The 144179-nt window shown below is 38.2% G+C and overlaps 1 protein-coding gene across 1 annotated transcript; it reads left to right on the forward strand.

The window, feature by feature from the left end:
• The first annotated feature begins 9252 nt into the window (after window positions 1-9252).
• Window positions 9253-105503, forward strand: LOC122798688 (zinc finger protein 883-like). Its single transcript, XM_044067781.1, has 4 exons — window positions 9253-9440; window positions 78254-78380; window positions 89065-89184; window positions 102243-105503. The coding sequence occupies exons 1-4, from the start codon at window positions 9429-9431 to the stop codon at window positions 104093-104095; spliced, it is 2112 nt and encodes a 703-aa protein (XP_043923716.1). The 5' UTR covers window positions 9253-9428; the 3' UTR covers window positions 104096-105503.
• Window positions 105504-144179: the final 38676 nt, after the last annotated feature.

The raw sequence follows: 144179 nt of genomic DNA on the forward strand, positions 1-144179 counted from the left end.
GACTTTTGGCACCGGGGAAACAAATTGAATAAAAGGAACAAGACAAGTGCATCTGCATCTCCTACCGTTTTTGAAAAAAAAGACAGTCAGGAGGAGAGTGATGGTGATATCCTGAAGGATAACAGAACTTTCAGTGCTTTAAAATAAAATGGTCATTTATTTAATTTTCAGTGTTTAAAGACTCATTTCGAAGTCAGAGATTTTATTGTAATGCTTTTCTTCATTTTCATTGGAAATTAAAGCACATGTTTTCTCCATATCCCAAGATGTGTATTTTTCCCCCAATGAGGTGATGTTTTCAAAGCATGCCATCTATCTGCTCCTGTTCCGGCCCCTTTGTCAAATGTTAGAACTCAATGTGGCCCACGAATCAAAAAGTTTGCCCACCCCTGCTATAGATACATTCCTATCAGTTACCTTTAGTATTTTTATTTAAATTTCTACTGTGAACTTGCACACATTTGTTTAAATGATGCAAAGGTATGCCTCTACCTAAGAAATAGAATCTGTAGCTGTAAATGAAATGTTTTAAATTGGATAATTAATGTTATTTAGAATATTGAAACACCACAACTGCAATTAATCTGTAACCTTGTGAAGTCTCACCTTTGTGAGGATGAAAAACATGGTGATCAAGTTAATGCGATTAGTTATTTTACATTTTTTTGTTTTGTATTATTGTACTGTGGAGCTTGTTATCAATAAACTTATTGGATTTTATATTTGAGCCTTGTTTTCTCCGTTTTACCCCTACTGTGCTTTTTTTGGTGATATAGTGGCTGGCTTCTGCTCTGAACACGGTATTCTTACTGGTTTTGTCTTAGATTTTCCTAGGTGACTACCACCCCTCTGCCACCGCTCCGGGAAGGATGGGCCTAGTCTCCTGAGGCAGTTCCATCTGAAGGTGGTGCAAGGCCAGCAGAGGGGGCACTACTGGTTGGGTCCCAGATGTGCTAGGACCCGGTGCCATGGCTGGCTGAGGTAGGGTAGGTGGATCAGCAGGAACTGGCCTACCATGTCGTCCTCTGGTGGAGTAGGTATTGCAGTAGGTAGACCTATACCTATTGTAATAGGTATAGGTTAGTTATGAACAAAACCAGTGTTACTAATAACAGCATGCCAGAACATTGGAAATAACCCCATTATATTTCAATGCATATTATGGGAAACACAACAATAAATAACAGAACAGTCAGTATATTAACAGCATGCCAATAACAGTTACGGCATAAGGCCAACAGAATAGGTAACTCAACAAGATGTGTTAATATGCAACCATTTTAATACATAACAATAATAAAACACATGCCCAAAATAAAGTTTATCGAACACCATATGTTAATAGTGAACCATAACCAATGAATATCAACAATAAATATATGAAGATAATGGGTGCGGAGAGAGAGAAATACAGTCCATTAATAACATTATAGGCTATATAGTTGGCAACAGTACCACTATATACTCTACAGGTCTGTCCTTTCTTTTATGTGTAAAAGTGCCCTATAGCTGCTGTAGCATGTATATACCTCTCAAGCTATCTACATGTGCCAGTGTGGGCCAAGCAGTAACAACTGCAGGTACACAACTACACAGAACACTTGCAAAACAGGTGTACCTATATAACTACCAATGTGTACTGTGGGCTGATGTGATACTTTGCTATGTACATACTCATGTTGATGATACATCTGTGACAGAGGGTTTATGCACTACTAATTACATTACGTGACAGCATGACACTTGAGAGACATGTATGTGTACAGTACAGAGAGTAAAGAACTATCATGCCTTGCTTGGCAGACATGGGGATAGGACCCAATAGCAGTGACTGCAGAGGACATCTGCATGGCATGTATTAATTGACTGCAGCAACCTTTAACAGACACTTCAGCCATGCAGCCATACCAAAGATTACATGTTTTATTTCTTTTATTTCATTTTATTATTATTATTATTATACATATTTCCGTTATTTTGTGCAGTATTTTCACATTCCTGGTAATGATTGCAACAGTTTGTGACATCTAAGCACACAGTTATTTACTCATGATTGGGCTACCTCACCCATTTATTTGTAGTTCCTGTGGAGATAATATATGTAAACATTATGTGACTGATAAAATAAGCAAAATCCCAAAACGAACAAGTAAAAGCACAAACAGAAGAACACCAAACGTCCAATAAACTATTCCTGGAGAACGAAGTCCTTTATTGCAAAAACACACAGTAGGAAGTGAATATCCTGCGCTTTTAGCCTGAGACTATGTCAGGCTTTATCAAGATAGTCACACCTCATAATAAAATACCTTATATAGTCAAAACATTAATTGAATTAATTCATAACTAATTGGGTAATTGCATAATTATTTCATAGCATTTATAGTTTTTCATTGTATTGCTTGGATTTTCTATACAGGGTTTTACCAAGCATCATTTCAAACTGGTAAACATTAAAAATGTGTATAGAATCAAAAAATGATAGTGGATCAATATACATGGTTGTGTTATTAAATAAATGATACAATATTGTGAAACAAGTTAAAACCTTATGTCACTAAATGTCTCTTAAAAACAAAAAAGCTTTACAATAAAAACCATATAATAGTCATACTAAAAAATCATTAATTGATATTTTATGTTAGAGTATGAATAATGTAAAATGGTACATATATAATTTTATGTTGACACTGACCAACTATTGGGTCTCTTGAAACTATGTAAACAATATATGTGAAAAAGTCATATAACAATATAAAAATTGTGGACAATGCAATAATATAGTTAAAAGGCAAAAATAAATGTATCCATCTTGTCCAAAATAAAATTTAAAATTTAAAATTTAAAATTTAAAACTAGGTATGTACCTTAACCATTCCGATGCCATTAAATCAAACTATGTACCTTTACGTACATACCTAGTTTTAAATTTTATTTTGGACAAGATAGATACATTTATTTTTGCCTTTTAACTATATTATTGCATTGTCCACAATTTTTATATTGTTATATGACTTTTTCACATATATTGTTTACATAGTTTCAAGAGACCCAATAGTTGGTCAGTTTCAACATAAAATTATATATGTACCATTTTACATTATTCATACTCTAACATAAAATATCAATTAATGATTTTTTAGTATGACTATTATATGGTTTTTATTGTAAAGCTTTTTTGTTTTTAAGAGACATTTAGTGACATAAGGTTTTTAACTTGTTTCACAATATTGTATCATTTATTTAATAACACAACCATGTATATTGATCCACTATCATTTTTTGATTCTATACACATTTTTAATGTTTACCAGTTTGAAATGATGCTTGGTAAAACCCTGTATAGAAAATCCAAGCAATACAATGAAAAACTATAAATGCTATGAAATAATTATGCAATTACCCAATTAGTTATGAATTAATTCAGTTAATGTTTTGACTATATAAGGTATTTTATTATGAGGTGTGACTATCTTGATAAAGCCTGACATAGTCTCAGGCGAAAGCGCTTGTGGATATTCACTTCTTACTGTGTGTTTTTGCAATAAAGGACTTTGTTCTCCAGGAATAGTTTATTGGACGTTTGGTGTTCTTCTGTTTGTGCTTTTACTTGTTCATTATGTGACTGATACTGTAATATTTATGGCTGTATAGCACTGGATTCGAACTCTGGTTTGTGTGTGGCAAAAATGTATTTCATAGAGTATTTAGCAAAGTGAGCTACTGAGTCATTGCTAATTGCTGACAGCCTGATAGTTACCTAGAGCTCACCTGCCACCAGTATATGACCTGGTAATAGTGGTACAGTTTTATACTTGACTGCAGTGACAGTTGAACACACATGCATGAAATTCAAGCATGACAGAGAGACTAGGTAACTTATACATTACTACATAGAATACAGGTGTACAGACTATATTGTTAGTGTGTTGAGATATCTGTGAATGTAACAGACAATATCTGACAATATCTGATTATGGGTAGTTATTTGCATTCTATACAACTATTACACTGTTATACCTGACTGCGGCACTGTACCTCATAGAATGCATGTAACTGACATGGAATGGTGAAAACAAGGCAATCCTGATGTACACACTTTACCTTGGTGTTATTAGTATTGGTTTATGTGTTGTTGCAGAACAGTTGTCATAATTAATTTCTTACATAACAGCTCTGACTCTACACATATTGCACAGCAGACTTTATTAGATATATGTTCATACAGGTATGATATGATTTTGTGTTTTTATTGCAGAACAGTTGTCATGATTGATTTCTTGCAAAACAGCCTTACTTCCACACTTATTGCGCAATAGACTTTATTAGAGATACCTTCATGCAGTTACTGGTATAGTTTTGAGTTTTTATTGCACAACAGTTTTCAGTATGCAGGTGTTGCAATACAGATGTAATTCCACAGTTATTGCACTACAAACTTTACTGCATATACTTTATCACGGATAATGCTTTAGTCTTCCCTGCTTATGGCACTACAGTTGGCAGTATGCACTTCTTCCTGTACAGGTATAAGTCCACATTCATTACAATACAATCTTTACTGTAGATAGCTAATCACAGTTACTGCTTGACTCTTTCTTGCTTATTTGACCACAGATAGCAAAATACATATGTACTCACCACACTCATGGCACAACCTGGCCAAGTGCCCGGCATGAGCCTCAGTGTTGCAAGTCCTTTCCTCTGCAGCTATTGGGAGAAAAGCACAACATTATGAATACCAGTTTAGCAGACATTCAATATTAGATGTTGGTGAAACAGCAATAAAAGTACTTACATACACTTGGGACATTCCCTGCCCAGAATGCTTGGACCCAGGTGTCCAAGAGAGCCCCCTTCTGTGGTGATGACACTGCACACCTGTGCGGGGGATACCAGTTGCTCAGGTGAGGTCCCTTGCCAGCTGGTCCCAGGCCTCTGCCTTGTGCTTTCAGCCCTGGTAACCTCCTTGCATCAGCCAGTCATCGTGGTTTTTGACAAGGAGCCCGACCATGACCCTAAACTCCTGGATGCCTCAACGCTGTGCCTGAAAGTGTTAACCCACTCCAATGCCTGCCATGGTATCCTTCAGAGACAGTACTACAATAGATTATGCTGTATTCCCGCCTGTTGGGCTTAATATAGTCTGTTTTTCCACCCTTACATGCCATTGGTCAGCATTTAAAAATGTGGTGCATCGCTTAGCAGCTCATAAAGCAATGCAGCTGAGCAGTGCTGAAACTGGAACACTCAGAATGCTTGGCATTGCTTAGCAGTGCACAAACTGGTCAAGCAGTACCAAGCATTGCATAAACATTATCGGCCGTTATTTCATTTATGCAGTGCTTAGCAGGTCTTAGCAGAGCTTAGTTGAGCGCAGCACACCAGTATTTAAAAATAATTTGCATAATTATTTCAAAACTAAATGCTTTCTTGCTCTTCTGTGTTCTCAAACCCTGCACCTACTGCACATGAGGCCATGACTCTACCCATTTAGCTACATGGATGTGTGGAAATTTGCTATACCTTTACATATACCTCTGAGCTACCTTTTAGCAGTGCTGAGCACCACAAAGGGCAAATCCACTCAGCTATGTTTAAGCATGACCTTTACAGAAATTATTAAATGCATTGGGTTTCTATTTTTAGATGTCAGGTGTCTCTGTGCTGCTTGGCACTGCTGCGCTCCATGCCAGGCAAACATGCTTTTTATAGTTAATAAAAAAAAAAAAATGTAAATAACACTGGGGCTACTACTTTTATACAGTGCTGGTTGCGTCTTACTCATCTGCAGATACACTTAGCAACATACTCCCTACACTGATTCAATAACCGTATTCCACAGCTCTCCCTCGGCAACCCGCCATGATTAATATGCATGGCGCACTGCCGAGAGGGAACCGCGTGTACGGACATGGCAACATTCCATGTAGGTTCTTTACTATGCCTACATGGATTTTATTAAATCTAGGGGAAAGTTTTTCCTTCTCGGTTTCTCCAGTCATTCAAGCATAATGATTTCCAGATTTGGGCAGTGTACCAAATGTCACAGTTATAAATCACTAGTAACTTTTAATGATTTTAAAATAAATTAATCTCATGGTGGTTAAATGTGATATTCCAAGATGTAAAACTTAATTTCTGATATTTCTACAGAGTTACAGTCTGGATCTTTATTTAGTGCTGATGTTATACTATTGCATTAATGACAGGACTCCTAATAATCAAACACAGAAAAAAAGGCATATTGCATGAAAGCTGATGTGTTCTAATATTTTTAACAGGAATTCTATTGTAGGATATTTAAAAGACAAGTGCACATAGGCATCTATACATATGCCCACACATTAATGGATATACACAGACTGTTAACCCCACCCTATATATTGGAAAAAGACAACCTAAGGTTTATAACCAAGAAAAAAATGGTGTACAGGGGATGGAAATAACCATGGGTCCAAAATGTTCTACCAACACAAACATTTATTTAAAATAAAAAGTGCTTTCATCCACTTTCTCATAACTGAACTTCTTCATTGAAAATGGATAAAAGCGCTCAAATTAAACTTTTTATTTTAAATAAATTATTGTGTTGGTGGAATATTTAGGACCTATGGTTATTTCCATCCCTTGCACTCCATTTTTTTCTTGGTTATTGGTGGTCCATTGTGTGAAACATTTTCTTCACTGGTTAGCCTAAGGTTTAAGGAGGTATTTTTGAGTTTTGTTTAATATAGCATTTTTAACACTGAAGATTTCATTAAGAAAATGTGAGTTACTTCTGCAGAAATATATTTTTCAATGAAAAACATGAACCACAGAATTTAATTGCAATAATGCGTACATACCACACTGTTAAGTAACTGGCAACAGAAATTCAGCCATATTTAAAATTTGATTTGCTGATAAACATCTGCAGTGTGCAAAAATGTAGACTTAATAGTAAAATTAGTTTTTTTGCAAACTCCATTTGTTGATAGGAAAATAATGAACAAGTGTGTTAATACTAATCCTATTCGTTCACCAGGTAGGCCCACTGGACCAGTAGTCCCTTGACAGGGGTGACCCAGGAGCAAAGTTAGGTTGACTTGTTCAAGGTCATACAGGATGCAAATGAGGGCTGATAGAATCAAATCTTATACCATAGGAACTATAGCACACAACAATGCACTCTGTGCCAAATGCCAGACAAGAGTTACATGTTTAACACTGACATTCTTTTATAACATTCTAGTGAGACGATGATTTATGATATTTAAAATATCAGAATATAAAATTGTTCTACTTAGTGAGGACACAGACCAAATTGTTCTAAATAAAATTATTGCTAAGGGTAAAGCAAATGTAAATTCTTTGGCAAAAGTTGTATTGATTGAATTCACATTTTTTCTTATTGTCACAAGGTAAATATCCCAGATAAACTGAAATTGGTGGTAGATTTAATGAATAATCATTATAAGAGGGAAAAGCTTGTTTATACAAATATATGGTATTAAAAATAGTCATTTTCTCATATGCTTTCACAGGGTAGAGAAGTAAAGGTAAGGTAGAATGTCTTTTGTAAACACTTATGTACTGACCATAGAAAATACTTCACTGACTTTTGGGTGGATGGGAAAGCAATCATGGTTTAACACATGATGCAGACAAGAGGCTAGGAGGGTCATTATTGTTCTAAATTCTAGCCACAGTTAAATCAGTAATATCTGATGAAAACAAAAGATAAAAAATTGTTATTTATTAGCCTGAGGAAGATTTAAGCAGTTAAAAAAGAATAAGTTGTTATATGACTAAATGTTTAAAGCTACAAAATTTTGTGTGTTTACACTGAAGACAAAGTGAAACATTCAGTTTATGTAAATCAGAAGATTCGGGATTCAATTCCTGGCTAACCAGTGAATGCTAATTTAGCACATAAGAAAGCAGGTGTTTGGTAGTGTATAGCAGGTTCCAGTAAAAGTATCTATTTTGTGTGTCAGGAAACAAAAAAACAATGTTTTCTTGCTTATTCCATGGTTTGTGAAGAGAAATTGGCATGGATTTTTCAAAAGGATTTCAACACTGAAATAATTGTGGGTAGACACCTGGATACCTTCATTCATGTAGAGAGTGGTAACTAACAGAAATTGGTAACTGCTTCAAACCATTGGTTAATATTATATTGTAACTATGTCCAGATCATCTTACACATGTACATATGTGAATTCTCACAAAAAGTAATTTTTTTCATAAAATTACATGGAACTAGCTATAACATTCTAAAGGCAGTTTTCTTGTTCAGATTTTCCCTGCATGAGTTTAATGGTGTAACATTAGTCATTCTCAAATTACTTTCAGGAAAATATAGGTAAAATAAATCCACTTAATCAAGTGGTTAATTAATTAATTCATTCATTAGGGACAAAGGGAGAAAGGATGATTTAGTTGCAAAAAGTTGGGAAAATAATGGAAAATGCATTGAATATCATGAGACAAAAAGTAGCAAGACTACTTGCAGAGTTAGATGTGGTGCATCAGACAGCATGAAGGATATTTTGTCTGTGCATGGGGGCATAATTACTTAGGAAGTATGAGGCACTTTTTAGTGGTTGTAGTTTTTTAGTGGCACTGGTAAAGGGATTAATTAGTTTATTAAAACAGATTTGATTGTTTTCGTCTTTTGCAGAAAATTGTATCAGCTGAAAGTTTGTCAGTTGGCACAGAGGGGTAAGGCTGTGATGTGCAGTTCCTCCAATACAGTTTTCATTTGTCTTCTGTTTGACCTGAGGAATTCACTTAATTAGATGTTACTGTCAAATTATTTCTATAAAAGGAACGCTGTTCAGTGAACCTACCTAGTCAACAAATCGGTGCAATTAAGGCACAACAAAAGTTTGTTAAAATTCTATCAATAGCAAGTACGGGTATTTTATGCTTAAATTTAAAGACAGTTTTCATGATATGCACAGCATGTGCATATGATTTCTGTGATATACACTGTATTTCATAAAATTTCCATGATATCTGACCCTGATACTGCAGAAGTTCTGCCACAAGGAGCAACTCCCAAAACTTTCATTGAGAATTTTATCTTTACACAATAACCTGTGGTCACTACCTCTGACCCTAATACCGGCCCATCTCATTAAATATTTAAACAAGCCCTCCCTCCTACTCCTTCCTCAAAGATTTATGTCATGAATATTAATTAGCCTAACAGAATTGTGTATGGGATGAATTTCAGAGACGGAAAGGAAGTGAATGAATGAAGCTTCCAAAAATAAATAAATCATTAAATTGAAGAACACTTCACACTGTGTAGAATACTAAAGAAATCCTTGGATTTATTTAATTGTTTATCATTATTCAAGTTTTGAAGTCTTACAGGCAGCAGTTTCTTGGGTTACTGACCATTTTGGCTTTGATTGTTGGTGACAAACTGAACAGTCATGAAACTGGAGGTAGGAACTTTTAAGCTGATGAGAACATGTGCTTTTTCTGGAGGTAGGGGGTGTTCCAGCCCCATTGTCTGAAAAAACGTAAGGGATATATTTATGAATGATGCAGTTTATGTTTCCTGGGGAGGGCAGCAAAAGGCAGGGATCTTTGAGACTGTAGACAAGGTGTACAGAGATTGATGTCACATGTAGTGAGAACTGTTTTATGTGAATAAGTTCCAGATTGATTTAAAACAGCATAAACTAATTAAAATAATTATAATAATGTTACAGAAGTGATATGTGCTCTGATTCTGTAATTTGCTGCATTTAATATATTTTAAAATGAAAGTATTTATTTCTAAGCTTACATTTACTATTTTTTGTAGCACTGTTTTAAATATGGAAACAGCCGTATTCCAGACTCCAGTGACTCTCCAAAGACAAGGCATAAGCTCTGTCTCATGGTAGTCAGTATCTGTATAGGACCTCTTCCAACCTAGGCAGTACGTACTAGATTTCCTACAAGGAATCATAAACAAAAACAGGACATGGATACAGACCAGAAGATAAGCATTACATTGTTTGCTTTCTACTCACTTCTCACAGAATGCAATAGAACAGTGCAATATACGAGGCTTACTAAGGGCTTGTATGCGTTCTAACATAAATGCAGTGTGTTTTAACTTGTTTTCCCCATATTCCTTTGCTTTTTATTCACAGTCTACCATTTGTTTGTTTCCAGATCTCTCTATAGTACAGACTGTGATATGCACTACATAACTGGAGCATATGCTATTACAATAATTCTAGCATGGAAGGTAGAACCTTTGCAATAACTTTGGGAATTCATAAGAATCTTTGGTCTAGATGTTGCTAAAAGAAATAAAACTCGTAATAATACTTATGAATAAAGAAATGTTATGTTGTTAAAAGAACTGAGTACAGCATTACAATATGTGCAGTTGTTGGGGAGGAATGACAGTTTTTATTTTACTTTGTACTTCTGCTTTAATAACCACACCAAAAGGGATGCAACAGGACTCCCCAAGCTGCTCAGCAGAAAGTCCATTAAGATTTTTATTTTTATTACCAATTCCAGTCACAAGATGTGCTGCTGTTTGTTGTAGCATAGGCAGTTGCTGCTTATCGTGGGGTATAGTACTGCTTAGTAACTTGTATAACATCCTGTTTTGGTAATGACGTTAATGTATTGCATGTACACCCAGTGGGAAACCCTAAGCAGAGACAGCTTCTGCTGAACTAAAAGGTGATTATGAGTAGCAGCGCAGGCTTTACAAATTCCATTACATCATGCTTCTGTTTGTCTGGCTGTAAACACCATATGTGGCTAAATAAAATGTATTTTGGCACAAAACCAGAATGAGTACTAGAGAACTGTGATTACTGTATAGATGCTGAATGGGTATACACTTCAGGTATGTGTAAAGCAGGCAATGTGTGAAGGCTGAAAATAAGTATGGAATGAAAGTTGGAGGGTTTTGTTATGGAGGGGGGCACACATTAGGGTAAAAGAAAAAATAAAATGAATCTCTCCAGGAAAGGCTGCATGCAGTAACAGAATGTGAAGGACAGGATGTGGCATTAGAGTGCATTTTTCTCCACCTTAAAAGAATTACATTTCTTTGGTGTATGTCTGAGAAATAATAATAATAGTAATAATATTAATAATAATAGTAATAGTAATAGTAGTAATAGAAATATTAATACCGATGTGTTAATCAGGTAGGCCCACTGGATACACAATCCCTTTCAGTGGAAACCTGGGAGCAATGTCCGGTTAAGTGACTTGGTCAAGGTCATACAGAAGGCAAATGAGGACTGAGTGGAATCAAGCCCTGTACTAGACGAACTCCAACTGATAGCCTTAACCCTCTGTGCCAGCTGCCAGAGGGTTATGTTTTTTAACACGTCTCATTTACAGACTGAAACATTAAGTCATATCAATTGAATGAAGATGGCAAAATCAAATGGGTTTAAGTACAGACAGTGTAAGAACAGGCCCAAACCCCAAACAATGGGGCAGCACTGAGGAGTCTGTCCATCTAGAAGGAAGCACTACCCCAACCTGTTGACAGTGAGTCATCCCCACATAGGGAAAGAGTGGATGGGCAGAGGGTCATCAATAGGAAGCTGGGTCATGGGTTATAATATATTCCTGCACACTGATGTTCCCATCCAGAGTAAAGAATTCTGCTTCAAAATTAAACAGTACAGGAGTGTCATTGAGAGATGCCAACATAACACAGTAGGAATCCAAAATCTCTTAGCTTAGTTGGGGTGAAGATAACAATAGGAGATGGGCCTGGGAGTGAAGATACTTACACCAGGAGAATTTAAATGACATTGTTTATTATAGTACATATGTAGGACTTAGGGAGGGTTGAAAATACACATCTTATTACCACCCTGTGTGCATATTTATGTGTGTTATATAACACACATAAATATGCACACAGGGTAGTAATAAGATGTATGTGTATATATATATATATATATATATATATATATATATATATATATATATATATATATATATGGGTCTACTTTACTTACCCGAATAGCCACATCATTGATTTTCACTTCGCCGATATGACAGGAACGAAAAACCAAAAAGCCGACATCCGGAACACTGACTATCCACTCGAGGTAAATAATCGCTTGGCCATCCTATTGACTTTGCCTCTTACCCCCGGCGGTAGTGCGATCTCGGAGTTGGTATATTTAGTTAGGGGTGTATGGGAGGGTGAAGCCCCCCATATGGGTGAGTTTAATTTTGTTTTTCTTTTTTTTGGGGATGGCCAAGCGGTTACTTACCTTGAGTGGAAAGTCGGTGTTGGGACTAACATGCATCCAGAAAGAGTCAGTACAAATAATGGTCCCCAAGAAGACATGTTTGTGTTTTATTACTATAATGCACTCTTGACATAGGGGTGCCCTCATCACATAGGGATTTTGCACAAGGTTACCCCTTAATATTAATGTGGAGTCTGTTTTAGTAGAATTTTTTTTGGGGGGCTGTGCGTAGCATGGCTGAGTTTTTGGGTATGCACTGCTAATTTAATACTTCACTTTCACAAGTTCTTTTGGAATGGAATTGGGATTGAGTCCACCAATAAAGCCTTGCATGCCATCTCATTTGCATAATCAGTGTAAAGAAGCACACCTTGTCTTGCAGTTGCAGTCATGTTAGGTGCAGAATAATTGCTTGGAATATGTTGCATAGACTGTGCATGCAATGTTTTGTTAGGTGTGTGTCTAGTAATGTTAGCTAATAAAGGAATAAACAGTGTGCATACTTGTAAATGCATGCTAGACTACAATGTTAATAACCTTGGACACTTGTAGCAGAAAGCCTCTTTTTTGGTATGGATTTGTTGGAAATTATGGAAGTAACACTACTTGAAACCTGTTTTGTAATACTTGGATTATGTTAAAGAAACTGATGTGGTTTAATGCTTCCATGAATATACAATTCAATGTTGTATACTTTTTCATTTTGTTTTTTTGAATTTTTTGTTCTTTTGCTAAGTATTGCATATTTTTCAATATATTCAGATATTATAAAATCTCAGTTCTCTTTTGGCCATAATTACTCACATGCTTCCTTGATGTTATAAATGTTAACTCACTGTCAGAAATAGTTACCTATCCTACTAGGGGCCTCAGTCTCCTGGATCTAGCCCTCACAAATATGGTCCCATCTTGCATATCTCCATATGTACCATCACGTCTTGTTAAATCAGACAATAATTTAGTGACCTTTCCCTTTAAAACTGGTGGTACTTTCCTATAAATAGTTCTGAATTTAAGGACTTCTCCTTAAACAAATTCTGCTGACTTCTACTCCCTGTTAAATAGTTTAATTAACAAGACAGTCTCTGTCCACAACAAATATAATGAGAAGTTTAAAAACAACCCCCTGTACCCATATAATATAACAAGAGAAAGAAACCGCTTAATGCTTGTAAAGAGGGCTCATTCAACCTACGTTAAGATTGCATTTAAGCAAACTAACAAAGAGCTTAAGGGAGCCACGAGGAAAGTTAAAGGTGACATAAACTTAAAATAGCCACTAACCAAAAATAACTGCAGATCTTTCTTTAACAATGTCAGAACATTAAGAACTACCACTCAGCACTGTTTGGAGCTAGATTTCAAAAATACTACACACTCTGACCTAAAGGAAATAGCTAACATCCTAGCTATCAAATTTAGTGCAAATTGTACTCCACCCACAGTTATAGCTATCCCACAGGTTGCACAATCCCGGCCACTCCCTTTACTTAATATGGAACAAGTTCTCTAAGCCTTTTCAAACACTAAGAATACTTCATCCATGGGCCCTGACAGTGTACCAGGGTGCCTGTTTATCAGTGCTAAATGTGGCCTTTCTGACCCCATACTTAACTTCTTTAGATTAAGCCTTTCCACTGGTTACATTCCTAAAGCCTGGAATACAGCCGTTGTAATGCCATTACACAAGGGTGGCCCAACCATTGACCATGATAACTACAGACCCATTAGTTTCACTAGCCTCATGTGTAAATCTGTGGACATCATTAATCTGGACATTGAAAAGCTCTTAACCCTGAATCTTATCAATTTAGTTTTATCAAAGGAGGATCATGCCTCTTTAACCTCATTACTTTCTTTGAAAAAAGTAACTGAAGCAGTGGATTGTGGGTATGTAGTACACGCACCATACCTAGATTTGTCCAAGGACTTTGACATTATTCCCCATGCAAGCATTATTGCTAGACTTGTAAATCTGAATATAAATCCCTATATTGTGTGATGGATAGCTAACTGGTTGTCTGAGAGAGACCATGTGGTTAGAGTAGCAGATGCCACTTTTGAAAGCATAGCAGTTACTAGTGGGGTACCACAGGGCACAATTTTGGACCCTCTCCTATTTGGCATGTATATCTCAGACCCTCAATCCACAACTTCTGACCTATGAATAACAAGTTTGCAGACGGCTATAAATTGGGTGTTGTTATTCAATTTTCAACTGACTCACAATTGCACTAAAATGACTTAGACCATGTTAATAATTGGTGCATGGACAATGGTCTCAAATTAAATGTGAAAAAATGTAGCATAGTTAATTCTGGTAAGCAAAACAGTTTCATTTACCGTATCAGAGATGCGCCTCTCCAATCAGACTCTGCTGTAAGAGACCTGGTTACTCTTGTTGATCATTCCTTATCATGTGATCATCCTTTCTCAGCAGTGTTTCGGAAAGCCTTTAATCAGGCCCATCTAATTTCCAAAGACAGCTCCACTAGATCCAAAGAAGTCTTAATTTCCCTTTACTCATATTTTATCAGACCCATTATTGAGTATAACAAACCTTTTGGCATGTAGTTATCAAAACATATAACAAAACCTGGGAGATCTCAGATATTTATAACTAAAATATCAGTGACCTGAAAAATCTTGGTTATCAAAAGTCTGATAGCCCTTTCTATATACTTGTTTTCTTACAGACTCCATGGGGGAACTGTGTCTAGCTATTTGTGCTACGAAAGATCCAACTTTATTTTATCTCCTATTCCTTTACAGAACTAATGGTGCATCAAATATTGATTTTAAGGAACTAAACCTTCATCAGTAGATAAATTAGTCATGTTGGCATGATAGCTTCATATCTCAATGTATCCCTCACTTCTTGAAATGTAATGGAAGTTTGTTCTAGCAGGGTAGCACCCTTATCACCTTCAAGGTAAACCTAGATAATTGGATCAGCAGCCAGAAATTTTGTCCAGGTCTGTCTTCTGCTGCCTTGCCTCCCTTGAGGCTAGTGGGAAATTTTGAACAAGGTTTTTGTGGCTAGGCATTTAATAGTCTGCAGATTGATTGCCTAGTACTTACCTATGAACCTGTAAACCCATGTGTGCTAACGCTAACCCAAACCGTAACCCTAACCCAACCCTACATATTACCTTAATATAAACCCTTTCACTAACCGTACCACTAAACACGACACACACCCTGCTTCAAACAAACAAGTATACCAGTACGCATGTTCAATGTAACCTCTTTCCTCTTCAGTACTCTAGCCCCAACCTGTGCATCTGGTAGTTTACATAGAGGACTAATGCTACGAAGGTGCTGAAACAAGGATTCAGCTGTGTGGTTTAAGGTTTGATTCCCTCGGCCTTCATTTGCCTGTTGTGTTACCTTGAGGAAGTCACGTAACCATATAGTACAGTAGAGCAATTGGGAAATTGGGCTGGGCTCCTCAACAGCCTCCTGGACCATATGCCTAGTAACTACCTATGGACAGTCTTAAACACTCTCTCCCCAAAGCCAAAACTTTCTCTCTCTCTTATATATATATATATATATATATATATATATATATATCTGTGTGTATGTATGTGTGTGTGTATATGTATATATATATGTATATATATATATATATATATATATATATATATATATATATAAATATGGTTTCACTTCATATACTCGAAATGCTGAAATTTCGAATTTCAGCATTTTGAGTGCATAAAGCCAAAACCATCAAAACACTGAAGCCCCACAAAGCTGAAATCAAAAACCCGAACATGCATACACTACACCACACACAAACCACGCACACATCACACACACACACACACACACACACACACACACACACACACACACACACACATCACACACACACACATCAGTTACAACAACGCTCACATACACTCACTTACCTGAAAGTCCGAACACCAACATCCCAAACAAACACTTCCCGTAACACAGCATCACTGCATAAGTGCGGATTCGACATATTCTCATTCGCGCTTATGCACTTTCACTATTGTAAAGTTTTGGCTTCAAACACTCGAAATGCTGAAATTCGAGATTTCAGCATTTCGAGTGTATGACGTGAAACCATATATTACCATCCAGTTCCATGACCGTAAACACCCCGATCAGTAAAACCAACATTCAGTGTTGCTACTTTCATTTAGTTATGCACCTGACAACTGGTTTTGATAAATTCTGAAACCAAAAATATCTGCTGAAAATGTTGCATTCGACAGACTATACCATAACTATATATATATATATATATATATATATATATATATATATATATATATATATATATATATATATATATATATATATATATATATATAATTTATATATATGTTTATTAGCAAATATTTAAAAAAAAAAAATGTTAAATGTCAAAACCTGTAAAAATAAACATTGCCAGCACAAAATAATGAATGTACAAAACACTAGCATTCTAAATATTACACAATAAACAAATGCCTTAAATGTGTTTTTCAGCAGTCAGGCAAGCCCCTGTCGCCCTCTTGATGTAAATGTGCCAACTCTGCAGTCGTTCTGTACCCAACAAGGTCAATATCTCCATGCGCCCCAATTCAAAACAGCCTTAGCTACATTAGCCCAACAAAAACTGTACTTCAAATGCACAACTATTTGATTTTATTGCAGTTGAAAAGTTTGAATTCAAAATACTAAGAATTCGATATTAAACTCACTCAGAAAAGATTTGATAATGCTCACTTCTGACAATGCATGGCAAACAGTCACACACACACACACACACACACCTGTATATATCTAGCTAGCTATATGTCCATAGAAATGCCAGTGGTTCTACATGCATTTCATTTGCCTTTGGTGCTGGAAGATCAAAAAAGTTGTGAGTTCTATTCCCAACCCAAGTATTTGGATTAATTTCCCAATACTGACACTGCAGTGCAGGATAAAGAGATATTCTGCACTCCTGAGTGTGCCGTCCTTCAGAATAGAAATTAAACTAAAGTCCCATCTGACTGAGTTGGTGGTAGCTCAGGTATATGCAAAAAAAGTCCATGGCACTTATCAAAAAAGGAAGTCAGGTAAGTTCTCCGCTGCCTTGGCCAAATTTCCCCTTGTCAGTAGGAATACCACCTCAGGTCTCAGCTGAAGAGAAGACACTGGCCTAGTTGGACTAATCCACTAAAAAAGAGTAAATCGATACAATAAATCAGATGTTAAAAGTCAAAGGCATCACATTGTCGACAAAGGTTCATAAAGTGAAAGGTATGATTTTCTAAGTAGTAACATATGGCTTTGAAAATTATACTGTAAGTACTGCTGCATACCAAAAATGTGAATTTTTGACCTGTGTGTTGAAGAAAACTATTGAGAATTCCTTGGGGTAGAGGAAGATCAACTCGGTCAATATTTAAGGAAGTGAATCCAGACTGTTTGGTGGAAAAGTAAAACTAAAACTCAGATACTTTAATCACAAAATAGGAACTGCATTTGCTGCATTTCTGGGGAAAATAAATTATTTCATTTATCTGTTTGTTTGTCTTGGTTAACTGGGAAAGTCTGACTGGGTAGAGCCCATTTTCAAAGGAGGCCCAGAGAGAATACTACATTAGTGTTGTAATACTATTGGCTAGAGCTTTAGCTGTTCTCATTTGTTCTTTAATTTTTCCCATTTATTTTATGTTGTGCAGAGCTTAGCTTAGCTCAGCTCCATGGGTGCAGTGTACACTTCATAGACATGAGCATTTTCAGCTGTAACATTTTCCTAATACAATCGGCTCACCCAAATTCTTGCAGTACGTAGGCTCTTGCTCTGTACAAGTGGAGCGAGCTGTATCTCATGCACAGCTGAGTACCTAGCATCTTAAACGTAGCTTGTAATAGCCCTCGCTGTATTACACTGCACGGTTTAGCCACAATACAAATTAGCTCAGCACTGCTGTTATACAACACAGTCACAGATAAACTCAGCTTACCGAAATAGACATTCATATGCAATTAGACCAACCACCCCTTAACCATAACTTTCTCAGTAAACCATAGATTTCTTATTTAAGTTCTACAACTCTCTAAATTAAATCAAGTTTTACTTCACATTGGAATAAATGGAAGCTCAGCTTACTTGTCTCCTCACTGTTGCCAGAGCCATATTATTAGGAGTCCTAAAGCAGTGTAACACCCATCTTATGTTCACAGATAATGGACTCTTACTAAACAGAGATAAATCTGTTTGTGAGAGGTGCAAATATTTTAGGTACAGAGGTCTGACTCATAATGTTGGCGGAGATGATCTGCAGTCTAACTGGGAGCCATGGTACTTACACTATTCAATATGCTCAAAGCTGTCATCTCCATGGGGGAGGTAATACGCCTTCCACTCCAACTGCTACTCTGTTTGAGGCAGAAACCTTAATCTAGGTTGGGGTAATGCCAACCTCTTAGCAGATGGGTACTGTTGCAGTGTCCAGAACTTTCTGAATCTGGGCCTGTATTTTCTGAAATATGGTTAATTAGCTGAGAAGCTGCTTTGCAGATGTTATTGTAAAACCATAATTTGCTGTATGCCAAATAGATATAGGATGTCCGTTGAAAGTACCAGAATCATAACTTTGATCTTTGTAATACTGAGAGAGTAACTGTAAATTGAAGAAATGTATACTAATGCCAAGATTACGGCATAGAGGAGCATTACCTTGACAAGATGTCACCAAGGATATTGGAGTTAGTATGTATACATACCACTGATGTTGGGGTCACAGCCTCCCCATATTGAGAAATGCAGGGAACGTAGCACTCTAAAAGTGTAAAAACAAGTTTTAGAATTTGCTTTTTATTCAGAATCACAGTTTAATATCAAAATGTCAGGACTTGCACATATAGATAAAGACATTTTTAATTTATTTCTTAACCGGATGAGGGAACTAGTATTTTTGGTCCTTTTTGTTTTCAGCCACAAGGGCAGGGTAAAGTCAACATATATAGAAGGTTCTGGTTTATCCAGTCAACCTGTATATTTTTTAAAGGTAGAAGGAAACTGGTGTATCCAAGATTACAAGACAGATACAAGGAAGTACTGCAAACTCGATAAAGACAATGGCAAAGGTTGGGATTAACCCAGGACCTCTGAGGCAAAAACCATAACTGTTGAACCTGCAGGCTGACCAGTGCTGAAATTAAGCAATGCATTAGGCACAGGTTCCCTTTAAGCCCTTTCTAGTTGCTCCATGTTGATACTATAGAATGAAGCAGGGGAATGTAATTTATCAGAAGGAAAATAAGTTCCCCCCCTCATTTTAGTAACTTGTTCTGATGACATAATGGTTATTACAAGGAGTATAGAATGTGTGGAAGAAGTGTTAAAAGACATAAATGGGAAAGGAAACATGATATAAAGGACACAGGGAGGATGTTCCGTGGGAAGAAAGAATTTATAATGTCTGATGAAAAAAACTGAAATCCTTGGGACTGCCTTTCGTTAGAAAGATGTATCATCAGTAAATTGGCAGAGATTTGTAAAACGGAAGGTGTAATTCATTTATGAGAAAATTACATGCCCTTCCAAATGTATACTTCTAATCTTTTTTTTTTTTTTGAGGGATGGTGGTGTGTATAACAAACATTGCGTATAATTTGCAGAAGATACCTAAAAAGAAATGATGCAGTTTTAGTTCCACTGTGTAGGATTCTGGGGTTGTGATTGTCTGTGGAAATTTTGTATCAGAAGGACTAAAAGACATGAAGTCCATGCTTTAAGCTGTCATTCTTTCATGTTTGCAAGCTGCTTTGAAAAAATACGAAACTAGAGCTCCAAGTCTGAGGCATGGTTGCAAAACGGAATGAACATAACGAAGTGGAAATATTTGTGTCTCGAATGAAGCTATGACAGCAAATTAAAAGCAAAGTATAGGACACAAAACAAAATGCAAGACTATGCTGCAATTGTGTAGATCTATAAAGTTAACATTTACAGTTCTACACAATTGCAGCCAGGATAAAGAGAGATGTCAGTTAGACATAGATTAGAATATGCACAATACCAACGTTATGAGATCTTGTTTGAGGAATAACATAAACAGACAATATTAAAAACAGAAGTTAAATACAGACTCTTAACAGAAAAGTTTATTTTTGCAGTAAAAGACCACAAAGGGCAGGAAGAAACACCGAAGTATGTTTTTTTTAACTTGAGGAAGAATTGGGTATGTTTGGAAAATGACAGATATTTAATTTAAAATTTCTTATCTTCGTACTGTAACATTTGAAAATCTTTTGTATGGAAAATCTGAAGATGAAGGAAATAGCATAATGAATCAGATGAAATGTGTGTAAGAAAGATTTACTAGGATTGTACAAGGCAGCATTGGCAAATACATTGTGGAATAATTTGCCGGCAATGCAAGGCTCTAGATAATTGTCACCGTTGAAGTGACACCCCTACCCCATGTGCAAAAATGGGAAAAAGAGGTTGTGGATGGATGGATGTCAAGAAATGAAACAAAGGAAATGTGTGGATGTAGAAAGTGAAAAATTACTGGAAGAAAGGAACTTTATAGATATGCATTCAGGAAATGTTTAGTTATTTGTTTGTAGGCTTAAATTTCCATGATGTTTTTTTTTAATTAAACGATTAGGTTGTTCTGTACAAAGGATGGTTGTTTGTGAGTCAGTGCATACATTTATTTGTTTTTATTTTTTGCAGTTGTTGAGGGCTTTTTCCTATCCTGGTGGTATACTTTTATTAAAGTGTTCCAAAGTAGTTCACTTTCTTCTTTTGATAAGAAACACAACATTGTTAACATCCGGCTAAGCTACTATCAGCACAGGGAGATACATTATTGGTATAATGTATCATCCAAGGGACAGTTTTCTGCTGTATGGCATTCATTCTGAGCTGCAAATGTCAGCTATGGAATGTGGCGGGGGGGGGGCTTTTATATGCTGTCACTTGCAAGTTCATATGGAGTCCAGGTATGGGCAAACAAACTGAAATGTTAGGAATAACTTGTGTCAGATTCCAAATGGTGCAAACTCCTTCACACATCAACCCTTGGGAATGCCACAAGTACCATACTAGGATATTCACAGTGGCTTCATGAAATCCATCATATCTGAGAACACAGTTGCAGTTTTACAGACACTTTGGCAGGAAATATCTTATCTGCACAAATTAGTAGCAAATGAATAAGGCTACAAGCTGTTGAAGAATGTGCTTTTGTAGTCCAGGGTTTGATTCTCTCTACCTGCAATTGCCTGCTTTATGAATTGTGAGCAGATCGCTTAACCAGAGGGTGATCCTGTGCTGAGCTTTGAAAAGGTCAGTGTGGATTGGAGCTTTATCATGGTTAACGAATACAAGAAATGCATTAAGAAATAAATGAGTCACATTTCAAATCGAATACATTTCAAAATGTTTGCAGACAACATAGCACTGAACTTTCCACGGGGGGCGGGGAGGGTAATAAAGCCTACATGGTCTTATTTACTGTGTAGGTATCGTGCCACGCTGCTAACATGAAAGTAATCATATTTGTGATCCAATAAACACTGCTGGGCGGCACACATCGCCAACATGGGAAGTTCTGTGGCATGCAAATTTATTTATTTATTTATGTATTTATTTATTTATTTATGAGTGTCCGACATGGGTCCATTCCATTTTCAGCGGAGGCGGGGGAGAAAAGCTCCACAGTAAAATAAAAATACAGTAAACAAATGAAATTTACATTAGATATTAAATTATTATACAATTTTTTACAAACATACAGAACAGAAACACAAACATAGTACAGAAGAAAGAACTAGAAGAATTTTATCTGTGAAGCACATAACAAAATGTAAATAAATAATGTTATTAACAAGATGTTGCTGTATGATGTTCCTGCTAGACAGGGCTTTATGAGCATCTATGAGTCAGTTAGAGGAGGTGAAAAGGTAGTTAGTGGTTGGATGGGGTGATGAGGTGGTGGTGCAAGGAGGTGCAAGGCATATGTTTTAGTTTTTTTTTTTTGTAAAGTTTGAAGTTGTTTTTATGATGATGGTCGGAGGTAATTGTGGGTGGGGGTGGTTTCATAATTTGGCTATGGTGCAAAAGATGGGTGCTTCACACCCAGAGAATAGTGCTTTAGTGGCAGGTAGTAGTTTTTTTTGTTGCTGGAAGTTGGTGGTCTGCTGGAGTGGTGTGGTGGAGTGGATTCTGGAGGGATGGGATGGGACATTTATTTGGTGGATGGTGGTTTGTGGTGGGTGAGGAGTTGATACCACTAGGTGAGGAGAAGGAGGAAGCCAGCCCAGCCCAGTTCAGCAGAGACAGTGTGGACAGTGGGTAGGATGCCCCTGTGTAATTATTTTTTTTTTTTTTTGTTGTTCTCGTCTCTTTGTTTAGTTCACATCATTGCCTTAGGTTGGTATATACTGGAGAGGCATAAAGCCTCATAAGCAGGTGAATCTCATGCAAATGAGGCATGTAGAGCAAACCAGCAAGCAGATAGGCAACTCTGCAGTCCCAGCGTCAGTGTCTGGAAAAATTCCAAGTATAGGACTGTAGACAGACAAAAGGGGCTGTAAATATGTAGGTAAATGGACGGAAGTGGCATAGCACACACAAATATGAGCGAAACTATCCTCTGTGTGTCTCAAACATTACAGTAAATTTATTAAAATAAATTTTTGTTTAGCAATCTGGGCATGTTTGTGCAACATGCTGCAGTGCTCAAACATGTCTTGTATATAAAAAAAAAAAAAAACAGTTGGAAAAAATCAAATTTAATATCATGAGACAGAAATGTATTCCAGGACCCTACATGCAGTATCCACAATGATGTATTGGTGCTGTTGCTAACATGGTAGGGCTTGGAAGCATGCAATATTCTTGTTGTGAGCACAGATCCCTATGCAAATGAGGTGGAGTTACTGAATAGCATAATGGGGTAATTGTGTCCTCAGATCCCCTCCGTGTAGGCAGACAACCCTGTTGGTGTCCACAGAGGAGGAAGCTGACTTCAAGAGAGGGCATGTCCACTAACCTTTGAGCTGATTCGAGTTTAGCTGCACCTATTTGCATAGCACATCACCATGCTGAATGTGGAAGTCTGGGAGGGGGTGTGCACTGGCTTCTAAGCTTTGTTTACCTACGAGGCAGATGTTTCTGCATGTTTGCGCAGCGCGCCACTGTGCTGAGCATGCAAATCTAGGGGATGTGTCCATTGACTGCTAAGCTTTGTTTACCTACGTTTGTGTGCCTTATTGCTGAGAGTATCTGAAAGGCCAATTATGTATTAATTACTGTTCATCTTTGTTTGACTTAAACTAGAACCATTAGATGATGTTAATGATATACTAGGCAGGTGAAAAGCATCATAGGTAGCCAATCACGCAGGCAGCACTTACAGTAGAGCACTATAAAGTATGCGTACACTCTGCAATCTAATTTTTCCCCATACTCTGCACTATTGGAGTACAAACTTGGGAATTTTAATTGAAAGAATGTTAGGGGCTGCTGCAGGTCTGCTACATCTGTATGTGCTAGAGGCTGAGGTCAGTGTTGCTGCTGCAGCTCTGCTACATCTGTATGTAATAGATGCAGATGTCAGTGCTGATGCTGCTGCAGCTCTGCTACATCTGTATGTAATAGATGCAGATGTCAGTGCTGATGCTGCTGCAGCTCTGTTACATCTGTATGTAATAGATGCAGATGTCAGTGCTGATGCTGCCGCAGCTCTGCTACATCTGTATGTAATAGATGCAGATGTCAGTGCTGATGCTGCCGCAGCTCTGCTACATCTGTATGTAATAGATGCAGATGTCAGTGCTGATGCTGCTGCAGCTCTGCTACATCTGTATGTAATAGATGCAGATGTTAGTGCTGATGCTGCAGGTCTGCTACATCTGTATGTAATAGATGCAGATGTCAGTGCTGATGCTGCTGCAGGTCTGCTACATCTGTATGTAATAGATGCAGATGTCAGTGCTGATGCTGCTGCAGGTCTGCTACATCTGTATGTAATAGATGCAGATGTCAGTGCTGATGCTGCTGCAGGTCTGTTACATCTGTATGTAATAGATGCAGATGTCAGTGCTGATGCTGCTGCAGGTCTGCTACATCTGTATGTAATAGATGCAGATGTTAGTGCTGATGCTGCTGGTGGTCTGCTACATCTGTATGTAATAGATGCAGATGTCAGTGCTGATGCTGCCGCAGCTCTGCTACATCTGTATGTAATAGATGCAGATGTCAGTGCTGATGCTGCTGCAAGTCTGCTACATCTGTATGTAATAGATGCAGATGTCAGTGCTGATGCTGCTGGTGGTCTGCTACATCTGTATGTAATAGATGCAGATGTCAGTGCTGATGCTGCTGCAGGTCTGTTACATCTGTATGTAATAGATGCAGATATCGGTGCTGATGCTGCTGCAGGTCTGCTACATCTGTATGTCATAGATGCAGATGTTAGTGCTGATGCTGCTGCAGGTCTGCTACATCTGTATGTAATAGATGCAGATGTTAGTGCTGATGCTGCTGCAGGTCTGTTACATCTGTATGTAATAGATGCAGATGTCGGTGCTGATGCTGCTGCAGGTCTGCTACATCTGTATGTCATAGATGCAGATGTTAGTGCTGATGCTGCTGCAGGTCTGCTACATCTGTATGTAATAGATGCTGAGGTCAGTGCTGCTGCTGCTGCTGACAATAGGCCTAGACAGAGTGGGAGAAGAGTGTTCAGGCCCAGGGTAACCTTCCAGGAGCTACATGAGCTGGAGATTGGAGAGCGCTACAGGGTGGACTGGGACATACTACGAGAACTCACTGAGCTCTGCCACACTCACCTCAGACCCAGAGCCAACAGAGGGGAAGCCATCCCAGTAGAAACAAAGGTATGTGTAGCCGTTAGGATAATAGCCACAGCTACCTTCCAAAGACCAGCTGGGGTCATGATGGGGGGCTCACAGGCATCAGCATCCAGGGTAGTCCACCAGTTCCTGGATGCCATGCTACCACATGCCAGTGAACACATTTCTTTTCCCCTCACCCCTGAGGTGAGGGCCAGCAATATGCAACACTTCTACCATGTAGATGTATGAGGCATACTCATGACAAATGCCAGCACACAGTGTCTGTCATTAACCACTACAAGTGGCATGGTGAACCAACAGTGCATTACATAAGTACATGTTAACTAATATAGTCACCCTGTGCATCAGACATATAGCTTCATTTCCCTGCATCCATAGCGAGGATTACAGAGATGTGGCACAGGTATCATCACTTGCACAGGGTGTTGTGCGGGGGTGCAGGAGGCCTAGGCTGGCTCAAAAGGTAGACAGCATGTGTGTGAGTTAGGAGGAGTGCATGTAAGATGGACCATGAAGAAGTGCTATATGCATTTTACAGTGATCTGCGAGTGTGTGCTTATACACAGTCAAGCTCCTTCATGTGTGTATGCTGGACAGCTTTGGACCATACATGGTGGAGTTGACAATTTGCTGTCTCTGGCCCAGAACACGGGAACTAGCTCTGGCAGGAGTTGCACTGGCACCTCCATGCCCAAGGTCAGAAGTGGTGCTAGTACCTGACAGTGACTGCTGTCTGCTGGGACCTTGTCCCCCATGGGACCACCCAGGACCATGAGCCCATGGCTTGGCACTTTGTGGTGTGGACAGCACACTCCCTCTGTAGTGCTGGATGTACTGCCACTACGGGAGTGTGAGTGTGCACGACCACGTGGACTTTCAGCAGATGGTGTTGCTGACCTAAGTCGACAGGTCTGACACTCAACTCCAACCACATGTTCCAGCACAGACAATGTGCAGTCCAAGACAGACACTGTCTCAGCCCACCGCATCAGTGAACTGATCTAGGGTGTCCCCAATGTGGTGGAGGCAGTCACGGATGACAGACTGTGCGGCATCCATAATCCTAAGCATACGTCTGGTGTTTCCTCCATGATCGTCCAAAACATGTGCCTAGCAACCTGTGATGTGACACTGCAACAGGTAGTGGATGGGCAGTAGGCCTCCTACAAGCACCCCCTTTCAATCCGCCTGTGTGGAACCTCACCAACTGTCTTGCTATGGCCACTGTCTACACTCATTGGAGAAATAGTTGCCACACTTTCCTGTTCAATGTTCCCACCCTCTGACTGTCCAATATCTGTGGCCTCCGAGGGCTGGGTATGTGTGGGCATACTGACTGTGTGTGGTGAGAATGGAGGCAGAAGAGGGATGTCTACCTCTGGGACAGAGTCAGGCCCCAACATCCTCACCTGTGCCTCACTGTGGCCATCATCATCATCATCATCATCATCATCATCAGAGTCCAAAGAGACACTGATATCAGGTTGTGTAGGGGACACACCCCAACCACCACGGTCACCTGCAATAAGAAAGAAAAAACAGTACATTAATACCTGCACTGTTGTGTATAAAAAGCATCCAAGACTCATAACAACAAAGACGCAAAACTGGATAAGCGGTCAAACAACTTCCTTCTCTGCCTTCATCCAAAAAGCACTACCTCAGAACAAAATACAAATTCAACTCAGGACCTTCATAACAATCACTTGAAGTAAATTGAGTCAAACATGACCAGTAATATTTACCTTTTAATTACTCAGTATGACACTGTAATTGGAAAAACAATACGTAAAAAAACAGTACAACTCTCTTAACAATTATATGGAAATACTTATTTTACTGCCTAATGTATTTACCTTCAACCTGTTGTATTTTAAAAGGCATTTTAGATTCCTCACCTCATTTAAACCAGGAGCCTTATCTGCTCTCACCTGTAACTGGTAAAGTGCATCTGTTTGTTGAACTACACTGCTGTGACTACCCCCTATAGAAACCTTAGGTACCTCTTCCATACTGTTGTTTTAAAACATCCTATACTGTTTACACACATAATTATGTTTACATAGGACATTATTCTGGCCCTTAATCATACTAGAATATAATTGATCCTTAACAAAATAAGTGTCATACTTACCAGGGGCAGGACCATGGTCTTAGGCAATACCTGATGTACCTGTGAAAAGTTGAGGGTGGGGTAATGTCAGTACCACCTTATGTTGCAGCACAAGAAGGTATTATAGCTCACATTTACAGTAGGTACTCTGTTACTTGTTGTATTGGTCACAATCTGCGTATGAGTGTAAACCTGAGGTTAAACCCCCCCAAAGAACAAATACCTGACCCCCACATAAAAATATCTACAGCCTGACACAGTGACTGCTACAGTATTACAGTGCTGATCACAGTAAGCTTACCTACATGCCCCTCAGCTGTGGAAACTGTGTCACCCACCATTGTATGGTGTGATGGATGCCTAGGAGTTGTCATGTGTACCTAGGTTCACCAGGAATTCCTCAGTGACTGAGTGGTTGTTCCACTGCAGGCCTTCCACCGGTGACAGCACGATCCCTGGCTACATCTGCTGCCCTTCATTGTGCAGCATTTATCATGTCTCTTACCTAGTGTGGAACCTGCTCATATGTGCTGCCTGCTGGCCTGTGCCATTCACATCACGGACAAGGTCTGCCCACAATTTAGCCTGCTGTTCCCTGTTATGCCTCCCCCTGGATAGCAGGATGTGATGATGCTGTCTTAGTCCTGCAAGTATTATTTCATTCTCCACATCTGAGAAGGGGGGCATGACATCTACGGTGCATTATTCCTGAAAGACAACACAAGGGAAACACATTACAGGATCAGATATATGAATGTTCACAAAGTACAGATACAGCAAGGACAAAATGGCCGGCACTATCCAATGCTTGCTCACACATATCATACCCCACAGTGTGACAATGTACTACACATGTACATACAACCGAGATAGTATCAATACTGAGATATTTCCCTGTGTGCCATGAGAGATTATGCTGTATGATCATACACTCAACTCTACAGTCGACTGTGGTGTGTCTTCTAAGGCCAACCACCCAATAATATTTCATAAGACCAGTGCCAGACTAATAGAAGTGTGCTATTACAACCACTATAAAGGAATAGTCCAACAACACCAATGTGCCACAATGACAACAGACAATGCAACCCACAATGACAACAGACAATGCAACCTTGAAGTATTGTATGTCTCCTGTAGGTGTAACACAGCAGGATATCAATGACATGTCATTACCACAGGTGTAAGACAGGCTTATTGCTATAATCCCTGTTCTCCATACCTCTGTCCTCCCATCTGCATCCTGTTATACACAAAAAACAGTTGCATGCCTGGTAGAATGCAGTACTCCTCTGTTGAATGTGCTTCTAATAATGTTTTGCAGAGGCGTCCTCTGTGTGAGGAAAGTCTCATACAGAATGTTTCTCCATAGCCAGCGGCTTGCATTTTAACATGCTGCTCATTAGCAGGTAATTGCCTCTAAACTAGTCTGTGGCTTTGATATGCTAATTGCAGCCGAAACAGCTGAATTGCACTATCATTAGCCAATGACATGCAACCACTGTGCAATATATAAGGTCTTCATGTAGGCCAGGGCCCCTTTCATAGCTGTTGAGATGGACTCTACTGGGGTGAGGAGACTACATCGTCGCAGAGGGTAGGTCTGTAGCAGAAACCTTTACATAGAGCTGTGTGTGCCACAGGCTGCAGCTGCTGCTGCAGGTAATAGACATGGGCAGAGAGTGTGAACACTTTGGGGGAAAAAACAAGCTGTAGGTGCATCTGTGTCAGCCTTGTTGTAGAGGCAGAGCCCGGGTGAGGGTACCCTTTACACTCCAATTAAGGCATGTGTTTAAGGTACGTATGTTAGGCAACTGTGTCAATAACAGAGTACTAGGCGATGTATAGTAATGCTATACAGATATGTGAAGTGTATCTCTACCTGCAGGCCTGTGACTTCCAGTACTGAAAAGCAGTTATTTACTTTGCAATGCTTTGTGTGGATAAAGAGTGCATGAGTCATTCATTAATTGCTATCTTCACAATAATCTAATTGAAATGCAACACAACACTGGATTTGAACCCAGGGCTGCGTGTAGCAAAATGTACTGTATGGAAGGCATTTGACAGACTGAGCTATGGAGTCACTGCTACAGCAGGTATATTTGCAAGATATATGTGCGCACATACAGGCTGTAACAAACATTTTCTACATCCAATAGTATGTGCATGGCTTTATGTCGATGTATTTCTGCACCGGTGTCCCAGTTGGACATGGATTTTGCCATTAATGCCTTAGCAGGTGACGTTCTACATGTTGCTGATAAAAGGGCCCATTTACCTGCTATCACAGGCCTCCGTTACATCCATTATCATGTCTTTGGCTGGCTCGTGGTGTACTATTGCACCAGAGTCCAAGGTACCTCTCATTGTTTCCATTACTTTTTATTCCAGTTTGAGTGGTGCAGCTCTCCTGAATCACACCTAATGACTGTAATTGGCAATTACCGTGTTTTATTTAAACCACTTGTTTTAAGTAAGAGTTGCGTGGTATGGTGGGTTAATGCAGTGTGCTACAGGTGTGATGGGCTCAGGTTTGAAACATGGCAGAGGTGTTTATTTTGTACACGTGTCTTGCAATGTTATAAACACATATAGTCATTATGGCTCTATTTAGGTGAGCTTAGCAAAGCTGCACGGTGCGCTAAAAATTGTAAAGAAAAGGAAAAGGGGGAGATAGGAAAGTGGCGAAATGTGGGCAAGAAGGGGGAAAACACAGTGAAAGGCAGGGAGGGATGTGCAGAAAGGTGTAGGAAAGAACCATGGCTGTCCATTTCTTGTACAGCAACAACTGTGCACTTTTACAGAATTTGTAGATGAATTTGTACTCTCAAACCCCATTGAGAGGGGTGAGAACAGCATAACTGCGTTGTCAACCCAATTGGACCAAATTACATGTGTCTAATGTACCATGTGTGTGAAATGGAGAACTATGTATTGGGACAATGTTTTTTTTGCGACCGGTGCTCTTTTTTTTTTTTAAGGTGAGAGTAGAATGTTAGGGAAAGGACATAGGTACATGTGAAGGAGGTAAGTTGGGTATAGGAGGATGAATTTGTAAACAGACAAGAGAGCAGACAGGGGCAGTATGTGACACATGAGGCGGTTGAACACCTTGGATAGGGAGGGTGTTGTGGAATTCAAGTCCCATGTGCTTCCAGACAGTAGCAGCGTAACTCACATCCCACTCATGGGACTGTTGGCATTGCTTCTTCACTGCCCTGGGGGTGGTAGTGCTGGAGGCTGGGCACCAGGGCAAGGCTTCCCCACCAGGTTGGCCATGTTCAGCCTGGGTGACAACTCCCCCTCTATCACCGCTACCAGAAGTGGGCCCCTCCCCACCCCATGGGGTGGCACTACCCGACGCTGCAGGTATTACAGGGGCAGCAAAGGGGGCACCACCAGTCTGGGTCCCAGATGAAGCAAGGTAGTGGTATCAGCCAGAACCAGCTTACCTTGACGTGCTGTGGTAATTGAGGTATAGCAGTAAGTTGAGGTTAGTTATGAACAAGTCATTGTTAGTATTAACAGCATGGGACATCATATTAATTAACCCAAATTATGTATGATACAACCTGACATAACAGAACAGTCAGTATGTTAATAGCATGCCAGTAACAGTTAAAGTATAAGGGCAACCACATGGTTACTTTAACAAGGTATGTTAATATGAAAGCATAATAACACATAATGTTATACTGCATAAGGCCAACAAAACGGTTAATTCAAGAAGATATGTCAATATGAAAGCATAACAACACATAACTGTATTCTGGGAAATGTGGTTTATTATTGTTATTTTAACAATATATGTTAATAGTAAACCATAATAATACATAACAATCTTAAATACATGCAGATAGGGGGTGGGAAGAGAGAGAGAGTCCATTAGTGACATTGCAGATTATATCCCTGAAAACATTGGTAATATTAACTCTGCACGTGTGTATTGTCAGTTTTGTGTGCAGTGACTAAAAGTCTCCTGTAGGTGCTGTAGTATGTACATACCTCTCAGGCTGTTTCATGTAACAGTATGGGACAAGCAATTACAAATGCAGGTACACAACTAGACAGAACACATGTACAAGTCCACATGATGTACAACTACCGAGACGGTCTGTAAGCAGATTTGGTAATACTTTCCATTCCAGAAAATCATTCTGTGGTAATTCTGTGACAGATTTTTCAGTATTAATTACAGTATGAGAAATCATGACACTTGAGAGGCATGTTTGTATACAGTTCATAAACTAGACAGCCGTCATGCCTTAGTTGCCAGGCATGGGAATAGAACCCAATAGCTGTGACTGCAGGGGAAATCTGCAAATACTGTAATAATTGACTGCAGCAACTTAGCAGAGACATGCAAGGAATACAGCCATACTCGAGTTAGACAGAATTATTTGTGACACAAGTGCTGATGAAAACGTTATTCTTATTGGTTTTAAAACTCTGTGAAATCCAAGTACAATATCTGCTCACAACATGGGCTACCACATTCATATACCTTTTGTTTAGTTTATTTTATTTATTATTTATTTCACATTTGTTTACTGGGAAAGTCTGACTTGGAACAAAGCCAATTTTCACCGGAGACCCGGGGAGGAAATGCTCCAGAAGCATGTATTTTTGTAACATGGGAGGAAACTGGAGTACCGGAGAAAACCCACACAAATGCAGGGAGGACATGCTGACTCTGCACAGAAGGCACTCCAACTGAGAATCAAACCAGAGAACCTCTTGCTATGAGGTGACAACACTAACACTGCACCACTGCACCGTCCACTTGTTGCACACTGCGCTGTGTGCGTCCTTTGCTCCTGGGGAGAGAGAAAATGTAAGCATTACGTGACTGACATTGTGCTAGGGATAACCTTCAACCATAGTATGAGTTGAGCAATACAAGTTACAGGACATTCTTTTTGCATTCTAGAACTATTACAATGATAGAATTGACTGCACTTACAGTAGAATACAACAGTACTGCATATATTAAAACAACTTTATTTTAGTATCAACACTGCTGGTGAACATTTTGTATTGTTATTGCTTTGAAATATCTGTAAAGTACACACACAATATCTGCCCATGGAGTGGACTACCTCAACCATGTACCTTTATTACCTGAAGTAGAAGGAACAGATTGCATTATGTGACCAATGTACAGTTTGCAGGTCATTATTTTTGCATTCTGCAGCTATTACAGTGCTACAATTCACTGCAGCAACTTTACCATAGAAAAGCAATGCATACAGCTCTACTGCCATGGTTATGACAACACAATCCTGCTGAACACCTTCTTGCTTACTGTTATTGGTATTGTTTATTGAACTTCAGTTGTTATTGTTCATGTATTGCACTACAGCTCTAATTGCCCATTTATTGCAGTACAGTTCTACTTGTGCATTTATTGCACTGCGGTTTTCTCTTCTGTATACTTTATTGCAGTAAATGCTTTAGTCCGTTACTTTTAAAATGGTATGCATAAGAAATTATTAACTTTGAAAGGCTGTTGTAATTCATGAACTGTTTGAAGAGTTTAGTTGTTAAATCTGGCTTTTGTATTGTTTCTGCATTGTACTGCAAAGGCACACTGAGCAAGATGTTTAAAATCGGTAGCAGATACAAAATTATGCCATTATAACAGGAGGAAAAATGTTTGGTCACAATGAATCTGTCATGGTTAAAATATTAGTTTAAAAAATAAGAAACAGTAATGAATGGAAAGGATGCAATTGCTTTAGTCTTTCTTGGTTATTGCACTACAGTTAACATACTAAATTCATGCTTACCACACTCACGGTGCAACCTGGCCAGGTTCCCACCATGGTGATGTTGACATTGCGAGCCCTGGCAGCTGCAGCTCTTAGGACAGAAGCAGACCATTATGCATACCAGTTTTGTAAACATTCAGCTTGCATACTGGTAAAACAGAGAAAAATTTACTTACATATTTGTGAAGCATTCACTGCTTGAGCTTCTTGGACCCAGGTGTGCAAGGTTCCCCTCTTTCTCCTCTTCAGGATATCATGAGGGTGATGAAACTGCTCACTGGTGAGTTCCCTGGCCAAATGGTCCCAGGCCTCTGCCTTACACTCTGAACCCTGGAATCCACCTTGCAGCAGCTTGGGTTCATGGTTTTTAATCAGGAGCTCAACCATGACCCTGGACTCCTGAATAGCCCACCTGTGCACCCGAAAGCACACACCTTTGCTAACACCATCAGCAATACCAACAGTTGGTTGAACTTCAATGAATGATGTAGAATTCCTGCCTATTGGGCTTAATATAGGCTGTTTTCCTGCCCTTACATGTCATTGAGCAACATTCAAAAAAGCAATGTGTCACTTAGCAGTGTGCAAACCAGCTAAGCGAAGCCAAGCAGGTGACAACTTGCAGAACCATGGTTTTAGAGAAGCTTAGCACCACGCAAACAATGGAAGCCATTAGCATGTTTATGCCTACTTAACATGAATGAGCAATGCTTAGCAAAGGTCAGCAGTGCCAAAATTCAAAATAGTTTAATAAAATTAGAAAAAATGTTATATTCATTTACAGACATATTCTGCCTGTTATGGACTCAGACCCAGAACCTACTACACATAAGACCATAACTCTACCCATGTAGCTAGTTGGATGTTATAAAAGCTACTATACCTTCATATATACTACTAGGCTACCTGTTAGAAATACTGAGCACCGAGCTGTGCTGCACAAACATGCTTTAACTCACCTATAAATAAATAATTAATTGCATCCGGTTTCTATTTTTAGATGTCTAGCAGGTGTTAGCTGTCTATATATGAGCACAGCTTGGCATTGCTGCACTCCGTGCCGCTCCATACAAACATGCAGTTAAAAAAATCATGAAAATGAGATATACATTTGACACACTTCACAACATTACAACAGTGGAGAAGAGAATTACAGGGAGACTCACACTCAGCAGCAGCCATGGGTTACCACTACACCTCTCTCTACACCGATTCAATATCCATGCTCCTCGTCTCTCCCTCAGCAGTGCGACATCATTAATATGCATGGTACGCTGCCGAGGGGGAACAATGGCCATGTACACTGATACATTCTGTGTAGGCTCTACATGGTGCCTACACAGAGTTTATTAATCCCAGGGCACATCTTTTCCCCATCTTCAGTCACAAAATTGTTTAGTAGAAAAGTTTAAGAAAGCCATAAAGGTCATGATTCCTTAGCATAATGTTTAATTCACAGACACAAGTTGCAATGTTTGTATCTCAGTTTAACAACTCATTCACTTCAAAAATTTGCACTGTAACTTCCAATGAGTAGAGCCTAAGCCTTTTGACAGAATCAAATTATTTCTTCACATTTCAAACAAATGTGCATATCTCTGGAACCATAGTGGTTATGAAAAAGTATAAATGGCAAACTCTTCAGCACAAACTGTTTTTAGAGTGGCAGTATCCTTTAGGTTCTAGGTCTTAAACTGAATTTTATAAGTCACAGTAAACACAGTTACTATTACATTTGTAATATTTTGTAAATAACTTCCAAAATCTCAGCAACCACTCAAGTTACATACATCCTGTTAGTAGCATTTTATTCATCTAGCTGAGAGCTTTTATATGAGGCTAAAGAGTTATGTCTATGTTAGTTGATTGTTGAGATACTTAGAAGAATGTGAAAATTATATCTATATAAATTAAAATAAAAACAGCAGTTAATATCTATTTACCTGCACTAAACAGAAGTCAAATATTAATGCACTTGAATTTTCCATTGTGTAAGCTTTAAGTTGAAATCTTTTAAAACCTTGTACATAGCATGGTTTTGGAATTACTGATGCAAATATGAACAAGCAATATTTGATGCCTAGAGGCATCAGTAGGAGTTAACTGCAGATGCACCTGGATGTGTCGCTCGGATGTAATGAGTTAAAACAGATATTATATAGGCATAAACTAGAACACCTATCTTTGTACATGCCTAAAAATCTACAAGACAGAGCACTTTCTTTAATATCTAAAAACACTACACTCAGCCACTGATACATTATCCACAGTGTGTTTTCCAAGCTAAACTGGGTGATGTTAGTGAGACTGGATGTCAGGAGACAAGTGTAAAGCAAGTAGTTACAAACCATGAATGACAAACCAACCAGAAAATTAAAACATGTGCAAGTACTGCAGTATAAAAGAGATGAAAAGAGGATGTCTGGGCAAATTCTTTCAAGATCAGAGCCAAAGGCACACAGATCAAATCTGAAGTGTCTAGCTACCTGAAGGCACAGTGTCTGTTTCAAAGCAGATACATTTTGAAAGCACTACAGTTGACCATTAGATTACCCCAGTGAAGAGTGGATAACAGGTGGCTTACCCCAAGATGGACAGATGGCTAAGGCTGTACCGAAAAAAGTTGCACCCCAAAAATAAAGTCTGAATGAATGAGGCTGCACCCCTAGAGTGTCTGATGCCACAGACATATCCACCTGTAATTTATGACTCCTCACATCTATAAGATGGATGGCGGGCTTATGTGACACCCCAAGAATGTGGGATGACCAATTTCATTCTCTAAGTCTGGACAACTTCAGTGAAATAAGCTTCAGAAGGAAAGTAACATTATGGATGCCAGTACCACTGATCTGCTGATAGTAAGCACAGCTTTAAGAAATTTAAATATGGTGAGCTTCTGGGTGGGAATTAGTATTGTGAACAAAAAAAAGAGTCATCTTGGCAGTTATAAGTTTAGATAAGATAAATGCCATGCCTTTTGTGTAGTGGGGTCCTTACCTTTCCAAGAAGGGGGGCATTTTGTTTTTTTAAATGATGGGTGACATTAACAATGATAACGTTACTGAACAGTGATCCTGAGTTAAGTGTATTATTGAATTGCCGAATGTTGATATTACAACCATAGTACATTTCATTTGGCTCGTACTGCAGTTTCCTTACTTCTAGTACAGTGCTTTTGCTTGTTTGTTATTGGTTCTGTATGTATAAAACTGTTTCCAGTTATTGCAACTGGGTTACAGATGAAAAAGCCCATATGTAGTCTGCTCCATGTATATGACTTAAATATAAAAATAAATATTACCATTTGATATTGAGGTTATATATATTACTGCATTAGTATAATTAAAAGCATGCAAGTTATATTACTTTCTAATTACATGTGTATATAAAAGTATTCTGTTGTGCTAACAATGATAATACTTTAATATGTCATATAATTTGCCTCTCAATCTGCATGAATAAAACAGAAGGAAGCACAGCAGATCTGATACAATCTGAGATCACTAAGTTGTGTGATCATGTCCACCTGAGTTAAATGGCAGGAGTAACTTGTCTTTCTGTACTTCTGCACATTTCCCCATTTATTCTGTACACAATAGGAAGTGTAGGAAAACATCTCCAATTATCAGAAATCAACAGTGGCCTGTAAGGCATATTCTTTCTGATAATTAAGTATTTACAGTAGCGAATGCAAAGTATCCTCAGGTGTGTGTGTGTGCGCGCGTGTGTGTGTATGTGTGTGTGTGTATACATATACATATATATATATATATATATATATATATATATATATATATATCTGATAATAAATAAGAAATAAGGCGAAAGCTCTAAAAGAGTTGTTGGTGTTGTGTTTACTATTTTTTTTTTTTTTGTTGTTTGTTCAGGTTCAGTTCTTACTATATATATATATATATATATATATATATATATATATATATATATATATATAAAATAAGTGTACATATGTATGTGAATGTATGTATCTGTAAAATATGCGTATGTCATATAGGTTGCCCAGCAAAGATCAATTTGTAGTTAAATCAATCATTGTATTGTTGATGCATTTTGGTCAACAACACAAATGGCTGACGGATGTGAGAAACAGTCCCAGAGGTAGGAGTATGCACCATTTCTCAGGGGGTTGTCTGGTCTCTGAGTTAGTGTATTTAATTAGTAAAGGGTGTGGGTGGAGGTACTCTGTTTCATTTTGCATGTTCCAAGGATTAGCCTTGGTGCTTGTGCAGTAGTGTGTTGACTTGTCTGTGTCAGCATTAAACATGTTGATGTTTATGTGAATTGACTAGTAATAGCAGATCCATATGCACACACAAACGTGCATGCATGCATGCACACACACACACACACACACACACACACACACACACACACACACACACACACACACACACACACATATGTGTGTGTGTGTCTAAACTGTCTTTCGACTTTTCCCGGTTAGGGGTCATCACAGCGGAACTCCGGACCGCTAATGTCTGGCAGTGAACTTTTACAGTGTCGAGTTGCCAGCCCGGTGCCCAACCTTCAAAGAAGGCACTCCCACACAAGCACGCATCTACCTGCATGTCTTTAAATTCACTCAACCACAGGGAGGACATGCAGACTCCGCACAGAAAGCACTCCAGTCAAGAATCGAGCCAGAGAACCTCTTGCTGTGAGCTGACAACACTAACAGCTGCACCACAGTGGCATATATATGTATGTATATATACAGTAAAGTGCACAAAACATACACACACTGTGTATGTATATATATGTGTGTGTGTGTGTGTGTGTGTGTGTGTGTGTGTGTGTGTGTGTGTGTGTGTCTGTATAAGTATATATATAGATAGATAGATATAAACTTGAAAACTGTACTATGGGATACATCTCAAAGAAATGAATGTGTAACAGAACACACAAGGAGGACAAGTTAAGTACTTTCATCCTTCTTACAAATACACAAGGACTTCTTCAGAACTAAGAAAAGGACTTCATCTTGTAAACTTAAAGTTTCCTGTGTATATGTCTTAGCAATTCTTAAAGAAATAAATACTAACCACCATAGTGAACTCATATTGCAAACAAATAAAAACTTTATAGAGAACAATATAATGTATCAAATGTATCAATGTAAATTATTCATCACATACAGTCCTCTAAAAATGAATAGTATAAAATAAAGAAATGCATGTGAAGATATGAAGAGTGTTATTCTATTCACATATATATTGTATAAAGTATTCTCAAAAATGTGTATGCAGAAAGGCTGTTGTTGTGGTTTGTCTTTCGGCTTTTCCCATTAGGGGTCACCACAGCGGAAGTCCAGTCCGCTAATGATTGGCAGTAGATTTTCACGAATGCTGAGGTGCCAGCTCGACGTTCAACCTTCAACGAAGGCACGCCCATTTATGCATGTCTTTCGAAGGCCCGCCCAACCTCGGGGAGGACATGCAGACTCCACACACAAGGCACTCCCCACACTCCAGCTGAGAATCGAACGGGAGAACCTCTTGCTGTGAGGCAACGTCTGAATTAATAAAAAATCAATTATGATACACTGTGCACAACATAATTGTTAAATAAAAATTTATGGAAATATGATGTGGATGGGAGTTTAAAGTTGGGTATAAATAAATGTTTTTGTAGATATATAAATATATAATTAAAAAATGGTGTATTTGTTAAAACCCATAGGTAAAATCGGTATGTAAATGTGTAATGATGATTTGATAAATAATGTATGTCATGAACCAAGGGTTACAGTTTTTCTGCCCATATTTAAGAACTGAATTAATAGAAACATGATCATTTAATCCAAGAGCAGTCATAGCTTTAATTGCAAAAGTAACTCCTTATATTCCAATGATGTTTCCCATGCTGCCCAGGATTAAGTATAACCTTTTCTAAAATGGCAAAAACAAATTTCCTGAAGTTGTAACATGCTTCTGAATGTTTATAGGGTTTACAACCCGAAAGGCTTAATTTAAAAGTGTAACTCTGCCTGTACAGAAAATCAGGAGAGAGGTACACATAAATGGTGAACAAAAGAAAGGTAATTGCGCCACTAGTGGGAAGGTGTATATTGCTAAATGTTTTACCTGCTCGGGTTTCTACATTGGTAAACCCAAGAGAATGTTCAGGAAAAAGCTATACAAACATTGTTATGACATAACAAGCTGTAATAGCAACAATACTCTATGTAAACATTCGAAAGTATGATACGATTTAGGAAGTTTGTTTTTGCCGTTTTAACCCAGGGGAAGGGGTGCATGGGAAACATCCCTGGAATGTAAGGCGTTATTGTGGCAATTAAAACTCAGTGCTGTGCCCCCCCCAACCTTGGATTAAATGATCATGTTTGTACTATTGTAATTCAGTTCTCAAATATGGGGCAGCAAAACTTTACTCAGTGTTCATGATCTGCATTAGTTATCAAATCGGTATTACACATTTACATATCAGTTTTACCTATGAGTTTTTAATAACTTGACAGTTTGTTGACACACATCTATTTACACATGTATGTATACCCCAGTTTAAGCTCTGACATGTCATATTTCCATACATTTTTAGTTGTAGTTATGTTTATTTAATAATTATATTGCTCACAATGTAATATATTAAATAGTTATTAATTCATATGTTAAAACTTTTTTGTGCTTACACATTTACATTTTTGTTTTCTCTGCACCGCTACTAACAGTCACATGTATGCAAAACTTAGGGCATACATACGCATTTTTGAGAATACTTTATATATTTATGGGAATGTTTAACGCACAGCTAGGTTCATAGGTGTTTAATAGGCTAATGACCACAACAGTCTTTTTAAGTTTAGCCATGCATCCCGAATCTCGGAGAAGTTCTGGTACCATTGGTAAGTGTTAGCAGGGGCCTGGGAGGTGAAACATTTACAAGCAGGGGCCTAGGAGATGAATCATTTACAGGCTGCCTGTGTCTATTAAGATACATAGGTGCCAAACCAGGGATGAATTTCTGTTCCCCAACCAGTTATTCAAATTACAATTGAACTGGGTTAGGGAGGAACTCTGCTTCACATGGTTGGGGAACCTGTTCCAGAGAAGTGTTAGTCTGTAGGATACATACCTGTCTTTCTAGCAGGTCCTTTTTATATCACAATTCTGGTGCTGTTTGTTTTACGGATATGCATGGGATCCATCAACGTGGGGTGTGACAATACAATGCCTTCTATGCTAGGCATTGATCTCTCCTAAACACCCTGTAGGATACAGAATACAGGAATAGGGGCTTAAGGCAGTCTTTATAGGACACGTTACTTATGCCCTGCTTTTTTTAGTGGAAACCTCAAACCTCTCTGGATATTCCTATTGTTGGATGTGCCTGTTTAGGTACATAACAAAGGGGATTGTACTCAATGATAGGTGTAATGTATGCCAACTACAGTGGAACAATTACTTTTCCTTGGACATAGATGCCATACCGTTGCTTATACGTTGCAGAGCATAGAAACATTTCCTCACTACTTTAAGCATGAGATGGTCAATGGCTTGATTCCTGTCTGTGTGTGCCAAAGTCCCGGACTACTGGGTTGAGTCTTCATATCTTCATACACATTTATTCTTCTGCTGTTCAATTTTAGTGATTGCATGCAATGATAATTTACATTGATATATTTGATACATTATATTGTTGTCTATGAAGTTTTCTTATGTTTGTAATACGAGTTCACTATGGTGGTTAGTATTTGTTTCTTTAACAATTGCTAAGGCATGCACACAGGAAACTTAACTAAGTTTACACTGTGAAGTCCTTCTCTTAGTCCTGAAGAAGTCCTTGTGTATTTGAAAGAAGAGCAAAAGCATTTAACTAGTAGTCCTTGTGTGTTCTCTAATAAGTTATTTATATATACGTACATTAAGGCTAATTTCTTTGAGACATACCTCATAGTGCACAGAGTTTGTTATGGCTATTAGTTTTGATGCATGTATGCTTTTGTCTGGTTATATTATATAGCAAAATATGCTCACATTTGTATGAACATATTTATAGATGTGTATTATATACATGCAAAATGTACACACATTCATATATGGATTCATTGTAAATCATCAAAGTACACTATATATGTCAGTTCTATTAGAAAAATAAATGACACATGAGCTAACTGAACAGAGTGAAAAAATTTAAAACATTTGTCTGCAGGGTAATCCCCCCTTCACCCACTACATACAACATTGCATATCCCACATCCCTGTAATTTAAATATGTCAATACTGGTATTGGGATTATCCATTTTCTGCAGTACCCTGCTGTCTACAGCACTGGGGTCTCTTTCACAAATACCGTGGTTCCCTTCATTCTTGTTCAGTAACTTTAATTGGAACAAAATGTATTTGGAAATAATAAACTTCAACCAAGTAAGGGGGATTTCACTCTCTCTCATATACACACACACACACACACACACACAGATATGTACATATATATATATATATATATATATATATAGGTTCATAGATTAGTACTAAGCTAACTGCCCTTGTGAGACATTTTAAGCCTAGCCAATTATTCTTTGAGAGACTCAAACCCTGCACCTTGTGTTTGTAAGGCAAACACCTTAACCATTAGGCCACCCTCCCTCCCTGTGGATGTATGTGTGTGTGTAAATATTTCTATGGATTTATTTAATTTGGTCAAATCACATTTATGTCAACATGCATAATGTTGATACAGATTGATTGACATTGTGCACATTAACTTGCTATTACGCGTGCACAGAGCATTAATCTCAGCACATGCAAAACTTTAAAGAAAAAAGCACAAAGAAAACTTTGTATGTGATGTTGTCATTTTCATTCATTCCTCAAAAAATGGGTATTGATCTGACTCGCCTTTGCATACAGACATAGTAGCTGTTAGCTCTCGAGTTGTAACTTGCTTTTTGTTAGTAAAAATTTCTAGTAGCTTGATATATATAACCTTTTTCCTTTTTGAATTACATCCTATCTTGCTCTTATTATACCTTATTTTCTCAATACCATTGTTGGTATTTTCTCTTCGTTTTCCCTTACATTTCAAGCTGACGGCTTGGAAGCATGTCTTCTCAGAGCTGTCAATTTCTTTCTCTTTGAGGCATTCTGCTTTTGAGGTAGTGAAGAGAGTTTTCTCTGTTTTAACAGAAAGGATGTAGCCACCCTCCTCGGATCCTACTTCCCAGAACCAGATGTCTTTATGTCTTGAGCTTCAACTTCCTAAAACACAGGAACAGCCAGCTCAAAGTCTGCAGGATACCCCACATGGTATACTGATATCTTCCGTTACTTCTCCAGAACATCCCGCTGAAGACGTCCCTAACAAGAGAAGGTGCAAAAGGAGATACTTAGATTATCCTCAAGTGTCTGTCATGGAAGATGCTGATCATGGAATATACTGATTTTGATGAAGAGGATGGGTCCCCAAGATCACCACCTGATGACATCTCATTTGGAGACATGCTAGAGATCCTCAAGTAAAGGGGTGGCTGGTCATCCGACAACCCTTCCCAAGAGAAATCAGCATTCCTGGAAACCTTTGGAGTTGGCCCATCTACCTCCTGGGTGACTCTGCCTTCTGATGAGCTCATCTCTCATTGGGCATGGAAGGAACCTGATTCTGTTGAGTCAATCCCCAAGAAACCAGGCAGGATCCTGGCACCACCCAAGGACAGGTAGTTTTGGAGCAAAGGAGTATCAGATGATACCATGGTCATAGGTGTGGCCATAAAAAAGGAACTTGCAGAACAAAGTTCTTCTGTTCATCTCCCTAACAGGGAGTCTAGGTCACTGAGGTTCATACCACATGCAGCTAAAGGTACCTCAAGGGCAGTGGGTTCAGGCATTTCCGTTAGGCGGCATACCTGGACGAGTCTGTGTGAGTTTGCTAAGCCCTTTGTCTTCCTTCATCAGTGCTGTCTTTGAAGGAAGTTCTTTGTTTGTCTCCAAAGTTTAAGACATGCTATCCAGGTGTGAACAGGAACATCAAACCCTGTCTTCTGTGAGCATATGTTTTTCAACTCCTCAAAGACCTTTTCTAGGAATCAACAAGGTTGTTGAAAAATGTGGTTCAGAAAGTCCCAGGGTCCCTACCAAGATTCCTCAAGATTCCTGTGGAGACAGTTCCCCTAGGGGCAGAGGGAGGAACTCTAACAGAAGATGCCACCCACAAGGCAAAGGAGGCCCACAAAACCAAGGGTCAAGATATAATTTCTATGACAGATCCTACTAGTGTTCCTGAAAGGAGGACTGATTGTCTACCTCTGGAGGCAGTTGCAGGACACGTATCCCTGCACCAAAGAGCCTGGCTAAAGATTACAAAAGATTCCTGGGTGCAGAGGTTTATTTCCAGAGATTATTAAATACCCTTTTCCCTCCGCCACCCCTTAACAGTAAACAGACTTCCCAATGTTCCATCTACTCAGAGGAAAGCAGCAGCACTAGAAATAAAAAGCTGCTAGAAAAAAAAGAGACATCCAAGAGGTTCCCCCAAATCAGAAAGAGTCCAGAACTTACTCACGATTCTTTTTAGTGCCAAAGAAATGAGGGGACTGGAGATGAATTTTGGACCTCAGCAATCTGCACAAGTCAGTTCAGTATACCAAGTTTCAGATGGTCAGTGTTCAGTCCATTCTGCCTTTTCTGCACAAGGACGACTGGATGCTCTTGGAAGATCTTCAGGATGAGTGCTGCCATATAAAAATTAACAGGTGATCCAGAAGATTTCTATGCTTCCAGCTGGGAGCCAGTCATTACCAAATCAGAAGTCTGCCCTTTGGTCTCACCACAGCCCACAGGGTGTTCACCAAATGCACTGATTCACCTGAGACTGCAAGGATTCCAGGTGTTTCCTTACTTAGACAACTGGCTCATAACCACTCTGACCAGGCATCAGCTGATCAAAGCATGAGATTATGTATTCCAATTATGCACTCACCTGGAAATTACTATCAACTGCAACACATCTCATCTAGAACTAACTCAAATATTGCAGTTCATTGGAGCATTGTTCAACACAGTATCCCTGACAGCCTTGCTTCCTTTACCAAGGGTACAAACCATATGATTTAAAGTCAAAAAGGTAATCCAAAGTTCTTGTCTCTTAGCCCCATTGATCCTTCAAGGACTGGGGTCAATGTCGACTGCAATCGTTTTGCTTCCGTTAGCAAGAAACCACTTGAGAATTCTTCAGCGGACCCTAGCAACTCAGTGGTCTATTCTTCACCAACCTTTGTGCACCCAAATCAGAATAACTCAAGCATATAAAAATTACTTCCTGTGATTGATTTACTCCAATCAAATAATCAAGGTTGCCCCTTCATTGTTCCTCAGTCCAAGGCTGTAGTTATTATGGACACTTCCCAAATTGGGTGGTGGGGCACTTCTTGGGAAAGACAGTCCAGGATACATGGTTCCCCAAAGAGACCAATGCACATATTAGTGTCTCAGAAATGAGAGCTCTCCTCCTAGTGCTGTAGGCCTTCCAAGACACTCTTCATTCCCGGACTGTTGAGATTCAGACAGACAATATGTCAGTGGTCTGGTACATCAGCAAAAAAGGAGGAACCAAATCTTACTCCCTGTATCAAGGAGCTTTGAGATTGTGACAATAAGCAGTCTTGTCCAATAAATTTCTAATAGCACCACACATTCTTGGGAAATCCAACATGATAGCAATTAAGTTAAGCAGGTCCATTCTAATGCACTGCTAGTGGTGTCTCAACATGAAAGTGGTGGAAAAAATATTCCATCAATGGGGCCAGCCTTGCTGCAACCTCTCTATATCTTCCCCGAACAAAAAGTGCAACAGGTTCTTTGCCCTGATCCCCCCACCGAGGGAGTCACCAAGAGGTGCTCTTCTCCATGATCGGCCCCCTTGTCTCATCTATGCCTTTACCCTAGTACCTTTAATCTCCAAATTCCTTCAGAAAGCATCTCGATTGAAAAGCACAGACATCACCATTGTTCCTTACTGGCCTCGTCAAATTTGGTTCCTCTTTCTTTGGCCTCATCTGCTTCTCCTGCCATGGATTCTGGATCCAATGGCAGACCTCCTGTCTCACCCACAGTCCAATGTATTAGGTCTAAAGCTGACAGCATGGCTTCCCCAATTCCATTAATAGCTGGACAGTCCAGACTCTATGGCCACTTCTTCTCTATTTTTATCCAGGTCATTTGTGGATGATATTTATGTAGCTGCAGTTTAGCTGCAACGTGGGCTAATTCCCATACCTTTATTACTCATTACGAATTGGATCTGGTCTCTGTGGGAAGAGCAGCCTTCATCTCAGCGGCGCTCAGGGGGTATCATTCCTTAGAGTCCTCTGAGGATTCCGGTGTCTGGGGGGGACTGCCCCATTTCTTGAGAAATTAGTGAAAATGGCAACATCAGGTTAAGTTATGTACTTATCAGAATGTTTCATCTGTGTTGTCCATTTTCATTCTTCCTCAACTCTGTTTCCTCCAGCCCCCTACCACTTTGATGTCTGGAAGGATTACAAGATGCTAGAGAAACCAGTGTCCTTCATCTGAGCTCCAGGTATTGTTATCTTTAAATACTTATCTGTTTTTTTACTATATAGTCTAAAAGGTCAGTAAACAAGATCTGAAGTATTGTAGGGGACTTTTGCATTATGGGGACGGAAAGATCTCAAGAGCTTTTAGTGTTCCAAGAGCTGGAAAAGTGGATGAGTCAGATCCGAGGACTGGATCTGAACCCATTTGTTGAGGAAGATGAAAATAGACAAAAGAGATGGAACGTTGTGGTAAGTCCATAACTTTTTTGAGTGGGACAAGCCTCCAGTACCCCCTACACCCCCCTGCTAATGATATATTCTATGACTCAAATTGCTCAATACCTGGGAAAGGGAATATTCCCCTACCTGGGGATTTTCAATCTCCAAACCTGTTGACCATTTGTTTAGTTGACCAAACTGTGTTGACTAAACAGATGACCAGTGTACCAATAAACAAAGATAGCTGTACCCATATTGATGAATAGTGTGTGTGTGTGTGTGTGTGTGTGTGTGTGTATGTGTGTGTGTGTATGTGTATATATATATATATATATATATATATATATATATATATATATATATATATATATATATATATATAATGTGTGTATATATATATATATATATATATATATATATATATATATATATATATATATGTATATATATATATATATATATAGAGAGAGAGAGAGCTATATCTCACACACATACACACAGCTGATATTTGTAAAGGAAAATGAAGGCAGTGCAGGAAGGGGAGACTGCAGGAGGACTGAGTACATGGCATTCTTCTCCCAACCTCCAGTGTTCGACATTTAAACAGTGTTTATCTATTTTTATGTTTTTAACCTTATTGGCTTCCTCTCCAGTCAAACTGAGAAGAAAGGATCCTTTCAGGAAGACTTGTTTAAACAGCCACCTTAGCAAGTGACCACAAGCTATGCATGATCTTGGGATTTGGGATGACACAAATTAGTGGTTGGGGCATCTTCTATGTATCTTCTATGCTACTGTGTATTAGGAATACAAATTGATATGACATTTATATTTAATTTTCAGGGTGATCTGGAAAGCATACACTGAGGGGTATCAGTGAATAAACAGAGAAAGTATTACAGGTACATGGCTTAATGTATATACACTGAGGGGTATCAGTGAATAAACAGAGAATGTATTACAGGTACATGCCTTAATGGATATACACTGAGGGGTATCAGTAAATAAACAGAGAATGTATTACAGGTACATGCTTAATGGATATACGCATAGCTCTCAACCTTCCGTCACCAAAATGAGGAACACTCGCCTTCATAATGTGGAACAAATGGGCAAAATGTGGAACACATACTAATGGCTTACTAACAACTTCAACTAGGAAGGTCATAGGATGGTTAAAATATGCTGTTTTCACTTATAAAGAAGATCCTTTAATGAATTAATATGATTAATGTCAATTTACCATGGATTTCACCTAAAACATTCCTAACACTGAATGTGTAACAGACCCATTCAATGTGGAACTTTGAGAAATTTCGAGGAGCATGACCCTTTTAAGACCCCAAATGAGGTACGTCCCTCATAACGAGGTACACTTGAGAGGTGTGCGCTGAGGGGTGTCAGTGAATAAACACAGAATGTATTACAGGTACATGCCTTAATGGATATACGCTGAGGGGTATCAGTGAATAAACAGGGAATGTATTACAGGTACATGCCTTAATGGATATACGCTGAGGGGTATCAGTGAATAAACAGGGAATGTATTACAGGTACATGCCTTAATGGATATACACTGAGGGGTGTCAGTGAATAAACAGAGAATGTATTACAGGTACATGCCTTAATGGATATACACTGAGGGGTATAAGGGAATAAACAGAGAATGTATTACAGGTACATGTCTTAATGGATATACACTGAGGGGTATAAGTGAATAAACAGAGAATGTATTACAGGTACATGCCTTAATGAAGGGGTATCTGTGAATAAACAGAGAATGTATTACAGGTACATGCCTTAATGGATATACACTGAGGGGTATCAGTGAATTAACAAAGAGCATGTATTACAAGTACATGCCTTGATGGATATACGCTGAGGGGTGTCAGTGAATAAACAGAGAATGTAGTACAGGTACATGCCTTAATGGATATACACTGAGGGGTATCAGTAAATAAACAGAGAATGTATTACAGGTACATGCCTTAATGGATATACACTGAGGGGTATAAGGGAATAAACAGAGGATGTATTACAGGTACATGCCTTAATGGATATACACTGAGGGGTATCGGTGAATAAACAGAGGATGTATTACAGGTACATGCCCTAATGGATATACACTGAGGGGTATCAGTAAATAAACAGAGAATGTATTACAGGTACATGCCTTAATGGATATACACTGAGGGGTATAAGGGAATAAACAGAGGATGTATTACAGGTACATGCCTTAATGGATATACACTGAGGGGTATCTGTGAATAAACAGAGGATGTATTACAGGTACATGCCTTAATGGATATACACTGAGGGGTATCGGTGAATAAACAGAGGATGTATTACAGGTACATGCCCTAATGGATATACACTGAGGGGTATCAGTAAATAAACAGAGAATGTATTACAGGTACATGCCTTAATGGATATACACTGAGGGGTATAAAGGAATAAACAGTGAATGTATTACAGGTACATGCCTTAATGGACATACACTGAGAAGTATCGGCTATAAAATAATTTTGTGAAGAGGGAGAGAGAAGATAATGTATTGGGACTGGGAGGTAACAGTGATGTGGATATTACAAATTTATTTCCCTCGCAGACATAAGGGATTTAGGTTATTCTTTTGTGATATAGTTCCAACACCGCACTTTATGGGGTAATGTTCAGAAGTACCAGGGACTACAGAAGCACTATATGGAGAGAATTTTTAAGGAACAAGGTAAGTACATGTTTGGGAAGAAATGGATGTTAAAAATAGATACTTCTGAAGATATAATATCCATTTCATTCATTAAAGAAACAGAATGTTTAGGAGGAGGTTAATAAAAGATGTGGAGTCTTTTCTAGAAATAATGAAGACACTAGAAAAAGGTATGCTAGTTTTGAATTTGAAAGAAATGCTTTATAACCAGTGCTAGAAACCTAAATATGAAGATAACAGTGTTTAGAGGCACATATTACTGAGAAATAATTTGGCATTATTATTGGTTCTGGCATTGCATGGGTACATGGGTTGTCACAGGTAAAAAAAAAAAGTTAGAAATGGAAGTGTTGCATAAAAGATCGCATCTGCATCCTTCAGTAGTGATTGATCTGTTTATAATTGTGAACAATTGGTCTCAGAGAAGTGTGATGTGGCACCGTTTTATATACCTTCTAACCAAAGGTCCTCTTTGGAGAGAAATTTTGCCCAGAACGACATTAACATCAAGTGTGCAGTTTTAGTGGGTGATGTTAATGCACAAAATATGAACTGGAAAAATTCCTGCATCTAGGAAGAATGCCCAAAACATAGTGGATTATGATCGGGTCTAAAATCATATCCGATTTATTATGTGCTCAAGACATGGATACCAAGAAACTCTCTCGAGGTGAATCTTGGCATCTATGTCAAGAACACATAATATTAGGTTATAATCAATGATACAGTCATAATTATTTTTAGTGCATGGAGTTGTATCTGCACCATGTACTACTTGTTACAGGAATAAGAATCGCTAAGAGTTTTGCCAGCTTTTAAAGTCATAAAACTCTTGGCAGACTGTGTCAGAAAGGGAGTGTAATGCAGTCCATTATGTTTAAATTTTCCTTTCATGCCTCTTAAGTGTTGAGGTTTTCAGAGAACATCCAGATAATTTCTTCATATTTTTAGTTTGTTCCTCATGTAATCTGTGTTTGTTGGACAAACCGCTGAGGACAGAAGTGTCTAAATAATGAAATTAATTTGAGTTTGAGTTTGAGTTTGTATCCTTCATAAAATCAATGTGAGCACATCCTGTTATTCTAGCAGCTTTCTACATTTTTAGATGAAGTTAGGGACATGTTACCGATACGGACAGTAAGCAGAAACAAATCTTTTATTTCTGCCTCTGTCATTTCCTGGGCAGTACTAGCATATTTCACTGCCAAGTGATAGACCCGACTTTACTAACTTTAGCAGGGGGTGCTTAACATTTGTTAAGGTTGGGTGACACTTTAATCTGGCACTTAACTGGTTTGTCGTTTTCCAAATAGAATGTAAACGTTGTGCTCCATGCACTACAGTATCGTTGAGTTTTTAATGTTGTTCTTAATTATCAATAAATAGTAAAGGATCCTACAAGAAACAATAACAGTTTGGAAGTTATATGGGTTCATGACAAGTTGAAAATTATAACTTGTGCTGTTGAACATGGGATGTCTAATGCCGAATATATGTGTGCTCTGTGTGAGGCGCTGACAATCTTAAATATGTAGGTGGAGCAAACATTTCTCCAAATATAATCTACAAAGCAAATTCTGAGGCTATAATGAAGGAGATAGCCGAGTGAAGATGACATGATCAGATGGCTAACATGGGGCATAGCAGAAAACTGGTCTTTATTTCATATTGTATTAACTGTCAGATGGAAAAAAATGTTCTTTGTGGCAAACATAATAAAATAAGAAAGAAATCCGCCCTATGGTGGAAAGAGAGATTAGAGAGGTTGTATAAAAGAATCATTTCCATTAGATTTATTAGACTTCTCCCTGTATAAATAACAAAACAAAAATATTTCAAGTTGTAAAGGCAAGATTTAGCCAAAGTATAAAGTGAGTTAAAAGTACTTTATAAGTTGAAACTAGTTGTCTTTACCAGGAAAATAGTAAAGCATTTTTTAAACACTTGAGGGTTTACAGGAGTGTTAGCTAGTCAAAAATGAAAGTAACCATTACCAGTATAGCTAGTTCTGACAATAGCATATTACTTGAGGAATTTGGTAAAAAAAAATTCTTTGGCAACACTGAAAAAGCCTCAGCATTTAGTAAATGGGATTGTGTTCCTGCAACATGAATGCCCAGTTTGTATGCATGTTTATTCTGTTGTGTACAGTTCTGTAAAGATTTGCCTGCTACTATGTTGCTACTCTTTTTTTGTGCTGTTATTGTAGACTTTATGATTAGATATTAGATGCACCTTTTGCAGGTTTATGTAGCAGCGTTAAAACTGAAAGTATTCCGTAGTGTTCCAGTTTTTCTCATATGTATATATATATATGTGTGTGTGTGTATATGTATATATATATATGTATATATATATATATATATATATATATATATGTATGTATATATATGTATATATGTATATATATATATATATATGTATATATATATGTATATATGTATATATATATATATATATATATGTATATATGTATATATATATGTATATATGTATAGGTGTTTGCCTTACAAACACAAGGTGCAGGGTTTGAGTCTAACAAGGGATAATTGGCTAGGCTTAAAATGGCTCGCAAGGGCAGTTAGCTTAGTACTAAACTAAGAAGCATGGTTCAGTTCCAGACCTCCCTCAAATAAATTTTCATAGCTTAAATGGTGTAGTGATGCATTGCTCTGATTATAGTGTACAGGGTTCTGGGTTTGAGACTAAACAGTGTTGATTATTTTGTTGCTAGGCAGAACAGTGGCTGATGGAGACAGTGGTTAAAGCAGTTTTACCTGGCTTTTTGCCACTAACACTCATGCTAATTCCTTAACACTTGCAGCAGCTGGAGAGGCCACAAAAGTTCCTCACCAAAAGGATAAAGGGTCTCAAAAATCTATCCTATGCTGCCCGACTGAAAGAACTCCAGCTCTATTCAGTCGCTTACCGCTTGCTCAGAGGTGACCTTTGCCTAACATACAAGGCCATGTCAAACCCAGATTTGATGCATATGCTTCACCTCAAAAAATCTAGATCCATCAGAGCCACAAGGGCGGGAGACTTAAACCTCGACACGGCTATTAATAGGACGTGCTGGAGGGATAGATTCATCACCCAAAGACTCCCTATGCTGTGCAACAGAATCCCGGTACATGTGAGGCAGAGCACCTCGCTGGCCTTGTTCAAGAGAAATCTTGACCAATGGATGGGAGATCGCAGATATACCCCAGGGATTACCTCAGTGTCACTGCTCGACAGAGGCACAGAAAAATAATGGGTATAGTTCCCCATACTAAAAGGGTGGCCTAAGCCACAAAACGATGGGCTAGGCTTGTAAATGCCCTCGGGCAGATAGCCTAGTATGAACCTATGAACCTATGAACCTATGAACCTAATAAATAAACAAACGTACATAAAAGAGTTGCATGTTTCTATTTTTTTGCTTTCAGATTTACTGTGTTTGGGCAGCAGCTTACAGGTGACCGGCGATGGAGTATTTTTGTGTTTAATGAATTTAAAGTGATTTATTGCACATTCATAGTTTCATAGTTCATACACCTTTGTACTGTTTTTGGCTATAACATGTCCTTAGATTGTGTTATAATAAGTAGAGGGGTGAGAACGTGTACCCCTCATAGTATGCAATTTTAAATATTTTCATTCAGTTGTTATTTTATGTTTTTTTAATTTGTTTTAATATAGTGAAACCTTCAAGTCGCACATACATATTGTGTTTTTATTGTTTAATACTTGATGTAGTGTAGGGAGCGTGTAACTTTGTAGCAAAATTATTATTGTTTAGTGCAACCGATCAATATTTGGATACAGTATGACATCCAAATCAAAAGATGTTTGGACAAGTAATTGTAACTTTGTAACATCATCTTTGCTACCTGTGCTATAAACATTCTGTGCAAATCTAGATGCAGTCCACATTTTGCTATTTGTAAAATATAGAGAATACAGTTTTCTTTGATGATGGGTATTAAACACTTATCTGTGTTGTCCTATCATAAGTGGTTGCCTTACTTGTTAGATCCTCTCTGAAACTGTCATTCCACCAAGTTGTCTTTTACTAGGATGAATCAGATTTCCCTACAGGCTGGCAGTCACAGCACTACTGCAATACAGACGTAGAAATATTTCAAGCACAGGCATTAATGCCCTTCTAACCTGCCAATATACCAAAACAGTTGTTCTGTAGTAAGTGTCCAGTTCTTAAAAATATCTAAACTGGTGCTTGCTTTAATGTAATTTGGTAGTCTATTCCATGTATCAGCTACTCTTGGGTTCCTATCAAGTGATCGAATGGACAGATTATCGAAAGTCATATGATCTAATCCATATGATCAAAAATTCAGTCTGTTGAACTGTTCTAAGATCGCATTATAGTAGGGATCAGGAAATTTGCCCTTTTCCCCACTGAAGTGTGATCTCTGAGGTGGTATAAATAATTAGCAGGGGTGTGGGGTTGCAGGGGAGCTTGCTTCCCCTGCAAATGCATTGTTTTCTGTTGTATGTGGGTGTTGTTTTTGTTTGGATTTTTTTTGATAGACTGAATGTTCGATCATATGATTTTCAACAATCTGTCCATTTGGTGGTTTGTCTTAGATCCATTACTGTTTCAGAGAGCCAATTAGTGCACTTCTCATTCATATATAATCTTCTACATAGGTTGTCTAGTAATGTGTATAGTGCATTGTGTATATGCTTACTGCTGTAATATCATAATGTAGTTAGGTAGGGGTTTAAATCCTGCATTTGCCAACTGTGTGTGTGTGTCTCCCTGGGGAAGAGCAACCTTTTAGGGTTGGGAGGGTGGCTTAATGGCTAAGGTGTTTGCCTTACAAACCCAAGGTGCAGGGTTTGAGTCTCACAAGGGATAATTGGCTAGGCTTAAAATGTCTCACAAGGGCAGTTAGCTTAGTAATAAACTATGAACCTATAAAGTCTGATGATTCTGCTTTTGATAACTCCAAACATGCCCAGAGGTAGTTGTCTCTAAATGCCCCATATACCTGAATAAAGTCTCCTATTAAATATCTACATGAAGCACTGTACAGGTTCAGATTGTTTTCATAATAACTTACATTTTCACATCCATTGATGCTCTTGGTATATTTCCACTGTACTCTTTCCAGTTACGCTTGTTTTCTCGTAGGGCCTTCATATTGTTATTCCATACTCAAGTTTGGGTCTAATATAAGTAACAATCATTAACCAATTGGTTGATAATGGATTAATCTAATTTTACCCAGGCCCTTAAATGAATCTGCAGTTTAAATCGCTGTGTGTTGTATATTTATGTCTTCCAAATCTCATGTGCTTAGTTTTTGATCTATTTATTATCATATTATTCTCCTGTGCACAAATAGTCAATTAGTCAAGTTCATTTGCAGACTGTATCTGTAGCACATGTAATAAGTTTACCCATTTTCAAGTCGTCTGCATACAGACTGTGGAACACTTCAAATGAAAAGTATACATCTGAAAGTTACAATCTAAACAGGTAAGGGCCCAGGACAGAGCCGTGTGGGACACCCTGACTATAACCAAGGATTTCAGCTGTCCAGTTGCTGTATGATACTTGCCATGTCCTATTTGTATGTCATGCAGCTATCCACCTTATCAAGAGTACATCAGTACCTAGTTGTACTAATTTATTGATCAGAGTTTCGTATATGACCCTGCAAATGCTGAAGTTAGATCAGCACAATTTTTCAATCATAGCTGTTATTATATTGTTATAGAACATCATGTTCCAGGTGGTAGTAGATCTGTTTTCAACATATGCATGCCATTGCGGATATATGGTTTCAAGTCCCAACCTATCTAGTTCTGACAATAACTTATCCAGTATTACCTTCTCCATTATTTTTCCACAACATGAAAGTAGACTTTAGGGTCTATATGATTCTGGGTTTGTCCTCCTCCCCTTTCCCTTAAAGACAGGTTTAACAACTGTATTTCTCCAATCGCGATGAATCTCCGTATTTATTTGACATGGTTAATAACAGATATAATGATACTGTAAGTTCATGCCGAAGTGGTCTCAGGTCATTACTACTAATTCTGTCTCCTCCCTATGTTTGTTTGGTTCACTTTGCATAGTACTTTTTCAATATAATCGAATTTGATCTCAGTATGTGAGGTTACGTGGATGTCACTAAGACAGTTTATCACCTCTTTTTATATTTTGTAAATATGTCTATGCTCTGTTGTATGTGAGAAGAAATTTTAGAATCCATACACAGTTTCTCACTTTATATGTCTTTATTTCTATCACATCTTAGATATCTATAAAATGGTTCCGTATTATGCTCAATATGTTTATATACATTTTCTTCAGTTTTTTTCTTGATCTTGTCTGACACTGTATTTAATTTGTCTGTACAGTCTATTTCAGTTTTCAGAGTTGTAATTCGACCTCCTTGATCTCTTCCATTTCTTATATTTGTTTCTCTCACCTTAATCAAGTAAGAAATATATACCCCTTGTGTGCCTAGATGCTGACGTTGATCTCTTTTTGATTTTTTTTACATTCATTTAATTTCTGTTTTATAACTTTCCTCATTGCTTCTGCAGTTTTTCTTCTGAACTCATCACTCCAATTAGTTTTATGCATAAACTGCTATGTTTAAGTGTACTCTAGCGAGATAGTATTTTGCGTGATTTTGTAGTACAGCTTTGAACTGTAGTGTGTCTCTACTGGATAAAGAAACTATTACAATGTTTTGAATGTAAATCTGAACCAGGGCATGCAACTAAAGGTCCAACTGTAATGGCAAAAGGTCGAGGAATGTAATATTGTAACTTATCACCAAGCTACCTTGAGTTACTTGCAGCTACATATTAATTAATTAAATCTAACGCATTATGCTTTACTTTAACCAGTAGCGTACCTTTAATACGCCAATACGCTACCAGTGTAAAACGTATAGTGCTAGGAATTAGACGCTAGAAACACAGCTAGTACCATTCCTCAATCACTCATGCTTTATGCACAGAGCCTCACTTAATCTCCAATGTTAAATATACAAGCGGCATGATACCTTTGTTTAATTTTGGAAATGTTTAAAACACTGCATGGTATTTTTCTAAAAGAAACGCTGCTAATTTAAACCATTATATTCCCCTTTCAGGTACTGCCCAGTACTCCTTTACCTGGTAGAACTACAACTGCCCAAGGCAAGATCGCCTGACCAAGTGCGAATGTACGGACAAAGTCACAGCCCCATCGCCAGCTCATAACCAGCCCAAGGTTAATAAATACTGTTACCTAACAAAAATTTATAACTCCAATAACTGCAGCCGGGCCAACTATTGGGTTCAAACACAGCAGCAATCCTAATAAAATCAACAGGTTTTTACCTATAAACCTGGTATATTCTCTCCAAAATTGAAGTAAACAGAGTCTGAATACAGTCCAGGCCTCTACAACTTCTATAAATTGAAAGACTCCATTACCAGAATCCTGCAAACTCCGAGATTGGGTTTGCCCCGAGACTGGGATTGCCCTCCTCCCGCTGACATCAGCAAAGTTATATATCCCCCCCAGTTTCCGCCATTTTTTATATGCTGCTGTGTTCCTGACCCACTCGGCCGTAGGACAACTGGGTATGTGTTACATTGTTGTTTTTCCAACGTTTGCTTGTGTTGTACTCCACTAACAACTGCTAGGAGAATATATATTGTTGCAATTGTACCAAACATTGCTCGTAGTTCTTAAGCAATCAAGCCTATGTTATAATGAACGTGCTTTAACATCTAATAGCGTGGTACTGAAACTAGTGTCGACTGGAACATCGCAGCAAATGGAAAGTAGAATTTACACTTTAAGTGCACATTAGTATACATAGATTAGTGTCTGTAATGTGCATAAACTGCTATGTTTAAGTGTACTCTAGCGAGATAGTATTTTGCGTGATTTTGTAGTACAGCTTTGAACTGTAGTGTGTCTCTACTGGATAAAGAAACTATTACAATGTTTTGAATGTAAATCTGAACCAGGGCATGCAACTAAAGGTCCAACTGTAATGGCAAAAGGTCGAGGAATGTAATATTGTAACTTAGCACCAAGCTACCTTGAGTTACTTGCAGCTACATATTAATTAATTAAATCTAACGCATTATGCTTTACTTTAACCAGTAGCGCATCTTTTAATACGCCAATACGCTACCAGTGTAAAACGTATAGTGCTAGGAATTAGATGCTAGAAACACAGCTAGTACCATTCCTCAATCACTCATGCTTTATGCACAGAGCCTCACTTAATCTCCAATGTTAAATATACAAGCGGCATGATACCTTTGTTTAATTTTGGAAATGTTTAAAACACTGCATGGTATTTTTCTAAAAGAAACGCTGCTAATTTAAACCATTATATTCCCCTTTCAGGTACTGCCCAGTACTCCTTTACCTGGTAGAACTACAACTGCCCAAGGCAAGATCGCCTGACCAAGTGCGAATGTACGGACAAAGTCACAGCCCCATCGCCAGCTCATAACCAGCCCAATGTTAATAAATACTGTTACCTAACAAAAATTTATAACTCCAATAACTGCAGCCGGGCCAACTATTGGGTTCAAACACAGCAGCAATCCTAATAAAATCAACAGGTTTTTACCTATAAACCTGGTATATTCTCTCCAAAATTGAAGTAAACAGAGTCTGAATACAGTCCAGGCCTCTACAACTTCTATAAATTGAAAGACTCCATTACCAGAATCCTGCAAACTCCGAGATTGGGTTTGCCCCGAGACTGGGATTGCCCTCCTCCCGCTGACATCAGCAAAGTTATATATCCCCCCCAGTTTCCGCCATTTTTTTTATATGCTGCTGTGTTCCTGACCCACTCTGCCGTAGGACAACTGGGTATGTGTTACATTGTTGTTTTTCCAACGTTTGCTTGTGTTGTACTCCACTAACGACTGCTAGGAGAATATATATTGTTGCAATTGTACCAAACATTGCTCGTAGTTCTTAAGCAATCAAGCCTATGTTATAATGAACGTGCTTTAACATCTAATAGCGTGGTACTGAAACTAGTGTCGACTGGAACATCGCAGCAAATGGAAAGTAGAATTTACACTTTAAGTGCACATTAGTATACATAGATTAGTGTCTGTAATGTGCATAAACTGCTATGTTTAAGTGTACTCTAGCGAGATAGTATTTTGCGTGATTTTGTAGTACAGCTTTGAACTGTAGTGTGTCTCTACTGGATAAAGAAACTATTACAATGTTTTGAATGTAAATCTGAACCAGGGCATGCAACTAAAGGTCCAACTGTAATGGCAAAAGGTCGAGGAATGTAATATTGTAACTTATCACCAAGCTACCTTGAGTTACTTGCAGCTACATATTAATTAATTAAATCTAACGCATTATGCTTTACTTTAACCAGTAGCGTACCTTTAATACGCCAATACGCTACCAGTGTAAAACGTATAGTGCTAGGAATTAGACGCTAGAAACACAGCTAGTACCATTCCTCAATCACTCATGCTTTATGCACAGAGCCTCACTTAATCTCCAATGTTAAATATACAAGCGGCATGATACCTTTGTTTAATTTTGGAAATGTTTAAAACACTGCATGGTATTTTTCTAAAAGAAACGCTGCTAATTTAAACCATTATATTCCCCTTTCAGGTACTGACCAGTACTCCTTTACCTGGTAGAACTACAACTGCCCAAGGCAAGATCGCCTGACCAAGTGCGAATGTACGGACAAAGTCACAGCCCCATCGCCAGCTCATAACCAGCCCAATGTTAATAAATACTGTTACCTAACAAAAATTTATAACTCCAATAACTGCAGCCGGGCCAACTATTGGGTTCAAACACAGCAGCAATCCTAATAAAATCAACAGGTTTTTACCTATAAACCTGGTATATTCTCTCCAAAATTGAAGTAAACGGAGTCTGAATACAGTCCAGGCCTCTACAACTTCTATAAATTGAAAGACTCCATTACCAGAATCCTGCAAACTCCGAGATTGGGTTTGCCCCGAGACTGGGATTGCCCTCCTCCCGCTGACATCAGCAAAGTTATATATCCCCCCCAGTTTCCGCCATTTTTTTTATATGCTGCTGTGTTCCTGACCCACTCGGCCGTAGGAGAACTGGGTATGTGTTACATTGTTGTTTTTCCAACGTTTGCTTGTGTTGTACTCCACTAACGACTGCTAGGAGAATATATATTGTTGCAATTGTACCAAACATTGCTCGTTGTTCTTAAGCAATCAAGCCTATGTTATAATGAACGTGCTTTAACATCTAATAGCGTGGTACTGAAACTAGTGTCGACTGGAACATCGCAGCAAATGGAAAGTAGAATTTACACTTTAAGTGCACATTAGTATACATAGATTAGTGTCTGTAATGTGCATAAACTGCTATGTTTAAGTGTACTCTAGCGAGATAGTATTTTGCGTGATTTTGTAGTACAGCTTTGAACTGTAGTGTGTCTCTGCTGGATGAAGAAACTATTACAATGTTTTGAATGTAAATCTGAACCAGGGCATGCAACTAAAGGTCCAACTGTAATGGCAAAAGGTCGAGGAATGTAATATTGTAACTTATCACCAAGCTACCTTGAGTTACTTGCAGCTACATATTAATTAATTAAATCTAACGCATTATGCTTTACTTTAACCAGTAGCGTACCTTTAATACGCCAATACGCTACCAGTGTAAAACGTATAGTGCTAGGAATTAGACGCTAGAAACACAGCTAGTACCATTCCTCAATCACTCATGCTTTATGCACAGAGCCTCACTTAATCTCCAATGTTAAATATACAAGCGGCATGATACCTTTGTTTAATTTTGGAAATGTTTAAAACACTGCATGGTATTTTTCTAAAAGAAACGCTGCTAATTTAAACCATTATATTCCCCTTTCAGGTACTGCCCAGTACTCCTTTACCTGGTAGAACTACAACTGCCCAAGGCAAGATCGCCTGACCAAGTGCGAATGTACGGACAAAGTCACAGCCCCATCGCCAGCTCATAACCAGCCCAAGGTTAATAAATACTGTTACCTAACAAAAATTTATAACTCCAATAACTGCAGCCGGGCCAACTATTGGGTTCAAACACAGCAGCAATCCTAATAAAATCAACAGGTTTTTACCTATAAACCTGGTATATTCTCTCCAAAATTGAAGTAAACGGAGTCTGAATACAGTCCAGGCCTCTACAACTTCTATAAATTGAAAGACTCCATTACCAGAATCCTGCAAACTCCGAGATTGGGTTTGCCCCGAGACTGGTATTGCCCTCCTCCCGCTGACATCAGCAAAGTTATATATCCCCCCCAGTTTCCGCCATTTTTTTTATATGCTGCTGTGTTCCTGACCCACTCGGTCAGAGGGACAACTGGGTATGTGTTACATTGTTGTTTTTCCAACGTTTGCTTATGTTGTACTCCACTAATGACTGCTAGGAGAATATATATTGTTGCAATTGTACCAAACATTGCTCGTAGTTCTTAAGCAATCAAGCCTATGTTATAATGAACGTGCTTTAACATCTAATAGCGTGGTACTGAAACTAGTGTCGACTGGAACATCGCAGCAAATGGAAAGTAGAATTTACACTTTAAGTGCACATTAGTATACATAGATTAGTGTCTGTAATGTGCATAAACTGCTATGTTTAAGTGTACTCTAGCGAGATAGTATTTTGCGTGATTTTGTAGTACAGCTTTGAACTGTAGTGTGTCTCTACTGGATAAAGAAACTATTACAATGTTTTGAATGTAAATCTGAACCAGGGCATGCAACTAAAGGTCCAACTGTAATGGCAAAAGGTCGAGGAATGTAATATTGTAACTTATCACCAAGCTACCTTGAGTTACTTGCATCTACATATTAATTAATTAAATCTAACGCATTATGCTTTACTTTAACCAGTAGCTGCCTTTAATACCAATACGCTACCAGTGTAAAACGTATAGTGCTAGGAATTAGACGCTAGAAACACAGCTAGTACCATTCCTCAATCACTCATGCTTTATGCACAGAGCCTCACTTAATCTCCAATGTTAAATATACAAGCGGCATGATACCTTTGTTTAATTTTGGAAATGTTTAAAACACTGCATGGTATTTTTCTAAAAGAAACGCTGCTAATTTAAACCATTATATTCCCCTTTCAGGTACTGCCCAGTACTCCTTTACCTGGTAGAACTACAACTGCCCAAGGCAAGATCGCCTGACCAAGTGCGTAATGTACGGACAAAGTCACAGCCCCATCGCCAGCTCATAACCAGCCCAAGGTTAATAAATACTGTTACCTAACAAAAATTTATAACTCCAATAACTGCAGCCGGGCCAACTATTGGGTTCAAACACAGCAGCAATCCTAATAAAATCAACAGGTTTTACCTATAAACCTGGTATATTCTCTCCAAAATTGAAGTAAACGGAGTCTGAATACAGTCCAGGCCTCTACAACTTCTATAAATTGAAAGACTCCATTACCAGAATCCTGCAAACTCCGAGATTGGGTTTGCCCGCTGGCTCCTCGCTGCTCGGCTCGCCTCCGCCCCCACCCTGCCCCTTATCCCACCCGCCCCACTACCTCTAGATTTATAGCTACCTGGCCACTCCTACTTCCTCTCCCACCCACTAGACTTCCTCCCAACCTACTCCTCCTCTCCCCTGCACACCACAACTAGCATTACTCCACGCACAATAATCACATCCTCATCTACTGACAACACGTCAGTCCCTAGCACTATGCCCAGGCCAACAAGGATAATCATCCTAATTACCCTACCATTCATTGTGATACCCTACCTCTTAACGAGCTATGAACACCTGACATTGTCAGGCTTCCACTATCCAAACTATCACACAAGTTCCCCCTCCCCTCAACCTATAGGTGAATTCTTCCCCCACCAAACAACCACCAAAACAAAAACTCTCAGTAATCCTTATCATATAAAACAACACCAAACAACTAATAAAACAAAATATGGTCTAAAATTACTAATCAAAGTCCTAAAGCTAATAGCCTACCTAAGGAAAAACATCACCAAAGATGGAGACATCCATCCCAACCCAGGTCCTACCAGCTCAACAGAGCCCACAAATCATCCGCTCTCCCTTAGACCGGCCAACTCTCTCCTCATCTGCCACTTAAACATAAGAAGTCTGAACAACAAGGTACACAACCTACATGCCATGCTAGCAACCTATCTACCTGACATCATGTGTCTAACTGAAACATGGCTAAAACCATCAACCAAAGATAATCAGTTAATGTCACCTGGGTTCAACATACTCAGAGTAGACCGTATAAAGAAAAGAGGAGGTGGGATAGCTGTCCTTTATAAAAATACGCTTAACATCCTACCAAACCCCAAACAACCACCGCAGGTTGCTAATGCTGAAATATTAGCTCTAAAAATACAACTAAATAAACTAAAAAGTGTAAACCTAATAGCTATCTATATACCACCAGGGAATAATATTGAAACCTTAGAGGCCATCTTAAATTGGATAGATAACAACTATCCACAAGAAACAATAGTCATGGGAGATGTTAACATTGATTGGAACCAATGCCCTGCCCAGTCCAATACTACTACTCTAAATCTCCATGGTTTCTCTCAGATTATAACCTCTACCACCAGACCAGGTAATAATAAACAAAAGAGAGCATATTTGACTGGGTGCTCGCCAAGGAGCACCCCAAAAATATACCCCAGGCACACTCCCCAATGATCTTAGTGATCATATGCTAACATACATCATCAAAGACAATATAAACAATGCTAACATGCCAGTGTATAGAACGATCAGAAACAAAAAATTTTGACCCAATAAAATTTAATATGGAACTTAAATACTGCAACTGGTCTAACCTGAAAGTCCTTCCCTTGATGAGGCAGTCTCACATTTTAACAAAACATTCCTTACCATACTTGACTCTCATGCTCCCAAAAGGGTATCTAGAACCAAAACACACATAGCACCCTGGCTAACCACAGAGACCAAAACCAAAATAACTAATAGAGACAAAGCATGGACCAAGTGGCGACTACCAAGCTACTACTAGACGGGTTATCTTCCAGCAAATAAGAAATGAAACTAAAAAGGCCACCGCTCTAGATAAGAAAAGTACTTTCACCACCTACAAAACAAAACCAAAACCCTCAAAAATTCTGGGCAGGATTGAACAAACTCCTGCAACCAGGAAAATCCACCACTCCCACCCCAGAAACCCTATCTGACAAGAACCAAGAAGAGGTAGCCAACAACTTTAATACCTTTTTCACCGAAACCATTCAGTCCCTAGCCAACCAGATACCTGCTCCTCTACCACCCCAAAAATTACCATACCCAACTCTCCATTATCCTTCAACCTCCAACCCATACCCACCGCCTTCATTCGATCCCTATTAAAAAAACTAAAACCAACTACCCTTTCAGCTGATCTCCTTCCAGCCGAATACCTGCAAATTGCTGCAGATGTCATAGCCTACCCCATTTCAATCTTAATCAACAGAACCATTACTGAGTCCACAATCCCAGCAATATGGAAAATATCTTACGTCATACCTCTTCATAAAGGAGGAACATCCACTGAACTCTCTAACTATAGACCAATAGCCATACTATCACCACTTGCCAAAATAATGGAAAAGTGTGTGCATAACCAACTCATGACCTATCTCATCCAAAACAAGCTACTAACTGACTCTCAACATGGATTTAGACCCCATCATAGCACAACTACCGCCCTCCTCTCTTTTACTGAGAAAATTAACCATAATCGGAATAACAAAAACATTTCCGCTCTCTTTCTAGATATGTCGAAAGCCTTTGACATGGTAAATCACCAGCTACTTCTCAAAACCTTAGAAACACTATATCTAGACACCCAAGTCTTAAACTGGTTTCAGGCCTACCTTGATGGCAGACAACAGGCAGTAATGTGGCAGAACAAGCTCTCCTGCCTACTACCGAACAGCATAGGTGTACCTCAAGGGTCCATATTAGGACCTCTTCTCTTCTCAATATTCATAAATGACCTCCACTAGCTATCCCTGAAGCCACCTGCATCCAATATGCAGATGACTCTACTCTCATCTGTACTAATCCCATCCTTGACAACCTTCAAACTACTACCCAACTCTGCTTTACCATAGTTGAAAATTGGCTAATTGACCGTCAACTCATCCTAAACCCAAAACCCAACTTCTCTTTCACCCAACCAACAAAACACCTTTGACACAATTCACTATTCAATCCAATAATGGCACCACTATCACTCCTGTTACCAACGCTAAACTATTAGGAGTAAACATTGACAATAAACTGCGATTTGACACCCACATCAACGAAACTATTAAAAAGGTAAACAAAAAACTAGGGTCCTTATATAGGCTAAAAACCTTCCTAACTCCGGCCGCCAGCCTAGCTACTGCCCGCTCCACCTTCTATCCACCCTACTATCGCCTCCCCATCCTTACTAACCTTAACAAATCGGACCTCAATCGTCTCCACTTGTTATAACCACATTGCTAGATTTATCACCGCGCTACCCTATAGAACACACCATTCTATTAACCTGAAAAAACTTGACTGGCTAGAACTCCCTAATCTTCTTCTGGAATACCAACTCATAGAAGCCTTTAAAATACTGAAACATCCAGAGAACACCCCGGCACTAAAAAACATGCTAATCCCTTACACCAACCTATGTTCACTCGCTCATCTAACAAAATCCTAATACAAACTTGCAAGTCCCATAACCTAGGTGGGGACACACTGTATTCCAATATTATTGGCAAGGTGTGGAATTCTCTTCCCAATAAGCTCACGACTTTACCATCACTAGCTCAATTCAAAAAAGAACTAAAAATCCACTATAAATCACAATGGCTTTGTCCCTGTACTAACCCAGACTAACATTCCAAGGCGAAATCCTATACATAAGTGGGCAATTATTGTCTTACTCAACCAAGTGTGAATTAACCTGAATATAATGTACTGTAACCAACTGTAATTTCTATTGTAATAATTTTCTCTCTCCTTAAACTATGTATATTGTCTTTATATCTTTATATCTTTGTATCAATATATCATTGTTAACCCTGTTGGAGCTTTTCTCCCCGGGACTCCGCTGAAAATGGACATATATCCAGTCGGACTATCCCGGTCAACAAATGTAAAATAAATAAAATAAAAAATAAAAATTTTACAAAGGGACTATTTTGCTTCCATATAATCTGTTATTAACCTTCGTGCATTAGTTTAGATTTCAGTTTGGCAGAATTATCTAGCAAGAAATTAATCTTTACAACCCCATGATCACTTCACATCAACAGGGGTAAAACTTGACACGAAGAAGCAGTAACTTCTGTAGGAACAGAAACCATGTCTAGTATGTTCCATTCCCTAGTATGCTTTTTTGCAATCTGAAGCAATTGTTGTTCCTGAACATGTGTTGTAAGTAATTGACTTACTAATGTTGAATCAGTATTATTACAGTCTGTTTCTGGTACAATTAAGTCCCCAGCTATTATTATTCTTCCCTCCTGTGCTCATACAAGAAATGTATGAATTCCTCTAGGTCATCTGCACTTGACTTCGGTGGTCTATACATTTCAACAATTGTTATATGTTCCAGGGTTGCCTTTACTGTCACAGTTACACAATCTATAGTGTTGTTGTTATCATTGAACATGTAATAATCACAGGTCTCACAACAATCTTAAATTCTTGTCATAACACCTCCACTAAATCTTGTGTTAGACTGTCTGTTACAGTAAAACATTTATAACCTGACAGAACTGGTTTCCAATCATTGTTCATTAACCATGTTTCATAAACAATAACAACATTAATTTTATGGGAATGTAGCAACAGTTCCAATAAAAAAAGTAATGCTCCTAGCATTAACAACAGAGAGGCATCAGATGTTATCTGTGAACTGTTAAATGTTTGACCTGGCAGAAATCCTTTCTTGTATTTGTCAAGTACTGCAAAATATCTGCTGCAAAAATTATCTTCCCTGATCTTGACAAGTGTCTGCCATCCTGTCTAAACACATCTTTGCCCAAATTTCAGCTTGGATGCTCTACACACTTCCATTTTTTAAAACAGGGCATTTTTAATTTAGGTATTTATACCAAAAATCTTTCCATTCATGGTCACCAGAGATTCTCTTCTATCTGTGATTTGTGAAAAATATATCTTAACACCTGTACACACCATGCCATCTAAGAGGGATGTGAGCCCCCTAATAGCCAGAGAGTCCTCGTGGATGAGGTCATTTAACCAGCATGAATAAAGACAGATCTGTACTTCCTTACATTGTGGCTTTCTAAGCCCTTTCTGGCATTATCTTTCTTTTTTTGCTCTTGGCAAGCATGACACTATTTCATGTTCATTATCTTCTCTGCAAATGTTTAATATGTTCCATTCCCCAGTCATTTCCTCTAATAATTGAACTCCATTTACAAGAATATCTTTTCTGACCAGATCTGAAGACTATTCACCTTCTAATTCAATAATATCTGCTCTATCAGTTCTTATAGACAATGATCCTCATCACTGTTAGTCTTATTAATCCCACTGTTTACATTGCTTATTACATTTGCATCATCACCGTTAGTCTTATTAATCCCACTGTTTACACTGTTTATTACATTTGCATCATCACCGTTAGTCTTATTAATCCCACTGTTTACGTTGCTTATTACATTTGCATCATCATCAGTCTTATTAATCCCACTGTTTACACTGCTTATTACATTTGCATCATCACCGTTAGTCTTATTAATCCCACTGTTTACGTTGCTTATTACATTTGCATCATCACTGTTAGTCTTATTAATCCCACTGTTTACACTGCTTATTACATTTGCATCATCACCGTTAGTCTTATTAATCCCACTGTTTACGTTGCTTATTACATTTGCATCATCACTGTTAGTCTTATTAATCCCACTGTTTACACTGCTTATTATATTTGCATCATCACCGTTAATCTTATTAATCCAACTGTTTACGTTGCTTATTACATTTGCATCATCACTGTTAGTTTTATTAATCCCACTGTTTACATTGCTTATTACATTTGCAGCACCAGTGTTAGTTTTATTAATCCCACTGTTTACGTTGCTTATTACATTGGCATCATCACCGTTAGTCTTATTAATCCCACTGTTTACATTGTTTATTACATTTGCATTATCACCGTTAGTCTTATTAATCTCACTGTTTACGTTGCTTATTACATTGGCATCATCACCATCAGTCTTATTAATCCCACTGTTTACATTGTTTATTACATTTGCATCATCACTGTTAGTCTTATTAATCCCACTGTTTACATTGCGTATTACATTTGCATCATCACTGTTTACATTGCTTATTACATTTGCATCATCACTGTTAGTCTTATTAATCCCACTGTTTACGTTGCTTATTACATTTGCATCATCACTGTTAGTCTTATTAATCCCACTGTTTACACTGCTTATTATATTTGCATCATCACCGTTAATTTTATTAATCCAACTGTTTACGTTGCTTATTACATTTGCATCATCACTGTTAGTCTTATTAATCCCACTGTTTACATTGCTTATTACATTTGCAGCACCAGTGTTAGTTTTATTAATCCCACTGTTTACGTTGCTTATTACATTGGCATCATCACCGTTAGTCTTATTAATCCCACTGTTTACATTGTTTATTACATTTGCATTATCACCGTTAGTCTTATTAATCTCACTGTTTACGTTGCTTATTACATTGGCATCATCACCATCAGTCTTATTAATCCCACTGTTTACATTGTTTATTACATTTGCATCATCACTGCTAGTCTTATTAATCCCACTGTTTACATTGCGTATTACATTTGCATCATCACTGTTTATATTGCTTATTACATTTGCATCATCACTGTTAGTTTTATTAATCCCACTGTTTACATTGCTTATTACATTTGCAACATCACTGTTAGTTTTATTAATCCCACTGTTTACACTGCTTATTACATTTGCATCATCACCATTAGTCTTATTAATCCCACTGTTTACGTTGCTTATTACATTTGCATCATCACTGTTAGTTTTATTAATCCCACTGTTTACACTGTTTATTACATTGGCATCATCAACATCAGTCTTATTAATCCCACTGTTTACACTGCTTATTACATTTGCATCATCACTGTTAGTCTTATTAATCCCACTGTTTACGTTGCTTATTACATTTGCATCATCACTGTTAGTTTTATTAATCCCACTGTTTACACTGCTTATTACATTTGCATCATCACCGTTAGTCTTATTAATCCCACTGTTTACATTGCTTATTACATTTGCATCATCACCGTTAGTCTTATTAATCCCACTGTTTACACTGCTTATTACATTTGCATCATCACCGTCAGTCTTATTAATCCCACTGTTTACACTGCTTATTACATTTGCATCATCACCGTCAGTCTTATTAATCCCACTGTTTACACTGCTTATTACATTTGCATCATCACCGTTAGTCTTATTAATCCCACTGTTTACATTGCTTATTACATTTGCATCATCACCGTTAGTCTTATTAATCCCACTGTTTACACTGCTTATTACATTTGCATCATCGCCAGTAGTCTTATTAATCCCACTGTTTACATTGCTTATTACATTTGCATCATCACTGTTAGTCTTATTAATCCCACTGTTTACATTGTTTATTACATTGGCATCATCACCGTTAGTCTTATTAATCCCACTGTTTACATTGCTTATTACATTTGCATCATCACCGTTAGTCTTATTAATGCTACTGTTTACATTGGTTATTACATTTGCATCATCACTGTTAGTCTTATTAATCCCAGTGTTTACATTGCTTATTACATTTATTTATTTATTTATTTAAATTTGTTGACTGGGAGTGTTCGACTGGACGTAGGTCCATTTTCAGCGAAGGCCCGGGGAGAAAAGCTCCACAGTAAAATAAACAGACAGTCGTTACATTGGATTACATAGCGATTAACAATTTAACATAGCAATTACTTACAACATATTTACAGATGAAGAACATAGTACATCAGTAGACAACTAGAATCTTTATCTGTGAAGTACATAACAGACATTAACAAATGTTACAATGAGAAGTTCCTGCTGTATAGTAAGTACTAGGCTTATGAGCATCTGAGCTTGCTATAATCAAGGTAGTTAGTGGAGTGGAGAGAAAGGTAGTGGTTGGATGGGATGGGATGGATGATATTAGAGTGGGAGTTGCAAGGGCATAGCCAGTATGTTTTTAGGTTCATAGGTTCATAGGTTTATACTAGGCTATCTGCCCTAAGGCATTTATAAGCCTAGCCCAGTGTTTTTGTGGCTTACGCCACCCCTTATGTTAAAAAATACTGTGCCCATTAGTTTCTTGTGCCTCTGTCCAGCAGTGACACAGAGATGATTCCCGGGGTAAACCTACGATCTCCCATCCACCGGTCAAGATTTCTCTTGAACAGAGCCAGCGAGGTGCTCTGCCTCACATGGACCAGGATTTTATTCCACAACATAGGGAGTCTCTGGGTGACAAATCTATCCCTCCAGCATATCCTATTTATATCCGTGCTAAGGTTTAAGTCGCTTGCTCTAGTGGATCTGGTAGATTTGGATTTTTTGAGGTGGAGCATGCCCCTTAATTCCGGGTTGGACATGGCCTTGTATGTCAGGCACAAGTCACCTCTGAACAGACGGTATGCGACTGAATAGAGCTGGAGTTTCTTCAGTCTGGCAGCATATGACAGATTTTGGAGTCCCTTTATCCTTTTGGTGATGACTTTTGGGGTCTCTCCAATTGCTGCAGGTGTCGGGTGAGATACTTCCCGAATGGGGCATTGTACTCGATCATTGGTCTGATAAGTGAAGAGTACAGGGGAACAATAACCTCACTTGATCTGGATGTGAATCCCTTCATGATCAGGTGGGCAATGTAGAAGGTTTTTCTAACCACTTTAGCAATGTGAGTGTCAAAAGAAAGGCCACTGTCAACCTGGGTCCCCAGGTCCCTGATAACCTCTTCTGTGCTTAGTGGATTGCCACCTATATGGTAGCCTGGGGTTACCTTGTTTTTCCCGAAGGGTATGACTATACATTTTTTGGCATTTAACTTCAGGCCATGGCTCTGGCACCAGCTATCAGTTTCCGTGAGACCCTCTGAAGGATATCTGTGTCCGATGTACTTTCCACTATGGCTCCCAGTTTGCAGTCATCTGCAAACTTTGTCAGCCATAGTCCTCCTATGTTAGCCTGTACTTCTGAGAAGTAGATGCCGAACAACAGGGGGCAAGGACTGAGCCCTGTGGGACACCACTTGTGACCGGCTTGGAGTCTGACATGGTGCCAGCTACTCTAACCCTGTGGGTTCTGTCCTTTAGCCAGTTTGCAACCCATCTTGTGACATATGGGTTTACATTTAAGCTGGTAAGTTTCTCTATAATACCCGAGTGGGGTATTGTGTCGAAAGCTTTTACAAGGTCAAGGTAGGCTGTATGGACTGCCTTTCCTCATCAATGGCCTTGGTGACTGTTTCGAAGAAGTCCACCAAGTTCAAAAGGCATGATCTGCCCTTGACAAAGCCAAACTGGGTCGGGTCCAATGTCTGCAAGTCCCCTATGTCTTTGTTTATGAGTTCCATTATGATCCTCTCCATAGCTTTGCAGACCAGGCTTGTTAAGCTTATGGGGCAGTAATTACCAGGGTCCGTAGAGGCACCGCCTTTGTGGAGTGGGACCACAGTTGCCGTATGCCACTCCTTGGACACGTATCCTGTGGTAAGGCTAAGATTAAACAGCTGCCTTATGTGCGGGTTTAGTTCCTCATTGAGTTCATGTAGCACACAGCCGGGGGCACCATCCGGTCCCATTGATGCTGTGTTTTTAGCTTTAGAGAGAGCAGCTTTCACCTGTGCATTGGAGATGTCTGGGAGGCTGCACTCCGCTGGGATAGTTATCTCTCCTTTTGGGGGAGAGGGGGATGTAGTTTGCACTGAACCTGTCTGCCAGTATGTTGGCAATGTCTGTGGGTTCAGTGATTTTTGTATCATTGTGGACTAATTCTGAGCATATCTGGGAGTTTCCACCCAGGTTTCTAACATAGCTGAAGAAGGCCTTATGATTGTCTTTTGAATCTATGGCAATTTTTCTCTCAAAGTTGGCCTTGGATGATTTTATGAGTGCTCGTATTTTTACTAATAATGATCAAGGTGTCTTCTCTTTTTATGGATTTTGCTCTATCATGTAACAGCTTTCTCCTCTTATTGTAAAGTTTGTTTATGGCTGGGGTCCACCAGACTGGACGTTTGCCCTTGGTGGAAAGAGTCTTGGTTTTATTAGGGATTGCCTGATCCATGCAGTCCTGGAGGTGTTCGTAGAAGGCATTTGTAAGGGCTTCCGCAGCTTGGGTTGTGGTTTCCACTGGCTCGGGGGCCTTGAAGGATACCACACCAGTCTTGAGTAGTGTGAAGTTTGCTTTAGAGAAGTTCTTCACTGTGGTCTTTTTTGTTTGTGGTGGGGGCGGGATGTGGATATCCAGTGAGATTAGTTTATGATCTGATCGCAACAATGAGGGATATACTTCCGGTGTGGAGCATTTTGTCCCCATGTTTGTGATGATGAGATCTAGTATATTTTCTCCTCTTGTGGGAACGGTGACTAGCTGTTCCATGGCATTTGAATTTATGAACTCCAGGAACCTTTGGGCTAGAAAGTTTGGGCTTGAGTAATGTTCCCAGTCTATATTTGGGTAGTTGAAGTCACCCAATATAATGGTGTTTGGAGATACATTTATACCCTCCAGTGTCTTCAGGAAGGCTGTGTGGGGTTCCTGAGTTTGAGAGGGTGGCCTGTAGCATGCTACAAATTGTAGAGCAGTTTTGCCTATGGTTAATTGCACCTGGATGGTTTCCGATGCTTGCGTTGCCACCAACCTGGAGGTGTGGGTATCCTTGATGAATATGGATACACCCTCCTTTTGTGGTGTGGTCCAGGTTTTGGGGCCGGAACGCATTATATGAGGTAAAACCTGATAGTGCCGGGGTGCTCTCAGGAGTCTTGAACCAGGTTTCAGTCACAGCACAGACATCAATGTTCTCCATACTGAGAAGGGCCTCAAGTGTGTGCATTTTGAGATTTAGACTTCTGGCATTGAGCAGCATTACCCTTAGTTTCTTCCCATTTTTGTTTTCTAGGGTGGTATTTTTAGAATTTGAGCCTTGCCTAAAAAGGCACTATAGGGGTGGCAAGAGCCTTAGCCAATATCCGGAATCCCAGGGGTGACAGGTGCAAGCCGTCCCTTGCGAAGCAGCGTGGCTTGTCAAGCATGGTCATCCCAGGCAGACAGACACTGGATCTCCTTTGAATGACACCAGAAATTAAGCCAATTGTTAAACTGATCATCTTGTCTCTATGTTGTGGCATCATTCTTGGTGAAGGAAGGATGCTGCTCAGGGTCAGGGTCATACCTGCTTGGGCTACATAATCAGAGAGCTCCTCTATGTCTCTTTTCATGTAGTCCAGGGAGGTACGTCTCAGGTCGTTCACACCAGCATGGACAATGACTGTGTCATATTTGTACTTGCTGTGGAGTGACCCGAGTGCTTGTGTTATGTGGCGGATTCTAGCGCCCGATAGGCAGCTTACTGTGACCCTCTCCTTGTTCAGCCTGGTGAGTGGGACGTCAGTGTGTCTGACTATGGAGTCACCTATGACAAGTATGTTTGGTGTTGTATTTGGCCTTAAGGGCTGTGACTGCTTTGCACACTGATTTTGTGTTTTATGTGTTGCCTGTGGTGTGTCATGAGGTGGCGGTTGCTTGGATGTCTGCTTTGGAGGCCTCTGCTCTTTAGGTAAATTTTTGCTCAGAGCCTCCGAGTATGTCTTTGTGTGTTTATGTGTTTGATTCATTGTTGTGATAGCTTTATGTGAGACTGGTTTTGTGGTGTGTGTAGTTGCCTTCTCCTCCTGTCTGGTCTTGCCAGTCCTGAGTTGAGAGAGCTCAGCCTCCAGTTTGGCTAAATAGCTGCATCTCTCGCAAGTATTTGTGTTATGTGGGAGGAGGAGAGGGTTGTCTGTGTACATGAGGCAATTGTAACATTGCCTCAATATTCCCAGATTCACCAACTGGACAGGAGAGGACGCCAGCATCTGGCCCTTCACATGCTAAAGAAATTAAGAAGTTTGGGGTGTAACTGAATGAGAGAGGACTTAGTAAGGAAGTGGGTACTCCTGGGGGGGGGTTGCTAGTGAGGGACTTTGTATAATACAGAAGTGCTAAGCCTGAAATGAAGATGCTTTTAAGACAAGTGCTGAGCTTTTTTTTTTTTTTTGGAGAAAAAAAAAAAAAAGCTTTTTAGGAACAAGTGCTGCACTTTTTAGTTAAGGGATATACTGTTTAGATTACTAGTAGAGCAGTTCTAAGGGAAAAATGAAGAACAGACTTTATGGAGCCAGAAAAAGTTTAACCTTGTTAAACCGACGCTGCCCGATGCTGCTCTAGTGACAACTCCGTGCTAAATCGCGCTAAAGCACGCTAATGCGTGCTTGATAGCAGGGGCTGGAAAGAGCCAGGAATTGAACCAATACGACCAATAAAACTACAGTTTCAAGTCAGTAACCACCCCCATGGGGGGCAGGGGAGCCGCTCAATGTTTTTCACTGCCACTGATCAACAGAGAGACTTTCCTTTAGCCCAAGCAAAAATGGCCTCACAGAAACTTACAAACAGTTCAGGAACAGCAAGCCTGTAACTAACTTTTTTAAATCTCAGAAAAGTGGGAAAAAAGCAAGATTTTTTTTTTTTTGTTTTTCAGAGATAGCAGAGGTTCACAAGTAATATGAAGTTATAACAGTGCAGTAAATGACCCCACACAAGAGTGCTAGGTCAAAGACAGAAAATATGCAAGTTTTGAGAAAAAACGATTTTAAAATTAATTGCAAACAGGAAATTCAGTAAACAGCTTTTGGTTGTGCTCTAAATAAAGCTACTAATGCAGAAATCAAGTTTAACAAGCCAGAAAATGCTCAAACTAGGCAGAAAAAATACTTAAAATCTCAAAAGTGGCTCCCTTCTCTCAGCGTTTTCTCCTCTTGGTGGGTGCTTCACCAACAGCCAACAAGCCTGAAAAGACGCCAAACCCACGAGGCAACTAGGTTTTAAGAGAGGAAGATGAAGGAGTTTTGGAAATGACCCCTACTGGTCAATAAAACTACAGTTTCAAGTCAGTAACCACTCCCATGGGGGGCAGGGGAGCTACTCAATGTTTTTCACTGCCACTGATCAACAGAGAGACTTTCCTTTAGCCCAAGCAAAAATGGCCTCACAGAAACTTACAAACAGTTCAGGAACAGCAAGTTTTTAGTAAAGTTTTGAAGTGGGTGCATGATGGTACGGAGGTAATTGTGGGTGGGAGTGAGTTCCATAATTTGGCTATGGTGCAAGAGAATAGTGCTTCACCAGCAGAGTTATTGGCTTTAGTGATCTGCAAGTGATTTTTGTTGCTGGATCTTAGTGGTCTGGTGGTGCGATAGGATTGGAGTAGATTCTGGAGGGATGGGACATTTAGTGGCTGGTTTACTAGTTTGTGGGCGAGTGAGAGTTAATACCACTGAAGGAGGTGAAGGGAGTTCAAGCCAGCCCAGTTCAGCAAGTGAGAGACAGTGGTGACTACGGTAGGATGCCCCTGTGGCGAATTTGGCGATTTTGTTGTAGCAGGTCTCTAGCTTGTTTAGATCAGATTGCCTTAGGTTGGTATATATTGGAGAGGCATAAAGTAGGGTGGAGATAAGGTGGGAATATGCCATTGAGATCTTTGCTGCTTTGGTGAGAAATTGCTTATTTCTGTATAACGCACCTAGTTTTTTGTGGACTTTTTTTATGGTCATGGATATTTGAATGTCAAATTTTAGTTTGTCTATTTCCACTCCTAGCAATTTGGTGTGTTCAGTTGGGTATATAGTGGTGTTGTCTTTTGCTGTGATGTTAAAGTGAGAGTTGTTTTGAGTATGTTTGGTGGGTTGGAAGATGAGTATTTTAGTTTTGTTTGGGTTGAGTATTAATTGGGCATCGGATAACCATGTTTCAACAGAGGAAAAGGCTTCCTGTGTGACTTTTTATAGTTTGGGTAGGGACCTCATCACCGTTAGTCTTATTAATCCCACTGTTTACGGTGGTTATTACATTTGCATCATCACCGTTAGTCTTATTAATCCCACTGTTTACATTACTTATTACATTTGCATCATCACCGTTAGTCTTATTAATCCCACTGTTTACACTTCTTATTACATTTGCATAATCACTGTTAGTCTTATTAATCCCACTGTTTACATTGCTTATTACATTTGCATTATCACCGTTAGTTTTATTAATCACACTGTTTACACTGCTTATTACATTTGCATAATCACTGTTAGTCTTATTAATCCTACTGTTTACACTGCTTATTACATTTGCATTATCACCGTTAGTCTTATTAATCCCACTGTTTACGTTGCTTGGGACCTTAACTTTGTACTGGAAAAACACACGCTTCCCCCTTTTGAACCTGCTGCTTCAGCAGAGTTAAAAATTCCTCTCTTGGAAAACAGCCTTGCTTGCAGCCACCACTTCAGCTAGAAGAGTGTCTGAGTTACAAGCACTGATGGCTGTGGAACCCTTCATTATTTTCCATGCTGACAGAGTTTCCCTCAGGACTAACCCTTCCTTTATGCCTAAAGTGGTGTCCAGTGTGGCTCTCAACCAATCCATCCATTTGCCAACCTTCTTCCCTAATCCTCAAAATAAAGGGGAAAGGATCCTGCACTCTTTGGACGTGCACAGACAGCTCAGATTCTACCTTGATAGGATTAAGGCTTTTAGAAAATCTGACCAGTTGCTAGTCAACTTTGCAACAGGGACAGAGGGCAAGGCCATTTCAAAACAAACCATTTCCTAATGGATAGCACACTACATCCATTTCTGCTACAAGCACCTTGGAAAACCAACCCCTCGGGGGGTCAGAACACATTCCACTAGGGCTACATCCACCTCTACAGCATTTCTCTGGGGAGTCCCTACTAGGGACATCCTGGAGGCTGCTACCTGAAGTTCTGTACACACCTTCACTAAGCATTACCACCTGCCTATCTTTTCCAAATCCAGGGCAGGTTTTGCTACAGCAGTCTTGCAAGGCCTACTAGCCGGCCCTAACACTTCCTGACTGCCTCCACCCTTCCTCAGCTTTGGGAATCAACCCAAGTGTGATGACTGCAACAGTGAAACACGAAGAACATAGTACAGTTGTGTACACTTAATATAAATGTAGATGTTCGAGTGTATTCACTGTTGCAGTCCTGGTTTCCCTTCCACCAGCCCCCTTGTTTTCTCTATCTGTCTATCGCTCCTCTCTATGGCTATTCCTATTGGTATTTATTTTTTACTGGTGGTGTTTTCCTTACCATATCCTAGCTCCTTATTGGAGGGCTCCTGACATTTGAGGCAAGAATAACTGATGTAATGGCGTCGGCTGCCTGTTTTTATACCCCTGATGACCTTACGTCAGGAAAGAAGTGACAGCATCCGACGCAGAAATACTAAGTCTCTGATATTCGGGCCGACTGTGGGCTACCTGAAGGCAGATAACCCAAATGTGATGACTGCAACAGTGAATACACTCGAACATCTACATTTATGGTAAGTGCACACAACTGTACTTTCTCCAAGCTGTGCCAGTTGCACAAGTGCAACGTCATCAGTAAGTCTAGATTTACTGCTAGTAATGATAAGCAAATCATCCAACTTTTGACATGAGGAGCATATATCACCAGTGTTATCAGGTGTTAATGTACATAGCATTTAGTATACTGTACAAGATATCTGTGCTTTATCAAATCATTAACGGCGTATTCATTTAAGGAATCTAATTTCAGCTACAAATGAATAAAGAAATCTTAAAGAAAAGGATAATCAAAATCAGTTATCACAGAATTCACAGAGACTTTAAATCAGCTTCTAAGAGAAAAATCACATAAACGGTATAGATCTAAATATTAAATTATGTAGATAAAGTCATTGCTCTGACTGTACCAGTTGTGAAAGTCACACAAAACCTGGAATTCCCTTCTCACTATCACTCAGTCACAACTCTTTTTAACAGTAAGGCTCAATAAATTACAAATCTACACTCTGGTAAATCTTCTTGTCTACAAGCTATCCCTTTCTTCGTACAAACAGTGAAAAACAGTGGTAAAACATGAGCCTACATCACTTAATCACATGCTCATTTTAACAAATACCTATTTATTGAACCATTTTCCTCCAACTACAAGTCTAGCGAACAGTAAAATCATCGAACACAATATTATTGAATTATTTCAGTTTGCCGCCTTAACAAAATGCTACATGTTATGATACTGAACAGCTCCGGAACATGCAAACAATTATAGCTTAGCATTGTGTTTAAACTACATTTAAAAAAAATGATTTCAATAAAAATTAAAAGTCACACTTTAAAATTTTTAATTGTAACATTTTTATTTTTGTATAACTGTAGCATCGCACAATTTGCAAAAGTAGGCGTAGCCTTACAAATTAAAATGTTAAAAACAGCAAGTACTTTTTTACTTCCCCCCGCAAATTATATACACCAACTCTGAGATTGTACTACATTGAGGAAAAAGGTAATGAATTTTCATGCTGCCGTTGGTATCAATATTACCTTACTTTCACCGATTATTGGATGGTGGCTGGAGTTTAGGGATGACTTTCTACTACACATCCTGCAATGTACTGTAGTAAAACAAACACAAGTTATATTCCGGTTGTTGGCCAACTAAAATTATTCGCTCACTGTCAGTTCAACGATTTAAACACTTCAATGAAGAGAGGTTGACAAAAGCAGATTGATAAAAAGGTATTCGATAAACTCATGTAGACCCGAAAAAAAAAATAACATAATTCAAAATAAATCTTCTCTCACCAGGCATCTGCACAATCAGTCATGAACGAACACAGGATTGTTTAGATATGCTTTGGATTGTAATGTAGGTATAATTTGTTTAAATATGTTTATTGGAAATTGCCCACTTCTACAACATTTTTAGCAATCCACCTGCATGTTGCTGCTACATCTTCCTTCAGTAACAAGCCACTTTGACAGTGAGCAACTTATTCAACAAGATCATTATCTTCACAATAATTTAATATTAAACAACCGGAACAAGCATCACCATCCATAGTTTTATTACCCTTGTATTATTGGGTCTTAGACTGAAATCTCTACTGAATCCTTTTTTTGACCCGTAGGTCAGTATAATTTGGGGTCTTTACCTCATAGATGCAAGGTACATGGTTTGATTCTGACCTCTGGTTATTGGTTCAGGGGTTAAGAGTCTGCATAATGGTTAAGGTGTATGCCTTATATATAAGAGATATGGGATTTGATTCTTACCAAGGGAAATTGACTAGGCTTAAAATGGCTGACAGGGATAGTTAGCCTAGTTCTTGCATATGAACCTATAAACTGTTTAGTCAGTCCTCCATAGGAGTGCCTTCCATCAATTTTATCCAACGTATCCATCCTGCTATACAACTGCTCAAATTGTCTAATGTGGCTGTTTCTTTGCCTAGCTAATTTATTCCACTAATTAAGTAAATTCCTTTTCATGGGGTTGTCATTTGTTTCCACAGCTTTGTAAAAACATCAGGTTTGAACACAGCTTTATACACCTTATTTTTGAAACATTTCAGTTTTATCTTTCTGTGTAATAACACCAGCAGCATTAACACATTTTATGTATTTTACTTTCAGGTTCCAGAAACTTTTGCAGATGTTGCTGTTGAGTTTTCAAAAGAAGAGTGGGGGATGCTAACTAAACAGGAGAAAGAGCTGTACAGAGAGGTGATGGTGCAGAACTTTAAGAACATGATTTCATTAGGTAAGAAGATTAACAAAATGTCCTTTCATATTTTTAGGGAAACTTAAAGCTACAAGTATTATATTATGTGGAGGACTTGGACTTTTTTATTATATTGTTTACTCTTTTTGAAAGTGAAGTTGTTGATATATAACTCTTTCTTAGCTAGCTAGAACTGTTATTCAAATTATTCTGGGTGTTATGGGAAGCTATTATGTCTCATAGGTTCATAGGTGTGTACTAGGCTAATGGCCCTGGAGCCTTTACAAGCCTAGCCCAAAAAATCACCCTGGTGCCGTGCCACCCGATGTTAGTTCACAGTGCCTCTATCTAGTAGGGCAACTGGAGTGATCCCTGGGTTGAACTTTCTTTTACCCATCGACTCGTTGAGATTTCTCTTGAAGAGGGCCAGCGAGGTGCTCTGCTTTATATGAATGTGAAGCTTATTCCAGAGTATGGGCAGTCTCTGGGTGATGAACCTGTCCCTCCAGCATCTTATGTTGATTGTGGTAAAGAGGTTGTGATCTCTGGAGCGTGTGGCTCGGGGGATTGGGATTTCTTTAGGTGTAGCATTTCAAGTAGGCCTGGGTCAGACATGGCTTTGTAAGTCAAGCAGAGATCGTCTCTAAGTAGACGATAAGAGACTGAGAACAGCTGAAGTTTCTTGATTCTGTCCCTGTAGGACATGTGTTTAAGGCCTAGGATCCTTTTTTGTGAGGTACTTTTGAGGCCTCTCCAGCTGTTGTAGGTGTCTGGTTAGGTGCATGCCAAATGGGGCGTTATATTTGATGATTGGTCTAATGAGGGATGAGTAGAGAGGGATGATGACCTCTTTCTTTCTGGATACGAAACCTTTGGTTATGAGATGCGTCATGTAGAAGGACTTTCTGGCCACAGTGACAATGTGGTGGTCTAAGGTTAGGTTGCTGTTGACCTTGTTGCCCAGATCTCTTATAGCCCTTCACTGTTCAGTGGGCTCCCATCGATGAGGTAATTAATGGGAACTGAGTTTTTTCCAAAGGGAATGATAATGCATTTTTTGGCATTAAGCTTAAAGCCATGGTTCCGACACCAGTCATTGGTCTCAGTGAGACCCTGTTGTAGGATGTCTGCATCACTTGGGGAGTTAATAAAGACTCCTAGCTTGCAGTCATCAGTGAACTTGGTCAGCCAGAGTCCCCTCTGTGTTGGCCTGGACTTCTGAGAAGTAGATGCCAAACAGGAGAGGGTCCAGGACAGAGCCCTCTGAGACTCCACTCATGACTAGTCGACAGTCTGACTTGAAGTCCGCAACTTTCACTCTGTATGTCCTGTCTGTGAGCCAATTTGCAACCCACCTAGTGATATAAGGATTGATGCCTAGTTTGGTGAGTTTATCAATGATACCCGAGTGAGGAATGGTATCAAAGACCTTGGCCACTTCAAAGTAGGCTGTATGCACTGCCTTACCTTCATCCACAGCCCTGGTGACTGCCTCAAAGAAGTCTACCAGGTTCAGCAGGCAGGATCTCCCCTTGAAAAAGCCGAACTGCGTGGGGTCAAGAGTTTGGAGATTGCCTGTATCTTTGTTAAGCAGGTCCATGATGATGCACTCCATAGCTTTACATACCAGACTTGTCAGGCTAATGGGGCTATAGTTCCCATGGTCTGTAGTCACTCCCCCTTTATGGAAAGGGATGGCTGTAGCAGTACGCCATTCATTAGGGACAAAGCCTGAGGTAAGGCTATGATTAAACAGGGCACACAGGTGTGGTGCCAGTTCGTTTTGTTGCTCATGTAGAACACAGCCAGGGATATTATCAGGTCCCATGGATGCTGTATTCTTGGCTTTGGACAATGCAGCTTTTACCTGTGCTGCAGAAATGTTGGGTACCAGGCTTTCTTCTGGTATTGTGATAGGGCCTCTGGGGGAGGAGAGAAGGGTAAAGTTGGCACCAAATCTCTCTGCCAGTATGTTGGCTATATCTGTTGGCTCAGTATAGGAGGTACCATTGAGCAATAACTCAGAGAAAATCTTGGTATTGCCATGGAGGTTCTTGATATAGCTACACAAGGCTTTGTGGTTGTGTTTGGTGTCAACCACAATTTTGCCTTCATAGCTGGCTCTAGAGGATTTGATAAGGGATCTCAAATTTTTGTTGAGGCTGATAAGGGATTTTTTCCAGTCTTGTGACTTCACTTTTTTCTACAACAGTTTCTTCCTTCTGTTGTAGAGTTTATTGATGGCTGGGGACCACAGATTGGCTTCCTTTTTTTGGTGGAGAGCATCTTGGTTGCATTTGGTATGGCAAGTTCCATGCATTTGTGCACATGCTTGTACAGTGCATTGGTGTATGATTTGGCAGTCATGCAGCTATTTTCCATTGGCATAGGTGCCAAGAAGTTATGCATATTAGCTTGTAAATTATTTGCAAATGAATCAATTAAAATGTTTATAATATGTTTATGTCAAACTAAAACTGAAAAATAGATGGATAATTATGCAGCTTCATATTTTCAAGTGTCTTACAACTGCATTATCTCTATTAGCAAGCTATAGTTTAACAACAGACAACTGAAGGCAAAGTAAGTACTGAAAGAGTTAACGGATGCTATGATGTTATACTATGCTTAAAGATTCTAGTTTCAGAAAGCTAATAAAAATGTGCCAGTTATGTTTAAAAATGAGATTATCAGCAGTACACTCTGGCCTTCTCAGACTGGGGAATGAGTCTTTGTAAGAATGTTTGTGAAATAGTGTGTACTAAAACTAAATATTACAAGGTTAAAAGATAAATTCTTAGACCAGGTGGTCTATGTTTTAACAGAATCTTATTTTTAAGTGTTCACATGAAGCTCTAAGTGAGAGTCATGGTGACACAGAATAATGATTTCTTGAAAGCAATGTTATGTCAAACCTGTACATGCATAAAATTGATAAGAAAAGTTATAAAAATTGAAGGTTTTCTTTATTCTTTGAGACTAATCTGAACATTTAAGTAAGCAGCCTCCCACCAATGTTTATGGAATAAACAAGTACTTTGCACATCCTGAAGCATTATTCTTGACTCAAGAATAAAAGGTAAAAGTCTTTGTTATTTATTTGTGAACTTTAAAAAGGGTAACCTGTAGCATTAGAGCCTTATGGACTTTGAAAATGTCAGTCTCGAGAATCAAACATATTCTTACATGCTAGAACATATGCGCTGGTCAAACACTGCATAGTTCTGACAGACACTTTTTACTAGAAGAGACGAGATATCCTGCTACAGCTGAGAAACCGAAGATGATAACTCATTTTGCCAGTTCTGTCTTTTAATTTTAAGAAGGTACCTCATGTTTTCACTCTAGTCCTCCATGTGTTTCATCAGCACTTGAATTATGCACAGGAATGCATTCATAACTTACCTCTGGCAGCTTCACTGTCTGAAGGAAAGGAAGGACGGGGCTTGGACCTGAACTTTCAGCTAAAGGAATGGATGGAGTTCTGATCTGGACTTCCAAACAAGGGATGAACTCAGTGTTAATGTGTTAGAGAACACAGCTGTCATGAGTCACAGCCCTGCATGTACATGTAACCCTTTCAGTTTCCCTAATGCATGTGAGGCGTTGCTTTGGTATCATTGATACACATTGAGAGGTGGTACTTTGGTATCACTAATGCCCCTGAGGATTTTTTTGTTGCTTATCATTTTGCTGAACTTTGTTCTCTGACCTCTGGCCAGTTAATGGTCCAGACATTGATCTTAGTATTAATTCAAGGCTGCTTTGGTCCTTGGCCACTTCCTGTGTTGTGCTATGCTGTAACTTCAAGGCAAGGAAAATGTACCCACATGCTTTCTAGTCAGTCATTCAATAGCATTATTGTACAGCCCATATACTCGTATATTATCCTGTTGATAATTTATTACTTTCATTTGTAGAACACACACACCCATATGCCTATCAGTAATGTAATACCTTCATTTGTTGGTCATATATACCCATGCACTGTCAGTGAAATAATACATTTATTGGTTCTGCATATATACTATGCACTTTCTTGTCAGTCATAATAATAAAACTCATTTCTTAACCAGCTAGCCTCACAGGACATCAAATCCTTTTTTTTTTGGAGCAAACTATCAGTAATGTCTGGTTAAGTGACTTATTTGGTGTCTCCTACTAGGCAAATCCAGTAGGTAGATTTGGCATAATGGTTAAGGTCTTCACCATACAGAGTTTGATCCTGAATTCAGGTCACTGGCTGTAATTTCACTAGATTTCAGACTGATTGCCTAGTATTTATTGTAACCTACCTAAGGTCAATGGCCTGTAGCTAACAACCATAGTGTTAGAGCTCCAATATGGCATTTATTTGATTGAATCCCTCTCTAGATAGTCCACTATGTCCAGCACAGAGCTACGCTCACCCATGGTCATCTTATTCAAGACTCTGGGAACTGTGGGAAGACCTGAACTATGAGAAACAAGGTTTTCATCAAAAAGGAAAAAAAGCTGTTATTTCAATTCTGCATAAATATTTTAAGTTGTTCTTATAGTGACCTATGTGGAATTAAATTTGTCCTTTTCTGCTTTTTTTCCACATTTTAGCCAAAAAAAGATACATGTTTGCTTTCTTATAGTTTGTTCTCAAACCTTAGTGTTTTTACATTAAGATATATTCCATCCAGTGGCAGTAGGTGGTAGCCTGGTCTATCTGAATTGAAAAACCCATAGGAAAGCTGTAGGTGTGGTCATTTTATTGGTCAGATGACTTTGTATTCCCTTTGCTAAGGGCCTGTATAAATTTAATAAGCACAAAATCACACCACAAGAAGTAAACGTGGTGTCAGCCAAACAGTAACAAGTATAATGTTAAAATTGGTATATAGGCAGTCCACAAATAAGGCAAATAGCCGAAACTTCAGTAAAAAAGATATAACACTGTTTTATTTAAAATGGTAAGCACTGTCACACAGAGCTTCATCAAACCACCAAGAGAATAAGGTGGCCATAATTCATTTAAATAACATCTACTGGCCAATCAGTTCATACTCACTTAATGATCAATTAATTGCTTAAAGCAAAACTACAAATACATTAAAACTGTCACAAAAACTCCTAGCAGCAACAATACAAACAAATAAATTCAGATATATAATTAATACTATAAATCCACGTATATGTTAAAAACGTTCTAGTCCATATAATAATTACTTTAGGAAAAATATCCTAACTATAATTTCATTAATTATTAAAAACTAAATATGCACATATAAGTGTATACAAAATTATGAACACACATGAAACATCTAATAAATACTAATTTCATAACATATACACACTGTATTTAACGTGCACAATATATCCAGTGTGCACCATTACTTAACTGAGAGTTTTCTCCACTTTAGAATAGGTTTTATAGATGCTCTTTCATTCAGACCCTTCCCCCTATAAGCTCTAAGCCTTATTATCAATTCAACCTCTTTATTTTCTGTTAAATTCCTTATATCACCTTCACGTATAGTTGGCATCACCTCATCTATCACCTTACATTTGAAGTTATGATTACTACCTTGTGCCATGACATGTTTAGATAGTGCACTAGTCAGGGACTTAGTTCTAATGCATATATATGTTCTCTCACCCTATCTTGAAGTGATTGGTCTGTTTTGCCAACATAAAATGACTCACATGTGGTACATCTTGCTCGATAAACCACATGTCTTGTCATACAGTTGGCATTAATGTTAAAGGTAAACCGCTGATTCATGTCTGGATGTATAAATAGCCTTTCAGTGTCAATGTAGTTACAAAAATTACAATTGGCACATGGATGGGTACCATATGCTTCACTATTAGATTCATGGTTGCCCTTTTGGTAGCATAATAATCTTTTAAGGTTACGTTTATTCTTAAATACAAAAGAAGGTTCATCACCTACTATCCTTCTAACGTCTGGGTCCGTAATCACAATACGCCAGTTTTTTTCTGATAATATCAGTAATAAACCTAGAGTCTAAAGTGAAGGACATAGGTATTCTTAGGGTAGTCGGAGGTATTGGATCCACTAAGTAGTCATGCGTATCAATCCTAGCTGAATAGTAAGGCCTAGCCCTATCCATCCTAAGTTGGTCTAGTCCCTTCAAATCTCTCTCTATCTCAGATGGGCAATAGCCCCTAGAGGTTAATCTATCTTTGAGTTCTCCCAATTCATAATTGAATCCTTTGTCCGATGCATTTAGTCTGGATACTCTCATCCCTTGTCCTCTTATTACATTCTTAAAAATATATTGGGGGTGCATACTGCTTCTGTGTAACAGGGTGTAGCAACTTTTTCTGTATAGACACCTGTATTAATTAATCCATTAGTAAGTCTGTCTACGTACACATCCAAATATTCAATCCTAAACCGAGAAAAATTCATGGTAAATTTTAGATAGTCATATTGCCCATTCAATAGTCAAAAACTTCTCCAATTCCATAGATGTTACTGTCCATAAAAGAAAGAGGTCATTGACAAAACATCGATAAAAGACTATATATCTACCATAATAATCCATCTTAAAAAAATTCTCCTCTTCCCACAAAGCCATAAAGATGTTGGCATAGCTATTGGCACACAAAGTACCCATGGCTATGCCATCACGCTGTATGTAAATGTGTTTATCAAATGTAAATACATTGTTCAAAAGAATAGTTTCAAGGAATAAACACAATAAATCTATTCTCTCATCACTGTATTCACTATGTTCATGTAGATATTTATGTATGGACTGTACCCCTACACCATTCGGTATGATAGTAAATAAAGATTGTACATCTAATCTAACAAAATAAAACTCAGACTCCTGTGGCATCAAACTGCTGTACTGATGTAAATCAGCTAAGAACTGCTTAGTGTCCCTTAGGATATAACTATTGATATTAAGGATGGGGCGTAGCCACTTCTCAACATACAAGGAGAAGGGCTCAGTGACCCATGCTCGCCCAGCTACAGTGGGTGTCATGGGGGGTTTGAGCATCTTTGTGTATCTTAGGTAATCCTTGTGTGGAGGGTAGTGATGGAAATTCAACTCTGAAAAATGTATACAGGTGTTTATCATTCATTTCACTTCTCAACAAATCTTGCAACATAAAATAAATTGTCTCTTGTAACAAGCGTGTTTCATTTAAATCAATTTGATGATAAAAATGGTCATCATTCAACATTGTGTACGTACTCTTAAGGTAATGACACATGTCAATAAGGACAATTGGGCCCCCCTTATCTGCAGGTCTAATCATAATTGAGGTGTCATTTTTTAAGTCCCTTAGAGCAATTCGTTCTTTATATTTCAAGTTATACTTCCCTTTATTCTTCATCCTATGTAAATTTCTGTTGTAGAAACTATATAAATCATTCTCTGCCATTTTGCTAAAAGCTTCAACTAAAGGATATGAGGTTGGCATGTACAGGCTGGGTTTCCTAAACACATTTATATTATCATTGTTAGGCATATCACCAAATTCAAGCTTAGGCATTATGTTGTTGTTGTGTCTTTCGGCTTTTCCCGGTTAGGGGTCGCCACAGTGGAACTCCGGTACGCTAATGATTGGTAGTTGATTTTTACGTGCCAAGTTACCAGCCCTGACGCACAACCTTCAACGAAGGTACGTCCATTCACGCATGTCTCCACGCAGAATATTCCTGCTAAAACATTTAATGTCTATCATTGTTTCAGTCAGTTCACTGGGTCCTGATGGAATAAAGGTTAACACTTTATTTAGTACAGATAATTCATCTGTACTAAGAATACATTTGGATAAATTCCACACTAATGAGTCCCCACCTGACTCCACATTTTTTTCAAGGACCCATTGAACTGTCCTTCTGCTGATAGCTTGTGCTTCTGCCTCCCCCGACTCATTGATCGTGTCCTGGTGGGTCCTTTCTCCACACTTATAGGTAGTGGAAAATGGGGGTAGGCAGTAGCATTAGAAGTTGAAGCCACAGCTAAATTTGTAGGATTTACATGCTGTGCTACTTTAGGTTGCACATCCACAGAAGGTGTAGGTTCATGCTCTTCATTTGAAACATCCACAATAGCAGTAGTCTGGTGTTCAGTAACAATGTCATTTACTGATGGCAAAGTATAGCTAGTGATGTTAGTAGTAGTATTGATGGCATCACTACTGGTACCAGACATTCCCTTTTCCCTTTGCTGAGCATGAATAGGCCGTGCAATACTCCTCTTCAACACCATAACTTTCGAAATGATTCTGTCCAACCGTCTAGAATCATAACCCCTCTGTACAAATTGCAGAGCTTTTTAATCTCAAGACAAAAAGTTGCACAATCACTGGTCAAACGACTCAAACGAATACATTGCCAATTTACCACTCCACGTTTCATGTGGCCTGGATGTAAACTATCCCTGTGTAAATACTGATTGACAAAAGTTGTTTTCCTAAAAATATAGCTGACAAATGTTTTATTTTCTGAATCAATCACTAAATGAATGTCCAAAAAGTCAATTTCATGGCCAAAATGTCCGATAGTAAACTTAAGAAATTCAGTATAACTATTTAAGTCACTGACAAAGGAAGAAAAAGAATCATAATTTCCCTTCCATAAAAACATCAAGTCATCGATGTAACATTAGCCAAAGGATGTGTTGCCAGATGTTGCAATTCCCATTGAACCATAACCAAATTAGCAAATGAAGAAGCAACCCTAAATCCCATAGCTACTCCAGTAGTTTGTTGAAATAGTTTCTCTTCAAACTTGAAAAAATTTGTTTTCCAATACTAATTCCATTTGGGGCACAAACCGTATTCACCAAATCATTGTCTAAATCAGTATATAAGGTAAAATAATCTCTTAATGAGTTTAAACCATTTTCCTGGTCAATACTAGTGTATAATGATGTAACATCAAGTTAAACTAATGCAAAAGGAAACTGATTTCAATCCACCAAAGACAGAAGTTCCAAAAGATGCCAAGAGTCTCGCAAATAAAATTTAGATTTCTGTACAATTGGATTGAGAATGTCATCCAACCAGATCAAAATTGGTTCAGTCTTAAAAAAACTGGCTGACACTATTGGCCTGAAAACAGGACATACCCTGTTTTTATGTACTTTAGGTATGCCAAAGAGTGTCGCAAGTTTGGGAAACTCAACCTGTAAAAAATCATATGTGTCATGGTTGATGTTTCCCTGAGTGAATAAATCAAAAAGAACAATATCTAAATGTGAAAACCTATGCTGGATGTAATCCATAGTAACAACTCTGTAACATTTTTCATCACCCAACAATTTCAAGAGAATCATTGTAGTCAGTAGCGTTCATGACCAAAATGAAACCCCCCCATAATCTGCCTTTATAACTCATAAATCACGATTGTTGACTAAATTTTCAATGCAGTAAACACGTTTAAAGGGAGGTTTGAAGGACCTATTCTATGATTTAACAGCCTAAACTGTTGTTCACACAAGTTACTAAACACCTGCAACGTAGGATGCAAAATGGGATTAAACACGCTTCTGTTCTTTCTAGCTAGTTCCCTGGTGTCAATACCCTTCAAACCATCACAAATGTACTTCAAATTTAACTTGCGTGAGTAAAGTTTCAAATCAACAATAAATTTAGCGACATTAACTGCTTTTGTAGGAATAAGAGAAAAAACACATTTAAGTACAGACACAGTGTCATTGCTCAACACAACATCACTAAGGTTTAAAATGTTAATGTCATAGTCTAATTCTTCCTTCGACCCTTCTGACCATCCTTGTTTTTCGTTTGGTTGTTGGCCGACCATTTGGGTGTTTTTTTGTTTCCAGCACTGTCCACTAAAAAAGGTCCAGATGCACCACTGGAAACAGTCTTCTACAGTCTCATTATTATCCTGTCCAATCGAAAATCCGGAACCTTAAGAAACATAATTAACTTCATTAGAAACGTTAGAAACAACCTTAGCAACTGTGTTTGCAGCAGAATTGTTGACAGTAACCTCAAATTTGTCCTTTATTAGTCTTAACAGGATAAGCTGTATTGGCCCCACCCCAGCAATAACAATTGCTCTTTTTTATTTATATAGTTTCATGACTTTTACACCATTTGGTCTTGATGTTTTTTAGTTCTGACATTCTGAAACATCAGTGTAATAACAGGAACCAAAAAGTAGGGTCAAAACAGCATATATCTATGGTTTTATGAGAAAAGGAATGCATCTGAACAGAGAATAATACTTGAGTTTTGTTTCTTAGGGAACTAGCAGATAAGGTGCAGGAATTGTATACCTACAAGAGTGTAAGAATATGCATTTTGGGCAGCACAGCAAAGAATGTAGAAATGCAAAAGGTATGACTATGGAAGTTAGCCCTTGTGTTTCCAGATCCTGCCAGCCTTTGTTTATCCACTCGTATTGATGGAAGGTTGTTCTTTTTTTACATGTGTTATTATTATTATGTAAAAGACTTGCTGATACATAATTGTCAAGCTTCTGCCATGTACTGTTTATTGTGTATTAATTGTATGCTTTGTTTAATTTTTCTTAGTAACCCTACTTATGTAAATCATTTCTCAGCTGTTATTGTATAGTCTTGTGTCTAGTTTTCATTTTTTTAACTAGGTTATGACCAAAGAAGGGCCCAGAGGTCCATCTCACATAACTGCTAAGTAAAATAAATACAGTAATAATAGAGAAATTCACAAGGGGATCTTTATTAACTATACAGTTTCTTCTGATACTTTTTTGTAGGATATAGTATCCCAGTGGAGAATCTACGTTTGCTAATTGAGAGAGATGAAAAAAATCTATGTGGTTATCCAAAAGGAGTAATGTTACTGAAAAACAAACATCCTGACGGCAGTACTGATAGTAAGTACTTTGTCAAAATAACTGTTTGGGTTTTCCCAGTTGAAGTTGAAAGAACATTAAAAATGTTGAGTGTGTAAAGGAAGCAGTGAGCATACTTAAAGATAGGTGTACAAGTCACCAATTATTAGGCACAAGGGCTCTGAGTTTACTGTTTTTTCACTAAAATATTTCAAGGTCTTTCTGGTCCATTATGCTGCTTTCTATGTTTGTTGTCGCTGTTATTTTGCACTAGGACTTTCTAAAGGTGGTTGAGACATGTCAGCCAGAAATAATCACTGCTGAAACAGATGAAATCTGGGGAGGGCAAGTGCACAACAAAATAATTTCATCTGTGGTGAAATAAAAATAACATTTGGAGAGGTAAGAAAAAATATGCATGACAGAACCAAAACATGAGTACAAGGGGCAGATGTGAGCGCAACACTGACAGTTTAGGAAGTCTGTCACATCATCAGAAATGTTTCTCTTCTTTCCTCTTGTCAGAACAGAGATAACCCAGCAGATATTGCTGTCCTGGGCTGTCTGCATGTACCATTTACTATAATAGCAACTTCGAGTAAAGAGGATAAAAAGTCCTGGGGGCAATAGAGATGGTCTATGTGCATTCTGGGGGCAATAAAGATGAAATTTATGTACATTCATCAACACCTGCAGGAACAATTACCTTGTGAAGCAAGCTAACAGCAGTACATTTTATTTTCTTCATAAAAAAGAATAATCTGGTTTATTTGAGAATGAATATCATGGCAAAAGAAAGGAATATATTGAGTGCTTTAATCTTATTGCAAATTTAACTAAGGTGTAGCATTTCAGACTAGGTTCATAAGTTTGGTGAACAGTTTCAAGGCCTCTTGGCCATCAAGAGCTTGATGTCTTGGTGCCTAACAAATTCCTTCTTGAAGGTATAAACTGTTTAGATGAGTTTAAATGAGACAGTAAGTTTATTCCATAAGCATTAGAACCTTTGAAATAATATGTTTTATCATTTTTTCATGGTGTTTATGATATTAAATTTTATTAGAGCTGAGTGTCCTCTTATGTTCAATTACCAGAGGGTATTCTAATCAAAGGTTGTCAAATAAGGTTGCACCTATCGGTTATTTTTCTAGACTATCCAGTATTCAAATAGATTATCAGGATGTCTGGAAGGCACTGTACATGTTTTGTTTTACTGTTTAGAACCACAAGGAGAATGCTACAGCTTGTATAAAAACAAAGTCACTTTGTCTATTTTTTGACAGAAAAGCCGTCCCTCACTGACATGCTCACTTACATCACAAAATGAGTGAGCGGAGTGGGTATGGAAATGGGTGGAGAAAAGTGGGGCTAGGGTGGTACAACGGTGTGACTTTTGATTTGATTTACAGCTTTGTGGAAGGTGGCAATTCTAGTTTTGAGTATTAAGGAATCATTTAATGCTGTGTACGTCTGGCATATGTCTCTTCTGAGAAGGTGATAGAGGAAAGTGAGTTGCTGCGGCCTTTCACTCTAAGACGAGCCTCGAATCCCTTTGATTCTCTTTGGGAGTTTATCTTTGTAGCTGCTCTGGTTGCACCAGATAGTTTATGAGCAGGTTACTAAATGAGGTGCGGTACTCTTAACTGGTCTGATAAAAGCAGCTAAATGAGGTGCGGTACTCTTAACTGGTCTGATAACAGCAGCTAAATGAGGTGCGGTACTCTTAACTGGACTGATAAAAGCAGTATAAAGAGGGACTGTTACTTCTGTGGCACGTGTGCTTGGTGCCGGCTATATGGGTATCATATCATATATATTGGGATCGTCCTCAGTAGTATATGAAGATGGGAGGTGTTTTTGTTTCCAAACTCCAGAATGCTGTACTTTTTGACATAGAAGGCAATGTCATTTCTTCTGTAACATTTACATGTAATTCTAAAGGCTATTGGAAGGGAAATGATGTCAGTCGGTTCAGAACAATGCTTCTAGGTTTTCCATTAGCTACATATTTGATAAACCGAGCAATGGAATAAGTTTTCATATTAGAAAGAAAGATGCGGAAATGAGTGCCCCCCAGGAGACAGTATAGTTAACTGTAGACTTAAGTCGTCATGACTTATTTTACTTGTAGATTCCTGAGGTTATGTATGATTTCATCATGGGTTGTGGTGTCAAACACTGTAGCCAGACTGAAGTAAGCTTTATGGACAGATAAACCTTTAACCAGGGTAGCAGTCATGCTCTCAAAAACATTTCACCCCCTCATAGTGAGCCCAGTGCCTTCCATTGCAGAGTTACCAACAGCAATTGAAACTTATCCACAATTATTTTGCACACAAATGCACACAATATTTAATGATAAATTATATCTGTCCATTAACAATTCCACCTTCCCTGTCTTTCTGATTATGCTGACACTGGTGAAGTGAATTTTCAGCAATTTGTCATTTTTGTTTCCATTTGTATCTGCTGAAATTCACTTTAACATTAGTGTTGTATCCACATCAAAATATTTTACAGCTCTGTTGTAGTTAAGTTAAAGTATACATTCCATCATTTAAAAGCTTTTTGATCTGGTTCCAAAACAGTTTTTGCAATCCTGTCTGCAGCATGTTGGATAGTTTTCATAGGTTCATAGGTAGGTTCTACGCTATCGGCCCAAGGGCCTACGTAAGTCTAACAAACAGGGTTCCCTGGCTTATGACACCCAAGAAAGTTATTTTCCTGTGCCACTGTAAGCAGAGACACAGAAGAGATCCCCGGGGTGTATTTCCTATTTCCCATCCACTCATCAAGATTTTTCTTGAAGAGTGCTAATGAAGAACTTTGCTTGACATAGATGGGTAGCCTGTTCCAGAGTATGGGAAGTCTCTGGGACAGGAATCTATCCCTCCAGCATGTCCTGTTTATTGTGGTGACAAGGTTTAGGGCCTTAGAGAGTGTAGCTCGGAGGGATTGGGATTTCTTTAGGTGTAGCATGTCCAACAGCTCTGGGTTTGACATAGCTTTATATGTTAGGCAGAGATCACCTCGGAGGAGGCGATATGCTATGGAGTAAAGCTGGAGTTCTTTGAGGCAGTCAGTGTAGGGCATTTGTTTGAGGCCAGTAATCCTCTTTGTGAGATACTTCTGTGGCCTTTCCAGCTGCTGCAAATGTCTTGTGAGGTACATTCCAAAAGGGGCATTGTACTCTAATGGGTCTAATGAGTGTCGAGTAGAGGGGAACAATGACCTCTTTTTTTCTGGATGAGAATCCTTTTATGATGAGGTGTGCCACATAGAAGGACTTCTGACTACTGTGGCGATGCGACTATCAACGGAGAGACTACTGTCCACTTGGGTCCTAAGGTCTCTTATCACACATTCGATATTAAGTAGATTGCTGCCTATGTGGTAGTTCACGGGTACAGAGTTTTTACCAAAGGGGATGACACTGCACTTTTTGGCATTGAGCTTTAGGCCATGGCTCTGACACCAGGCATCTGTTTCAGCGAGGCCCTTCTGTAGGATGTCCACATCATTTGGGGACTTGACTATGGCTCCTAGTTTGCAGTCATCTGCGAACTTTGTTAGCCAGAGGCCTTCTGTGTTAGCCTGTACTTCAGAGAAGTAGATACCAAACAGGAGAGGACCCAGGATGGAACCCTGTGGTACTCCACTTGTCAGTGCTTTGAGGTCAGATTTGAAGTCTGCAACATTTACAGTGTGGGTTCTGTCAGTGAGGCAGATGGCAGCCCATCTTGTGACGTAGGGATTTATACCTAGTTTAGTGAGTTTAGTTGTAATTCCAGAATGGGGGATGGTGTCAAAAGCCTTGGCGAGGTCAAGATAGGCTGTGTGAACCACCTTACCCTCATCTACGGCTTTGGTGACTGCCTCAAAAAAGTCGATCAGGTTCAGGAGGCATGATCTGCCTTTCACAAACCCGAACTGGGAGGGATCCAGAGTTTGGAGGTTACCAATGTCTTTGTTTATGAGTTCCATGATGATATGTTCCATGGCCTTGCAGACCAGGCTCGTCAGGCTAATAGGTCGATAGTTCCCGGGATCAGTGGTGGCTCCCCCTTTGTGGAGTGGGATAACTGTTGCTGTGCACCATTCAGTGGGCACAAAGCCTGATGCTAGGCTATTATTGAACATGGTGCTTAAGTGGGGAGCCAGTTTGTTTTGAAGTTCGTGTAAAACACAGCCTGGGATGTTGTCCAGTCCTATGGATGCTGTGTTTTTGGCTTTAGAGAGTGCAGCTTTTACCTGCGTAGTTGTGATTACAGGGACTCTGCATTCTTCCTGTATAAATATGGGCCCTTTAGTGGGTGAGGGGGGAGGTAAAGTTAGCACTGAACCTATCTGCCAGGATGTTGGCAATATCAGTTGGTTGTGTAATTTCCATGCCTATGTGCTGTAACTCAGAGTATATCTGGGTGTTGCCATAGAGATTCATGACATAGCTATAGAATACTTTGTGGTTGTCCTTAGAATTAGTGGTGATTTTGTTTTCATAGCTAGCTTTGGAGGATCTTATAAGGTATCGCAGCTTCTTACTGAGGCTGACCAGGGAGCTCCTCCACTCATGGGATTTTACTCTCTTTTGCAACAGTTTCTTCCTTCTGTTGTACACTTTGTTTATGGCAGGGGACCACTGAAAAAATATATTGAGCTGTGCTTACTGCTTCTTACTGCTTGCTCTTGCTGTGGGATTTTAAGTCTTCTTTAGACACTCAGTCTTTCTGGCTGCTGAAATCAAAGTCTAATTATCACAGTCTGTTTACCAAAGAAACTTGCAGAATATACATTGATACAGCATCTGACTTTAAGAGCAGTAACCAATAACTTTTATAATAAACCAAACTGGACAAACGTTGCAGCTTAAAGTACCGTTCCAACTTTACTTCTCATATAGTACAGATGATGTGAGAGATATAACATTTACCTCAGGACTTGTGTCCTTACCATACCTCTAAAATAACTAGATTTAATACATACTTTTTATACATATTTTAGTTAAACACACACCCTCTTGGTTTTGGAAAGATACTGCATTGATGACGAAAATGCTAACACATCTGTTCTTGTGCAAATGCTGATAAGTAAACTGTCTTCAAGAAAACGCCTTGTGGATTAGAAAAGCACATTTTTAAACTTTCTTTGAAAAGCATGTCCTGTTGTCCAGTGAAAGCAGATTACATTCTTGTCACGTCTGTAAGAAGTCAGCTTTCTTGATGTGTGTGTAATACACTCATAAGCAAGTTCCTTATTTTTTTAAGCTACAGTCATTTAGTATGGTTGCTGATCACATATTACTGAACTCTGTTTCTGCATTTAAGCAAGCTTTTTCTTTCAGCATATTTACAACGGAATTAATTTCAACCTTAAATTCATAATATCTAACAATTCCCTCTGTTTTTAAACATACTCAAAACATTTTATACTGATATGTATTTTTTGATCACATTATATAGTCTTTTGATACAACAAATCAAAATGCAATTTTACATAGTTAATACAATGATATTAAGTATCACTACCAAAACTGAATATATTTAACAACTTTTTCTTTTGCAGACCATTCTGTGAAAATATTTTATCAGTTATGAGCTGTGTCTGCTTTAGTTTAACTTGATTAATTTATTCTTTTGCAATTACAGAATTTAATTTATGACTTAGAACTGTTTCATTAACTCTTTGCAACTTGTTGAATTAACTATAAGAGACAAGAACCATGTGCTACTGCAAGCATTTATAACATTGTGGTCATGTCTTTGAACTGCCCATTAACATCTTGGTAAAGTACTGAACTGGGCTTAGATAATAAATATTTGAAAGCAATTATTGTACTGGGGTAAAACCAGTGATATCACAACTTGACAAATTACTTTTAAACTTATTACAATGTATTCTGTACAGCATGTATTTACACAGACTGTTTGCTATTCATGCATTTCAATCTAGCAGCTATCCTGAACCCATTTTTTTAAACATGGTTTTTCACACATATTCATTGCTAGACATTAATTTAATTTGTACTGAATTCTTCTGTATTTGTACATACAAAGACTATAAAGTAAATTTAGTCTAATCTTACAAATTTAATAGCATTAATATTAAGCAAAATCTTGGAAAATGTTTATGTCTCTTTAGAAATATCTAGTGGAATTGATACCAAATCCATATGTCCTGTTATTTTCTTTTTTATACCAACATTGTTTTGTCAAAAACATATTAAAAAATAGTGACCATTCTTGCTCAATTTATACATATCTTTACTTTCTCTTGTATATCTTTAATCAATTTTAAGCCATCTCTTGTTTTTTAAACCATCTCTTGTACAATTTTACAGTTTAACAGGTTGTAAATACAATTTAATACTAAAATATCGTATTCTGTCAGGTTCAATCTGTTTACCAGTATGTCTAATGCACTAATACCTGTTTTTCCTTCCCCCCTAAAAGAGTATTGTCAAGAAGGAATGAAATATTATTTTTTTTCTTGTAGCTTTATTTCTGACCCTTGTTGTTTATTTTTTTCTGTAGCGTTATTTCAGACCCTTGTTTATTTTTTCTGTAACTTTATTTCAGACCCTTGTTGTTTATTTTTTTCTGTAGCTTTTAGATCCTTGTTGTTTATTTTTTTCTGTAGCTTTATTTCTGACTCTTGTTTATTTTTTTCTGTAGCTTTATTTTTATGTAGCTTTATTTCAGACCCTTGTGCAGTACTGCTTATACAGTCATTGTAAAACTGAGAAAGTACCCCTCCCCCTGTAGTACTGCAGTATTGTTTATCTGCTTTATAATATATGTCAGCCCAACACTTTGGTTATACATTTGCTTTATTAGGTTATTAAACTATAGACCTTTGTCTGATCTGATCATCTTTTCTGTTGCCTTTGCTGTCTATTTCTACTAGTAGTAGTTATTTGTACCCTCCTGTCTACTTCATTTAAACTGTATATATACTATAGCCCATCTGTTGGCTATACTTGATGTAACTAAGGTTTTTTTTTTATTATTTTTTATGCACAATTGTGATGTTTTATTATAATTACCAAATAGTGTTGCATGTGAACATTTTAACAATTATGTTTCAACAACAATAAGTTTTTAGAAAAACTCAAGCCACTTGTCTGGCAGTCTTGTTTCTTATCTTACCTGTTCAACATTTCCTGTAACTATTCATCCAGTTTAGGAAGGTCTGAGCTCATATTTCAGTTAACCCTTTTTAGCATTTTTCCTTTAATCATCTGTTAGTAAAATGCAGTTATAAAATAGTATTATATTTGTGATTTGCATAACTATGCAAACTAAACATTATTTTACAATTAGCTTACATATTTTTTTACTTTTGATTTCAGTATTTTTATTTATTTATTTAACTGTTCTGACATTCATTTTACAAAGACTGTTTGACTAATACCATCCGTGATTTTATTTCTTTTTAAAATTCAGAACTTTAACTGTTCGGTGTGGTGTTACTATACAATTATAAAAAAAATATATAAAAAAATAAATAGATATTAGCTTAACAAACACATTTATATATTTACATTATTTATATTTGCTGTTGTCTGCCTTGTTATTCTTGTGTATTATATAAAAAGAAAATGCATGCATGTCAGTCTTGTGACTTTAAATCATTACTCTTATTAACTATTTTTATTTAATTTTTATATACAAGAACTGTTTTGTTTACCTTTTGACTATGCTATGAGAATGGCAGTCATACGCTCTACTTTACTTTAGTACTGATAAATATATTGCTTTAATTGAATGGAAATTTTAAAAATTTGAGAATGATTTGTATTTCACCATCCTACCATGTAAGCTTAACCATTTTCAAAACACAAACATGTTATAAAATATATTTCTTTTGTACAGATCAGCTGTAGTTTCCTACTCTTTCCCAATGTATGAAGGAAGTCAGTCTCTGTCAGTTCAGCTAATCTATTTTCTTCATCTTGTAACTGTTGTTTAAGAGTCTCCTCATGGTCTGCCTGATATGTCTCAGGAACCTGTTCTGCTGAATCTGAAACTCCTATGCACTTTTGAAAAAATGTTTGTATAACTTGTCTAAACTTCCTGAACTCATTGAGTCTCTTTTTTAGAAGTTTACTACATTTTTTTGTAACAAAATGTACTAGTGGTTCTATCAGTAACTGATTTGACTCACATGTGGTGACAGGACATAACTGTTTAACATCTGAATATAATAGAAACACTTTAGCCTTAGTTAATTCTTTATCATGAACAGATCTGTCTTCACAGTCTATTGTTTTATGACATAATACACAAAATGCAGTTTATGTTGAGTCACACAATAAACATTTGTTATATTTCACATAGTTTTCTTTGAGATACCAGTTAAATATTGTAATACATTTGCATAATGCCTTACTATCAACCTGCCCTACTAAGGTTTTACATTTACTAATATGCTGTGTATACCAACATTGCAATTTACTATCCATACTGTCTAATAATATACAAACTGTCTAAGAATATACAAACTATGTAAGAATATACAAACTGTTTAACATCATCCACACTAAATATGTGACACAGAAAAAAGTCTTACCAGTTAGCAAGAAAACAGGGGATCAGGCTGTTGTTGCTGATGGCTAGAAATATTTCAGAGTCACTTGAGAAGCTGGTAAAGCACAACAGGCAGTGGACTGTTGGGCTAGTGGATATCCCCCTTTTCTTTAGTGAAATTATGGCACTGCAACTGGAACTTCTGTCTCACTCCGGATGTAGACGTCTAAAAAACTTTACTACTGCAAGCTGCATAAACTGGAATACTTCTGTTCAGAATTGACACATATGTACAAATGTTAGTTACTGCAATTTAACTGAAGTAACCCTCTGCAGGGCTTACCATCACTCCCCCTGTGTTTGAATGCAGAGTGTAGGTTCAGATGCAGGCATTAGGTTCAAATGCAGATTTTAGGTTCAAATGCAGATTTTACGTTCAAATGCAGGCTAGCTTGCCATTGAAAAATTATATGGTGCTCTAGACACTCAGCTGGGTCGCTATTGAAAAAATATTTGGATCTGCTTACTGCTTCTTACTGCTTGCTCTTGCTGTGGGATTTGAAGTCTTCTTAAGACACTCAGTCTTGCTGGCTGGATTCTGCTAAAATTCAAAGTCTGGTTATATTTGCATTCACAGTCTGTCGCATACAGAAACTTGCAGAATATACACTGATGAGAGAATATACTTTGCAGCACCTGTCTTTAAGAGCAGTAACCAATAACTTTTATAATAAACCAAACTGGACAAACGTTGCAGCTTAAAGTACTGTTCCAACTTTATATGTTTTTATATGCTTCTTTGGTAGAAAGACAAGCAGACATTAATTTAATTATTTATTTATTGATTTATTGATTTATTTAGCCACTATTCACTGTCCATGCCATTTGAATCTGTTGGGTAGTTTGATAGTGTTGTAGTTGATGAAACTAGAAAATTGGCGTATGGGGCTTTAAATTCTAATTGTCAGGCATAATTACTTAATTGTTAGTGTAGAATTGAATGGCTTACTTACTATATAAGTGGTAGAATGATTATGTTCAATAGATCGGATGAAGCGTGCATGAAGCACGCGAAAGCGCTTATCTTCTGTGTTTTACTTGTTGTGGAATAAAGAAGTTTTTATCTACGTTGTGGTATTCTCGTGGTGTATCCTGCTAGTTACTTCATCTGATAGTACAGATGATGTGAGAGATATACCATTTACCTCAGGACAAATGAGTCCCTATCATACCCCTAACATAACTAGATTTAATACAGACTTTTTATACATATTTTAGTTAAACACACACCCTCTTGGTTTTGGAAAGATACTGCCTTGATGACGCAAATGCTAACACATCTGTTCTTGTGCAAATGCTGATAAGTAAACTGTCTTCAAGAAAACGCCTTGTGGATTAGAAAAGCACATTTTTAAACTTTCTTAGAAAAGCATGTCCTGTTGTACAGTGAAAGCAGATTACATTCTTGTCACGTCTGTAAGAAGTCAGCTTTCTTGATGTGTGTGTAATACACTCATAAGCAAGTTCCTTATTTTTTTAAGCCACAGTCATTTAGTATGGTTGCTGATCACATATTACTAAACTCTGTTTCTGCATTTAAGCAAGATTTTTCTTTCAGCATATTTACAATGGAATTAATTTCAACCTTAAATTCATAATATCTAACAACCACCAGATTGGCTTCCTTTTTTTGGAGGATAGCGTCTTAGTTCTGTTTGAGATAGCACGATCCATGCACTCGTGTAAGTGCTTATAGAGTGCATTTGTGTAGGATTCAGCAGTTGTAATTGTATTATCCATCTGCATGGGTGTCATGAAGTTCATCACTTCTGTCTTAGAAAGCATGAAGTTGGCTTTGGAGAAATTTTTTACTGTGGTTTCCTTAATGCTGGGTGGGGGCGGGATGTGGATATCAAGGGTAATTAGCTTATGGTCAGATCGGACCAATGGCAAGTTGACTTCAGGTGTGGAACACTGTTCACTCATGTTGGTAATGACTAGGTCTAGGATATTGTTGCCCCTGATGAGGGTGTGGATAAGTTGATCCAGGGCATTGGAGTTTATGAATTCCAGAAAGCGTTGAGCTAAGGAGTTGGTACACAAGCAGTTTTCCCAGTTAATGGTGGGGTAGTTGAAGTCGCCCATTATTAGGGTGTTTGGTTGAACCCTAATATTTTCCAGTACATCAAGAAAAGAGGAGTGGGAATCCTGGGGTATGGAGGGGGATCTGTAGCAAGCTACAATTTGGATTGCAGTTTTGCCCAGAGTAAGTTGCACTTGGATAACCTCGGATGCATTATGCTGAGCAACTAGCCTGGAGGTGTGGATATCCTTAATGAATATGGACACACCTCCACCTTTGGTGTTTCGGTCCAGGTTACATGGCCGAAAAGTGTGATATGAGTTATTGCCTGGTAGTGCAGGGGTGTTCTCTGGAGCCTTGAACCAGGTCTCAGTCACTGTACAGATGTCGATGTTCTCCATTTTAAGGATTGCCTTGAGTGAGTGCATTTTAAGATTTAGACTTCTAGCATTGAGTAGCATTACCCTCAGTTTTTGCTTGCCTGTTCCTGTTATGGTGGTGAATTTGTTATTTAACCTTGCCTAAAAAAGGCACTATAGGGGCAGCAAGAGCCTTAGTCAGTATCCGGAATCCCAGCTGCGACAGGTGCAGGCCATCTGTGGCAAAGCATTGTGGTCTGTCGACCATGTCATCCCAAGCAGACAGATACTGGATCCCCTTGGAATGACACCAGAAGCTTAGCCAATTGTTGAAGTCAATCATTTTGTCCTTGTACTGCAGTATCATTTGGGGCGATGGCAGAATGCTACTCAGGGCTAGGGTCATACCTGCCTGGGCTACAAGATCATAGAGCTGTTCCATGTCTCTTTTCATGTAGTCCAGGGAGGTATGTCTCAGGTCATTCACACCAACATGGACAGTGACAGAGTCATATTTGTACTTGTTGTGGAGTTACCTGAGTACATGGGTTATGTGGCGGATCCTGGTACCCGACAGGCAGCTGACAGTAACCTTCTCCTTCTTTAGCCTGGTGAGTGAGACATCAGTGTGCCTGACTATAGAGTCACCTATGACTAGTGTGTTGGGTACGTTGTTTTGCCTTATTGGCTGTGGTTGAGTGGCACACTGAGTCTGTGGGCTATGTGTTGGGGGATGGAAGTTGCTTGCGTTTCTGCTTTGGAGGTCTCTGTTGCTTAGACAGATTATTATTGAGAGCCTCCGTGAATGTTTTTGTGTTATTATGTGTGGATTTTGGTGGTGTAGATTTAGTGAGACTATATGATGAGTGTAGTGTGGTGCAAATATTTACCTTCTCCTCATGACTGTCAAGTTCAGTCTTGGTTGGAGAGAGCTTTACCTCCAGTTTGGCTGGATAAGTGCATCTCTCACAGGTTGTAGTGTTGGGTGGTAGGAGGAGAGGGTTGTCTGTGTACATGAGGCAATTTCTACATTGCCCCAAGATGCCCAGGTTCATCAGATAGACAGGATAGAACACTGGGAGCTGACCCTTGGACATGCCTGAATAAAAAATTATTTTCCTCTAGATAAGTGAGGAAAGTGAGCACAAGAGCTGTTTTTCTCTAAGCAAGTGAGAAAGTAAGTACAAAAACTGTTAGGTAATGAGGAAGGTTGAGTGCTACAGTAATTAGTAGCTTATTTAGTGCTTACAAGTTCTGAACAAGTGCTGAGCATGAATAAGAAAATTTAAGTGCTAAAACAAAGCATCTGTGTCTGTACTAGACGAGTTACATGACAGAAACAAGTGCAAATGCAAGCTTTCAAATCAGAAAGTTAAGAGAGATGGAAGAGATTGCCCAGATCAGCCAATAACTACAATTTCTGGGCCAGAACCACTCCTTATGTGGTAGACAAGTTACCTAGTGCTTTACATGAATAAAGCCGTTGTGTTACATGTCCTTACAAGTCATTGTTGTTAAGCATTCTTTCATGAATGAAGCCACTGTGTTACACATTTTTGCTGTTAATTGTGGTTTCATTTGAAAAAAATAAATAAATAAAACCACTACCAGCACCAGAAATACATAAATATGTTTTTTTTTATTTATTTATTTCCAGTCACTGTTTGTGGTTTTATTTATAATTCACAATATGTTCCATTGTTTTGTGGTTTATCTACTGGTTTTATTTAAAACCTACTAGTGTAGGTAATGAACAGAGAATGTCACTGAAGTCTTAAAAAAATAATTTTAATTATTTAAGATGACTAATGCTAAGGATAAGTAAAGCTGAAGTGAATATGAGTAACACATGCTGCTTGCAGGAAAAGAGCGAGACTGTAAGTGCACTGAAATGTATTAAACATGCACAGAAACCCTTATAGGTATCATAATGTAGACATCTCATCCATTAGCACTGCTAAATGTATCAACATTAAGGAACATTAATCAACAGTGTTTACTAGAATTAGAAATTTACAAAGATACATCTGAGGTTGCACTTGCATATCATTTTTACTGTTAATTGTTATGGCAAGAAAATAAAGTGTCATTGTATATGCTTACAATACTCTGATATGTCGATTTTCTTTTAAGTTGACAGGAATGCAGACTCCAGTGAGATTCAAACATGTCGGTCATCACATTGGAAAGACTTTTGTTCTGAATATGACAAGGCTTTGCCTGTCAAAATGGAAAGCACAGGACAAGACAAGGAACAGTCCAGAAGTGGTTGTTGTAACTATGCGGAAGTCAGTGAGGGCATAAACAGGAATTCCAGTTTAGAAACAGAATTGGAAATTTATGGATGGAAATGGCTTGATGACATCAAAAAATGTGTATTTAATAGTAACAATATAAAGGATAAATTTGTTTCCTGTGACCAAAGACAAAAGGATACAATTGTAGCATATAACCAGGGCACCTGTAGTGAGCAGCTGAATAAATGTGTCACATTTGACAAACCTTCTACAAGTCAAATAAGTTTAGCAGGGTATCCATTCCACACCAGTCAGGAATCGTATAATTATAATCCGTATGACAATGTAGTTATGGGTAAAAAAACTTCAGCTGTACATGAGATTATGCGGTATAGAGAGAAACCACATAAATGTGCCAAGTGCAACAAGAGCTTTGCTAAGAAGAGTGTCCTGACAAGACATCAGTTGGTGCACTCTGGACATAAGCCCTGCAAATGCGCCACATGTGGCAAGAGTTTTACAGCGAGGAGTAGTTTGGTACAACACCAGTTACTGCATACTGGACAGAAACCCTATATATGTGCCACATGTGGCAAGAGTTTTCCAATTAAAGGTAGACTGACACGGCATCAACAAACCCATTCTGTACTGAAACCATATAAATGCTCACTTTGTGACAAGCGTTTTACAGAGAAGACCAGTTTGGTAGCGCATGAACTTATGCACACTGGACAGAAACCCTATCAGTGTTCCATGTGTGATAAAAGTTATACAATTAAAAAAAGATTGATGGAGCATCTGCACTCCCACTCTGAGCAGAAACCCTTTAAGTGTGGAGTTTGTGACAAAAGTTTTTTTGTTAAGAGAAGCTTGGTGCGACATGAGACTGTCCACATGGGGCAGAAACCATATAAATGTGAAATTTGTGGTAGAGTTTTTAAGGTTAAGGTTAGTTTAGTACATCATCAGTATATACACAATGGGCAGAGACCTTATAAATGTGACATCTGTGACAAGAGTTTTGCTTACAAAAGTAGTTTAGTAGCACATCAGACTGCCCACAGCAGGCAGAAACCACATAAATGTGACATCTGTGACAAGAGTTTTGTCCACAAAAGTAGTATAGTAGCACATCGGCTTGTCCACAGTGGGCAGAAACCACATAAATGTGACATCTGTGACAAGAGTTTTGCCCACAAAAGTAGTATAGTAGCACATCAGTTTGCCCACAGTGGACAGAAACCACATAAATGTGACATCTGTGACAAGAGTTTTTCCTGCAAAAGTAATTTAGTAACACATCAGTTTGCCCACAGTGGGCAGAAACCACATAAATGTGACATCTGTGACAAGAGTTTTGCCCACAAAAGTAGTATAGTAGCACATCGGTTAGTCCACAGTGGGCAGAAACCACATAAATGTGACATCTGTGACAAGAGTTTTGCCCACAAAAGTAGTATAGTAGCACATCGGTTAGTCCACAGTGGGCAGAAACCACATAAATGTGCCAAGTGTGACAAGAGCTTTGCATTTAAAGGTGACCTGGCAAAGCATCAGTTGGCACACAGTGAGCAGAAGCCCTACAAATGTGATATTTGTAACAAGAGTTTTAAACAGAAACAGAACTTATTAAAGCATAACTGTGTCCACACTGCGGAGAAGAGCAGGCAGGGTCTGAATGAGAGACAGAACCAACAAGTGAAGGAAAGTAGTATTCATGAAAAGGAATTCATCCATGAGCCGCGGTGAGATCCTTCATACGGCAGACCCTGTGTTTATAAAATCTCACAAACAGCAGTGATACGTAGACAGCATTATAGATATTATGGAGAAATGTAGGTCAAATAATAATAAGGAAGCATTGATGACATATACTGGGGTAAAAAATGCCCTCTCCTGTAGTACAGAAGGCAGCATAGAATCATCTGAGCAAGGAAACATTCCTACCACAGGGCTAGACAACACTGTGGATATGTCACCTATGTGTGATAGAGGGGTAGAAACAGCCTGCAATTAAAGAAGAAAAAAACAAACAAAAATGGATAAATTCTGTGGTACCAAAAAGGAGGTACCACAGAATGTATTAGTTTGTGTTTGGTGCCTTTCTGTGGAGTATTCAATTGTACAAGAAAAAAAACTGGCAGATCAGGTGAGATACATAAAAACAATAAAGCAGACTGCTGCATATAAGAAAGAGGTTTTGTGTTGTTTCTTTTGTGCAACAAACCCAGAATTTCCACCCAGATGACAAATAGCACGAATAAGAAAGAAAAATATTTTCACCACAAAAAACTGAAAATTTATGGATAATAATTTAAAATCCATAGTGTGCCAGATGGGGCAAAAACTGCCTAGATGAAGCAACATCAGACTTCCTGGAGACAGGAGGGACAGAGGAAATGAAAAAAGATAAACATCAAAAACAGAGGCTATTGAAAGGTATAAAAAGAAACATTGACACAGGGAAGAAAAAGAGATCTGATAGGATGCAATATTTATGCAGAGAAGGAAGGCATATTTAGAAAAGAAAAGAAGGAAGCCATATTAATCAATATAAAAAGTACAGTTTATGAAGATTGTAGTTCACAAAACAAAAAAGAGAAATAAATTCACAAATGTGGAGTAAAGTAATTTAGAAAAAGAAGTTTAGCGAGGAGGAAATATAAATTAGAATTTGCAGTGACAGACCAGCTATGAAGTGAAGGATTTAGTGTACAAACTCCTGTACAGGCAGTAGGGCACCACGAAGGGTCAATGAGTCCCCAGATGGTGATGTAACAGAAGGAGTAGGATGCATTGGACGATGATCCATGGTGGTGATGTTCTGAAAAAATGCAGTTAGAATTAAACCGCAAGAGTAAAAGTACAAAAAAAGGGAAACGTGGTTGTGCTCAGTCTGGAAGAAAATGATCTAAACGAATACCCGCTTGATTTAATAGAAATGGGCTGATATATTTAGATCGATAAAAGAAATAGAGTACAGTAAGTGAATAAATCTGAAAATGTTAAAAGACTGGTAAACAGTTGAATACAGTAATTGAGATAAATGCAGTAATTGAGACTGCCAAGAAAAAGTCATGTGATTTATAAGAAATAGCGGTGGTGGTGCTGCGGTAGCATTGTCGCCTCACAGTAAGACATAGTCCTGTTCGATTCTCAGCTAGATCGTCTTCTGTGTGGAGACATGCGTGAATGGGCGTACCTTCGTTGAAGGTTGTGCGTCAGGGCCGGCAACGTAAAAATCTACTGCCAATCATTAGCGGACCAGAGTTCTGCTGTGGTGACCCCTAACCGGGACAAGCCAAAAGACACAACAACAACCTGTGATATATTACTAGTAACAAATGAAGTGTTACCGCAAAAATGTACAGTAACAAAGGAAACCGGGAGAAGCCGAAAGACACAACAACAACCTAGGATATATTACTAGTAACAAATGAAGTGTTACCGCAAAAATGTACAGTAACAAAGGAAAGGAAGGGAACAAATCAAATGCCACTGTGGAAGTATTCGATACAGAACATTGTAACGGAACTAAGACAAGAAGCATTACGGTTAGAAGAATACAAAAAGGGGAGCAAATCAAATGCCACTGTGGAAGTATTCGATACAGAACATTGTAACGGAACTAAGACAAGAAGCATTACTGTTAGAAGAATACAAAAAGGGGAGCAAATCAAATGCCACTGTGGAAGTATTCGATACAGAACATTGTAACGGAACTAAGACAAGAAGCATTACGGTTAGAAGAATACAAAAAGGGGAACAATTCAGAAAAGTCTTAGAAAGATATATATGGCAAAGACAACACATTATATCGGAACAGATCAGGATTTATCATATTCTGTCCCCAATAATAAACTAGCCATATCTATGCAAGCAGAGCAAAACATAAAAGGTATATACACAAATATAAAAGAAAAATAATAAAAAAACTAGCAAAGTTTAAAGTAGAATTAGGAAACAAAGCAAAAATAATAGAAACACCACCTAAAAAAGAAGAAATCAGTACATTTTAGAGAAGTATTTATGAAGACTCTGTTGAATATAACAAAGATGCTGGAAGGAAAGAGTGATACAAAGAGGCAGGGAAAACACATAGGATATGAAATGGAATAAAGTAAAAGTCAGACAAATGTAGACACAATAACAAAGACTTCTAACTGGCTGAAGATATTAATATCTTTGCAAAAAGATTTTACCCTGAATAAAATTATTTGTATGCACATCCTGAAAAGACCCCAACCTGATTAACAGCAGGGAAAAAAACATACTCCTTCTTAAGAGCTAACCTGTAAGCAATCCTAAGAACTATAGATCAACAACTTACCTTCTGACAATAAATAAATTGTATATTGAAAATGATGCAGACAGAGGTTATAGTTGCTTAAAAAAACTCAGTTATGCCAATAGAACAATTGGGTAACAAAACTAAATCGTATGTAACAAAGGATCATTTATTGCTAAACACACTCATAATAGAGAGCTGTAAAAAATGGGGGGTACATATGGCATGGATAGCTTACAAAACAGCTTTTAACAACATCCCACATTCATGGATTACAGAATGCTTACAGATTTATAATATACACCCTACTTTCATCAGCCATACACAATGAATGTAAAACAGTGACAGACCACTTTCCAATTTAGTCAGGATAAAGTACAAGTTAGTACTCTAGAGGTAAAAATCCAAAGGACGAAATTCCAGGATCATTCTTTGTCAACATTGCTGTTTTGCATTGCCCTTAACTCATTAAGCTGTCATTTACTTAATAGACTAGGCCATGTTTACAGCTTAACTTCCAGAAAGCAACGTTGTTCAAAGACATCTTATCTATTTTTTTGTGGATGATTTAAACTGTATAGATCATCAGACAAGAATCTGAAAGCACAGCTCCAAAGGACTTTCTCAAATGGTATAAAAATGACATTTGGTCTTGATAAATGTGCAAAAGCAACATATATAGCAGGAAAACTGCAGCACTAAGAAAATATCAACCTGGCACAGGAATGTGAACAGAAGGATGTGTGGAAATATTTGGTAATAAATGAAGAATCAACAGTAAGGGATGAGCAAATGAGAACAAAGCTTTGTAAGTAATACTTCGGAAGACTAAAGGTAATGTTGAAAAATGCCTTGACATCTAGGAATAAAGTTCAAGCTATAAATCAGCTTGTTTCTGACCTAACTTACTGGTTTGGTGTGATTGATTGACCATAGAAAGCACTGGATAGTTTAAAAAAAGACAGATGCTTCATGCTTATCAAATGATACATTAAAACCTTTACATGACAAGATTATATGTCCCTTTGTCTGACAAGAGAGATAGGTGTCCTCAAAATTAACTATAATTTGTGTGTACATGTGCATGCGTCTGTCCATGTGTGTGGGTGCACGTGCATATGTGTGCATGTGTGAGTGAGCACGAGTGTGTGTGTGTGTGTGTGTGTGTGTGTGTAAGCACGTGTGTGTGTGTGTGTGTGTGTGTGTGTGTGTGTGTGTGTGTGTGTGTGTGTGTGTGTGTGTGCGTAAATTTAGTGAAATTTCTAAGTCATGAAGAAAATAAGTCTAAGGTAACATCTTTGCTCATATTAGCAGTATATTTTTGAAATTAGCAGGAATGGATAAACCAGAAGTAGAAGAAAATCAGGCAGCAACAGAGAGTATAAAAAACAGGATCAGAAGAGAATTAAGGAAAACTGGAAAATCCCACAATTATAGTAGCAGGTGTAGAGAACTCATGTTAAAGGTTTGCTTGCATGCATGGTTAAGGAAAGGTAAATTTAAACCAAAAAATGAAAGATTAATAATGGTGGCTTCAGTTAGCAAGTTAATTACATGTTGTTCTATAATGTATATAGAAAAAATATGGAAGATGCAGACAAATGCAGATTCTGTAATACAGAACCTGAAACAGTATCACATTATCTTGTTGCTGGTTGTAATATACTCATGGCTGAGGGTCTATTTACTGAAAGGCACAACAATGTGGCAAGACTGTTGCATTGAGGATTGTAAAAACACTACAACATATAGATAGCTGAAAAGCATTGGAAATATGAACCACAAAGCATTACCAAAAATGAAGAACTTCTTACCGCATGGGATCATCCGTTACCAACAGTTAAGAAAGCAGAAACAAGAACACCAAGTGAAGTAATCAATGAAAAAATTACAAAAATATCACTAAACACTGAAATATATATACTATACTTAGTGATTATAGTGTCCTACATACTGAGAAACACAAACTTGTAAAATAGCAAGCTATGCAAGCAGGAACAACAATTATGTAAGATAAAAGATGTCCAGATCATTTCAATACTAGAAGGAGCAACAGGGTTAATAAAAATATTTTAAGTGTAGTTAAATTTGATGCTGATACATGGCAACTCTGTATGAACTGCAAAACGAGATGATTCTGAGTACATTGCAAGTGCTGAGAAGAGCACTCATGGTGAAAATTAAAGATTGAAACAGTTTATTTATTTATTTTACATTTGTTAACCGGGCTAGTCTAGCTAGATATATTTCCATTTTCAGTAGAGGCCCGTGGAGAAAAGCTCCAGCAAAATAAAAAAAATAAAAATGTTGTTACATGGTAATTAAAAGGATTTAAAAAAGTAAAACAAGTAATAATAACATACTGAAGATATTTACACTTGAAAAAGCGACAATAAAAAAATGTAGCACAGTACGATTCATAAGGAATTTTACACATCAAAAGTAGAAAGATTTCAGCAGTATGTTGATTAGAGTTCAAACAGTAACAGTCTTGCTTGCATGAATTAGCTTAAAATGTTAGTAAGTTTATTTGGAACAGGAGGCATCAGAAGTGCAAGTGGGTGGTTAGTCGGGGTTGCTACAAGGGAATAACCAGTGCGCTCTGAGGTGTTTTTTGAGTTTATGTTTAAAGAGAGGCAAGGAAGAGAGTTGGGCTAGTTCATTGGGTAGCTGGTTCCACTTTTTACCCACTGTGTTAGTAAGCAGAGAGTCACCAGCCATGTTGTTAGACTTGGTTATGCTAGCGAGGAGTTTGCTAGAAGAACGTAGGGAATTCAGATTTTTATAGGGGATTAGGAAATTGGAGAGTATAGGGGTGGTGTTGGGTTGGTAAAATATCTTGTGGGCAATGGTGAGTTGGGAGATAATCAGATGGTTTTGAAATTCAAGCCAGTCTAGCTGCCAAAGATTCAGACAGTGGTGGGTTCTAAAGGGATTGCCAGTGGCAAAAATGGCAATGTTGTTATAGGAAGCTGCTAGTTTAAGATTATTTTTCTTTAGGTTAGTATATATAGGTGAGGTGTACAGAAAAGTTGAGGTTAGATGGGAGTGAGCAATCTTGGTTTTGGCTGTTGGGGTTAGGAAAGGTTTGATTCTATATAAGGAGCCTATTTTTCTGTTGACAGTTTTAATGGTGTTATTTATATGGTAATCAAATGTAAGGTTATTATCAATGGTAATTCCTAACAGTTTCGTGGTAGAGTCAGGGAATATAATAGTGCCATTATTGGAAGTGACTGAGAAATCTATGGGGGAGGATTTAGTAGTGGGAGTAAAGAGAAGGAGCTTGGTTTTTTTGGCATTAAGAAGGAGGCAGCGTTTTGTAAACCATGTTTCTACAATGTTAAAAACATTTTGAGTAAGAGAATGTAGTTCTGATGGGGGGTAAGCTGAGCATACTAGCGTGGAATCATATGCATATTGAATGCAGGTGGCTTGAGGAATTGCTACATGGAGGTCATTGATAAATAATGAGAAAAGTAGTGGTCCAAGAATAGAGCCCTGAGGGACTCCGAGGGTGACTGGCAGAAAGGATGAAATTTGATTTTCCCAGAGAACTGCCTGTTGCTAAGGTAGGATCTGAACCATTTAACATCATGAGAGTCAAAGGAAAGGGATTCAAGAATATTGATTAGAAGGGTGTGGTTTACCATGTCGAAAGCTTTTGAGAGGTCCGTAAAGAGTGCAGATGAGAGGATGTTTTTATTGTGGTTTCTATTGATGGTATCTGTAAAGGATAAAAGGGCAGTTGTGGTACTGTGTGATGACCTAAAGCCATGTTGGCAGTTTGCTATTATGTTATGTTCAGATAAATGATGTAAAAGTTGTTGGTGAATGCATTTTTCCATAATTTTTGCTAAGGGTGATAAGAGAGCTATTGGCCAATAGTTAGAGTAGTCATTTGAGTTCCCACCTTTGTGCAGGAGGATAATGTGGGAGATTTTCCAAATGTCTGGAATGGTTCCCTCCTTAATTGTCCTATTTATAGGGATGGATATAGGGTAGGCAATTACTTTGGCTGCTTTTTGGAGATATTGTGACGGTAGCTGGTCGGCAGAAGGAGTACAATGCTTGAGTTTTTGGATGCATTTATAGATGAGAGTAGTGGAGATGGGTTGCAGTTTGAATGTAGGTAGAGTGCCTGGTACGGGGGTGGGAAGGCTTGAGTTGTCTGGGATTAGTTGACTAGCTAGTGATTGTATGATCTCAGTGAAGAAAGAATTGAAGGTATTGGCAGTTTGATGGGGGGTATTTGGATTGGCATCAAGTGGGGTGGGTGTTCAAGAGTGCCCTGGGGAAAGGAGTTTATTGATACTAGACCAGAACTTCTGGGGATTATTTTGGTGAGTTTGTTGCAGTTTATAGTAGTAGTTCTTTTTATCTGTAAGTATTGCCTTTTTTGTACTATTCAAAGTTCATGAACTCTAATCCTTCCCCAGCTCTGTAATGAGGTCCATTCTTGTCATGGTGTTAGAAACCCAAAACATTTGGAAAATGCAGAAGCCCTATAAATGTGGCAAGGAGTTTGCACAGAAACCAAATGCTATCTCATCAGTTCATTCATAGTGCACAGAAACCGTACAAATCTGCTACATGTGGCAAAAGGTTTTAAACAGAAAAATTACATAGTAAAGCATCGGTATGTTCAAAAGTGAAGAAGCAGACTGCTAAAATAATCCAAATTAGTACAATAATTGAATCAGTAAAGAAAGATCCATATGATATAACAGAAGTTAATAAAATTCACAGCCAGTGACTGTAGCATCTTACGAATGGAAAGACAAAGTTGTAAAATATCAAGACTTGGAAGCAGAAACTAGAGCAATGCAGAATAAGAACAGACAGACAGTACTAGTTGTAGAAATTCTGGGTCCATTGCTGGTGTTAAGAACAGGATAGCTGGCAAACATTGAAGACAGAAGCAAAACTGATTTTATGAACTTTATGTCGTTCCTTAAGAATGGAGTAAATTTGTGTCGAGGTATATAAAAATAAACATTGGGAAAATTTAAACAAAACCAAAAACCTTGCAAGCGTGCTGTGTATGGCAGAACTTTGCAGTAGGGGGTAAAATGCCTAAATGTACAATATGCACAATAAGAGATTTAAACAGAAAATGTTATGGTAAAATATTAGTATGTCCATGCTGAGAAAAAAACAATTGTAATGAAGATCATCTATTACCAATCAGATGTCAGGAAATCAGAGTATGTCATAGTTGTAAAATTTCTGCTTCACAATTCCTGGTCCAGAGTTCAGTCCTGATCTTTGCTTAATGTCTGTATAACTTTTACCTGTATTTCATATAGTTGCTGTGATTTATCTCCCAAAAATATGCTGGTTGATTTGGTGATTATAAACCATTGCTGTTTGTGGCCTGTACCATGTTTGAAACCTGTCAAAGAACCAACCTAGTTATAGTTTATTACTAAGTTAACTGCACTTGCGATCCATTTTAAGCCTAGCCAGTTATCCCTTGTAAGACTCAAACCCTGTACCTTGGGTTTGTAAGGCAAACACCTTAGCCATTAAGCCACCCTCCCAAACAACTAAATTATAATAAAATAAATACATAAATACATATATTATAGTGCAGAGATAACAGTCATCAGTAGGCTCACTACAGTGTTCTGAATACTTGGAGACATAAAATAAAATTATCATGACATGCAATTAAAACAAAGGCAGTATGGGACAAGGACACCTGGAGTGACCTAGTTTTGCAAGGAGTAGCTAAACTAATATGAGAATTTCCACTCATAGTTAAGTCTTCTAGTATTGGTAACTGTATATGCGCCATAAAAGTGCCAATCATAAACATGCTGGTCAAAGCAACTGTGGCAAACATCAAGGAAAAACAGTGGTGGTTTCCTTATGAACTTTAAATATGTCATGACTCAGAGATGCAGTGCATTCATTTTGTGGCATGGAAAGTTAAACACTTAGAGAAATGAAACCATACATAAATCTGAACTGATCTACAGCAGTAGGAATGCATGAATATTTACTGACCTTCTCCATTGTAAACACAGCAGATGTTCTAATGTACAAAGCATACAAAATGAGAAATACTAAATATATAACGCCTTAACCATGCATGTTTCATTTATACAAATAGTTTTTGTTTTGGCAGATAGGATTTTTTCATTTTTTTTTTGTTCTGTACGAGCATACTGTGTTGTGGAAGACAGTAAGCAAATATGGGGAACTGATTTTTATATTTTCAAAATTTTCAGAAAATATGCAGTGTATCTGTATGAAAAGAGCATTCATTTTGTAGACAGTTGTATGATGAATAACTTTTATATTCCGAGTATCTGCTCTCATGTTCCGAAATTATTTTTTTAAACTGCAGAAAAAAAATCAATTTTTATATTATTTTTTTTTTTGCACTCATCAGAAAAAAAATAATATTTACATGTAGGAAATACTGCTCGATTTATATTAATTTACATGGTGACCTGTGTTTCACAGTTACAGTGTTGTGTTGTTTTTTTCTTCAGTAATTCATCTTTGTTAAACATGAAACATTTGATCTTTCTGTTTTTCTTTGTCAAAATTTTCACACAAAAATTTGCATCAATTATATAAAAATCATTTTGTATATTCTGTACTGAAAAACATTTTTATTTACAGTAAGGATGTGTATTTAGGTTGTTCTGCTATCTGAATATGATATATTGTATATGGCTTTAAAAATGAGAATATAATGAGTACTGCTTTGAGTAATCAGAATGTGGTAAAAGCTCCTTCTGGAAGTGAAAATATTTCAAGCCATTGGGTGGCTTGATGACAGAGAGGCAGAGCATCCATCTATGTCACTGGTGGACTGAGTTCTGGATTGGAGTCAGGCCTGTGGTAGGGTGGGACAAGGGGAATTTGCTGAAACAGCTGATGGCTAAATGGCCATTCCTGGGGGGAGAGTGAGGGGAAATCTGATGCCTGTGTGACCACTGATAGATACAAGGTTTTCTCTTCAAATTACAGGGATGGAGGGTATCAAACTCTTTTCCTCATTACACCAGCCATTGCACAGCTAATGGCAGTGACCACCTATCATGAGAATTAGGGCTTCCACCTCTGAACATGCAGTAATCCCATCAGATCCTTCACAGTCCAAGGCTACAAATGAGATATTGTTGAGGTCACCTTCCAGAGAAGTCAGGAGGCCTATATTATAGGTTCATAGATTCTTATTAATCTAACTGCCCTTGTGGGCCATTTTAAGCCTAGCCAGTTACCCCATATCAGAATCAAACCCTGCATCTTGTGTCTGTAAGGTAAACACCTTAACCATTATGCCAACCTCCCAACACTGGACAGGTGAAATTTTAGGTTGCAGTCAGTGTGTCTTACAGGCTGTATTCTAGGCCCATATTTGTTTAGGCTGTTCAAAGGTAAGTAATAGGCTAGCTGTCCTTGCAGGCAATTTAATGTTGAGCCAATTTCCGTAAATGAGAGAATCAAACCCTGTACCTTGTGTTTGTGAGGTGTACACCTTAACCATTATGCCAACCCCTATGATCTGATGAAGAGTTAACATTCAGGAGTACCAGGAAAAGAGTCATTAGGGGATTCAAGATTAGATAAGTACAGAGACTGGGGGAACAGCCAGAGGTTACATATTGACCAGGAAGAATTATTTATAACAAAGAAAATAAGTAAACGAGTTCTAGAACCTAATGATGTTAATTAAAATGATGATAAAGTAGTGATGATGTTGGTTGACTTGTAATAGTGTTTGCACTCTCGCTCAGATATGTTTTTATTCTAAAATATTATTGTTCTATTAGTAGGGTAGATATATATATTTACTAAACAATGGTCATTGATAAAAGAGTGTGGTAAAGGAGACAAGCAAGATGGTACTGTTTGGTTGCCTCTGCATTTTTTTATTTTTTCACCATTTTTGTCTGGCTCTTTTTGGCAGGGATATTATAGTTTTGCACTGGGGCAAGGTTTGAAGTTGATTTATTTCTATCACCAGTCTTAAGCTCATTACAGTTAATTGCCATGATGATTAGCTTCAGTGCCACCAGGTATCCAGTGTCTATATTCAGTACATGGTTGTGAATGAAGCACTTAAAGACTGAAAGCAGTTTCTGGTTGGTGTTTGAGACAGTTTTGAGAAGTGACCAGTGAGTTTCAGAAGACGTGGTATGCATCTGTGTTTGGTGGATCCCTGAGAAATTGGACTGCATTTCATATGTTGCACCTGATGTCTGACCTTGGAGGGTTGCAAAGAACTGGCTGCTGTTGTGGTTTTAGCTGAAACACTCTTGGGATGGTGGCTGATATTTTGACCGTTGAATGATGTTTTAGCTGAAACACTCTTGGGATGGTGGCTGATATTTTGACCGTTGAATGATGTTTTAGCTGAAACGCTCTTGGGATGGTGGCTGATATTTTGACCGTTGAATGATGTGGTTTTTTAGAAGCACTTGGGATGGTGGCTGATATTTTGACCGTTGAATGACCATTTTTGTGTCCTTCCTGCTGCTGCTGCTGTTACCAGCAGTTGGTTTCAGAAGCCAAAACCCATAGTGCTCAGCTTTGCATGATTGATGGACTTCAGGGCTGGATTTGATGATATTGCCAATTACTGATCTGCATTATTATGTTACTGCGTTATTTATGGGTTATTGAGGCTTACAAGAAATGGTAAAATAATTAGTGAATATCAGACAATGTTTAAACAGAACTGGATTCTGCACAACTCTTAAGGATGATAGAATTAAACTTGAAACTAAAGGCTGTGGCCGTGTTGGGAGCTGGTATAATGATTAATGAGTTTACCTCACAGTCACAAGTTACATGGTCTGATTCTCACCTTTGAAAGGGAAATTGACTAGGCTTAAAATAACCCGCAAGGGAAGCTAACCTAATACTCACCTATGAACCTATAAACTTAAGTCTGTTGGTGCTAGTAGAAAGCTTCTTTTTTTCATCTAATGTTTCTTTAATTTTCATTTAAATGAAAGAAAATTTGGAGAGGAATTGTTAGGAAGGGAATAACAAAGAAAAATGCGTAAAATGGGAGACCTAGAAAGCATAACATTAACATATAATTAAAATATATTAATCTGGTTATATACGTAAGTTATCATTGTATATCAATACAAACATTTCAGCCTTAAACTAATTGTTAAAAGCTTTAAATGTATTACCATGGAGTTAACAAATTTTATATTTTTAGCTGAACTAACACATATTTTAGTGTGTCCCTCATATTGTATTCCATAAGAGTACTTTCTTATACCTATCGCATTTGAAGTAATTTGAATTTGCATTTCCTATGCTAAAATGCTCCTTAAAGGAATAGTATGGCTGAAAGGGATAGACTTGTGGTGGGAACACCATATAGTTTTATGGAATTTGATAAGAATATCATATCTCCCCAAATAATTTGTCTCAACCTTTGTTTCTTCAAACAATCTGTTTTTGGGCAAACTGCAAAAATAACCCATCTCCCTAGTAACATCTTAACATTTTTAACAAATATTAGATATGTTGGGATAAAAAATAGTTGTTTGCCTAGAATTGCAAGCCTCATAAAGTTCTGCAAGTAAATAATCTAATACTCAAGGAAAGTTAAGACATTAAAAGAGTTGACAAAATCAACTCACTAACCCTGGTAAATAGTCTAGAATTACAGTATTTTATATTCTACAATGTGTTTGTGAAGTAGAATTATCTTAATGTTTTATAAGTATCAGAAATAGAGCAATTTGCATATTTCTATCATTAAGAATGTATTGATATATATTTATAAGATTTTAAGTAATCTTAAACTTCCTTAATGGCTGGACAGGAGCTTTGGATGCTGACTTTCTAAATATGGGCTAAACACTTGGCTAGGTTTACAAGGGCCTTAGGGCCAGTAGCCTAGTAACTTCCTATGATCCTGCATTCTAACCAAATGTTTAATTTCCATCTAGACAATATCATAAAGTTGTTCAGCAGGTTCTTCATTTCATAAAAATGAAATGACTTCTGAAGTCCACAACTTAAATGTATCTTCCCATGGTTTTATTTTAAATATCTATTGGTATATTTTTTGTTTTCATTAAATAATACTCCAAAAGACATAAGTAGTTTTAATTTTCCATTTGAGAGGTATCTGTAGGACCATTGTAGTGAAAAGTTAGTGAGCCCTAAGGATGACAGTTTAAATAGGAGTTTCTGGTGGGAGACAGTATGAAAAGCTTTTGATAAATCTAGGAAGATGGTGGAAACTGTCTTTTGACATTTCTATAGGGATTGACATTATTAACAAAATTCAGCAAAGAGGTACTTCTGTGATGAGTATGGAAGCCATGCTGGGTTGAACACTGATGCTGTTCATCTGTTAGACAGATGAGAGAATACAATGACCGCCACCAGTACTGTTAGCCAACAGGGTGCTGGCGGAAATTGGGCTACTGTTGGCCGAAGGAGAAGAGGTGAGCATGCCCAAAGGCAGGAAGAGAGGAGGAAGGTTAGGAGTGTAGCAGTGAGGGTAGGAACTTTGAATGTTGGCAGTATGACTGGTATAGGGAGATATATATATATATATATAAAGAAGGAAGGCTGATGTATTGGTGCAAGAGACCAGATGGAAGGGAAGTAAGGCCAGGTGTTTAGGAAGCGGGTTCAAATTGTTCTATCATGGTGTGGATGGAGAAATGGGGTAGGGGTTATACTAAATATATATATATATATATATATACGTGTGAGTGTCTGCTAGAGTAATGTTTATGAAAAATTGATGGTGTAATGATGAATGTTGTTAGTGCATATGCTCCACAAGTTGGGTGTGATGGATGAGAAGTGGGATGAAGTTGTGATGATTGTACCCAAGGGTGAGAGACTAGTGATTTGAGCAGACTTTAATGGCCATGTTGGTGAAGTGAACAGAGGGGATGAGGAAGTGATGGGTAGGTATGGTGTTAAGGAGAGGAATGCAAAAGGTCAGATGATTGTGGATTTTGCAAAAAGGATGGACACGGCTGTGGTGAATATGTATTTTAAGAAGAGGGAGGAGCATAGAGTGACATACAAGAGTGGAGGAAGATGCACACAGGTGGATTATATCCTATGTAGGAGGGCCAGTCTGAAGGAGATTTGAGACTGTAAAGTGGTGGCAGGGGAAAGTGTAGTTAAGCAGCATAGAATGGTGGTCTGTAGGATGACGTTGGTGATCAAGAAGAGGAGGAGGAAAGCAGTGCCAAGGATTAAATGGTGGAAGTTAAAAAAGGGTGATTGTGAAGTGGAATTTAGGGAAGAGTTAAGACAGGCACTGGGAGGCAGTGGAGAGTTACTGAATAGCTGGATAACTACAGCAGAACTAGTAAGGGAGACCGCTAGAAAGGTGCTTGGTGTGACATCTGGACAGAGGAAGGAGGACAAGGAGACCTGGTGGTGGAATGAGAAAGTACAGGAGAGTATACAGAGGAAGAGGCTGGTGAAGAAGAAGTGGGATTGTCAAAGAGATGAAGAAAGTAGACATGAGTATAAGGAGATGAGACGTATGGCAAAGAGAGAGGTGGCGAAAGCTAAGGATAAGGCATATGGAGAGTTGTATGAGAGATTGGACACTAAAGAGGAAGAAAATGACCTCTACCGATTGGCTAGACAGAGGGACAGAGCTGGGAAAGATGTGCAGCAAGTAAGGGTGAGAAAGGATAGTGAGGGAAAGGTACTCACAAGAGAGGAGAGTGTGTTGAGTAGATGGAAAGAGTATTTTGAAAGTCTGATGAATGAAGAGGATGAGAGAGAGATAAGGTTGGATGATGTGGGGATAGTGAATCAGGAAGTGAAACAGATTAGCAAGGAGGAAATAAGGACAGCTATGAAGAGGATGAAGAATGGAAAAAGCTGTTGGTCCAGATGACATCCCAATGGAAGCATGAAGGTGCTTAGGAGAAATGGCAGTGAAATGTTTAACTAGATTGTTTAATGAAATTTTGGAAAGTCAGAGGATGCCTGAGGAGTGGAGAAAAAGTGTTTTGGTATCTATATTTAAGAATAAGGGTGATGTGCAGAGCTGCAGTAACTACAGAGGGATAAAATGGATCAGTCACAGCTTGAAGTTATGGGAAAGAGTAGTAGAAACTAGGTTAAGAAGGGAGGTGATGATTAGTGATCAGCAGTATGGTTTCATGCCAGGCAAGAGCACTACAGATGCAATGTTTGCTCTGAGAGTGTTATTGGAGAAATACAGAGAAGGTCAGAAGGAGTTGCATTGTGTCTTTGTAGACTTGGAAAAAGCATATGACAGGGTGCCTAGAGAAGAGTTGTGGTATTGTATGAGGAGGAGGGCAGAGAAGTATGTAAGAGTGGTACAGGATATGTACAAGGGTAGTGTGACAGTGGTGAGGACTGCAGTGGGAGTGACAGATCCATTTAAGGTGGAGTGATTACATCAAGGATCAGCTCTGAGTCCTTTCTTATTTGCAGTGGTGATGGACAGGTTGACAGATGAGATCAGACAGGAGGCCCCGTGGACTATGATATTTGCAGATGACATTGTGATCTGTAGTGAGTGTAGGAATCAGGTTGAGGAGACTCTGGAGAGGTGGAGATATGCTCTAAAGAGCAGAGGAATGAAGGTCAGCAGGGCTAAGACAGAATATATGTGTGTAAATGAGAGGAAGGGTAGAGGAATGGTGAGGATGCAGGGAGTAGAGTTGGTAAAGTTTAAGTACTTGGGATCAACAGTTCAGAGTAATGGTGAATGTGGAAGAGAGGTGAAGAAGAGAGTACAGGCAGGGTGGAATGGGTGGAGAAGAGAGTCAGGAGTGATTTGTGACAGACGGGTACCAGTAAGAGTGAAAGGGAAGGTCTACAAGAGGGTAGTGAGGCCAGCTATGTTATATGGGTTGGAGACAGTGGCATTGACAAAAAGGTAGGAGTCAGAGCTGGATGTGGCAGAGTTAAAGATGTTAAGATTTGTGTAACTAGGATGGATAGGATTAGGAATCAGTATATTAGAGGGTCAGCTCATGTTGGACAGTTTGGAGACAAAGCAAGGGAGACAAGATTGTATTGGTTTGGACGTGCTGAGGAGGGATGATGGGTATATTGGGAAAAAGATGCTAAGGATGGAGCTGCCAGGTAAGAGGAAAAGAGGAAGGCCTAAGATAAGGTTTATGGATGTGGTGAGAGAGGACATGCAGGCGGTTGGTGTGACAGAGCAAGATGCAGAGGATAAGAAGAAATGGAAAGAGATGATTACATATATATATATATATATATATATATATATATATATATATATATATATATATATATATATATATGTGTGTGTGTGTGTGTGTGTGTGTGTGTGTGTGTGTGTGAACACATTTTGTAATATTTTTAAAGGGGAGATAAAATGATACCTGGCCTATAGCTTGAAAGATCTGTGTTGATTCGGAGTAGAATAACAAACATGTTTTTTTCCATTGCAAGGGGACTCTATATTCAGATATTGATCAATTTATCAAAACTGAGACTGGATATACAATAGCCTTAGCTGCTATTTTAAGGTATTCACCAGGTAATTTGTCAGGGGCAGTTGTAGTAGGCTTTCCAAACCATCTCCTTACTTCCAGTCAGCATGGCTTTAAACCTACACATGGCACGTCTGCACTTCTAGCAAAGGATTTGTTCCTTGACTTTTCTAAAGCCTTTGATGTAGTCTCTCACTATAAACGTCTACTACAACTACCTGCCCTTGGACTATATCCCTAATTGACAACAGTGTCTAAAATGGCAAGGCTGTCTCCATATCTACCCAATTTTACAGGTATCCTGCAACGTCCAATTCCTGGACTTTACTTTTCAATATTTTCATCAATAACCTGCACCTTGCCTCTTGTCAGATCTCACTAATTCAACGCTGATGACTTTACGCTTATATGCACGTCTAAAAACTGCCACATCTCCAACAAATAACAGAAGAAGCATTCTCCTCCATTGAGATTTGACTAACCAGTGCTAACCTTCTATGCAACACTAATAAAACCAAACTATTCCTATTCACCCCAACAACACACAGTCAAAGTAATATCTAGTTTAAAATATTTTCCCAAAATAATGCAGAAGTTTTAAGTTGTCTCCCATATAAAATTAATACGTGTAATAACAGATGACCAACGCATATTCAATGTTCACATTTACTATAATATCTAAAACAGTAAAATCTAGAAATGATTTACAGGTAAAAACACTTCCTAAATACAGCCACTAGAGCCCCTTTGTTGGGACTCTGCTTCTACCCTCTCACTAACTTACAAACTTCACTAAAGGCAAAAATTGAAATCCACTATCACAAAATTACACAATTTGCAACACAACGTCATACACCACTGCATACCACTTAAAACTCTAAAGTGGCTTGAATTTCCTAATCACCTAACATATGTACAACTCCTTGCAATATATAAAATTGTATATAAGCCATCAGCCTATCAAGCCCTAAAAACCCCTTCCAGTCTGAAGATAAACTCGTCTCTTTACATACATATAATAAAGGTGTTGGGCAAAGCTTCTACTCCTGCTCCAGAGCCAAAATTTGAAACTCCCTACCTTTATCCATCAGCGCAAACTCTAACTTTCTTGTTTTTAAGCATACTGTAAAAGATTTCCCTTTTAACTCCTAGCTCTGTTCCAGTTACATCACAGGGTGATCCCCCACCATGCTTTCCTCTTTTCCATTATGCATATATCCCTCTCCACTATATCTCTAGTCTGTCATTCTAATCTCTTTTTATATAAAATAAATTCTCATTATCTAAGTCTTCTCAGAGCTGAGCTGCTTTCTGATCTTTTCTATTTATTTATAATAACACCTTAGTAGTTTTACCGCATTCCTGATATCTATGTTTACTCTTCTCCACGTCCCGAGTTTTGTTTATGTATGGATAGACGGACATCCTTCTTAACATCTCCTATATCCATCTCCTTTATTTCATACTCATTATTCATATAGAAAATGTTTTTGCTGCTGTATATTTGTAAATAAAAATGTTTTATTATTGCAGAACATCGAATGTATTTTCTTGATATGAGTTTGCATTGTACTAAGTCATTTTGTAATAATTTTATAAAGTATAGTACTTGTAGAATGCTTTTGTGATGTATCCTGGAACTTTTTTACCCAGGCTTTGCTGAAAATGGGTAACCTGTGGCCCCAGTCAGACTTCCCCAGTAAATTAATGACAATAAATACATAAAGGTAATCTAACCAGCAAATGCATGTGTGATTGTCAATGCATATTACTTAATATCTGTTCATGTATATTGTTAATTATCTGTATAAAAATGTTATTAATATGTTGGAGCTTTTCTCCCTGGGCCTCCACTGAAAAGAGTTTTTGACTAAACCCAGTGAGATAATCCTGGTAAATAAAAGCAAAATATAATAAAAAATGTTGTTAAAGATTTCCAAAATATCTACTTTTTTCAAGTATAGTTATAATTGGCTGATAAATATAGAGGAAATATCTAGATATGTACAAACATGGCAGGGCTAGCCATCCTGCAGTATAAACCTTGGCTCAATATTGCCACTGTTGAAGTGATACTCTGACCCCTTGTGCTAAAATGGGAAAAGAGTTTGTGGATGGATGGATGTGGATATGTATAGATAATCTATAGGAATGTATGGTTAAAAATGGAATTCACCCTATTTTAAACCCTGTCATTGGATTCACAGTTTAATTATAGATGTGTTTGAATTCTACCATAAAGGTGTAATCAATTTCTGGTGCTCAGCCATAGTTAGAGATGAAATAGATAGCATTATTGTTAAAGGCTATAGGATTTTAGGTATTAATCTCTTTTAAATTACATGAAACTTTCAGGCCTTTCTATATCCTTTATTCTCTCAGGCATGAGTAAACTTAGTTGTAGATATTTTAGGAATAAACACAATTAATACACTCAGGATTATATTATGTTATTGTATCCCTAATATCAAAATGTCTGAACACTCTACATACTTGAGTAGACTTCATGATATTTTGGAGGCTACTACTTGGTAACTTTAAGCTATCCAGGTATTAGCTAGAAATAGCACTTATTATAAGGAATTTATCAACATATTATATTTGTATAACCTTGAACAACTTCTTGACATAGCAACTGGTATTCCAAAATATATTCAGAATGTAAGCATTGCAATGCCATTGGAGAACTCAGGCTATAATTCTGTACTGCTTGACATAATTATGTATCCAATAAAAACAAATATGGCAAAGAGATTTAACAATGGGGCAGTTAATTATGGATTTTCTCATACAGGATATTAATAACATCAACTGTTATGCAAGATTGGTATAAATAATCATGATAATGGCTACTTAGTTTTAGAAAATGTTTTATAGTCTGTGATTAAATTAACAGAAACTTCTAAAAAAAAGCAAACACAGATTTTTCCCTCTTTTGGAGCTCAGCTGTTGTTAAAAGATATAAGACAATGAAGATGATATTTATGAAATATAAAAAGTCCCTGCAATCAACATAAAATAAAAGCAAATCCTGTCAGTAAAGAACTGAAATGCAAAATTTATATAAACAAGGTAGCTTTTGAACAAAGACTTTCAACAGGATTATCATAAAAAAGAAATATTACAAACACATAAATTTTATGAAACAAATAACGTTGGTATTCTAATTGATAATTGTACAATTTCAAATCTAGTAATAATTACAAATGCATTTAATAAATATATTGTGTCAGTTACTTCTCTTCAGTGTAAAAATCAAATTAAATTTGATAGTTTCTTAGACGGTTGTCCTTCAATATCAGCTATCACAGTATGAAAAATACATCGCTAGGTCCTGGCATCATACCTGCTATTGACATATTTAATGTAAAACTTTACATTGTCCTTATTTTGACAAGCCTATTTAATAAATTGATGTGTCATGGTATAATACCTGATTCATGGATGCAATCATATATAACCTCAATTTAGAAGAAAAACCTGGAAGACGAAATGTAAATAACTACAGACTATCAGCTGAATGTCCACAGATAGTAAATGTTCTGAGAGGTACCTAACTGACCTAATAAATAAAAATAGTTCTGTGGAACGTCTCAACATTAACCTATATAGATTTATAAGAGGGAGGCCTAGACTTACAAATCTAGTAGTATTTTATAACCAAGTCAGTATGGCAAATGAGTGGGATTGGTCAACTGGGATGATATTTTTTAGAGTTTGCCAAGGCTTTTCATTTTATATTTTACAACAATATACAGACCATATAGGTTCATAGGTTCATACTAGGCTATCTGCCCTGGGGCAATTATAAGCCTAGCCCGATTTTGTTTGGCTTACGCCACCCCTTGATTTGAGTATACTATGCCCTTTTTAAGGTTTAGTTTGTTGTGCCTCTGTCTAATAGTGACACGGAAGTAATCCCCGGGACAAACCTACGATCCCCCATCCACTCATCAAGATTCTTCTTGAAGAGATTCAGTGAGGTGCTCTGCCTAACATGAATTGGAATTCTATTCCAGAGCGAAGGGAGCCTCTGGGTTATGAATCTGTCCCTCCAGCAAGTTCTATTTATTTCAGTGCTGAGGTTCAAGTACCTCAAGCGTGTGGCTCTAAGGGATTTAGATTTACTGAGGTGGAGCATGTCCATTAATTCTGGATTGGACATAGCTTTATATGTCAGGCATAGATCGCCTCAAAGTAGGCGGTATGCAACTGAGTAGAGCTGGAGTTTTTTTAACTGAGCAGCATATGGCATCTGTTTGAGTCCCTTGATCTTCTTGGTGAGGTACTTTTGGGGTCTTTCTAATTGCTGCAGGTGTCGGGTAAGGTACATCCCAAAAGGGGCATTGTATTCTATGATGGGCCTGATGAGGGATGAATAAAGGGGCACGATTACCTCTCTTGATCTAGATGTGAATACTTTCATGATGAGGTGGGCTATGTAAAAGGTCTTTCTAACCACTTTGGCAATGTGGTTGTCAAAGGAGAGATTGCTATCAACTTGGGTCCCCAGATCCCTAATTACTTTCTCTGTAATTAATGGGTTACCGCCTATGTGGTAATTTGTGGGCACATTGTTTTTGCCAAACGGTATGACTATTCACTTTTTGGCATTTAGCTTTAGACCATGGCTCTGGCACCAGTTATCTGTCTCTGTGAGACCTTTTTGAAGGATGTTTGTGTCAGCTGGAGAGTTGATTATGGCGCCTAGTTTGCAGTCGTCTGCGAACTTGGTGAGCCATAGTCCTCCCACGTTGGCCTGTACCTCGGAAAAGTATATACCGAACAAGAGCGGTCCCAGGACAGAACCTTGTGGGACACCACTTGTGACCGGTTTATGGTTTAATCATATGCAATATGATTATAAATACATACATAATTAAACCAATTGTGTCTTCATTATTAGGACAGGTTATCTAAGAGAATCATTCTAAAAATTTAGGATTAACTTGAAGAGTACTTCGGGGATCTGTGTTGGACCCTGTGCTGTTTAACATACTGTTTTTAACAAACCCTAAGGATCAAACGTGCTGGCTAAGCAAATAAGCTGATGATAGCAAGATAAGGTTTGTTATTTTATATATATATATATATATATATATATATATGTATATACTCAGACACACACACACACACACACACACACACACACACACACACACACACACACACACACACACACACTATGAAACTAGAGAATAGATTTGAATTGGTCCAAAGGAACTTCACAAAGAATATTATGGTACCCAATGAGTATGACATATAAGAAATGGGAGAAAATATTTCAAATCTATATAAAAGAAAGAAGGCACTGCATTTCTAACATAAAAATAAAGCTTTATCTGATTTGGGAATTACGATCACTGCCTATTTCCTGTGTAAGAGGAGTGAAAATTACAATTTTATTAATTAATTTTATGCAAAGTTAACAGTTATTAATTTTTTTTGAAGCATAAGAATTTTAATATACTTAAGTATATTATTTAAGTAGGAATCCCATCAAATTCTAGAGCTTTCTTCAGTGTGAAGTAAAAGATACAGTCCAGTTCATCTATTTGTTTAAAATAAGTAATGGTATTTTTATACAGATGTGTACATCTTATTTAGGAAGATATAATAACCCTGTAACAGCCTTGATTATTTAAGATAGGAATAATATAATTACAGTCAGCTATGACGCATTTCCTTTCTGATTTTAATATTTGCCTTTTTAGCTGATATGTTTAATTATTTCAGCAAAATTCCAATATGTATTAACATTTATTTCTTCATACATATTACTTTCTGAACAATAAATTTATGTAATCTAATTTTTAACAAACCATTAAAGAGCTTGTAGCCTAAACTGATGTAATTTTCTCTTCTTATAATATACTGAGGCGTTAGGTGATAGCACAATAATTTTTATGACTTTGTTGGGATGTAAACCAACATTTTAATTTGGAATTAAGAACATATGTAAAGGTACCTAATAGAAGGTATTTCTAAAGTTTTATGAAAATCCATGTTTTCACACAGATTGTTTTAATTTTGTCAGCAAATTTAAAAATGTTTTGTAAAAAATGTTACAAAACTTCAGCATCTTCAAGGATGTTTTACGTTATTTTCTAATGCCAAGCTTACTGGTGTATCTTCAGATGAAGAAAGATCTGCTTCAAAATCTTTACACTTGTAACCAAAATTATGAAACACACAAGGTTTATCAGTGTGAGTACAAACCTGAGATTGGCAGTTAGCTACTTCCTTTTGTACGTGGTATCATTCCTCGCAGCCATTGTTTGCCTGTTGTGCGACCTTGAGCAAGTCAGTTAAACAGACATTGCTTTACAGCAATTGGGAATTTTGGCGAGGGTTCTTAATGGGTTCCTGGATTGCATGCCCAGTAACTGCCTATAAACCTATTATATTCCGCTGAAAAGTGGGTGTACTCTACAATGTTACTATCTTCAGGTGAGCTGATGACATTTAGGACCTTTTATCAAATAGTCGTGTAATACCACTAATAAGGGAGTTGAAATACATGTAAATTTAATATTATGGCCTAATTAGTTTGTAAGAAATTTTGAATTCTCCATCCCATCATATTTCTGTAGATTTTGACTGGAGAATTTGGATAAAGATATTAGAAATAAATGTAAAATTGTTATTATCACAATGCAATTTGTTATTGATCATAGCACATTCATTATCATAAAATATAATTAAGCATTTAATATTAGGTGTAGGCAATTGCATAGAATAGCAACATCATACTTTCTGCTGTGACCTTAGCACACTGTAACATAACCTTTCTTGTTTTAAATGCACAGATGAAAAGTTTCCTATATTAATGTTATGATTAATTATATCAAAGTGGTTATACATTTTGCTAACTTTATGGGATTACAAAAAAGCATTAATATTCTAGGATACAGTTTGAAATTGTTAATCATTCTTAACTATGTTAAATTTAAGATCTTCCATTTACAATTAAATATTGCCTGACTAAAGGACAGAATTATGCCCAGTTATTTCTTATGAAACTCTATAAACATTATTTACAAATTCTGGACTTCTAATAGCACTATGGTATATGACCATATTGTCAGAAACTTACAGAAACCAATATTGACAGAAAATAGCACAGCAGTGCAAATTGCCCTTCACTAATATTGTGAGTTATACAGCTGTGCCATTTTGAAATTCCTAGTCATCTCTATTCAGAAAAAGGCAACATTTTACCTGGGAATTTGCATGACTATGAGGTGATCCACTGAGCAGATGGGAAAACGTATCCAGTTGAGCACCTACCACCTATACCAGGGGTGTCCAACCTTTTCCCTTTTCAGTTGCAAGGGCCGCATTGGGTTAACAAAAATGGTCTGGGGGCAAACAGCAGGTGAGGACCAAAAAAAAAAAAAAAAGGTCTCACATTAACTGAAGAGCAAAAAAAAAAAAAAAAAAAAAAAAAAGGTCTCACATTAACTGAAGAGCAAAAAAAACACTGGTTTATGTGGACTAATGTGGCTGTATTGTTAAGGTTAATTTGAACAATAAATTAATAAATAATATAAATAAATTAATAAATGCATAATATTTCCCCTAAAATTCAATATCTCTTTCTAATTATTTAAAAAACAGTTAAATCCATTCTAACATCATTCTTAGTAAAGTTTATTTGTAAAAAAAAATTAACAGGTACAAACCTTTCAATTTGTATGAGATCATACCTGTGATTTTGCTGGTTTCCATGTCTTCCATCATGTCCTTAATGGCCATATGTTGTCCAAAGCGCTCATGTATTCTTCTGTTTCTAGCTTTGCAATCTGTCCCTGAAATATGGCACTGGCAATATCAGGAATGATGACACTTTTACTTCTTAAAAAATGAACAATTTTTATTTTTACATTTGTTTCACTGTCACTAACAGATGGTACAACACATTTAACTTTGGTTCACCCACTTACTGTGGAGACACAAAGAACATGGTAGTATGCCAAAACACACTCCAGTTTCACAAGGTAAACTCACACATGCTGTTTTGCAGTTGCCTCTCCAATCTGCATTTCTCACATTTAAACAAATAAGTGACTTTATAATAAAATAGTAGTGGCACTGTTTATTCGTGAAACCAGTTCACAAGGGTGCAGCCAGGCACATACCTTTGCAGACTTCAAACTTATTGGTCCTAGTTCTTGTTATACTTAAGTTTTCATATCAGGAGGTTCAGGCTGTCAAGTCAGGATTGTTCTTTTGTGTAGTAGAGTAGACAAACATTATGAGCATAACCTTTTTAATGTGAAGACTGAGCTTGTCTTTTTGATACCAGTGCGTCTATATCAGGTTTGATAGATGTAGTGGCGATGCGAAGAGTATTTTCAAGATGCTCATCTGAAATTTTTGTTCTGATTTTATTTTTTGTATGCTTCATACGAGAAAAAAACTGCTCGCAAATGTATGTACTCCCCATAAGAGATGTCATGAACAGGGCGTGTTCGTGAAGTGATGGATATTTTTCTTTGGGTAGGTATAACTTATAAAAGTCAAATAAAGATGCTTGCAGAATTTTTCTTTAAGTTGCATATCTGACTGCAATTCTATGCATTCCAGTTGCAGGTTTGCAGGCAACATGTCGATGTCAACTGAGAATGGAGTAGCAAATATACTGAACTGTTGTTGGTGTTTTCTAAAATCTTGAAATCTGCTCTCAAACTCCTGTGCTAAACTATTAAGTAATGCCACATATTTTTCAGTATTTGCATGGCTTTGCTCAGACAGTGTTGCAAAGTGAATGAAGCTATTGTTCTTAATCTGACTGTGCCACAATTTAAGTTTCATTTCAAATGCCGTCACTGTTTGAAACATGTCATTTATTAATAGATTTTCCCTTGGAGGCGCAAGTTCAGGTCGTTTAAATGAGCAGTGATGTCTACTAAGAAGGCTAAATCAGCCATCCAGCTTGCACTTTCAAATTCAGGTACAGGCTTTCCTTTTAACTCCATAAAGGACTTTATTTCATCTCGTAAGTCATAGAAGCGTTTCAGCATTTTTCCACGACTTAACCACCTCACTGCAGTAAAGTACAAGATGTCTCCATAGGTAGATTCCAAAGTAGTCAGAAACTCCTGAAACTGGCGGTGATTTAATCCTCTGGATCTTATGAAATTTATTGTTTTAACAACAACATTCATAACATTTTCCATTTTAAAGTCTGTGCAGACAAATTTTCTTGATGTATAATGCAGTGGTACTTCATGAAACGCACATTACCGATCTGTTTTGCATCTTCTTCCATCAGTGTTGTTAGTCCTTCCCTCTTTCCAACCATAGCTGGAGCACCATCAGTTACTATGCCAGACAGGTTTGTGATGGTCAAGGAAAATCTTGCCAGTGTTTCTTTTACTGCCTTGTACAGATCAGCAGACTTCGTTGTGTCTTTCAGTGGAACCATACAGGCCAGTTCTTCAGTAATATTGAAATCGTTGTCAACACCACGAATAAATATGGCAAGTTGTGCCGTATCTGTAATATCAGTGCTGTCATCCAAAGCTATGGAGTAATACTTGAAAGTTGCACACCGAGATTCCAACGTATTTTCAATAGATTTGGCTATATCTTCCACACGCCTTGCGATTGTCTGGTGTGATAAACTGATTTTAGAAAATTCTGATTTTTTCAGGGCAAATTATGTCTGCTACACTTTCAAGGCATTCTTTAACAAATTCACCATCGGCAAATGGCTTGGATTTTTTCGCAATTAAATTTGCTACAACATAACTTGCCTTCAGTAAAGAATCCGGTTGAGTAGCTGATTTTGAAACAGCTGTTGTTGAAATGTAAGACTTTTTTTAATTCTGATATTTTCTGTTGTGGGACACACCTTGCAATTCACTTAATTTGGGGTGCGTTTGAATATAATGCCTTTTTAAATTGTAGTCCTTGAAAGCGGATACCACTTCTCTGCATCGAGACAGAGCGCTTTGTTATGAGATTCAACAAAGAAGTACTCATCAGTCCATTTTTCCTGAAAGACTCTTCTTTCGTCCGCTATCTTGCGTTTCACGGTTTTGGTTTGACCAGATGTAGAAGCCATCTGAAAAGTAAAAGAGGAGTAACTTAACTACTTTATTCCTAGTTATATAATTTTTAAAACAATGGCTAACAATTTACATTAAAAATAAGGAAATAAAAATTAAAACTATCCATACTTGTAGTAGTATATGTTAATGGTGTTCAAGGGATCATTTCACATCTGCAAAATAACACAAAAATATCCCTGGGGTGAATTTACAGTTACCCATCCTGTTGGGCAGATTACATATGAGGGCAAGTGAGGCACTTTGTTTCATTTGTAGTACTAATGCCATTAGTCTTCAAAACACCCATTACGCATAAAGCACATCACATTTACTGTGACTGTTGGTCTGTACTCTGTGCCAGTAATACTGGGCATTTTGAAAAGTTCTTCATAATTCATGAAATTCAGATGGACTGCGATAGAGCTATGAACATGTATGGTTAGCTGCATGTAATCAACAGTTTCTTACTGCTACAAGAATGGCAGCTTTCAATGACATAATCAGGGCTGTACCATCAAGTTTCAAGTTAAATACTGTGTACTTTGCATGCTACCCAAGAAAAGTCATTCACTTGCAATGAAAAAAACTGGCACACACTGACACTGTCATTAATTTACTACTACTGTACTACCAATTCACACTGCGAAAACCACTCCAGCCGTCCAAAGTAGGTAAAATGTCAACATTAGCAGCCCTACAGTATTACAATCCACAACATTAAGCCAACAAATTTGCAATGAATAAAGTAAAGAATTCACATCACTGACTTGATAAAACAATTCTGAATAAGAGGGTCTCACCCAAACAAATGACTGGTGCCATACACATGACTGCAAGCCAAATGCCAACAAATGCATCATCATCCCTTTAGTTTTGGGTAAAGCGGTTGTGAGGCTGCCAGCCCAGCTAGATGTTATTTTGTACAATGTACATAATTCTGTGTGTCATTTTTGAATATTAATATGCTTCCTATGCTTGTCTTACAAATGTAAAAAAAATACTATACATATGTGTATGTTAAACTATTGGTGCAGAAGTATGTGTTGAACTGTATGTTCTGTACTGAGCTTCAAGAATGTAACCAGTGTACCCTGCTGGGAAAGAACAGAGATGTGTGTATTGTAACTATACCTATGGCATGCAGATGTGTGCTGTAAGGTAGAAGTTGGAACATAAAGAGTTAAATTTGACAACAGTAAGAACAGAAGTGAATTGTTTTATAACTGTCTGTATTGAAAGAGAAGAAGTTTTGCCAAATGCTAGCAGCTAGGTAACAAATGAAGTGAATTGTTTTACGACTGTGTTATCTCATCAACAAGACAGGATGTCTACACTGCAGCCAGAAGTTCTTTTAATCTTTTGTGTGGAAACAGACAAAATGACAGGTTTCAAATGTAAAACTGTTTACTATTGTTTTATGACTTCCAGTTCCAGGGCTTAGGCCAGGGGCCTTAGGCATATTTCTGAGAGATAAGTAACCTCTCTTAGGGACAGATTGCAATATAGCAAGATTAGTAGATGTTTTCTGTATTTTGAGATTGTCCTGCAATGTATTTCCTGCAATTCTGAACTGTGTCACTTTATTCATTGAGTTATTGAATTTTGTCTTATTCTTTTTATTGTTTATTATTAAATATATTTAAAAACCTTTCAATTGTGGCTGGTTTGTTTATTTAATTAAGACAAAAAGTATTTTTGTCATAATGCCTTGTTTTGTATGTAATTTGCACTCGTGATGCTTACTTCAGTAATTGCAACAGGCAATTGTGAAATTCAGGAATGCTTCAAACACTTCAAGCACGAATGCATTGAGATGTTCACAGACTAGCTTACATAGTCAGTTAACAGACAGACATGCAGACAGATACCTACTGGAAAAGGCCACAATCAATAACATATTGACCTATGTTTCATATTAGTTTGATGGACGTTCACTAGACTACAGATTTTAACACCCCTTTCTTTTGAGTCATTTTGCCTAGTATAGACAGCACTGACGAATAACCAATGGAACAGTATAACAAACTGAAATATTGTAATGAATTATTCAGACTGTATAATTACCAAGTAATTTTACAAATGAGTCAGCATAGTTCAATTAGGGTTACCACCTGTCCCACTTTGCGAGGGACAGTCCCTCTTTGGGCAGTTGTGTCCTGACAAAAAATTAAAAAAATGGCAAATGTCCTGAGATTTTATCTGCCTAAGCAGCAGACACCTCCAAAGCAGACACCCAAGCAACCGCTACTCCAAAACAAAACACGTGCAACACATAGCTCACAAAGCCAGTGTACCGAGCAGTCACAGCCCTTAACTTAAGACTAAACAACACACCTGATACACTTGTAATAGGTGACTATCGTCAGGCACACTGACGTCCCGCTCACCAGGCTGAACAAGGAGAGGGTCACGGTGAGCAGCCTGTCGGGCGCTAGGATCCACCACATAACACAAGCACTCAGGTCACTGCAAGGCAAGTACAAATATGACTCAGTCATTGTCCATGCTGGTGTGAATGACCTGAGACGTACCTCCCTGGACTACATGAAAAGAGACATAAAGGAGCTCTGAGCATGTAGACCAGGCCGGTATGACCCTGCCCTTGAGTAGCATCTTACCCTCACCAGGCCCATAATTGAGTACAATGCCCCTTTTGGGATGGACCTTACCAGACACCTGCAGCAATTGGAAAGACCCCAAAAGTACCTCACCAAGAGGATCAAAGGGCTCAAACAGATGCCATATGCTGCCCGGTTAAAGAAACTCCAGCTCTACTCAGTGGCATACCGCCTGTTCAGAGGCAATCTGTGCCTGACGTATAAAGCCATGTCCAACCCGGAATTAATGGACATGCTGCACCTCAGAAAATCCAAATCCCATCGAGCTACGCACTCGAGAGACTTGAACCTCAGCACTGAAATAAATAGGACATGCTGGAGGGACAAATTCATAACCCAGAGGCTCCCTTCACTCTGGAATAAAATCCCAGTCCAGGTTAGGCAGAGTCCCTCATTGACTCTCTTCAAGAGGAATCTTGATGAGTGGATGGGCGATCGTAGGTTTACCCCGGGTATCATTTCTGTGTCACTGTTAGACAGAGGCACAGTATACTAAAGTCGAAAAAGGGCATAGCAAAATAAATTTAAAATGGGTGGTGAAAGCCAAACACATTCTGGCTAGGCTTATAAATGCCCTAGGGCAGATAGCCTAGTTATGAACCTATGAACCCACCTCAGTTAGGGCAGAATGGGAGGAGGGGTAGTAATATGCTGGAGGGGGTCACTTTGGCAGAGACTGTTTCACTTGTGTAATATGCTTATATTTATTAATGACTAATATTCACACCTCCTAATTAGACCGTGGTGGTGGTGCTGCGGTTGTGTGTTGCTGTCTGGTTCAATTCTCAGCTATACCATCTTCAGTGTGGAGACATGCATGAATGGGCGTACCTTCGTTGAAGGTTGTGCATCAGGGCTGGTAACTCGGCACGTAAAATCAACTACCAATCTTTAGCAGACTGGAGTTCGCTGTGGCGACCCTAACCAGGAAAAGCCAAAAGACACTAGTGACACAACAACATTCACATCTCCTAATTGTGTATTTTCCTTTTCTACTCCACTATCAGACAGGAATTAAAATTGGTCCAAATAACAGTGTATTCTGTATTTATCCACAATTCAGTTTTATCCTGCAGCTATTTCCTTATTGTCATTCAGACACACACATTGATTACTCTCATCTGTTACCTCCATTTTCTATGTCCTGTACCAAAATTCTTCCTAGTGTAACTACATTTACGTGCCAAATACAAACATTTTGTTATAAAATAAAAGTAACTATCCCCAGAACATTGTTGTGGTCCAAATGACAAGAACCCCTTCCCTCCAAAAAGACTGTTTGTACTCTATCAGAAACGTTTGCAATATCAACCTAAAACAAACATCACACTCAAATTGCTTAGCCAACTTTACAATTCCCACAAACAGTAGAAATCTATCCGTTAACACTGTATTAGAAAAAAATATTATGTTTTGTGTCTGTCTCCCACTGTCTACTCTTCTTTTTCTTTGAGGTTACTTTATTTCTTCACCCCCTCCCCTTCTGTTACAGTACATTCATTTCCATCATCGTAAGTCTCATTAGCCAGGACAGAAGAGAAATCTGATGCTTACTTTTGGCTTTGGCCACACACAAGTTAAGTAAGGACAAGTTTGCTTAAATATCCTGTTTTACACAAAGAAAGCAGCCCTTTATTTTTAAGACACAACTACTATAGCATGAAAAGTTTGATTATCGAGGTGTTTTAAATTTTCACTACAAACAACTCCACATTACCTTCCCAAACCCAAGTCCAAAAATATTTTCTGAAAACTGTGCACAGCTTTACAATGTAGTTGTATCAATTATGCGAAAAACAATGCAAACCATACAACCAAAAACACACAACACTTGCAGGAAATGATACATTTTCTTTTTACTACTTGTTTTATGCTTACAGACATACTGTGTACTATAACTAATACAATCATGCTCCCTGAATCCATCAGTCCTGTAATTCTTTCCCCTCTTCTCTCTGCCACATTGCATTTGACAAGTTTAGTAACAGCACAGTCACAGATTCTATCATAAACAATCTTTTTTTCCCCAGAGACTAGAAAGCTGAAGCATGTTTATTATACTGTACATACAGTTGCTGTGTCCAGCAATCATGACCACTCCCCCCCCCCCCCCACCAACATCCACCCCATACCACAAAACCTGACAGGGCAGGAAATCTGGTAAACCAGGTAAAGCCTAATAAATAAAGTGGAAAAAGCCCCAAAAGGACACATTTAAAAAACTGCTCTTATAAACTTAGAAAGTTGCAATAACAGGATTTGAGTTAGGATGCATTTTCTGAAGGATATGAACTCTAAAACTCAAGTGTATGTCACCATTTAGCTTTAGCCGGCAACTTAATCCTCATCGATTTACCAGAAAATGACAAATTTATAGAGGGGAAAAGACTAAAAATAAGACAAACAGAAATTCTACGAACATCTGAACAGATGAGAGGGGTCACCACCCTCTCCTTCTGCACCAATTGCACCCCCTCCCATAAGCAAAGATAAATTAACACACACATTTCCTTGAAGGCTTCTATTTTACTACACACGCTAGCTAGAAAATTAATTGTTTTGAACCTTAGCTCGAACTCTCAATATAAGGAGAACTTTTCATTTACAGACAGACTTCAAGACCAATGCAGCCTTAGAAAGTGCTATGATAACTATGCATTGCCAACTGTAGCTTCTGGGGCATTTTGAGTTCATCTTGTTCTGCAGGAGATATAAATTGAATGCAAGCATGGTTATTTTGCCATAATCTTTTACATTACAGAATATCTACAAATCCAAAGCCAACATGGCTTTCAGTTATTCAGTCCTTATTCCATTGCTGAATATAGACCCCAGTTCCTTTCTGTTGTATCTCAAGACAACATACCAATTTCACTGTAAACCACGTTAAACACGTGTGCATGGGACTCACTCTATCCATGAGGATGATGTTTTTCTGGCTCAAAAGTTACTACCAACTAACTTTCACACTCACACACACACTCACACACTCACACACTCACACACTCACACACTATTTCCAAACCCTTGGCCTCCAACTGAAGTCTCTTTAGCTCCAGATGGATTTTTAAGTCCGACCTATGTGGAAAGGTTGAACTGTCCATTTTCTGAGAGTTTTACATCTCCACAGCCAGTCGGATTGTCCTCGATGTTGCTGTTCTGTGATGCAGCTGTGCCTAAAGCTGCAATCATGTCTGCTTTAGTCAGGTTAGCATACACAAGTCCTTTAGTCTGGCACATTTCAGCCAACTGGCTCCTTGTCAGCTTGCCATACTCCTCTGCTGACATGCTTGCCTGCTCTCCCTGACTAACTAACCTAACAAAAAATAATAAATAAAACAATTGTGATATGATCTTTGAATGTTCACTGTATGGCTGGCTGAGAGTACAAACACCTTCAGTGATCACAAGCTAAGCCCCTTTTATCATCCCCCATAACCTCCAGACAATGAAGGTGTACAGAAGGTTATCATAGTAACACCAGTTTTAATAGTGTGTACTTGAAATATTCTTATTAATAAATGCATTGAAAACAATTAATTTAGAAGTACAATAAGAAAGTTGTATAAAACTTTCACTAACCAAAGGAAATATAGCATTATGCAGTAATCTAAGATTATGATATATTTTGTTAATCCTTCTGCTCCTATAACAATCCCAATGTCTGTAATTTCTATAAAAATGTATATTGACTGACTTACTAATTAAATTAAATCATATCCACTAACTCTAACTTATGCAAACTAAAATAAATACTGTGAAAGTCATGAAGAAATCTATGGACCTGAACAAACTCTGTATCCACTACCCAACTGGTCTCCATTTCAATTACTGAAGAGAAACCATATTTTGTGGTTTGAATTGGGGAAAAAGTAGCATACCTCTCCTGCAAAGTAGACTGCATTATTATGAATGCCCATTAATATGTTCTTTTTCCTGCAACACATGCCTGACTGACTGAATTAATTAGGAAATTTGTAGCAAGTGGGGCGTTTTGCATGACCAGGATTACATATTCCTAATCCTAAACATGTCAGTAACATTACCACACTATCAGCACAGAAATACAGACTTCAATCAATTAATTAATACATTTCTAGCAATCATGGATCTGAGAGTGATTTATGTTATGAAAACATGACATTGGCAGCTTTCACATACCTGCATCATGATGTCCAACAAGCCTAGAACTACAAAGTATACATTATGTCAGACAGTGGGACGAACTTTCAGATCCAGAGGTTCATGAAACTGCAGATGGTGATCTGGACTGGAGCAAAAGTGAATCAACTTCCACAGTCACACATTTGTCACAGTTTCACCACTCCGTATAAAGCAGCTGCTGAGATTTTGATCCATATGTAGAACTGATTGAAAAAAAGTATTTATTTTTACAGTAAATTATAAAAAGTGTCATAGTTGGAAAAGGCATCAGAGACACAGAACGCTGTTTTTGAAAGTGCTCGCCAGTCCATGCTTTCCCTAAAGCTGACATGCCTGGGTTCACAGTCAATGCAAATACCTCTTTGCCAGTGAAACACAATGCAAAGTATGATTTGAAAGTAAAAATCACTTTAGAAACGGTGAAATCAATTGAGCGGCACAGCAGACTCCAAACTGATTGGTCGACATTGTTCTTAGATAGAAGTTAGGAAATAGGAGAAAAGAAACTAGTGTTTGTATGATAGCAGTGAGGGTTAGGAAATAGGTGCCACAGGGGTAATGTGTAAGAGGAAAGTATAATGGTAGCGCAAGATGGATTTAGTGGGATTTGGGGATAGGGTAGAGCAGTGAGGCAAAGTAGAGCATAGCGAAGCAGGCTTCCCATCTTCAGATCAATTACAGTCAGTTTAGAACAGTGGACAACTGAAGTGGTCCTTAGAGTGCAAGGTTACTCCTTTGGGGGGGAGGGGGGTCACAACCACAGCCACCTTCCAGCACAGAGCAGACATGTACTTGACTAGTACAAGAAAATATGCAGCTTGACTAGTAAAAGATAATATGCAGCAAGGCTCTTCATGTTAAACTTGCTTACAATGCACAATAACAAAATCCTCAGTGATAACTGTTGGGAGTCGGGTCTTGCAGCAAACAAGTTAACAGAAATGGACACAAAATGTATTCAAGAGCAAATTCATCAAAGGCAATGCAAGTTTAAGGTGCCTTAACAAGTGCACACAGCTGTTGAGTGCTGAATGCAAATTAGCTAATTCTGCATTTTCCCACCTAACTCATTTCAGGGTTATGAAGGAGAAAGTGCATATCCTAGCATTCACTTGACTAAACACAAGGCAGAAGAAATAACCCAAATAACCCTAAACAAAGTAGGGTGTCAGTCTGTCTGGGATGCACACAGTCACTCACTCTCTTGATACAAATGCACACCTATAGGCAATTTGGGTAATGCCAATTCACCCAAAGCATCTCTTTGGAACATGGGAGAAAACCAGAGCACTTGTCACAATCTGAAACACAGGAAGCACATATAAAATATGTTCAAAACGCATCCCCACCTAGGAATCAAACTGAATAAACAAGTACTGTAAGGCAACAATGCTAATCAATGCACCACTATCCTATCCAAGTACAATGTCAAGAAGAACAATTACACTACATACGGCAGAAGCAGCCACATAGCAACAGCTAATTTTAGAAAAAGGAGTCCTACCTTTCAGTGAACTGTTACTTACGTTTCTCACTCCCTGAATATGCCAGACTCGGAATGCTTTTCATTCATAATGATACTACACATTATTCAAATGCACAGTGAGATCACAGCCACACAAGTCATGTTCTCTCATTTTCAGAGCACTGGTCTTTTACCTACACCTGTGCACATAAAAGGGAGTTGGGAGAGAAGTTTCTCATGGTGGGTGGGTTACAAAGCTGCCTCTCAAAAACAATATTGCCCACAATTTCATCAGGTGCTTTTTACAAGTCTGAATCATCTGGTTTGATGTTAGCTACTTAGGATGCCTCATAGTGGAACGAAAAACATTTTAAGAAAGAAAGCACTGAAAAGCCAGATCGTCTTCTGCGTGGAGACATGCATGAATGGGCGTACCTTCATTGAAGGTTGTGCATCAGGGCTGGTAACTCGGCACCTAAAAAACAACTACCAATCATTAGCAGACCGGATTTCCGCTGTGGCGACCCACAACTGGGAAAAGCCGAAAGACACAACAACTCTCTTCATATTATAGTAGAGCTAGCCACAATCCTAATCAGCGCATGTGCAAACTTCTAGCAAGTGCACAACTGAGACTTGATAATGAATTTTTATATCCACTCTTGTTGGATGGTACCTCTTTCAAGGTAACTACCACAGAGGTTTTAGCACCCTTTGTATGCAGGCACAATTAGATTGTCATGGAAAATTTCAGTTGTCACTAGCACCATGCTACCATAAACTACTTGCAGGATTATTTTTTTTTTTCCAAAATACTTTCAAAGACAAATTGCCCGTGATATTGTTAGATAAAGCACTATGTTTAAGTGTACAGCACAAACAATATTTTCAGACTCCTCATCCGTATTACCACCGTAAAAATAAGAAAATGTAACAGTGTGGTATGCTGATGAAAATTAAACTTAAATTGACATTATGTAATAACATGTCAAAACATTGCACTTTGTTGCTTTAGTCGGCTGTCAAAGTACAGTAACAACATTTTACAATGCTAATTCAGTGTGTGCGTCTTGAACTTTAAATACTACCTGACATTCCAGAGATTTAAAATAAGGTTAGAAAAGCTTTTTATATATTATTAAAAAATCACAACGTGAGGAACACCTTGGTAATAGATGAGCTGAAGGCTCATTAGATGACAAGTTGAGACATACAGCTGTTTTGCACACAGTGTGGCCTCCTCATTAAAGCATATGGGCAGCTCACTTATCTCAGTTTGTGCCCTTGTACTGTTTGGCAGTGTTACTTATGGTAAAAATGCATGAAATCAGTAACTACTCAGCTTGAAATCATTTCCATTATATCTCTCAATCTGTTACCTCAGAAATCAGTTGCAAAGTCAAAAGATAATGAAGGCAATGGCCATTAATGATTATTTTTAAATACTGGCACTGTTGGACATCGCTGTATGAAAGGTGCGTTTTTAGTCTTCAGATAGCAGTAGCTCACAGCCTTGCCACAGTCCTGGTTTGCACCCAAGATGCACAGGAAGTTAAGGGCAGAGTTATTACTAACAATTCAGATGACCTTTTGTTCCAGTGGTATGCTTTGTAGCTGACCTGATTTGAAAGAAACCCGAGACAAGGTTTCTGTCCATTCCACGTACCAGTATTACCGTCCTAGTGATTGCCATTTATCCGTAGGACACGGTTCCTCTGAGAAGTGAACAGTTACTGCATGAGGTGGGTACATCAGCAAGAAATGCAGTTCTACTTGAGGAAATGGAACCGATTTTTCTAAGCGACAAAAGTGGTAGATGAAGAACCCCCCCCCCCCCCAAACACAGGCACACATCTGCAGACGGTCACAGCTGTCAGTGGTCTGTACAAACGTGAGACTGACCGCTGAACATCAACGAAGTGCCACCTCACTCCGAGTCCCGTCCATACATGCAACCTTACTCACCCAGTTAGTGACAGTTAAAACACTGGCAGCCAACTTCCTGCAACAACTGAAAGCTCAGTATCCGCTTACCTCCGTACACAGCGCTGTTTCCTCTTCTTCATCCTTCTTCACAGCTCCGTATTGAACGGAGGAGCGCGCTCCAGGAAAAAGTTTCCCAAAAAGTTTACTACTAGAGAACCTGCTTCCAGTCATATTTCACAGGATGTGGGGTAGCTGCAGCAGAGGAGGAAACACTGTTTCACAGCCGGTGGTGTGAGGAAGCCGACAGTCTGTCCCCGGAATACCGTCTGCGGTACCCACCTGCTGAGTTCCTTGTGTCACAGGTGTGTTAAGCTGGAGCAGGCTCCGAGGAACAGGTGTTGCGACGTACTGTGCGGCCGCGCACCCCGTTGGAATGTGCCGACACACCTGAGCTGCCTCTGTCTGCGGAAGCGCGCACTGGCAGCTCAGCATCTTGTGTTTGCTGTAATATTATTATACGTTCGCAATAAGTTACAGTGAGTGCTCCCACCTCTGTGGTGTGGACAGTGCAGCTGTACAATAAGGATACAGCAGCCTTATAAGCGACAGATGGCAGTGCGGGGTGGGAGACGCAGGGGCAGGAGTGGGACAGCTACTGGAAACACCCAGGTAACCTGAGGGCCATGCATGGCACAGTGAAGTAACAACATGTTACAGTCGGGTGACTCACTAGGTGTGTGCAGATTATGCGGATCTTAATATACACCCACACACACCTGCTGGTAAGCACAAATAGATTGACAGCTACACTTAGAAATCCTGATATTTTACTCTGCTTCTCATAGGTGCTCCAACCAATGTAATACAGGCATACTTAACTTACTAGTTATCTAGCTAGCTGAATACCTGCGACTCCCCCTAAAAAAAAGAAACTGACGTACTTTTCTTTTTAAATCTACTCATCCTGTTAGTTAGAAAATGGTGTCCATAAATTTACACACACACACAGACATAAAACTCATCAGCGCTTCATATTCTGTTGCTTATATAACATTTTACAGTAGTTTATGATTTGAGCAGCTGTGTGTTATTTTTTTCTTTCAGTTCAGTGTTTTCATGGAATGTGGAGCGCTAGAAGTTTTTAATCAGGTAAATAATAAAACGGTACATCGATCCTTTACAATAGAATCAATAGAACACATGCTAGTGCTGCCACTTTTCTGTTTTCACTATTAGAAAGCAACTCTTCACCCCTATGATTAGAAATGTACCGAACAATGAACTGACTAGTAACATTATTGTACCAGAACATTTTACCATTTGTTACACAACTTCACCAAAGTGAGAGAAGTTATACATTAGCGATTATTAGCATATCATACTGAAAAAGGAAACAAAATATATGATGACAGTATATTTTTCTGGAACTCATAAGGAATGCCATCCATTAATTTGGTGAAGATAATATCAGGTCCGACCTAATTGCACTTCTGCCTTCATACTGGATACATTGGAAGGAAGCACAGAAATACAAAGTAAACCTTTTCTTTGCTTTTTTAATCTAACTAACTTCAAAACACTTTCATCTTGTAACTTACCTTTCGTTGTAGTCAGTAGTCGGTGTGTACACAATTAAATAAAATAGATCCTCTCTCTTCTACGGCTACGCTACGATCTATGCTCCTTCCTGCAGCTTTTCTTTAAAAATCGCCCGAACGGTGTTTTCGCGCATGCGCATACCAGCGCAAAGACTCTGGTATGGGAAAAACGTAAAAAAAAAGAAAGTTGGCGCATGCGCAGAAGAGCAAAACTACGCGGACGTGTAAACACGCGGAAAAAAAGTGAAATTAAATTTAAATTTAAATTTAAGGGTCGCGGGCCGCATGGAAGAGCTCTGAGGGCCGCATGCGGCCCGCGGGCCGCGGGTTGGACACTCCTGACCTATACCATTATGTAATGCATGTAGAAGGAGACAATGTGCAAGTTTCCACAGACACATACAGACAAACATGCATTTGTATAAACACCCATTCTCATGCACACACATGCTTGTATACACACCCGGTCTCATACACACACACACACACACACACACACACACACACACACACACACACACTTCTACAGAGACCCATTCTCACACACATATACCTCACATACCACAACTTACCTACCGGCAGCATGTACAGGTTAAACTGGCTCCATTTTACCTGCACAGGCTCCCGCCACTGAAATGCATAGGTGCGCACACCAGCATTGCCAGATGCACTTAATTATTTGGATTTCTGCTCAGCACCTGCATAGTATAGGTATGCAAGTATCATACTGTGCAAATCTTCTAGAAGGCAGTGCATTGGCATGCTCATTTCCATAGGTCCAACCCATGAACTACCTATTATGCATACAGCTGACATTCCTCGCTACTGAAAAGTGCACAATGGTGCTTTTCAACAGGGAAGGTGTCTGTAAACTGGAGCAATTTTATGAAGTATGCAAAACACCTTGTGCTTGGCTTCCATACTTTAAAAAGAAAAATCTGTGGTATCCCTCAAAGTTTCAGAAATTCTAGTATGCAACCTATACTGGGTCAAAAACAAACCAAGCAGAAACCCGGAGGGTGTGAAGTTCACTCCTTGAAATATGTTATGCACCTAGTTCACTAATAAAAATCGAACTTTAAAATATGTACTACAAAATAATAAAATAGCAGGTAGTCCACAGCTGAGTTAAAAATGGAGTATCCTTTATTGAAACACACTAACAAGTGATCCTAGTTAAGTATAATGACAAGCATTAACACCGTTCATTATTAATATATAATCAGGTTATTTGGAGCAAGGGATGGTTACAGAGGGTGGTTCTGTTAAGAGCAGTAAAAGCATTAAACTCATTCCTTTAACCAGGTCCCCCTTCCCCCTCAACACCATAGTGGAAACTGAGACTGTGCTACTTTAGAACTGAAACTAAAAAGCTAGAGACAAGTTAAAATATATAAGAACACCTCATTAATGCTAACATACTAATCCAATTTTTTTAAGAAACCAACTCACTAACAAAATGACTGACTAATTTACTAACAAAAATATCTACTACTAGTCATCTATCAGAATAAATATTAGTAACTTATAAACTGAAACACTTTAACAAAGATAGCTTTCGTTCCAAATAAAGACTTCATCAGGTTAGTGTGTAAAAAACACCCAGGGTCTGATTTCCATGTCTTTGATAGTTTGGGCATTACTGTCTGCCTCTGTCTAACATACCCCCCACATAACCTCTAGAAACTTCCTACCTAATACATGCCTTTCTATTAAACTCCCATAATACATGTAGGTACAACTATGTTGGATTGCAAGGCTAAGCTTATAAAGTCCCAGGTGGTTGTTAGCCTAGTGTATATACCTATCCTATGATCCTATAAATATTTTGATTCCACATACCAAAAATAAATCATATGTCTTCCTTCTTTGTCTGGAATATGAAAGAGATGGACATTGTTGTAGCATTCTTTACATAATGGATCTCATACCAAGGATAGCACAGTATCCATGCATCATACCAAAGCCTTTATAGTTTCATAGGTTAGTACTAGGCTAACTGGCCTTGCAAGCCAATGTAAGCCTAGCCAATCACCCCTTGTGAGACTCAAACCCTGCACCTTGTGCTTGTAAGGCAAACACCTTTTAGGCCACCCTCCCAACCCAAAATGTTATAGGTGCCATATATCATACTTATTCTCCCTGCATAAGGCATAGGGCATAAAGGTGACATATGGATGCAAGTACTCAGGTCTTTACCACCAGTCTGAACACCATTCTCGAAAGTCAGTATGGATGCCCTTG

The sequence above is a fragment of the Protopterus annectens genome, chromosome 3.part1, assembly GCF_019279795.1.
Source record: "Protopterus annectens isolate FY-2018-M chromosome 3.part1, PAN1.0, whole genome shotgun sequence".
Classification (NCBI taxonomy): Eukaryota; Metazoa; Chordata; order Ceratodontiformes; family Protopteridae; genus Protopterus; species Protopterus annectens.

Bases quoted from the DNA above. Each gene is read 5' to 3' on its own strand.
- LOC122798688 (XM_044067781.1), top strand. The intron at 78,381-89,064 runs GTAAGAAGATTA...ACTTTTTTGTAG, and splicing joins TAAGAACATGATTTCATTAG to GATATAGTATCCCAGTGGAG. The intron at 89,185-102,242 runs GTAAGTACTTTG...TTTTCTTTTAAG, and splicing joins TCCTGACGGCAGTACTGATA to TTGACAGGAATGCAGACTCC.